The sequence below is a fragment of the Peromyscus leucopus genome, chromosome 3 (genome assembly GCF_004664715.2).
Source record: "Peromyscus leucopus breed LL Stock chromosome 3, UCI_PerLeu_2.1, whole genome shotgun sequence".
NCBI classification, from domain to species: domain Eukaryota; kingdom Metazoa; phylum Chordata; class Mammalia; order Rodentia; family Cricetidae; genus Peromyscus; species Peromyscus leucopus.
Window position 1 is genome coordinate 5,084,986 of NC_051065.1, and position 144,179 is coordinate 5,229,164.

The window sequence follows — 144,179 nt, forward strand, 5'->3', positions numbered from 1 at the left end:
ATCAGATTTGGAATATTTCCAGGCATAATTTCTTTTAAAAATTTTCAGTCCCTCCTAGACCCTCTGGATACGGAGGACGGTTGTTTGGCTCGAACTGTTTGGGGGGCGCCCAGGCAGGGGGATCGGGATCTATCCCTGGTCTATGGGCAGGCTTCTGGGAATCCGGTGCCTGTGGTGTGATGCCTTGCACAGCCTTGGTGAAGCGGGAAGAGGCTTGGACCTGCCTAGGCTCAGTGTGCTGGGCTCTGCTGACTCCACATGGGAGACCTTGATTTGGGGGATGTGGGGGTGCGGGGTGGCTTGGGAGAGAGGGCTGGGGGGTAGGAGGAGGGAGGAGGGAGGAGGGGGGATATGTGGATGGTATGTGGAGTGAGTAGAAAATTTCTTAATAAAGAAAAATAAAAAAAAACTCAGTCCCTTCTTTCCTTTCCCTGAGTACTCTTAATGGCATGTATATTTAGCTGTTATCGCCCTGCAGCTCTTTAAAGCTTTGTTTACTTTTTGATTGGTTCCGTTTTTTTCCTGTGTGTTTATTTTGAAGTTTCTGTTGCCAGGTCTCCAAATACTTATCATTCCCTTTGCTGTTTATTTCATCGTGTGTGTGTGTGTGTGTGTGTGTGTGTGTGTGTGTGTGTGTGTGTGTGTGTGTGTGTTTATTTTTCGAGACAGGGTTTCTCTGTGTAGCTTTGCGCCTTTCCTGGAACTCACTTGGTAGCCCAGGCTGGCCTCGAACTCACAAAGATCCACCTGCCTCTGCCTCCCAAGTGCTGGTATTAAAGGCGTGCGCCACTACCGCCCGGCCTCATCCTGTGTGTTTTTAACCTCTAGAAACATGATTGTGCTTTTCATTATTTTTCACACCTTTATATAACTTTTTAAACATATGGAATGTAATTATAGTTATTAAAAGTTCATATTTGATTGTTATAATATATGTAAAGTTCTGAGTTTTTTCCTTGACTAATTATTTTTGTAATATTTTTTCTTTTGAGATTATAATTACATCCTCTCCCCCTTCCCTTTCCTTTCTCCAAACTCTTTCATATACGCCTCCTTACTCCCTTTTCTAATTCATGGCCTCTTCTTTTATTAATTGTTATTGCATGGATGTATTTTTAAATATAGCCTGCTTAGTCTCTATAATGCTAACTTGTATGTATATTTGTCATTTGGTATTGGACAACCAATTGCTGTTTTCTTCCCTGGGGAAGACTATTTCAGCATTTCTGCTTTATAAGACATATTTTTCTCATTTTTAAGTGAAATAAATTTCTTATTAGATGTTAGGCATTGTCAGCTTCACTTTGTTGAATGCTATGAAATGTGCATTTTAATAAACTTCTTAGTTTTGTTCTAGGATGGAGTCATGTTTCTGAGAAGTTGTCTCATTCCTTGATGTCTTACTTTTGAGACTAAAATGATGTACATATTTAGGCTAATTGTTTCTCATTAGTGAGGTACCAAAGTTGGTAGATGCTCTACCAATCTTCCTTGATTCCTGAATCTTTTCAGTTTGGGTGATGGGAACTGGCATTATTCCTGGCTCATGTAAGTGTCAGACATTTATGCCTTTAATCATGGTGTAGTTCTTTTTCAAGAGTCATATAGCTTTTGTAGGTGGATATTTGAAGGGAAGTCTCTGTACTGCATAGGTGGATATTTAAAAGGAAGTCTCACAGATCTTCAAATTCTGAGACAACCTCCATGTTGAAAGCTCTCTCCTTTGTGGTCCATGGTCCTGAGATTTGTAGATGCCTTTGATTGTCCAGAATCTCAGCTCAATCATTTCAACTAAGCTGTCTGCCAATTTCCTCCTGGATTTCTCCCTCTATAGGACATTTTAGAATTCCTCTCAAGTCCCTCACAAAGCTTTCCCATCTCACAGGGATCACTGCTCTCATTGCCTGATACCATTGCTTACCAAACATTATTTCGTATATAGTCTTCATGTTGTTTCAGGTGAAAGAATAAACATATTTTTTTTTCCAAGACAGAAATTTTTAGGTTTTTGTAAAGGGCAAACATACTCCAAACACTTGACCCAGAAACAAATTTTGGAAAGCAATCTGGAAATCAAATATTTGCTGTACACATGAACTGTATTAATTTAGAATTTGGAAACAGGAAAAGTGAGATTAATGTAACCTTTGTTGTAGTGGGCCATGAGAGTTTCAAAATATTTACAGTAATCAGAAATAGCTCTTGAGAAATCAAAGATGTATCATCTTTAGCACTTTTGTGCGAGACACTATTTTTCCAAAGTGTTTTCATTTTGATGGGCAACACTTGCATGACATTTGGCATTTCTCTCACTGGAGGAGAACACTGACGTGTGTCTTTTTCCCACCTTTTGGTGTGAAAAATCCCAAACTTCCTGTCCTAAGCATCTTAGTCATGGTATCCTTTTTACTAACAAGTTTGCTTGCTTTCTGATTCTCCTGTGGGAGTTTATTGGTTTGAACTAGCAGTTAAAACAAAGATCATAGTATTTCATTTTTAGATTTCAAATTTCTTACCCTTTCTCTTTTTAAAGACCATCTTGGGACTGGGAGGTGGTTTAATGGCTAAGAGTGCTTATTCTGTAAGCATGGGGACCCGAGTTTTAATCCCCAGCACCCACATAAAAAGCCAGACATAGCTGTGTGTGCCTGTTATCAAAGTGTGGAGACAGGTGATCCTGACAGCTCCCTGGCCAGCCAGCCTATCCAAAACAGTGAGCTTGCGCCTCAGTCAGAGGCTCTGTCTTAGGTGGTAAGGCAGAAAGTGATAAAGGCAGACACCTGATGTCGGCTTTGTCTTCTGTATGCATGCTCATGGACACCCACATACTCAAGTGTATGCAACACACACACACACACACACACACACACGCACGCACGCACGCACAAACTGGGTCCTAGCATTTTTGACGTAGTATTTCTTTCTAAGTGTTTTTTATAAAAAGCCCAAGAAACCATATTTTATATAGCTAATGCAAAATGTTTTCTATGTGAATGTCTGTGTACATAGTTTTTTATCACTTTATGAGAAGGGTCACTGTGTTTCTAAGCAGCAATGATCATGTAGCAGTATCGATATAAAATCCTGGTGTGCTGTGGGGGCCCACAGAGTTTCCTAGTGAGATCTGAGCTTGCTTTACTCAGCAGGGGTACATTAGAGGATTGCTTGACCACATGTGTGGTTACCAGGTGTTTGAAAAAGGTCTGCACTTGGCTAAGCTAGGGGGAGGTCTTTTGCCCCGCCCCTTGGCATTCCTATAAAAAGCCCTTTAGAAGAGACAGAAGGGGTTGGTGGATATTGATCCAGGTCCTCCCAAAGCTATCCCATGTTTCAGTCTGTCTTCTCCCCACAATCTTTCTATCTAGATATTTCTTATCCCTCTCTCCTCAAGAGTACCCTGGGAAAAAGTGGAAGCCGGCCTCTCACAGTGTGTACTAGTTTTTGCTTGTGGTTTAGCTTTTGGGGGCCAAGTCATGTGTTTTTTCTTAAAAGACATTCTTTAAAACAATGTCAACACATCAAGAAAAAGTGTAGAGCAGATACAGTAGTTACCACACTTAAAGCAATCAAATTGAATGATCAAAATATCACACAAGCAGTTAGACTCCTTTAGGCAGGGGGGAGCTGAGCAATCCATAGCCATTTTGTGCAGAGACAGCCCTTGAATGGCCATCAAGGCAAGTTCTCCAGAGCTGTCTCGATGGTGATTCTTACACAGATGAGGCTGCAGACAGCTGCTTTTATACAGCATCACAGATGCCACCTAATGTGCCACAAAATTTAGTGCTACTATTAACGTTCATTTTGGGTTCACAGCTACTGCCCCTATAAAACACTAAGACCTGTGTGACTCATTCACTTATTTGGAGACTTGTGCAGTGTCTTAATATGAGGCTATAAATTAAGATGGTCAGGTAATATTGTTCACATTTTTCGGGTGATGAAATCAATGCTCAGAAATTCAAATAAGATAATCATATCAGCAAAATAAATAGAAGAACCTAGATATAAATGATCTAAATATTAACAAAAAGTTGAAGAATTCACTGACTAAAATTGTTAGTCTTTTATTAAACCTCACTATATTTATTTCAAGAAATGAAGTATTATCAAGTGTTTATGAAATTGCATATTTATACCCAGTCTTCAGAGGATTTAAGAAACATTTAAAAATTTTAAACTACTTCTTTTGAAAAGCAATCTCATCATGTAGCCCAGTTCAGACTCCTTCAAGCTTGCACATCGGCACTCTAGGGAAAAAGTGTCAAATAAAATAAGGTTTATCTTGTTTCTTCATCTTGATCACAACACACCACCACACACGACACATATACATAAAACACATACACATATGATATACAACACACACATGCTCACAGAACATAGATATACATACATACACAACACATACATATACACATATACTGACTGTAAATAAATGTTAAATACCTATACAAACATTTCCTTTTGACAGTAAGTTACATAACTAGCAGGAGAAGTCAAGGCTGAACATGTTTTGCTTATTGTGGGTGGAAATCAGGACTATCAGCAAAATTGTGATGGAGGATAGCAAATTCTGAAAGATTCCGGAGACTCACATCAAGGCTGTTTTATATTAGAAAGTACAATTATTAAAAGGACAGTTCAAATGATGACCCATGCCTCTTCCATGGCTTTTAAAACACTTGTGAGGAGTGCATAGAAAAATAGCACCTAACCCAACGTGATATTTTTTAATAATGTCTTCTTTATATCTACAGAAAGAATATAAATTGAATGCAAAATTGCTAAGGTAGGGTGCTCCAAGGGGGGCACATTGTTTGAACATCTTCCAGGCTGAGTGAATTTTCTGTTTTCCCAGGTTGCTTGTTTTGGATTGCATCATGAGAAGGAGCCCCTGAACCCTGTCAGGAGCTCACTGTAGAACTGAAGCATGGCAGTGTTCATTGCGAAGACCTGGGGAGCTTGTGCTATCCTGTTGCATGTTATAAATACTGATAACTACTTACTCCTATACTAGGTAATTTTGGGGAACTGAACTCTGCTGTCGGATACATGGGTGGGTGATTTTGTGACACAAGTCAACTTTATTAACATACAATCAAAATCACATTTCAGTACAATTAGATTACCACCACATTTCCCCTTTTCTATTTTAATAAAAAGAAAAAAAAGCAAAAGGTTATAACTAACAAAAGAAAAACTATATACAAAAGTACAATAACTATATACAATATATACAAGTAATAAATACCTAAATAATGTCTAGTCCATTTGTATTTGACAAATCAGAGAAAATAATCCCATTATCTTCCTATTTTGGTAAATCCAAAATGTATCTAATTCACTTTCTATCCTAATTAATTTTCAACTATAACTAACTAATCTTCAACTCTAACTAACTAATCTTCAACTCCCTCAGAGATCCAAGAAGGAAATAATATTAGCTAACAAAAATAAAAACAGGAAGTGCATGCAAGCAACTTCCAAAAAATTTGTGAGTTGACAGAAACAGCCAGCTGCCTGGGCAGTCACCTGAGGTTTCTCCACAGTGTTGGAGCATCATCTTCAGCCTATAGGCTTAGCATATCTGACAGACTCATTTGTGAAGTAGGATGTACACAAGGTCAACAGTTCAACCTCACATTGGGTGAGAGGATGAAAATGACCCAAGACAGCCACAAGTTATAACAACACTACAGAACTAGCAGTGAGTTCCTTTCTTTATTCTTTCTTGAAAATTGATTTTCTTTCATACAATACGATCTGATTATGGTGTCCCTTACCCCAACTCCTCCAGATCCTTCCCACTTCCCCACCCACCCAAATCCACACCCTTTATTTCTGGCTTTAATTAGAAAACAACAGGCATCTGAAATAATAATAGGAAGAAGAAGAAAGGAGGAGGAGGAGGGAGGAGAAGAAGAAGAAGAAGAAGAAGAAGAAGAAGAAGAAGAAGAAGAAGAGAGGAGGAGAGGAGGAGGAGGAGGAGGAGGAGGAGGAGGAGGAGGAGGAGAAGAAGAAGAAGAAGAAGAAGAAGAAGAAGAAGAAGAAGAAGAAGAAGAAGAAGAAGACGAAGAAGAAGAAGAAGAAGAAATAAAAACAAGCAAACCAAAACAGGACAAAACAAAAAGACCTGTAAGGCAAAAGTAAGTAAATAAATAAAAGCCCAGACAAAGTATTATGAAACAATAACACTCCAAAAATATCACTGAGTTCATTTTGTGTTGGCCATCTGCTACTGGCCACAGGGCCTACCCTAAAGTATGCTTTGTATACACAGTGAGATTCTGTTGGTGAAAATTAATTTTCCCTTTGGGAGTGGTTATCATTTGGACATAGCTTCTAGGTTAGGGATGGAGGCTTGTGTCCACTTTCCCTTTCAGCTCTGGGACCCCATCTGGCTGAAACCTGTGAAGGCCCAATGTATGCTGTCACAGTCTCTGAGTTCATATGTGTGTCAGTCCTCTTATGTCTAGAAGCCTTGATTCCTTGGTGTCCTCCATCCTTGGCTCTTTCTGCCTCCTATTCCACAGAGTTCCCACACCCCTGAGTAGAGGGATTTGATGGAGACACCCCATCTAGGACAGAGTGTTCTATGGTTTCTCACTGCCTGTACATGGTCCAACTGTGGGTCTCTGTATTTGTTCCCATCTATAGCTCAAGGAAGCTTCTCTGATGATGACTGAGCAAGACACTGATCTATGAGTATAGCAGAATGTTGAGGAATAATCTTTTTGTACACTGTCAAGATGCGTCTTTGCTAAGGCACTTTCTGATTGGTTTAATAAAGAGCTGAATAGCCAATAGCTAGGCAGGAAGAGGTTAGGTGGAACTTCCCGAAAGAGAGAGAAGAAGGGGAGATGAATCTAGGCATGGGGGAGACACCAGAGGACACAGAGAGAAAACAGGAGGTACACGATGGAAGAGAGGTAAAAAGCCACAAAACAAAACATAGATTAATAAAAATTGGTTAGTTTAAGCTATAAGAGTTAGTGGAACAAGCCTAAGCTATAGGCCGGCCAAGCTTTCATAATTAATAATAAGTCTCTGTGTCATAATTTGGGATATGGCAGTACAGAGAAAGACTTGCTACAACAGAATATTGTTAAGTGTCATTTTATTTCCATAATTAGTGGAACAGTAGTATTTGGTTCCCACCTAGACGCATGACGCAGATTATCTACCTGAGCAGTGCCAGAGTTCCATCTTACAAGCAGGCCTTATATCCAGTCAGATACTGGTTGGTGATTCCCACAAGCTTCGTGCCGCTATTGCACCAGTGTGTCTTGAGGCAAGTCACCATTGTAGACTGAAGTGTTTGTAGCTCAGTTGGTATTTAACTTTCTCCTCGGGTAGTGTGCAGAGTACCTTCCAATACCATAAACACTGGTCATTAGGGATGAAACCTCTAAGGAGGCACTGGCCCAACTTCTCCATGTTCAGTGAGTTCTGTAGGTGTTGTCTTCAGCAATAGGGCCTTACCATCAGTTTGTGAAGAGCAATCTATGGCCTTAGCAATAGCCTGAGTTGTTTGGGGGCTTCAATGAGGCATCTTTGGCCAATGACTCAGTATATGTAACCCATTCCCAGCACCGGAGGTTTCTTTTGGTGATAAATGTCCAGTGGGAACATTGTCTTTCCTGTTATTTAGTGATTCCACTTAAATTTCTTTCATTTATGCACATATTTCAAGAAGCTTCTACACTCTTAAGTTTTCATATAACCCCTCAGTGGTCCTTAGTGTTAGCTCTCCCTCCCTATACTCCCTCCCTTATTCTATCTTCCCTCCCACTCCCCATTTGATCCTCTCATCCAAGTTCCCCGCCCCAAACTTCCATCCATAATTTTCTGTTCTGCTTCCCATTCCCAGGAAGATTCTTCCCTGCCCTCTAGTCCTTACTCTGTACCTAACCTTTGTGGTTATATGAATTGTAGCCAGTATCAGTGATTTTCAAGCTATATTATAGAGAATCTTAGGAGTCTGAAAAGTGCTCTGGGAATGATGATGTGGTCCATTGTATACTGCCTTTGTGTTAAAGGCATAAAGTTTAGAATTTGATTTGGAGACTGTTTGACAGATAAAGATGACAACACAGATCATTGAAATGGATACCATATTGCTTAGGTTAAGAAACTAGTGACCCTACTTCATAGTTATGTAAATTTAGGTTATTAATAAACTTCACTAAGCCTCAGTATCTTCATGAGAGAAATTTTAATCATGCCTAACTAATGAGGGATTAAGAAAATTAAAGTAGTTCCTATAGAGCACTCAGCATATAACATGTTCAATTTGAATTGGGTATTATTATCTTTTTAAATCTATCTAAAGTACTATTTACAATATTTTTTGTCAAATACCAAAATGAAGGTATGGTAAAAAAAAAATTAGATGAACTTTGTAATATCCATCTCTTATAGAAACAGCTTGGACAACTTTCCATGTAGGAAAACATCTTTATACAAGCTAAAGAATACAAGTGAGAAATCACAGCATATGGTTATTGTACGTAAATGGGAAAAGATACATTGATGAGTGTATCAAGGACAGTTTTGTATTATCTTTATCATCCTTCCTCTAAGTCTGGCTAGCACAGTAGAGAGAAAGTTATCAACGCTCTCTGGGGTAGATAGACTGCCAGCACCTCGCTGGCCTCAGGATGATCTCCTTGGTCCATGCTAGGAGATCCTGACAGTGGATCAGTCCTCACAGATCTAAGTTGTAGAAATGCTTTTGAGAACTAATACCAAGACACTGCCCTGTAGACTATGATTCCATTTGCCTACTTTAAAAGGGGGAAAGGAATAAAGGAACAGGGGAAAATGATGCAATTATATTAAAATCTCAAAAATAAAAGGAACAATTTTTTTTTAAAGCCAAAGAAGTTCCGGTAGAACTGGGTGGATTGCTCAGTCAGTAAAATATCTGCCACATAGAAAGAGGACCTGAGTTTGGGTCACTACAATCACATAAAAAGCCAGGTGTTGGGTTTTACTCTTCATAACACTAGTGCTGCAGGTAGTAAAGATAGGCAGATGCTCAGAGCTCACTGGTTAGCAAGGCTAGCCAATTGGTGAGTGCTAGGTTCAGTAAGAGACTCTATTTAAAAAAAAAAATAGCTGTAGAGTGATAGAAGATGACATCTGGCCTCATCCTTTGGCCTCTGCACTTTCGTACACACACAAACACACAAGTGCACACATGTACTGCCATGTGCACATAGTTCTACAAACACAATCACATGAACCTATGCACTAAAAACACATACTCACTCAAAAACTCTGAGATATATTCAAAACTAATTTTAGCTGCTGTTATGTGATTTTTTTTTTCTTTGTAAGACATTACAAATATCTGCTCACATCAGATAGGGAACTAACAACAGACCAAAGAAATCATTCCAGCCAAGTCTAGCATAGCTCACAGGAGGGTGGAAGGTTAATTATGGTAGCATGACTGACTCAAAGGCAACTGTATCAAGGAAAAGTTAACCTCAGCATCAGTAGGTAACAATTCACAAAAGCTGCATCTTTGAGTCCCCTGCACAACTAGCGATTGCTTTCTGCCTTCTTAACCTTGGGAAGGACCTTATCATTCTTATTCTTTTTAGGAGGTCCCTGAGACTTGTAAATTTCCTTTACTTATTCAGGATTACGAGCCTCCCTCCTCCCTCTAGAAAGGAATGTTTCCATAAAGAGGAAACCATGACACAGCGTTCCACCCCCTTACCAGCTCTTACATTCTTCCCACCCTTTGATGATAATGTTCCCTGAGATTTGGAAGGGGGATTCTAAGTATTTACTTCTATCTGTGGGTTGGTAGTGGTCTATCACACTTGCTGCACTGGTGGAATCTATCAAATATTTAAATAATTCATGCGAGCCCTTCTTAAACTCTCCTGAACACGGGAGAGAAAGAAAATCTTCCAAATTTCATTTTATAGAGCCAGAATCATCCTGATACTAATGAGAGATAAGAATGCTACAAGAAAATGAACTGATATTTTAACACCCTTGATCAGCAGGCACAGGTTATGAGAGTGTGTAGTGGCACAGTAATGGAATGGAGAAAAACAGCAAATGATCATTTCAGCAGGTGAAGCAAAAATACATAAAAATTAACGTATTTGTTCATGACACAAAAACTCTCAGTACATTTCAGAGAGAAGGTGAATATCCCCACATAAAGAATATAAAATATGATAAGTTCACACTAATAACATCTCAACAGGAAAAGTTGAAAGATTTTTCCTCCTTGATCAGTTTCAAGAGAGAGATACCCGCTAAAGTCTGGAGATTTCCATTCAGTATAGTATCAAGTCCTAGCCAGAGAAAGCAGACAAAGAAAAGAAATGAAAGCCATTGAAGAAAATTTCAAAAACAAAACAAAAACAAGCAAACAAAACAACAAGGAAAAGCTCTTTACAGACGGCATGATTTTGTATATTAGAAGCCCTAAGACTTTTACAAAACTTGTTAGAAATAAGTTCTGTAAAGTGAAGAAATAGAGTCAATATTCAAAATTATCTTGCCTATTAGCATATCATCTAACATGAAATCAAGAAAATTCACCATGTGTAAAAAATTAAAACACTTAGGATAAATTTAAAAAATAGAATAAAATCAAATAGTTGAAACATTTCTACAAAGCAAACTATCAGATAGCCATGAAATAAGTTGAATAAAACACAAATAAAATATTTTGTCTTCATGGATTAAATTAGCATTATTAGAAGTTATATTCGGGGACTAAGTAAATGGAGCCCTTGAAAACTACTTGCTTATCTAAGCATGAGGACCTGAGTTCAGATCAGCAACATCTATGTGAAAAATAGATAAAAAATAAACTTGGGCATGGCAGTGTGTTCCTGTTCTAAGTGAGTGAACACAGGAGGACCTGGGAGGATCTAGTTTAGCCAACTGGTAAGTTTCGGGTTCAGTGAGAAATCTTGTCTCAAAAAATAATAATGATAATGAAAAGGTGGTAAGCAATAGAAGATGCCTGGTATTGGCCTCTGGCCTCTGCACAAGTGCACACAGAGTGTACACACATATAATCATGTACACATTCATACACCTCAAAAAAGTGAACTATAAATTCAGTGCCATTGTGTTAATAATTTCAATCTTAGTTTTCAATCAAAGTGAAAAAAAACCCTATAATTTGTATAAAAATACAAATATCCCGAATAGCTTCAGCAATGTTTAGCAAAAAACCACAAAACTGTATATTTTGTACTGCTTGATCAAAAAACAAAAAAAAACAAAAAAACAAAACAAAAAAACCCAAAATTCCTGGAAATCAAAACATTTCACTGACTTAAAAGCAGATATGGGGTGTGGGGGGTGGGATGGGGTGGAAAGAAGACTCAGCAATTAAGTGAACTTGTTCTTCCAGAGGACCAGAGTTGGGTTCCCAATACACACATCAGGCAGTTCACAGCCACTCATAACTCCAGTTCTATAGAATCTGGCATCTGCTTTTGGCCTCTTCAGGCACCTGTACATATGCGCGCGTGTGCGTGCGCGCACACACACACACACACACACACACACACACACACACACATAAAATAAAAAATAAGTATTAATAAAACATACAGACCAACACAAAAGAACAGAGAGTACAGAAATAACCTCATATGTATATGTAAAGCTGCTGAAAATACACAACGGATGGAAGATAATCTTGATTCTTGGTGTTTGAAGAACTAAATATCTATGTGAATAAGGGAAAGACTAGATATTCTCTTGTGTCATTTAAAAAAAATGAATTCTAAATGAATTGAAGATTGAAACCCGGGACCAAAACAGTTAATATACATGGGAACACCGTAACAAAGCAGTTTCTGGTATTTGTTTGAAAAGTGACTTTTTAAATGTGATTCCCTAAAGCACAAACAACACAAGGAAAAATAGACACAGGTGTTTATTTTCAGCTTAGCTTCTGCAGAGCAAAGGAAAATGTCATCATACCATATATTTCCTTTCTTCCCTTTTTATTGAAGATAGATTTTTTTCCTCCTCACATAATATATCCTGATTATGTTGCCCCTCTGTCTATGCCACAGTTTCCCATCCCTCTATTCCTTCTAGTTCCTTCCACTTCCCCTCCCATCTGGATTCACCTCTTTCTGTCTCTCATTAGAAAACTAACAGGTTTCCAAAAGATAATAATAACATAAGATAACCCCAAAACTAACACATCACAACATGTCAAAATTGACAAACAGAAGGAAAAGAGCCCAAGAGAAGGCACAAGAAACAGAGATCCACTCATTTGTACACTCAGAAATCCTACAAGAATACTAAATTGGAAGCCATAATATTTATGCAATGGACCTACAGGGTAAAAACAGAAGACAAAAAAGTAAAAATAAAATAAAAATGAAAAATAATATTTTTTTGAAAAAAGCCGTGACTTGAAATCATGAGACAAGAAACCTTCAAAGATGCTTTTGAGTTTGTTTTCTGTTGGCCATCTACTGATCTACTACGGGGCATGCAGACTACGTTAAGAGTAGTTGGTTCCTCAATACCAATTATTTTCAAATTACTCTCTCAATTGATTGATGGATGCATTAGTTGATGATTAACAGTTCTAGAGGCTGAATACAGGCACTCTACCACAGAAATATAATATATATATAGTTGTTACACAGCTCATAAGAGGATAATATCCAAAATAAATAAGTAACTCAACTTAATGCAAAAAGTAAATTATGTTAATTTTAAAAATCAGAGCATCTGAATAAGGATTTCTTTATAATAAAAAGCAAACAAATGGTCAATAGGTACAGTTCATTAAAAAAATAAGGGAAATGTAAAATAAATCCTTAGTGAGATATCATCTTGCCCCTGTTAGAATAGCAATTATTAAAATGTCAAAGGTAGCAGGTGTTGATGAGAATGTGGAAAGAAATAACCCTTGAATATTGTTGGAAGGGATGATAGGCATTATGGAAATGAATTTGAAAGCTTATTAAATGTTAAGAACTGTACTCTTCTTTGGGAAAACTCCAAATGGCAGATGATGACAGTTCCGGATGTCAGGTTCCTGAGGACCCTGGGGCCCAGGCTTGGGAGGTGCTGGTGGAGGCCTTGATGGAGGATTCAGTAGTGATTTGAACGGTCATGGGACTTGTTGAGGAAAAGCTGAAGACAAGGAGTGAACCTTGGCCAACAATCTGGGTCACCTGCTGAAGGACAAAAACATTAAGTCCCTGGAGGAGATCTACCTGTTCTCCCTTCCCATCAGGGATTCTGAGAATATCGACTTTTCCTGGGAGCACTCCTAAAAGGTGAAGTTCTAAGGACCATGCCAGTGCAGTATCAGACTTGGGATGGCAGTATTCAAGCTTCAAGATATTTGCCACTATCAGGCACTACAGTGGTGTTATCTCCAGCAGTCCTGTTAACTGCTCCAAGGAAGTAGCCACTGTGGTCCAAAGGCTATCACTTTGCCAGGCTTTCCATTGTCTCTAAGCAGAGAGGCTATGTGGGAAACAAGATTGGTAAGCCTCATACCATCCCATGCAATGTGACAGGCCACTGGAGCTCTGTGCTGATGTGCCTTATCCATGCCCTAAGAGGTACTGGCATTGTCTCTGTGCCTGTGTCCAAGAAGCTGTTACTGGTGGTTTGTTTGGATGCATCCTTGATGCCTTCTCCAAGACCTACAGCTAACTGACCCCCTGACCTCTGGAAAGAGACTGTGTTTACCAAGTCTCCTGATCAAGAGTTCATTGGGCATCTTCTGAAAATCTGAACCAGAGTCTGTTCAGGTAACCCAGGCTCCATCTGTGGTTACCACAGAGGGGTATTAGATCAGAAAAAATAAAGTGAATTAAGTCTGAAAAAAATTAAATATAGGACTTCCATATGATCTAAAACCCACATTATTCAGAATGTACATATACTAGTCTGTTTATGCTACTGTAAGAAAATGCTACAGCCGGAGTAGCTACTGGAAAACAATCTTTAACAATTGGCAAGTTGAAAACAGTTTTGAAGAACACATCCAGACCATAGCATATTGAAGGAATGCAATTAGTATGATAGTCTGAATTCCCATTTTCATTATATCATTACTCACAATGGGCAAGATAAGAAATAAATCAGTGTCTATCAACAAATAAATGAATATTTCAAATGTGGTATTCATATATGATGAAATCCTTTTCAGCCTTAAAGAAGTGGTTCTTATTCATAACCACATGGATAACCTGAAGGACATTATACTAAGTGAAGTAAGACACGGGCAGAAGGATAGATAGTAAATGATCTCACCAATGTACATAGTTAAAATGTTGAACTTAGAGAAGCAAAACAAACATCCAATGGTAGTTGTGGAGGAACTGAGGTCGAAGGAAGAGGGTATGATGTTGATAAAGGGTGTATTTATGTTTCAATTAGAATAGATAGGTCAGAGAAGTCTATTGTACTGTATGGTGACTGGGTTAATAACAATTGATTGATCGTATACTTAAAGATCTCAGGAAAGCAGGTCTTAAATATCATAATCTCAAAAAGAAATACAATAACTCTGTGACACGATGAGTATGTTCACTACCTTGACTAAAGTATTTCATAATATTGACACAGGTCAGAACCTCACGTTCCAGTGTGCATGCACACACACACACACACACACACACACACACACACACAAATTTCCGGCTATGCCTTGATAAAATGGGAGAAGAACTTATTCTATAATAATAAAGTAGACTGAAGGGGATTCCAGGTTTGCTAAGTATTGCTGGCTGAACAGTAGGAAGATGCATTTTGTCAAAGGAAAGGAACCCGCCCTTCTCCCAAGTTTGCACCTTGCAAGGACACACATTGATGAGACAGTGATAAAATTCTGCACCCTGCATTGGCAAACTAAACACTTCAGAGAAGCAAGGCCATGGAGCTGAGACTCAGTAAATTCTGTGTCTACAGAGACAAGCATAGGTCCCTCCATGGAGACTTCCCGCTAGACTGTCTGGAATATGATTACTAAAGTGATTCAGTGGTAGCTCCCCAAGATTCCCTGCTGGGTGATTTTCTAACTGTTGTAACTTCAGGAAAATCCTTTGTTTGTTCTTAGTAATCGCCTACAGATGAGAGGCAACTGTTGTCTTAGGTGATGAGAAAACAGTACTTCTGGACAAAAAGCACACGACAACTTTGAACTTAAGAGTTTACATCTCGGAACAAAACGTCTGTGGACATAAATCCCATGACATCAGAGCAGTGCTTGGTAACCCTGCCCGGGAGAAGACTCTTTCAAGGGCTCAGTGCTAAATGAATAATTGCTGAGCCACTGAAGAGGGAAACAGCAGCAACACTAACATACATTAGCACCCATAGGAAGAGTCTAATTGGAACTAGCCTTTGGCACATATAACAGGTGTGCAACGGTCATGGCTGCCTCACCTTTGCCCACCAAGAGAAAAAAAAAATGACGCCCTCTTTCCACTATTCAGGAGCTCCCAGGATGGGACCATGTTCACAGGAATCAGCTTGTGGGGAAAATGTTTTCATTGCAGGGTACCACAGATAGGAGCGCACAAAACGTTCTCCTGGATGAAAGTCCTCGCTATGCCCAAGTGCAGCTGAGGGAAGCGAGTTGAGGTGGCTTGGGAGGTGCTGCCACGCTGGCACACTTCCTACTGACTGTCTTCTTTACTGTGTCCGCCGCCCTTTGAGCTGTGCTTTTCTCTTGGCTCCTCTAACCGCTGTTGTAAGTGCTCTACGTCTCCAGCATCTCCCGAGGACTCCTGCTCCATACATTTTGCCACGGACATCACGTTTCCTTGAATGATTCTTTATTTCGTTTTGGGTGTTTTTTGTTTTTTTTGTTTTGTTTTGTTTTGCTGCAAATGGGGTCAGAGGAGGCGTGACAGGGAGCTTGCTCGAGTTTATGCGTCGCCATCCACAGTTGTTCCTAGCCACTGAATTTTATACCACCGCACATAAAGAACTGTTACCCCCAGTTATGTAAGAAATAGAGGCCAATGTTTTCTGAACCCGTTCTTACCTGTACTGACAGACAAAGGGTGTGCGGGAACTGGGCTGAGAACTGGCTGCTTTCCCAAACTGAAACTGTCCAAATGGTACTTCCTGATGAGTCATGGAGAGTGCATGGGCAGGGTACTCTTGTGTCATTACCAAGGTTACTGAAGCACTCTGCTGTTGCAACATAGTTTCAGTGGGATTTATTTGTTCTATACAGAGACAGATGTGTTAGCTGCAGCTTCAAACTGAAGGCCCTTAAAAGGCTAGTCTGCTTACAAATTTATATATATTCCCTTGATCTGAAATTCCTGTCACAAATACATTTGAGAGGTACACGTCTTCTAAATAAATGGTTTTTATTTCTCCAAGCAATAGGGTTACAGATTAGCTAACTGACTCATTAGCAGGGTTAGTCACCTGATCAATAATTAATCACATCCCTGTTCATCCAGGAGAGCACAAGCATCTGCCAGATGAATGAAAAGTGGCATTTATTATAAGAATTGAATAAGGCTTTGTGTATACAGCAATTGGAACTTAGAAGGTGCTAAACAATAGTCATCCTCATTATAATTAAAACTAGGAACATCTGGAATAGGTGAATATTCGATTTCTAAGGCATTCTAAAAGATATCTTTATGATCTTCTTCCTGAATCTATGTGTAATTGTGAAGAGCATGAGGCACATTACTGCCACATATACCCTTGTAGATCAAGCAGGTCTTTCAAAAATCCCGGGCATTTTTTATCCTATCATCTCTAGCCCACAAAACTACGCACTGTGAGATATACACAGTGATCAGTCTTGGAGAAGGAGAAGAAAGCAACAACAACAGCAAAAATAAAAACACGCACTGTGAGATACGCACAGTGACCTCAGATCAGTCTTGGGGAAGAAGAAAGCAAAACTAGCCAATAGCCTTTAAGAGGCAAGCATACTCTCTTTTCTAGTTTCTTCAGGTATTTAGAAATGTAAGAGTAATTCTATGTAGGCTACTAAATGGAATCTATTTCCTATGAGAGACACAATATAGATCCTTATGGAAAATGAGTGAACCCAAATCCTTCTCTGCACATTTGGTGCCAGATACCCTGTAAAGGAGTTGGCAGAAGGATAGGTTATCTTGACCCAGGGATCTTGCTTTGGCCGATGACTCAACAGTGAGTCTAAGTTCCCCCACTGTGAAGTGTGAATGGTGGTCACCTTATCCCCTTCACCAACTGCTGTGAAAATCAATTGAGAAAACACAGGAACTTATTCAAACATATTTACAAAACAAGCTCTTTCAGGGACTCTATCAGACACAGGGGACAAAAACTTAGGAGGTGCAGTCCCATCTGCCTCAGGTAGGGTAGGTTTACTTATAATATGTACACTGTGATGAAAATGTACCAGAAACCCACTTAGGCATTCGATTAGGGCTGATAGAAGACAGGTCACCCAAGATTTTAATTTTAAGTAGAGTGTCATATGAGTTTGCATATATAATTATACCTTAACTCATGTAAGAATATTTTAACATTTCTTTTTTCCTTCACTGTGGAGCGACTGATTGGAGGTCTGAGCTCTATTTTTTCATCAACTCTACCTAGAACACACCATATATACTTCCCAGTAATTACAGTTTTCTTAAAGTAGAATGGTTTAGAAAGCAGTTAAACTTGTGAAGACACGCAGAGAATCCTGTGGTTTAGGGAGGACACCCAGAAACTGTATCATTTAAGCTGGACCATGGGCAGTTCAACAGGTCAAAGAGGAAGGTATGTACCCAGGGTTGGTAGAGTGGAGGCTTCCAAGGCACAGGAACCTGTATGTGAAAACCAGAGAAGGGGCTGGAGAGATGCCTCAGCAGTTTAGGGACATGTACTCCTGTGCAGAGGACCTGAGTTAGATCCCAGCACCCATACTGGGTGGCTCACTTCCAGTGACTCCAGATCCAGGGTCATTTGGGTCTTCTGTCTTCCTTGACATATACACATGTGCACACAACCACACACAATCAGACATGCATTGTGTGTGTGTGTGTGTGTGTGTGTGTGTGTGTGTGTGCGCACATGTGTAACTTTTAAAACATAAATCTTGTCTTAAAAATCAGAGAAGGGCAAATTGTAAAAAATAAACTTTAGCCTTACTTTCCTAATGCCTGCTGAAAAAGAGGATTTCAAAAGCAAGTTTCTTGAGACCTGGACAGATACCATTCTGCCCACTGTGTCCAGCCTTTGGCTGTATCACAACCTTTCCTAAGCTCCCTAGATACTCAGCTCATCTTTATGCTACCTGTTTAACAGTTCTCAGCAGGCTTCACCTACTGAACCTCTACTCTCTTACTGACCAGGGTGGGGACATCCAAGAATGCCAGCATGACCACGCTTCTATAACAGGACTGAGACTGACTCCAGTGATGCCTGGCTGTGAATGTGGAAGGCTCATTTGCCCACAGCAAAGCAAAGTGCAGGTGGAAATAAACTTCTGCTACTCACCCTGCTGAAAGCTGAGATTGCAAAAGGGGTGTCTCCTGGTCCTGGTAAATGAGGCTGGCTTTGGCCGGCACACCTTTCGGGTACCATTCCTTACCTTATGTCTTACTTCTTGGACATTCTCAGATGCTACCTGTCCACCTACAGTGTCTGTGCCTTGATTCTACCATCCCTCAGTCTGATAATTACATGCTTGCTTTTCACTCTCACAGCATATTTCTGGAGCCTCTGATAGAATGGATCTTTCATTTTGCCTGGAGCATCTATTTGCACATGCAAGAAAATTCATTTCATGTTTTATGTTCAGTATTCCTACCTGCTCCAAACAGCACCTTCCATAATACAGTTGGCAGTTTCACATTCACCGAAGAAAGGACAGTTTGGAGGTGAAGAAAAATATGGCTACAGTCTTGAAACATGCTTCCAGAAACAACGGAAAGCTTTGGGAAAATAATTTGAAGAGGGAAAGGGCTAGGCGGATAGCTCGGGCAAGCACAGAGAACTTCAGTTTGGTACACACCCAACTCAGAACCCATGTTTTTTTTTTTTTTTTTTTTTTTTTTTTTTTTTTTTTTTTTTTTTTTTTTTTTAAAAAAAAGCCTGGCATGGCAGTGCATGCTTATAATCCTCCTGCTTGGAAGGCAGAGACATGCAGATCCCCAGGGCTTGCTAACCAGTCAGCCTCTCCAACTAGCAAGTTTCCAGGCAATGAGAGACTTGGTCTCAAATGAAAAGATGGATAATGCCCAAGCAATGACATCTCAGGTTCTCTTCTGGCACATGAACACGTGTGCAAATGCACACACCTGAACATGTACATACATGAACACACACATACACACACACACACACACACACGAATTTAGAGGTGTTTTTGCACAGATATTAGAGGGGCTAAAACAGAAACTTCGAGGAATGGTTGGAAGAACTGAGATATTTATCACGTAGAGAGGACTTAGGGTGGTCAACCCCTGCATCACACACTGTAGGAAGAGTCACAGCAGCTTTGTGACTCTGCTGGGGCTGAAACTACGGGGAGCTGCAATACTTTGTCTAATTTATGTTCACAGATTGCCCAATATAAGAGTCTTTTCTTCATCTGCAGCAGTTTTACCACAGTAAAGACAGTGTGATCAACAATATGCTATAGATCATTGGAATTTCATTTTGCAACTATATTAAAATAAAAGTTGGCTAATGTCTGGTCCATCGCTATGTGACTGAATTTCATATAAACATTAGCTGGTATGACACTGTCTTTCAAAGATCTTCTGGAGTGTCATTCCTGCTCTGCTGTGAATACCTCTGCTTGCTCTTCATGGATGTGTGTGCTCCATATACACACTTGTGTTTAAGGGTTATAAGTTTAAGGGTTATGATGAGGCTTTCTCCACAGGTTTGGTGGTCCATCCTGAGAGTGTCATTGGCCTAAGGCAGTAATTTTCAACCTTCCTAATTCTGTGACCCTTCAATACAGTTCCTCATGTTATGGTGACCCCCAACAATGAAATTGTGTTTTTTTTAATTTATAATTTAATTTAATTTTACATATCAGCCACAGATTCAGCCCCCTCCCCCGCCTTCCCCTCAGCCCACCCCTTATTCCCATCTCCTCCAGGGCAAAGACTCCCTTGAGGATTCAGTTCAACCTGGTAGATTCAGTCCAGGCAGGTCCAGTCCCCTCCTCCCAGCCTGAGCCAAGTGTCCCTGTATAAGCCCCAGGTTTCAAACAGCCAACTCATGCACTGAGTACAGGACCCGATCTTACTGCCTGGATGCCTCCCAAACAGATCAAGCTAATTAACTGTCTCACTTATCCAGAGGGCCTGATCCTGTTGGGGGCTCCTCAGCTATTGGTTTATAGTTCATGTGTTTCCATTCATTTGGCTATTTGTCCCGGTGCTTTTTCCAACCTTAGTCTCAACAATTCTCTCTCATACAAACCCTCCTCTTTCTCACCAACTGGACTCCCGGAGCCCCACCTGGGGCCTGGCCGTGGATCTCTGCATCCAGATCCCTCAGTTGTTGGATGGGGTTTCTAGCACAACAATTAGGGTGTTTGGCCATCCTATCATCAGAGTAAGTCAGTTTGGGCTGTCTCTTGACCATTGCCAGTAGTCTATTGTGGGGGTATCTTTGTGGATTTCTGTGGGCCTCTCTAGCACTTTGGTTTTTCCTATTCTCATGTGGTCTTCTTTTACCATGGTCTTTTATTCCTTGTTCTCCCTCTCTGTTCTTGATCCAGCTGGGATCTCCCGCTCCCCTAAGCTCTCTTTCCCTCGACCCTTGCCCTTCATTACTCCCACTCATGTCCATGTTGTTCATGCAGATCTCATCCATTTCTCTGTCATGTTGCTACTTCATAACTGTAATTTTGTTATTGTTATGAATGATAATGTAACTATCTGACAAACAAGACATCTTGTATGCAACCCCAAAGGGGTCATGATCCACAGGTTGAGAACCATCCATCTTAAGGCAAAGGAAAGACAATAAATATTGCATACATACCCAGGACAACAACAATGGCCCCCAAGAACCTGTCTATCCATTTGAAAGAGAAGGATGCTTAATCTTTTAGGAAAATAGAGAAATAGGTAACATCATTAGTTTACTAGTTGGGTATTAGCAGTCTTGGAGAACATTAGAGATGGACTTTTCCTCTTAATTAACAGCTTATAAAACCAAACATTGATCTGGACTTGGTGACATATACCTTTAATCCTAGTACTCTGAAGGCAGAGGCAGGAAAATCTCTGTGGTTTAAGACTAGCCTGATCTACATAAAGAGTCCTAGGCTAACCACGGCTATATAGTAAGACCCTACATGAAATTAATAAATAAACAAATCCAAAGACTGGGACTGTGGGACTCTACATAATTGCTGGTTGAGTCATATCTGTATCTGTGATTCTGAAAAGGGACCCAGCATCCTGAACTTCTCCAAAGGTCATTGGTTGACAACTATCTAAATCTAGTTCCAGGAGCTCTACATTTCAAACATCAATCTAGTAGGAGGCTTTCTGATTTAAAAAAAAAATGCACTCCACTTCCTCATTTTGTAAGACAGTCTAACTGGGTTTGTCAGTCACCTGGACAGGACAAAATACTGCCCCTTGGGATATCTGCCTGTTCCAGAGACTTTAGAAATGGTACAGAAGATACCTAAAATACCAGTTGATACACAGTTTCTTAGGCCACTGCCCACTGTCACTTCTTGAGCATGACCCACTTTGCTCTCTAGTGAGCTCTGTTTGTCTTCTATACTGTGTATCTCCTCTGAATTCTGTTCATGGAGATCATAAGGAGTGCAAGCTCCGGGGAGCTCAGAGTAAAAGCCTGGTGACAAGGTCGCCTTTAGTTGAAAATTCAAATAGCCCACGTTGCACCTACCAAATATGCATTACAAAAAAATCAAACACAATACAAAACAAAATGCATTAAGAACATCATCAGTGTGAAGACACTTTTCACATAGTGATCCGTTCCTCTTAAAGAGTCATAGCTTGTGGAAAATGCAATTTTGCTATTACAACAAGAGGGTGAAACCTAGGCTCATGTGTGTGTGTGTGTGTGTGTGTGTGTGTGTGTGTGTGTGTGTGTGCACAGTGCCGGTGTGCATGCTGCAGAGTGTCTGTTTGTGGACTGTATCTTATCAAAAGACAAAACCACATAGCAGCAAATAGAATGGATTGATTCTCTGGTTAGACAAGCACAGAGGAAAATCATTTGTGTGAACATTTGTCCCTGGCCTCAGGCAGATCTACAGCTTGTCTGTAAGAAATAGAAGTGGGAAGGATGAGAAGCAGGAGGGGGGATTATTTTCCCCACTTCCGTAGGGTGTTGACCTCACCCTTCCCTTGAATGGGTGAGTCTGTAGTTGTGCCAGCATTCATGATTCCCTTCAATCTGGGTTATACAGAGAACCACAGCTATTTTCCATAGACTGAGACCCTAGCTGAGGAGTATTCCACCATAACAACTTTTCCCTGTAGCTCCTTTCATAAAAACAGGACCTGGAACTAGATGTAAGAACAAACACTTTTTTGGTCTTCCTTATCCTTCATGGTCACACCAAGGACAGGAAAAGTATGTGTTATTCCCTCTGACACACACACACTTTAAAGGACTGTACTTGCTCTCTGTGTGATTTGCTGAATGGCTTGGGCTCTGATAGCAATGAAATTTGACATTTTGGAATTATTCATTTGATTGCAAGTAGGTCTATATTATTAGATGAAGATCTGAACAATGGTCATGGAAACAAAACAAACGCCCTTCTGAAACCCAAAGCACCCTGGAGTGATTAAATTAAAACAAAGGACAATTAGTTGAGATTCCTTCTTGATTCAATTTGAATTTTCCTAGTGTGGAATGTTGTTCATAAATGTTTTAAGACACACTTTAATGCACATTTTTACCAATTTGAGTGCATGACTAATTTTTTTCTTTGAATTTCACTTTTTAAAGATAGTAAAATTGAACCTGTTCTGCTCAGATTTCAAGGGGTATTAGCTCTCTGCTCACATCTTCTGTCTGGTCTTGTGAGAGTGGTCCATTGTGCCTCAGCACAGCGGTTTCTTTGCCACACTGAATCTTAGACACTAAAGACAGCCTCTCTTCAATGGGGTTACTACAGAGGGGAAAAAGAGATTTCAGTGCCTCATAGAAGGGACGATCTAATCCTCTTTGCTGGTACATCTGCTGTGGCGGTTCTGCTCTGCGAATCAAAAGGCATCCCATTAATTAAAGTTCCCTTTCCTTTCATTTTTATTCAGTTTGTGAAATGTGACCAGTATTCAGCAAAAAAGAAAAAAAAAGTTTCAGGCCACTTTATTCACAAATTCCCCCTGAAGGGTGTGCACTGGGATTTGTTGCCTGATTTCCGCTTACTGTCCCCCCCCCCTCCCCTGCCATTTGATGGAAGGAGCCCTTCTCCTCTGGCAGAGTGCAATACATTCAGAGGGCTTTACAAAACAAAGCTTTGAGCTCTGAGTCAGCAACAAACTCATCTTTGTTCGTGTGGTTCTGCTCAGGAAAGAAGGCCAATTTTATGCAGGTTTCTATGGCTAGCCTCACAAAGGCATCTCTCTGTGTGCGAGCTCTCTGGCAGGGACAGCGGACTCTGAGATCATCGCTTTCAGTAGCCGGCAGCTGCGATGAGGATGAGAGAAAGACAATCATAAACTGGTTTATAGAGTGATTTTCCTGGGGAGACTGAAATATAAATTCATTCGCAGGTTAGCAGTTCAGTAAAGGCAGCCTCTGGCCTGCACGCATGTGCACAGCTCAAGGCCTCCTCTACGGTTTCCTGTAGCCTTAGCCCCAAACACCCTTTGATTGGATATTCACATCATTTGTCTTGAAGAGGAAGTGAAACTCATTTGCATTTTCCCTGGTTTCCCTGGAAATTCGCAGGAATTCCTCTCCTTCATTTAATGGCATTTGGCTTGTTTGGGATTGCATTAAATTATAATATCACAGTGTGTCTCCGGGCCATGAACATTTGTTGAACAATATAGTGCAGGTGCCATAAGATTCCAAAGTGGACCACCTGGAGGTGGTTTAAGACTTCTGAGATGCACAATAAACTTTTAGAAGGAACAAAATAGTTCCTGAGGCAAACATTTAAAAACCTACAACATGAAAACATGACCATTTGTCATGAGGCTTTAGGAGATGGAGGACTGTATAGACTCTATAAAGCAATCTGTGCTCAAATTTATTCAAGAATGCTTCAAAAGGTTCATGCATGTTCTGAAATTAAAATTCTCAGATTATTAAAATCTCGATAGGAACTGCTGGACTTAAGCTTCTTATCATTGCAGAACATCACCAAATCTGAAACACGCTAAGAAGGTACACTCTTTCACTCTCTCCACTTTCAATAGAGTAACTCTGGGCTTTTCCTCCACAGCTCCTACTTGGAGGAAATTCTGAACATGGCTGAGAGTCAGTACAGAATACGCATCGAAGGCACCAAAAACTCAGGCTATCCTGGATGTCAATGTACTCTGGAGAGAAAAAAAGAAACATATTTGGTTTGGGGTGAGTGTATAAAATATTTATGATCAGAAGCTATCTGGAAAGCATCTACTCATAAATCAATTACAATGTCAAAGAAGAAGAATATCCATTACTGTTTTGTAGCTAGGAAACCTTTGGAGCCTCCAGGTATAGACACATAGTTTATGATTCTCCTTTCAGAATCCTATTGCTGTGGATATCACTCTATATAAATAAAACACTGATGGCCAGTGACCAGGCAGGAAGTATAGGCGGGACAAGGAGAGAGGAGAATTGGGGAAATAGGAAGAAGGGAGAGACACTGTAGCCACCACCAGGACAAGCAGCATGTAAAGACGCCAGTAAGCCACCAGCTACGTGACAAGGTATAGATTTATAAAACTGGGTTAATTTAAGATATAAGAACAGTTAGCAAGAACCCTGCCATCGCCATACAGTTTATAAGTAATATAAGTGTCTGAGTGATTATTTTATACATGGATTGTGGGACTGCGGGGCTTGGGGAACCTGGAGAGAAGCCCTCCAGCAACAAATGGCACCCAATGGCTCGAGTTTCCACCTTAAACCTGAGAATATTTAATAACCAATTCTAAACAGAGCCAAAACCAGGTTCCTGCTTCTTGTCTCATACGGGCAGCTAGACGCCACAAAATGTGGGTTTGAACACTGGCGGGTTCCTGGCGTGTGCGTTTGACCAACAGTATGGCGGTAATGAGGTGTCTGCCAGCGGCACATTACGCTGTGTGGTAGATTTAGTCTTTACTAGTATTAAAAAAAAAAAAAAAAGAGGTTTCTGGGCTACATGCTGCTTTGATAAAAGCATAGACCTACTATTTCTGAGACTTGTTGACTCCCAGAGCTAAAAAAACATGTTGAAAAGCTGAAGGGGGCGGAGCCATCAGCCACAGCGCCGTTTCAGGCTTAGAAGGCTACAGTCAATAAGACTGATTCAGATGAAATAGTTTATAATACATGTAAAAATGTACGTAGGCTTAAAAGACAAAAAAATACCATTATATGAACAAATACTATCTAAAAATAAATTGTTTTAAAAAAAACACTAAAGGTAATAAGCCACGTAAAAATGGCTATCACATAGAAAATCTAGATTATGTTGTCTTTGATATTTTTAACTAAACAAAAACATTTGATTGTAAAAGCTGTTCAGTTATGCCAAAACGTAAATTTTAAAGGTACCTTGACTTCAAAATTTGGATATAAGGATATGTTACTTCGAAAAAGAGGTTCTGCTTTTGTTTCCACATAAAGCCAGAGGCTATGGATTTGTTCCAGATTAAGATAAATCAGGTTTGACCAGCCAAGACCCCCTGAAAGATCTCCGATGACACCATAGCCCAGATGATCCAACATCCAGAATGGTTTCAAGTCAACTGGTTCACACAATACAGCCTCAAGGACTACCCCATAGGCCTAAAATTTTCTTTGCGTCCCCATAAGATACAGCGCCCCCCTCCAGCAGGAAGTAGTAAGAGATGCTACGCCCAAATTCCCAAATATACCAAGCTGGCTTTAGAGGTGGAATTGGCTCACTCCCCATCTAAACCCAGACATATTGCTTTAAAAAAAAAATGGTTAAGAGATTCTTCTGTCCCAAATCAGAAGAGCCCTCTGGTGTGGGACAGAGAAAAACCAATATTTTTATTTAAAACAGGTTGATTATAAATGTGATCTCTTTCTAAAAAAGAAAAGGGGATATGATATAGATATATAGGAGGATATAGAGATGATAAGATAAAAGGGTAGATTAATAAACCTACTTTTGAAGAACAACTTGTTTAAAAGGTTTTACATTGGTATAGATTTTAGTTTATGTTTAAAATGTTTTACATTGGTATAAATTTTAGTTTATTGATACAAACTTGAAGCTAATTTTGTTATACTGTATATATACATATATATTTCTATTCTTGTTTGAGGTATTATGTTTATGTAACTCGTTTAAATTTGTAATGGATAATTAAAAATAGATTAATAATTAGTCATCTATGATAATCTTATTTGTAGCCATGTTAGTTAAGTCTTTTACGTATACATAGATATATTTCAGAGAGATAGGTAATCTTCAAACACTTCATAGACCTAGATAATATGACATTTAAATAACTTAGAATTCTGTTGACGTGAGACACAATTGCTCCTGGCTGCACCAATTTGTTCCCGAGAGAATGTTGGGCTTCTAAGACATTTCCATTTGGAAGTTTGTCTTCTTGGCACAAAATGGCCTATTGGGCAAAGAACTGCCCTTGCCTTGATGGCTGACAGTACAAATGCAATGCTGTCCTTTCTGGACAAGCGGGACACAAGGAAAGCGATCACTGTACTCTGCCAAGACAGGGTAAGATGGTCTTTCAGAATTCCTGCTTCTGAAAATGGTCTGTCAGATATTCTAGGTCTGTAGCCAATTTGAATGCACCAACAATGCTGAGAAACATTAGGTGACTGTCCAGGCTGCCAACTGTCTTGGTCTACTCTTGCAAGATTCCCAAAAGTTGCTTGCATCCATCTATCATTTCTCAGGTACCATTATAGCCTTCTGAGGTCTTTGATGTGGTTGAATACTAGATAGTTGTAATTTCTTCAGTTATGATAAAAGATAAGTTAGATATAAAACCTTAAACTCACAAATATAAGATAGATAGGACATCTTTAATATTATAACTATAATTCTTGCTCGATAATTGTTTTGTTATATGTAATTTTACCATGTTAAAGTTAAAACCTTCCTTTTTAAAAAAAGAAGAAAAGGGGAAGTGCTGTGGATATCACTCTATATAAATAAAACACTGATGGCCAGTGACCAGACAGGAAGTATAGGTGGGACAAGGAGAGAGAAGAATTGGGGAAACAGGAAGAAGGAGGAGAGACACTGCAGCCACCACCAGGACAAGCAGCATGTAAAGATGCCAGTAAGCCAGCAGCCTTGTGGCAAGGTATAGATTTATAAAAATGGGTTAATTTAAAATATAAGAACAGTTAGCAAGAAGCCTGCCACAGCCATACAGTTTATAAGTAATATAAGCGTCTGAGTGGTTATTTTATACGTGGATTGTGGGACTGCGGGGTTTGGTGGAAGCTGGAGAGAAGCTCTCCAGCAACATCCTTTAGAGCTGAAAGGGGCAGCTAGAAGTTATTTTTTTCTAGAAAGCATTAACTCCTCCTTTGGGTAAACAAAGGAATCAAAAGCAGCATGAAGTTAGGAATCTCTGTCTTAATTTTCTTTTTGTCTGTCTCCTTTGCTTTGGCTGAAAGCACAGCTATAAGTCATTGTCCTTACCCTTTCCTCTCAAGCCATCTTGGGTTCCTAAAAGAACAAAACTTGGCATATCAGACCACCCTCAAACAAGGATACCCAGGAACGTAAATGCTTAAGGATGAGATTGAATTCAAGTGACGACCATGATACAAACTTTTTCAATTCACATTGCAGACTCAGAATGGAAACACTGATTGAGCACCACACACCAGTATGACAGCCTATGTGTATCTCTTGGCCCAGTTTTTCCTCCACTTAAGCCTAAAACCTCATGTCAGTAACCTGAAAATGGATTTGTGGTTCCTAGAGCCAACTAGATCGGTGGTTCTCAACCTGTGGGTCACGACCCTTTTGGGAAACCATATCAGATGTCCTACATATCAGATATTTACATTACGATTCATAACAGTAGGGAAATTACAGTTATGAAGTAGCAATGCAATAATCTTATGGTTGAGGGTCACCACAACATGAGGAATGGTATTAAAGGGTCACAGCATTAGGAAGGTTGAGAACCCCTGCTCTGGATAAACCACTGCCAGACTGAATAAACTCCTTGTCTGCTTTACATCATTATTTGTCTCTTTCTCACCATGCTAAGGAGAGGTGACTAAGGTTAGCCTTCTGGGACTGCTGGACCTTTGGCTTTTGCCTTCCATGAGCAGATAGGAGATGAGAAGCCTGTGCTGCTCAGTTACCTAGCCTAAGTTACCACACTACTCTTTCTCAATTCATGGCTACCAAACTGCAGATTCCAGAAAACAAAATGCCATATTTTCATTTTGTTGTACTTTCTATTGCAGACTGAGATCTGATAGCATTCTTGGTTTTTGTTGCTTCAGGCAAACAAACAAACAAACAAACAAAAACAAAAACAAAAAACCAAACAACCACAACAGCAAAACAAAAACAACTTACAAGTGCCAGGCACAGAGTAAAGTTAAATGTGCGTACCTGCTTTTCTGGAATGCAGAGCTGGAAGGGAGAAAGGAAAACATTGTGTTGTGTGGTTTCCAGTCACTTCCTTCTTTAAAAAAGGGGAAATGTACATTCAGAACTGAGTGCATGTAGGAGAAATTACTGATATCCTGAAAGATGCCTGAGATCAGTCTATTCTGAAACTTGCCTGGCTCAGGGGAGTTATCTTCACAGGCAATTAGCCTGATACTTTGTTGTAAATGTCTTGCATTTATGCCAACTGCACTTTAGGATAATAATTCACAATGGGTAAGGATGAGCCTTTGCGTTATTTGCCCAGGATTTCTGAGCAACTGTTTCTGTTTGTCAGTGACTGATGAGTCACAGTTCAGTTGAGATCTGGTCAATGTGCCAATTGTTTCGAGAAAACAAGAACGATTTCTACTTTGGAATCCTTGTCACAAGTCTAAACTTCTCTGAGGTTGGAAAATAACCCTGAAGACACACCTCAGAACTTGATATACTATGGCATATAAAGCATCTCTCTGCCTCTTCCACACAAGCTAGGGCTTGATTAAAGGGTGCTTTTGTTATGAAAAAAGGAAAGATAATGGTTGAACTAAACAAAAAGACAGTAACAGAGAATTAATAAAAGTAAGTACATGCCAGAATGCTTGAAAAATCTATAGGAGAATTTAGAAACAAAAAGTCTAGGTTTGTAGTTCTACCATTGGCTGTTGGCCTTTGGTCTGGCTCATTCTCTTTCCATTTCTAGCTCTAAGCTCTTATTCAAGAGATGGTATATATATATATATATATATATATATATATATATATATATATATATCCAGCCATCTTAGATAACTATAGCCATGTCAGCAAACAGCTGTCCCTGGACCACTTCTTAGTTCTAGAGTGTGCATGTCTGCCGTCAGTTGTACCTCTATAGGTATGAATCAAATGGCAGAGGGGAAGACAATCCTATCAGCAGGTTTTCAGACAGTGAACAGTAGACTCTAGGCCTCTTGACCACATAATCCACAGAAAGGTAAATCCTCCCTTTCACATAGTCTTTTCACATAGACTTCTAGTTTAGTGCTTATCATGTTGGGGGGCAGGAGAATGGCAGTGGAGGCGGGGGAGGTCAACACAGGGCCCCCTACAGCACACCCTTCCAAGCTCAGCCCCAGAGTCGGCTTACTTTACAGGCTTCAGCAAGGATTTGGCTTTGAATGTAACATAAAAAGATACTGAAATGTAGTTTTCACTTAAGATCTTACTATGGCTACAATGGGATGGAGTCACCTGGAAGAGAACAGGATTTGAGGGAGGATACCTGGAAAACAGCTGCAGAGTTGTAGACAAGAGATCATTATCCCTGTGGGCTCCTGTGAACATCATCAGTTAACAATGAACACAATGCCCTCACATTCTTCAAAGCCCTTTGAGACACTAAGAAACAGATTCGTCTGTGGGAGGAAGACAAAGTGAGAAATAAAGCTTTCATTCCCACACTTCTTACGTAACCTACGTCAATGTGGCTTTATTATTCATCTCTCTTTGCTAATAGAATTTTAATATTCCATTTTTTATCAATATAGCTTTCAGAAAATGTTTCCCCAGAAAGACTAAAATTATAAATAACTTCATTGTTTTTTGCAGGAACATTCTGAAAAAAGATCAATGTTAGATTGCATAACATAATCTAGATTACTTTTCCTTGCTATGTCCAGTAGCCCATTATATTACAGTTTTTATACAATCTCAAATGGTCCCTTAAATCTCACAATTCTGCCCTCTTTTCCCTCATACTGAGAAGTTACTAAAAACTGCCCACGTACTATTCTCTCTTTTCTCATGCTATAGTTTATGGATGATTTCAGGCTGAGCTCTTTAATTGTCCATGTGTCAGAGACTTGGTCTATTGTGTGGTGGTATTGATGTAGCAGTGATGGGACCTTTAAGAGTTGGATTCTAGAAGGAGTACTTTGAGACTATGCATTTGGGAGTCTATTGATCACTGTGTCTCACGCTTCCTGTTGGTAATATGATCACTTCCTCACAGTCAAGAAGGTCCTCACCAAGCTGAGTCAATGTCAACTCAATGCATGGACTCTCTTAAAACTTGAGCTAATAAACATCTTTTACTTATAGGGTTAGACTGACTATGGAAATTTATTATAGCAATAATAACAGTAAAACCCCATTAAGGAAAAACACCCTCAGCTTGGTCATATCCATGCTATTTTGGTGATGTTTATGAAGAACTGGCCTTTGACCATCCCGGAAATTCAATGAAGTCCAGTCAAGGCCACCTGCTATTGCAATCTAAGACTTTCAGTCTAAAAGTAATATAAGATACCTATAAGCCCCTTGAAACTTTAAAGTCATGGGTCTCACATAAGGATCTTCTATTTCTTAGTTTTTATTTTCCTTTGGTATCCATATTTTTACTTTATTTTGTCTTATGAAAACAACAAGACCATTTATGGAACCACTTGCTTGCCTAATTATGTTTGAAAACTTGGTATTCTTGCTGGAAGTCCACCTTATGTTGTAACACTGATTTTGTCTCTTTTATTTTAGTGCTGTATGCCTACAAGTGATGTCATAGGGAAAGGATCTCCTTAGTCTTCTCCTGAGTTAACCCTGTAAACAGATAAATTCAAAACCTTTGTATACTGACTTATCTCCTTTGGATAAAATTTACTCCTAGTAAAAGATTTTAAACAGTCTTCTAGTAAAAACCTGCAGAAAATGCCATCAAGTGTTGTCCACCCCTCATCACTCTATTCAGGATAGTGTTTGAAATCATAGCCATAGTTACAAGATAAGAAAAAAATTCATTCAAATGGAAAGAAAGAGATTATCCCTGTTTGAAGATGTTAAGAATATATACTTAAATTGTCTAACAGGGTAATTTTGATTTATGATTAATAACAAGTATAAATAAGACATAACAACTCATCTTTCATAATAATAAAGATTCCCTTAACATCAGCTCTTGGAAGATCTAATGTCTCCAAAGGGAAAACCACTGAAGTACTTTGTGCAGTAGTAGATCTATTAGCATGCTTCAATTTTTGTTCACCAAAAGCTGAGTCTTGAAATTCTCACTTTGAAACAGTCTTGTTAGTCAATGGCAGCAAGTGCTTAGGAGTATTATGTATTTGCTTCCTATATACAACAAAGAATGGCAATTTTACCTTCCGAGGGTTTATTCACATAAAGCGGCCCCAGATCTCCATCAATTAATGAGAATGCTGAACGCAAAACATTGGATGTGGAGGGCAAATAGGAATATCCTGAGGATGGCTCAAAACCCCAAAGTTTCATAGAAAGCCGGAGCCATTTAGAGGAATAGAGTGTTGAATAAAGTGTTTAAAAACTAAGAAGATCTTTTGGAGACTATTCCAAAGTCTTGTTAGTGAAAAATAAAGGGACTCTGAACTAGTCCTGTTGGCCAAGTAAGGATACTTCAAACAGATTCTTAAAATCCCAGACAACTCTTCTGAATCCAAGAGTAAGTTTTGTTTACCCCTGCTGACTAGTGTTTAGGGTACTGTGGTGGTATTGTGTTCCCCAAAATATTGTGCACCCTAATAAACTTATCTGGGGTCAGAGAACAGAACAGCCGCTAGATACAGAGGCTAGAATATGGTGGCACTCACACCTTTAATCCTAGCATTCCAGAGGCAGAAATCCCTCTGGATCTCTGTGAGTTCAAGGCCACACTGGAAACAGCCAGGCATGGTGACTCATGCTTTTAATTCCAGGAAGTGAGCCTTTAATCCCAGCGAGTGATGGCAGAAAGCAGAAAGGTATATAAGGCGTGAAGACCAGAAACTAGAAGCTTTTAGCTGGTTAAGCATTCAGGCTTTAGAGAAGCAGTTCAGCTGAGATGCATTTGGATAAGGACTCAGAGGCTTCCAGTCTGAGGAAACAGGATCAGCTGGGGGAACTGGCGAGGTGAGGTAGCTGTGGCTTGTTCTGGTTCTCTGATCTTCCAGTTCACCCCAATACCTGGCTCCAGGTTTGTTTTTATTAATAAGAACTTTTAAGATTCCTGCTACATGGTACTGGAAGATACTTTCCTATGATACCATGTTATCACTCAACTGCAAACCCTAAGACCAAAATTAATGACCTGCCTGAAAGATAGACCAGCATAACAGTGGCACAAATGTTATGGAACTAACTAACCACTTTCTTTTTTAAGTCACTCCATTAGCTATAACCCACACCGAACCCTGCTAAGGTGACCAAGAATTAGGGACTACATAAGTCATGGGCCCTGAAGAAAACCTACTACTATTATTCTGCTAAAGAAACAGTATGTTGGGCTTGGTGGCCTGTATCTTTAATCCCAGCACTCTGGAGGCAAAGGCAGGTAGATCACTATGAGTTCAGGGCCAGCCTGGTCTATATAGTGAGATCCAGGAGAGGCAGGACTTTGTAGAGACACCCTGTCAAAAAAAAGGGGGGGGGGAGTCCTTGTCCTGGAGGAGATGTGAATGGGGGGTGAGCTGGGGAGAGGGGGCGCGGGAGGAAGGAGGACAGGGGAATCTGTGGCTGATATGTAAAATTAAATTAAATTATAAAGTTAAAAAAAACAAAGAAAGAAAAGAAAAAAAAGAAATAGGGCAATAAAGTGACTTCTAAAGACATGGCTATAGTCATATAGAAGAGCACCATTCAGCTGTCTTCAGAGAAGGTTCTTCTTGCAATAAATAGTAATTGACACAGAGAGGCACAACCAAACTAGGTGCAGAGTTAGAGACTTTGGGGGACTTAGCCATAAGTGAGATGTCTTTATCAAACTCATTCCCTCAAGGCTCAGGGAATCGATGTAAAAGAAGAGGCAGAAATATTATAATGGGCAGAGGTGGTGGACCACTCCAAGGAAACAGTGTTTTCCAGACAGAACAGGGCTAATGCACATATGAACTTACAGAGCCTTTGACAGATACACAAGACCTGCACAGGTTCACACCAGAAAAAAAAAAAATCCAGTCCTGAGAAGTGGACACAAAGTCCCACCCGCAACCACAAAGCTATTTGCAAATGATATCTCCTGGGCAAGGGAAAGTTAGTTTTCCCCAGTGGAATGATATTGGGTGTATCAACCACATTCTCACAAGCCTAGGGGTGCTGGCCAACACACAAAGAAATTTTGTTTGCTTTGTGCTTTGTTTTGGCATTTTGAGTTTTATTTGTTGTGGTTTTGGGGGAAGTTTGTTTTGTTTTGTAATTCTTGTTTCTTTTTGTGTTTTGCTGAAAGAGAAGAAGAACATGAAGTTGTGTGGGTAGAGAGGTGGGGAAGATCTGGGAGGAGCTGGGGAAGGGGAAAGAATAGGCTCAAAATGTATCGTATTAAAAATTTAAATAAAAAATAAACAAGAGTAGCTTCTGGAAGAGTTAAATTTAATTTTCTCCCTATAATATGCTCACTGGTTTTCTAGATAACAGTATTTAACTGTTACCTCATGTTGTAGAGTGTTGTCCTCTAGGCAGAGTAACCACTGTCTTCGTTAGGTTGGTTAGGCCGGCTTGCACAAGTCAGTTACCATCGGCGCTGTGGGCTATTGACATTCCCGTGTAGAATGAGAGAGTGTGTTGATCATGGATCCTCACCTGAATGTCCAGTCACTTTCCCCAGACATTTGTGTTCAATTCTTCCCTAATTGTACATCGGATCTCAGGGAGGGGCTAGAGGATATAAGGTGAGAAAGTTGGGAGAAGGGGACTTTATCTACGTGACTACGAAGGAACCATCATTCCTAATGGGTTACAGATCTGCCAATACAGCTGTTTTAGAGGCACCCACGTCCCTTCTGGTAACCATTTCAGCCATGCTTCTTAAGTAAGCCTAGTTAACTTTAGGAGAATCATATTATATTAGTTACAATTTCTATTGTGATAAAACAATGGCCAAAAGCAACTTGGAGAAGAGGAAGGGGTTTAGTGCAGCATACATCTCAGGCTCACTCCATCACTGAGGGAAGTCAGGACAGGAACTCAAGACAAGAACTTGAAGGCAGGAACTGAAGCAGAAGTCACAGAAGAATCCTGTTTACTGGCTCATTTTTATGGCTTATTCAGTCTTCTTTCTTACACAACCCAAGACCACCTTCCTAGGGTTATCACCATCCATACTGGTATAGGGTCCTCCCACACCAATCATTAATCAAGAAAATGTTCCAGGGACTTGACTTAGGCCAATCTTATGGAAGCATTTTCTCAATTGAGATTCCCTTTTCCCAAATGACTCTAGTTTTTGTCAAGTTGACAAAACTAACCAACACACACACACACACACACACACACACACTTTGTTTTTGGGACCTTATGAAGAGGGTTTGAACACTGTTTACATCTCCCCAGGGAAGGGATTCTTACAACATCTTATTTCCTAGACTATAAAAGAAGCAAGCAAGCAAACAAACAAACAAACAAAACAAAACAAAACAAAAAAACAGAAAAAGAACACCTGTAACAGTCTGGACATCAATGAGCCTGAAATTCCCTATCACCTTGTCCTTAGAAAAAAAGAATTCCTGTCTTGACTGAAATAACAGGTGAGGCTCTTTTGTTAAACGTGGCTTTTGGAACAGTTTTTACAAAATAAGAAGTTAGAAGCAGACTAGAGTTCAGAAGGTATGCATTTAGACTGTAACTTCACAGATCTTCTAAATAAACACATTACTTTTTTGGTCTTAGTTTTATTTTAAGACATTTCATGTAATAACCTTGTTGCCTGGTATCAGACAGTTTTAAAAAATGATACCAAAACATTATGATAGGATGTGACAACCACTTATGGCTAGATTAATTTTAAAAAAATGCACCATTGACTGAATCCCAGTGATTGACAATGAATTGGTGGCAAAATCTTATTGGTCAGATTATGCTCTGGCACTGAGGGCTGCTTTGGCCCACTTCTTTCTTTCAGAAGTTCCCTATGTGTTTGAAGAAGCATTGGAAACAGGAATCTTCCTGCATGTTGTGTACAGTACTTAAATTCATGAAATTACTAGAAAGTGTCACAAAGACATTCACAAGATTGGTCAGGTGCACTCACGACAGGGCTCCTTTAGCTATGATATTGCCTGCTGGAGGGTGCCTATGCTTCTCTCTGGGAGGAGCTGCTAGACATATATTCCTGTAGTATTCTTTGGATCATTTGTTTGACTAAACACTTTGAAGAAGAGTAAAAAGCATAACATTGCCAATTTAACTAACAAACTTCTATATGGTGCTGTGAGGTGTTTGGCTTGGAGAGAAGCATCTGTTATCTCAATCTGCTTTGAATTCCCTTGGCTGAAAAGTAGAGTAAAGTTCTAATCATAATTCTTCCCTTGCACTTGTCTGAGTAATAGTAGTAAGACATATGAAGTTTCTTTTAAGCATTATTTATTTTTATTTTTGACAGTTTTATTCACACACACACACACACACACACACACACACACACACACACACTGTGATTATATTCTACCCCCATTACTCTTCTCTTCCTTTTTCTCTAAACTCCTTTTTCTTCTCAATATGTCCTCTAATTGCTACATAATTGGCAGAAATGATGTCCTTTTCTGTTGGAGAATATTATATTAAGGTTACATGTGTTTATGCTGTGAAATATTTGTTTTAATGATGCACAGATGTGTTGCACTTGTTTATGTTGCATTGTTTAACTCTGTGAAGCTGTGTTACTATGCCTGTGTGAAACACCTGATTGGTCTAATAAAGAGCTGAATGGCCAATAGGGAGGCAGGAGAAAGGATCGGTGGGGCTGGCATGCAGAGAGAATAAATAGAAGGAGAAATTTGGGAGGAGAAAAGAAGAAAGCAAGAGAACAAGGAGAGGAGGATGCTAGAGGCCAGCCACCCAGCCACCCAGCCAGCCATCGAGTAACAGTAAAAGTAAAATATACAGAAGTAAGAGAAATTTAAAAGTCCAGAGGCAAAAGGTAGATGGGATGATGTAAAGTTATGAAAAACTGGCTAGAAACATGCCAAGCTAAGACTGGGCATTTATAATTAAGAATAAATCTCTGTGCATGATTTATTTGGGAGCTGGGTAGCAGGCCCCTCAAGGAGTCAGAAAGCTAAAGAGCCAGAGTAAGAACCAACCAAAAACAGTTTTCTGCAGTAGTCATTAGTTGTCAAGGAAGGGATGGAATCTCATGGGTACTTTTTAAAATCTGTGATGGGAGGTTGAAGCTCCCAATCTTATGCAGGTATCTATTGCTACAATGTGTTCTTGGTTGCAAAAGCTCTCACATAAGAAAGGCACTATTTCATGGCATTTCTCACTATCGCCTATTCTTCCTTGGATTCTTCACCATGATATTCCTTGGGTCTTGCAGATAGGCAGGGAAAATGAGATACAGATGTCCCAGTTTAGAGTTAAGTATTCAGCAGTCACTTATTTTTAGCATTTTGACCAGATAGGGGTCTCTGCATTGATCATAGCTTTGACATAAAGGAGCTTCTCTGACCTGGGATGAAAGCCACACTAGTCTAAGGTTATAAACATAAATATTTAGAAGGAAGTCCAACAATATATCAATTTAGGGGAACAATGATGGTATGTTTCCCCTGGCATCCATGTCCTCTACAACCATGAACTTTTGAACAGGTTTATAATACAAGATGTGTACTTCCTGTCATGAAGCAGGCCTCCATTTCAATCACAAAGTTATTGGCTGTGCCCTACATAGCTGTGTGACTATTGCAGCAGTAGACATCTTGCCTAGTAGGTCAGCATTTCAGTAAGCATGGTCTATAACTAGATAAAATCATTAGCAACTTTCTCCTTCAGCAGCCTACATAAAACTCAGAGTGTCCACAAAGAGGGGGTTTCCAGCCTAACTACAATGGGATTTCTCTGAGTCGTATGTGGTACCTTCAGAAATAGCATCTTACTCTCTTACTCTGGTAGGCAACTAAGAGTCATGACACTAGTCAATATTCTTTTGGGAGACCTCTTTGATCACTAATTCATAGGGAGGCATCCTGAACCTGGGTCCTGGGGTTTTTGTAAACAAAAATCACATGACTTCTGGGAACAGAATTATTCACTCCTGAAGTACACCTCCAGTCCAAACTCATGACGATTATTATTATCATTATGCCAATTAAAAACTCAGATAACTCTCATGAATTCAAGAGTAGCTTCTGGAAAAGGTATAGGTTTCTCTCTATGTATCATCTCCTAGATGATAGCATTAACTGTCACCTCATGTAGAGTACAGCAGAGAAACTGCTATGATGCTGAATGGTTCAACAAAAAGAATAGGAAAATCTAACACTGTGGAGACTGAAGCTGTCATAGTTGGAAACCTGATATAGTCTTATGACAATTCAAATAGTGATGAGAATTTGGAATGATCGCATCCCCAGGTGTTAATGGACCTCTTGGCAGCTTACCCTAAAGAATAACCACATGAAGAACAGTTACAGTAGGAAATGACAGGATCTGCACTCACACTAGGCTACATAAATGGAACTTTATGACTTGACTGTTTTCATTGACACATCTTTACTATTTTTTGTGATGTAGATTTTTTGTTCTGGGACTTTCTCATTAGAAAGAGGAATGATGTCATTAACTTTGATTCTAGGAGCTTCTTGAAAACTCCTTTTAAATAAACATTGAAGTATTTGGTTATTTACTAAATATCATTAAAATGTTAGCATCCCATACTCTCTGCAATCTATGCTTCAGTATCTTTACCTTGTTGCATCTACCAGGACTAATTTAAATAGACCTGTAATAATTCATTAAACTGTTTAATTGATAGCCATGTTAAAGGTCTATCAATACTTTTTATCACTAGTCTTTGTGTAGTAAAAGGTTCCTAATGATCATTTAGTCTAAACACTAATTCTTCATATTTAACAACATCCAGTATTCTTTTATATCCCCCCCTTTGAAGCTGAACTATAACACATACAACAAAGTGCACAATTTTTTAGTATAGTCAATAAATTTATATACACCTACACACCACCCCAGAGTGTCCACTGTACAAATAAAGGTAGTATTTTAAGCACACTGTTTCAGTTCCCCATGCTCCCAAAAAGTAACTACACAAAAGCAACAACTTTCTGTCATCTCTCAAAATAGGTCAGTGTGTGTATGTGTGTGTGTGTGTGTGTGTGTACGTACGTACGTACGTGCGTGTGTCTGTATCAATGTCATCTATTGTAAATGAAATCACACATATATTAATGTTTGACTTTTCAACCTCAGAGCTCTAGGAGATTGACTCACACTGTTGTGTTGTAATTTATCCCTTTGTACTGCAACATCTTATATAGTATCTACTAATGTACATTCCAATATATTTATAGTAGTTTGTTTATGGAGTCTCCAGGCAACAGACATTTGAAGTGAAAGTTGACAACATGTTTGTATCATTTTATACTATCACCAGCAATGGCCAAATTTTCTATTATTCCACATCCAAGAGCATTCTTATTCCCTTCTTATTTCTGTGCATATTGGTGTGGCAAGCATTGTATTAGTTTGGCTTTCATTTGAACTTACAAAATGATTATTGATATCAACGCCCTTTAGTGTACTTATGGAAACCTGTATCGATACAAAGTATAGGGAAGAAAATAAATAGTATATAAAAGAAGTCAATAATGATAGAGTAAGATAAACAATAATAGAGAATCAGGGACAAAGAGTAGAAGCACCAAGTGAATGCTGTGATTCTTTAAGAACCCAAAGGTAACGCAATTTGAGCAGCCAAACTTCCTAATGAAGTGCTCCACTAAGCCTACAGATCAATGTTTCTCACAAGGTGATTTTGGTTTGAGATAAATAGCAAGTATTAATAAGCCCTAGTGACTCATTTGTTTCAAAATAATATGGAGTCCTTTTGTGTCAGCCCTTGAGAGGGTTGTCTAACAGCTGGATTCCCCAAAAGAAAACTATTGGAATATTTTATTAAAGAGTAGATTTATTAATACTCTTTCAAACTCCATGTCTCAATAAAGCAGAATCTCAAGTTTCTCACCTTTAAATGATTCTGTTATCCTGGTAAATACATTTAGAAGTCGTTAGCTATGCATTTCCTATACATCTTACCAACAATGACAGTTTTATCTTTAGAAGGTTTGTTCAGTAAGTGGTACAAAGATAATAATCCCCACAACCGTACCATCAGCTACTATGTATCTATTAATAATGTGTGCTACAAGCTACTACATATCTATTAATAATTAATATGTGGCAACAACTACTATGTATCTATAAATAATGAACACCAGGAAGGGATGAGCCTTTGGAAAACTTCCAAGAAATCATCTACCAGTATGGTCTTTATTTTTCTTGGGGATATTTTTCCGTAACATTTGGCTGCCAAATAGCAGTATTTTTACATAAGAGACTTTACAACTTAAAAAAAAGGTTTCCTTATAGTACTCACAACTCAGCATCTAATAATGATAGCTGGAATTAATTTTTTTTTTTTTTGCTTTAAACTGGTAAAAAAAAAATGGCTGCAAATTAACATTTTATTTAGACGAGAAACAGCTCAACTATCTCTTCAGTAAATCATACCCAAAGTATCCAAAAGTTTTGGAATGAGCTTCAATAAGTCTGTTTAAAGTTATTCAATAAGGCTGTCTAAAGTTACATATGTATTTGCAAGAGCTACAAATAGTTGGCCAGGAGCCAGCCTCTCCATGGGTTTTTCCCTGAGTATAATTCCAAAAACTTGATACGACACACTGAGAAGTAATTCACTTTCATTATTCACTAGAGATCTTCCTCGGCAGTAGCCTAGATTAGTATTTGTAGCACCCCAAGGATTCAAGCTTTCCTGAAGAATAACGTAAGTTATTTATGATCATAACACAGGCTTTAGGTAAAAACTGTAAAATGGCTGATATTAAAAAAAAAATGGCAATGTAGCTAGTTTGTTGTTGTTGTTGTTGTTGTTTTCTGAGACAGGGTTTCACCTTGTAGTCCTGGCTGACCTGGAAATCGTTTTGTAGACCAGGCTGGCCTCTAACTCACAGAGATCTGCTTGCCTCTGCCTCCTGAGTGCTGGGATTAAAGGCGTGTGCCACCACCACCTGGGTAATGTAGTTTTATGTGAATCTGGCTTATTTGGCAGGATGCCTGCCCTGTGTTCTATGGATAAAAGAGGAAAGGTCATTTTGTTTTGTTTTATTTGTGTGTGTGTGCGCGTGTGTGTATGCACCTTTGGGTACTTGTGGCCAGAAGACAACCTCAGGTGTTGAGGTGACTTCCACCGTGCTTTTCCCTTGGTCTGTCTTTCTTCTTTCTTTCCTTTTGTATTGGGTCTCTCATTGGCCTGGGACTTACTTCATGATGGCTAGGTTAGCCTGCCAATGAGCTCCAGGGATCCATATGCAGATGGAATCTGGTGAATCACGGATGTGGGCTGTAGAGCTTATGCTAACTGCCTCTGTCTAATGGCTCAGAAGAGGAACAGGGATAGCTTAGGAGAGACATTTCTCCAATAGTTCAGGGACGTCATGTGCTGCCTCCCAAACATGGGCGTGCTCAATAAAGAGGATGATGATGGCATGGGAGCCCAGGAGAGCCTGAAGCTTAACAGAAGGAAAGGATAGGGAAGAAGGAACTGCCTGAAGGATATTAGGGGTTTCTTATTTGTTTCTCAGTGTTGGCAGTAGAAAGGCAACTTTACCTTTATGAATGGAAGATTCAAAGTGCTTTAGCTGATTGGTGAGCACCTGGAATTCCCAGGGGTCATTGTGAGCTGTGGGTGAGGGAGAAAAAGCTAGGCTGCCACAAGGAAGCATTATTCCTTCAGTAGTTCTTAAGTAACTCAAGAGTTCTGTAAAAATTATAAGTCATATGTGGTGATTTGCTCTCATTCTATACAACTATCTACTGTAGTACATAATTTTATCATTGCATTTCATTTGAAAAGGTTTCTTAATATTATGTAAGGTTCAGCCTTAACAATATTCAGGCCAACCATTTATTCAGTAGCTTGTTCACAATTTCCACACAATATGTAGACTCTTATTTGAACACTTCATAAATCCATTTCCTGTGAGTAAATATTTTATGACACATTCTTAATGATTGTTTGTATTCTAGTTTGATGTTGAAAGATCCATTTCAGAGACAAGGTTGTTAATGGAAAGAGATTCTCCAACACAGGATCTTCTAACAGTTCTTGTTGCAATAGGTCCTTTTGCTTCTAAAAATTTATCTTTCCATGCATATGATATATGTATACATGTGTGTATATGACGTACATGTATGTTTGTGTGTGTGTGTGAATGTGAGTTTGTGCTTGCCATGGCATACATGCATACCATGGCATGCGTGTGGAGCACAGAGGACCAGCTTAGTTGTCAGTACTCACCTTCTACCTTGTTTGCAGACAGTGTTTTATTTTTGTTGTTCATTCCCTACAGCATACTTCACATTTGTTGCCCTATGAGCTTTCAGGGATTGTTCTATCTCTGCTTCCCATCTGAATGTAATAGAACGGGGATTACAGATGTGGACTGCCAATATTGGGGATTTGGGTACTGGAGATTCAAATTCAGGTCCTCATCCTTACAAAGCAAGGACTTCACCCACATATGCCAATCTTTTACGTATGTTCTTATTCAGTCTTTGTCCAACATGTATTTTATCTCTACTGAGAGCTGGAAAAGAACTTGCAACACTGCATATATTGTAAACAAACAAACAAAAACAAACAAACAAACAAAAATGAGACTTCACGCAGACTGCAGCAGTTGCGCTCACTCCATTACAAACACTTGAGCGTATGTCTGCAGCCTTGGGATGGATGCTGCATTCATAGATCCCTGGGTGTCTACACTGACTGCTGCTGAGAGAGCATGTGGCCGTGGATGAAGGGGACAGTGTATGAGAACCAGCAGGCGTCTACCAAGATACCAGAAAGATACACGTTCAGGAGCTTACCAAGACAGTTAATTTTCATAAGATACAGCAAGGAATTTTATGACATTTTCATTTTTAAGAAGACCTTTGTATCAGTGGGTTAGCTGAACTGATAAAGGGCCTCACTGCCAAGTCTAACAATACCAGTTCTCTCCCTGGAGCCCATGTGGTAGGAGAGAATCAACTCCCCACAAATTGTTCTCTGTCTTCCATGTATATGCCATAGCATGTGAGTACACACACACACACACACACACACACACACACACACACACACCAATATAAAGTAATAAAAAATGTAAAAGACAGGTAACAGAGAATTTCTCTTTGTGATAATTGACTGGAATTACTATTATGTAAATAGCTCAATGTATAAAAGAAATCATGTATTCTTGCTTTCTGTTATTTTCTTTTTCTTTTGGAAGAAAATTGTACTTCAGCATTGTTTCCAGCAATACATGTGTGGAGAACAGATAAAGTTTTAAAAACGTATTTTAATTGAAATAGAATTACATCACTTCCCCCCTCCATTTCCTCCTTCCAACCACTTCCATTTCTCTCTCAAATTAATGCCCATTTTTCTTGATTATTATTGCTACATATGCACACATGTGTATGTGTGTGTACACAAATATATAAATAGTACCAGCTGAATCTATTTTCAGTTTTTTTGTGTGTATATGGCTTCATGCTAAACAAAGAGTGAGTAAAGTTTTAGTCTGCCTTTGGGGACAATATGCATGATATTTAGGTCCTCAATATCACTATAAGCATAATAGTTTGAATTTGACAGACAGCATTAGTAAATATGCAGAATGGTTTTTAATGCTTCCTATGCTTTATCAACACTTTATAAAGAAAATGTATGTATTCCCATTAAGAGGATACAGTAACACTTTAAAGTTCCCTTTATTTGGAGCTTACCTGGAAGCTCTCCCATAAGTATTTGTTAAATCAGTAAATTCTAGTAGTAATACTTGACGTTTTCTAGATAAAAGCATCAATATTTAAGTGACCTAAAGATAATCAAACTCTAAACATTACAGTGTCAGCCTAGGGATGAGAAAATAAATTTGATAGAAAGTAATTTTAACTGATAATATTTTGACTTGAGGGAAAAAATGAAAGACTTCTTTTTATTCCTATCGGCTGTCGTAGACCATGGCATGCGGCAAGTACTAAAAACTATTTTTGGCCTGCATGGGTTCATCCATTCATTTGCACTTACCCTCACTTGTTTACATTTCTGTTCACTGATCGCTTGGTTAGTGATACAATGTTGCAAGCAATATAGAGCAGTTAACTTTGAATACTTGTGAGCCTCCATCCTCAAGGGTCCACAAATAGGGTACTTGAGAAGTAGGGGAAACTTTCTCATTTCAGAACAGATACCCTTGCTACAGTCATTATATGGCCAAAGATAGAAATAATAAGCATGACCAGTAATAAGCATGGGTGAGAGAAAAGAACAATGAGACTATGAGGTTATGGCAAAACAACACATAAAGAGGGTGATTGAGAGGTATGTGGGAGGGGATGGCTTATTTGAGTTAGAGAAAGCAGAGGTATGCTGGAGAGTAATGAGATATTTGGTTAGAAAATTTAGGGAGTCAGGACCCTGGTGATGAAGGGCTTGGCTACCAGACTCTAGAATTTAAGTGAGATGACATGGGAAGGAGAAAGTGATTCTAGGAGATGGCTCAGTGAACGAGGCGCTTGGGAAAGACAGGCTTGGCAAATAGGCCTCATAAAACAGCTGGCTCAGCAGCTGGATGTGTAGCTAATAGCTGAAGGGCCAACACACTTGGGAGGTTGCTGGGAGCTGAAAGAAATACAAATGTTAAAAGTGTCCCAATAGCATATGGGGATGGGTGAAGTGTGAGTGAGTTGAGGAGTGTGAATGAGAGACTAAGGGACATTTGGCTCTTTTGTTGTTGTTGGGTATTTTGGAGGGGACATGATATATATATATATATATATATATATATATATATATATATATATATATCCAGACAAGTAGATTTCTTTACAACCACACTCATAAAACACTTAAAAATATGGCCAACTTCTTTGTAAATTACAAATATATACCTCGACTATGATGGCCTAATTTTTTGGTGGATAATATACATGATTAGGCAAAAATAGGTAAGCCCACACTAGCAGATCAACTATCAAATGATCAGTCAAAATCTGTTTATGGCTCCCACATCTTGGTCAATTTCTGTTCCCTCTTAGTGTTCTACCATCTTGCCAAATTCCTGACCGACATCTTTGTTGACTCTGTCTACCTGATCAGCCACCAGAACGACCACCAGACTGTCCTAAATGGTTCAACCTGACTTCCTGTTGGAACAACAACAAAGATGACTGACATCTTTGTTGACTCCGTCTTCCTCACCAGCCACTCCTCTGTCCGGGATTAAAAGACGAGTTTCCATCATAGTATCTTTCAATTTCAGGTAATATGTCTGACATGAAGAGCATCTGGTCTGAATCATTCCACTTGGCCTGTAATACTTCTGACCCAGTTATAGGAACATCAAAACAAATACCCATATTTCCTTTCAGGAGTCACCTCCTGGTTATTTGAAATGCAGCATTAATCCTCAGGTTTCCGGTAAATTCTCTCCAAGCACAGCTGATATCCTATCTTTCTTCTCTGCCTTCCAGAGTCATGGTCACAAATTCCTTATCAAAGATGATCAACTCCCCTGGTTCAAAGCTTGATGCACCAGATATGTGAGCTAATGCTGTGGTCAAAGTATCCATTGACTCTTTCTATTCTGTCAATAAAGACTCCATCGAAGGAGTTGATGGTCAGGAAAAAGCTAACAGTAGCATAAGAAACAGAAAGCTAGAAACCTGATGGCAACCATGCTTTCAGATTTACCTAAATCCGTTGTACAAGGAACTCCTACATGTTTAACAGTAATTTATACTTTCTGTTCCACATATCAGTTTACCTCTTTCTTTTGGTTGATAAAAACATATAAAAACTCCTGTCCAGCTCTCCCTGTGCATCCAGAGTGGTGGATATAGTTTTTGGAGCCTTTAAGGCAATTGTGTGTGTGTGTGTGTGTGTGTGTGTGTGTGAGAGAGAGAGAGAGAGAGAGAGAGAGAGAGAGAGAGAGAGAGAGAGAGAGAGAGGAGACCGTGCAATGTCCCCATGCAAACACTGAGCATTCTGCTTTATGTGTGGAATCATGGCTATTTCAGTAGCATTTTTTTCTTTGTCTCACAGAAGACAGTAGCCCTCCCTTCATATCCACTGTAGACTTGAATGACATCTCCAATAACGGTGGTCTCTGAAACCAATAACACTGAATAGCCAATGTTTCATAGGTGACTGCAGCTTTTTGACTCACTTTTCCAACAAAGTCAACTTGTTAATATTTGGATTTCATGTATTTTTTTCTGCAGTTTTGTGTATCTATTATGAGCAAGATCCAGAAAAAGGTAAGGTCTGAGGATGGTTGTCTGAATTAGTTTTGTAGGATTCATGAATAATATCTTCAACTTGTTCTGCAAACCCTAAATCTAACATCTGATCCACCTCATCAAGCCTAACATGGCACAGCTTTGAAAGACCGAAAGAGCTGCTTTGAAGATGGTCCCAATATCATTCCAAATGCAATTAATTTGGCTTTGATATGATGTTCCACCATAAAACCACACCACACTGAGTTTTCTAGTTATATCTTTGAAATCTTTGGCTACTTGGTTTGCCAGTTAACTTGTTGGAGCCAAAACAAGTACCTTTGGTGAGTGGATTTTTAAATTGCTTCTTGAATTCTTTGGAGCCTTTTCATTCAAGGGAATGGTAAAAGACAATGCCTTTCCTGTTCCTGTCTGGACTTGAGCAATTAAATCTTTTCCTTCATATACAGAACCAAAGGTTTTAACTTGAATAGGAAAGAAACATATTAGCCCTCCGCTTTTCAGAAGCTGTATAGTCTCCCCAGAAATAGAGAAACTGAAGAAGGCACCTTCTTTTTGCTCACGTGTTAGAGTCTCCTCCACTTTATCACTTGATTTATGAGTAGAATTTTAACTATTTTTCATACTCATAAACGTCTCCGTTTTGTAGGTGTTTTCTTCTTGACGTGTGAGATGAGAAATAGTCATCTGAAAGCATACTAAGTCCTTCTTTGGTGTCTCCATTTAGCTTCTCTTTTGTTTTAGCTTTAGCTGGGCTTGGGAACATCCAGGTCATCTGTGACGCCATTTTCTCTTGTTAAGTGTTTCCTCATCAGGGTCATAATGGTGCCTGATTTCTACCACTCTGGGAGTTTTCTTAGCCCCTTAACATCCTCTATTGTTTCAGGGTTTGTTTTTGTTTGTTTGTTTGTTTTGTTTGTGATGTTAGTTTTTTGTTTTGTTTTGTTTTGTTTTTCACACTGGGGTTGGAGTAGAGCCTTTAAAAATTCCTCAACAGGCTCCTGGTGGACAGGGACTATTTTGCATACTTAATTAGTTTTAGCTACTTGGTACTCAAACAAAGCACAATTAGGTTCAATTAATACAATTAGTCTATTATTATCATGGCAGGAAGCATGGCAGCATGCAGGCAGATATGGTGCTGGAGAAGTACCTGAGGGCTCTACATGCTGGTTTTCAGGCAGGAAAAAGAGAGGAGAGAGAGAGAGAGAGAGAGAGAGAGAGAGAGAGAGAGAGAGAGAGAGAGAGAGAGCGCATTTGGCTAGTTTTAAGTTTTGTGCTGAGTAGGAAGACCTCAAGGGAACATGCCAACCAGCTTATTCTTTTAAATTTTTCTCAATGACTTGTTAGAATATGCTGTGTGTTTCTTATAATAACTGACAAAAATGAACAAGAAATATAATATCTATAACTCCATTATTATAAATATTTCAAGGTGAAAGTATGATCTAAATTTAGGCTTTTAAAGTATTCATACCCAAGTTCTATGAATGAAGGAAGAGAAAACTTTGAAATAAGATTAACATCTCAAGCTGTGAAATACATAAACTTGTATGTAACGTGTATGTTTGCATGTGTGGTGCATGGAATTGGAATAGTATCCAAGGAGATAAAGGGCTGGAAAGATCAGCTCATATACAACCCTGATTTATTCAACCCTCTATTTTACTTCAGGCAATATATATGCATATGTGTGTGTATGTGTGTGTGTGTGTGTGTGTGTGTGTGTGTGTGTGTGTATGTGTGTGTGTGTATAAATACAATTTAACTATTAATCTTGGGGCTGGAGTGATGGCTCAGTGGTTAAGTGCCTTTTCAGCTCTTCTAGAGGACAGAAGCTCGGTTCTCAGCACCCACATTAGGCATCTCACAACCCCTAGTAACTCCATTATCAGGGGATCTGATTCCCTCTTCTGACATTTGGGCACCTGCATACATATGCACATACATACAAATACATACACATGGATAAATTTTTTTAAAAAAAACTTTAAAACACTCTTAATCTGATATATTGGGAATATCTTGTAGCCAAGAAACGTTCTTCATGTGGAACCAAGAAGATGAAATAGGAACAGATGCCGCCTCTTTCTATGCTCCTCTATTTGATTCTGCTGCTGTAATATTGACATCACCATAGATATCCAGGCCTTTGCTTCCAGGAATCAGATTTATTGACATTATATTGCTTAAAACACTTAAACTTCCAGGAGCTGATTTTTGTGTGAAAGAACAACCAGATCAAAAGCAAAAGAAAAAAATCAAAGCAATTGAGTACAATGTATTCCAAAAAATGCCACAGTCAATAAGAAAACACAGCAATTATTTTGAGACTCCCCAACTCAAGATATTTAGAAGTCAAATTCAAAAAATAAATCTCAAATTTATAATTGAAGAAAGCTTTTTTCCCCAAAAAAAACATTGATTAAAGTGTTGGGGGCACAGCTCAGTGGTCAAGTTTAATACTTGTCTAACACGGTCAGGCTTGAGTTCCAGTCTCTGTATCATAAAAACAAAGAAGCCCACATAAGCTTTACTCAAGGAAAAGAATAAAGTATTAGAGAGCTTGAGTTTGAGATCTCCTTCTGCCATTAAAGGGGTGTTAACCCCAGGCAATACTTAACTCCTTGGAGTCTTGTTTCTAATGTTTCAATTGTAATATTTTCTGACACATTAATATACAGACAATATTATTCCAGTTCCCAAATTAATAATTTCTATGTAACTAACAAAAAGGTATTAAGTAACCAGAATGTGGAAAGCTGCTGATGGGAGCTCGTAAAATGAAAAGACATAGTCCTGACTAGTGACTTAGAGAAAGTAAAATGCCAATGCCAATTGGAACTAAGTAAATTATGTAACTAAATAGTAATAAACTACTTAATAAAGTGCCAGAAGGTTCTTTTTCTCCTTCTTGAGAAGAAGCTGATGATATTGCCAACTAGATAGCTTTTATGAATTAGTAATTCAAGTTAAGAATTTGTGTTAATGAGAAGCCTTGCACTTTTAAAATATTTTCCAAAATTATTTACAGCTCTTTTTGAGGAGATGAAAAGAAAATATTAACTTTAATAGTACCTAAAATTTTAATATTGGATATAAATGAATATTCATTTCTTTGAAAAGATATTGACCTAATAACTGGCATAGCATTAGCACATGAAAGTAATGTTTAGCACCAATATCAAAGCTGAGTCTTCTTTTTATTCAAAATTGCATCAAGGATCCCAGCTCTGCATCACAGACTTGTAGGGAAAAGTGAGGTCTCCACATTGCTCTAAGTGCTCTGCTAGATGAGCTTGTAGTATACCTATGTCTGTAATAAGATAGTAGCTACCCTCAAATATGACTGTAACTACTGACATTTTTGTCTCTGAATCATAATATCTGCTCCATATACACCTATAGTCAATCTATATTCATCTATATTTAAGAATGTGATGAAAGCTATGTTTTTGGAAATGCATAAAATTCAGGAGAATTAAATCTTTTCACTACCAAAACTCTTTGCATACAGTAGATAATAACTCTTTAACATAATTTTGTTTTTTGTTTAAAACTAGGCCACTTTCATGTTCACTTTCAGCATCTTGAAAAAACTTACTAGGAATATATTTCTTTTCTAAGTGCTATCATCAAACACTTGTTGAGAAGTAACAATATATTTTTAAAAGTCTTATTTTAGTTTAATTTGACTGTAACAGTCCTTTATGGCGGTGAACGCTTGATGGCAGAAGCATGAGGTGCCGGTTACCTTGTGTCTGTCGTCAGAAAGTAGAAAGAGAAGAATGCTGGTACTAATGTGTATCTCTCTGTCTCTGTCTCTGTCTCTCTTGCGAGCTCTCTCATATTTATTCCATGATCCTGAGAATGGTACCAGTTACATCCAGGTTAGTTAAACCTCTCTGGAAATATACTTGCAGATATACTCAGAGGCATGTCTCCTAGGTAGCTCTAAGTCCAGTCTAGTTATAATGAATAATAACCATCACAAAGAGTGAGCACTTTCTCCTTTGATACACATGAGCATGCAACATCAGTGTGTGCGCACACATTTTTCTTTTAAAGGGGCTCACAGCCTTGTTTTCTTTAACATATGGATATGGTTTGTAAATCTTCTCTCTCATCCTTCACATCTAAAAAGAAAGAAAAGTTACAGGAGCAATCCTCTCTGTAGTTGTCATAGAGATAGACAGACTGCTTTCCTTAGAAGGGTGTGGAGGTAGAGGAAAGGTGACACACCAGAAGCAGAGCTCGTGTGGTGCTCTGGTGGGGAGGAGAAAATGATACATGAAACTAGAAAGAAGGAAAGAGAGAGTCCTTTGTACTAAGATGTTAGGAAAATCTAAGCATTTCAAGGTGTTAAAGACAAGAGAATTCTAAACAGTCTCACCATGAACTTTATGACTGATTATCTTTCCAAAATGCCCAGCAATGACTGCTCTCTCTCTCTCTCTCTCTCTCTCTGTGTGTGTGTGTGTGTGTGTGTGTGTGTGTGTACTCAATGACAGCAGTTCCACACATATTCTCTGAGAATAAAGAAAAGAATCTTTCAAAGAGCTGGCAAAAACATAGGCACTCTATTAACAATAGCAATTATTATTAAATTTTTCTTAGTTATCTGTATGGCAAAGGATACCATCATTCAGATAAATTGTCAGGCTGTATAATATGAAAATATCTTTACCAATTATACATCAGATAGAGGACTAATATATAAAATACATAAAGAACTAAAAAAAACTGGACATTAAGAAACCAAATAATCCTTTTAAAAATGGGGTACAGAACTAAATAGAGTTCTTAAAAGATGAAACACAAATGGCTAAGAAACATTTAAATAATATTTGACATAACTAAGTCACCAGGGAAATACAAATCAAAACTACTTTGAAATTCCATCTTATACCTGTCAGAATGTCTAAGATCAATAAAACAAGTGACAGCTGATGTTGGCAAGGATGTGTGATAAGGAAAACACTCATCTATCACTGGTAGGAATGCAAACTTGTACAGTCAATATGGAAATTAGTGTGGTAGTTCCTCAGGAAGATGGGAATCGATCTACCTCAAGATCCAGCTGCTGTGGATGGTTGATTGATAAATAAAACACTGATTGGCCAGTAGCTAGGCAGGAAGGATAGTGTAGGTGGGACAAGGAGAGAGGAGAATGCTGGGTGGAAGACGACTGAGTCAGGAGATGCTGCCAGCTGCTGTGATGTAAGTTACTGGTAAGCCACAAGCTACATGGCAAGGTATAGATTAATAGAAATGGACTGAGTTTAAGTGTAAGAGCTAGACAGTGTAGGCCTGAGCTAATGGCCGAGCAATTTTATTAATATGAGCTTCTGAGTGATTATTTTATAAGCAGTTGTGGGGTCCATGGGGCTGGGCAGGACTGGAGAAAACTCCAACTACATCCAGCTATACCACTCTTGAGCATATAACCAAATGACTATACATCCTACCACAGAGACACTTGCTCAAATATGTACATTATCGCTCTATTCATTATAACTAGAAGCAGCCTAGATGTTCATTAGTAGATAAATAGATAATGAAAATGTGGTGTATTAGCACAATAAAATATACTCTGATGTTAAAAAATGAAATCATGAAATTTACAAGTAAATGGATTGAACTAGAAAAAAATTTATCTTGAGTGAGATAGCCCAGATCCAGAAAGACAAATATGGTACATATTTGCTTACGTGTGGAGCCTGTCAAGTCTTCAGTAGGCATGCAAAAAATCCATATAACCATAGAAGTTAGGGATAGAGTAAGGGACTAGGCAGAAGAAAGAAACTCCTAAGTACGGGAAATAGAATATATAGTTATGAAGAAGTGGAGGAGAAACTTGCACTAGGATTATTGAACAGAGAAGGGGAAGAAAAAAAGGAAGCAAGAAAGAGAATACAGGGATGAACACTAAGGGCCATTTGAGAAGTCATATGGAAACCTACTACAGTAGAAGCTTCTTAAAATATAAACATACATGAAAAAAATATAAATGGAATCAAAATGTAATGGGAGAGACAAAGCCCCAACTAGACTGTCTCACTACCAAGTTACTGGCCTCCATGAAAATACACAAACAACCAAAGCCATTATCAAATCAATATTGGCTGCTCTCACAAACTGATGGTAAGGCCCTAATGCTGAAGACAACACCTACATATCTCATAGAACATGGAGAAATTGAGCTGGTACCTAACTAGAGCTTTTGCCCTTACTAGCTAGTGTTCATGGTACTCTACATGCTACCAGAGGAGAAATCTAAGTACCAACACAGCTACAAACCCTTTGATCTATAATGGTGACCTGTCTACCTGATACACCAATACAGTAATGACACAAAAATTGTTGAAGTAACCAATCACTGTCTAACTGAATTTAAGGCCCACTTCATGAGATGGAACCCATGTCTGACACTGTTCAAGTGGCCAAAACACTGAAATAAGGTGGGTCATGGACCTAGGAGAAAACCAAACACTATTGCTCTGCTGAAGGAACATGACAATAAAATGACTGAACAACATTCTGCTATACTCAGAGTGTCTGGCTCAGTCATCATCATAGATACTTCCTCCTGCAGTAGATGGTAACAAAGACAGAGACCCACAACTGGACAACGTGCAGAGAGTGAAAAACCATAGAACACTAAGTCCTAAAGCCAATATCTCCATCAAGTCCCTCCACTTAGGCTCAGGGAACTTTGTGGAAGAAGAGCCTGAAAGATTGTAAGAACTAGTGAGGATGGAGAACAGGGTCTTCTAGCCACAACAAGATCAACCCACATAGGAACTAACAGAGACTATAGCAGCATGCACATGGCCTGCATAGGTCTAAGCCAGGTGAAGTCCTAGCTCTGGGAAGAGAAGTGGACTAGAGCCCCAACCCCTGACCCAGAATCTATTTCTAATTGACAACCACTTGCAAAAGAAAATTTAATTTTCTTCAAGAGAATCTTGTAGGGTATGCAAACCACACTTAAGGAAAGCCACATGTCTAGCAGGAGATGATCAATGGTATTTTAAGAGGTATTCTGTCTCATATTTCTTTGTTTGATAATTTTTTTATGTCACTTGTCCTTTGCTCATCCATTCTGGCCCCCGGTTTTATGTTTTTATGGTGTGTGTGTGTGTGTGTGTGTGTGTGTGTGTGTGTGTGTGTGTGTGTGTCCTATTTGATTTGGAAAGAAAATGAGAAAGAAGGCATGAAGTTGGCAAGTTGGGAGAATATAGGAGATGAGGGAGTGCTGTGAAACAATGTTCTTGTATACTGTAAAGATTTGTTCCTCAAATTGGTTTAATAAAATGCTGATTGTCCAGGAGCCAGGCAGGAAGTATAAGTGGAGTGACCAGACTAGGAGAATTCTGGGAAAAGGAAGGGCTGAGTAAGGAGTCACCAGCCAGAGGCAGAGGAAGCAGGATGAGAATGCCTCACTGAGGAAAGGTACCAAGCCACATATGGCTAGACCTAGGTAAGAATTATGGGTTAATTTAAGTGTTACTATTACTTTTTACTAACTAGCTGAGCATTTATAAGTAATATTAGGCCTCCAAGTCAATTATTTGGGAAGCAGCTGCTGGGTATTTGGGAACAAGCAAGCAGGAGAGAAACTTCTGCCTACAAGGGAGTGAAAAAAGTGATCAGAATGTACTGTGTGAAAAATAATATTTTCAATAAAAATTCTTATCTGAATAACTCCTAACTGCATTAAATATTTGTCTGCATGCCCACAGTTAAGTGTAACTCTCACCCTCATCAAAGAAGCTCCTCTTTGCAGCACCTGCAGATCATCACTGAAACCACAACTGGTCAAAACACAAAGAACAACTAACTGTAGGGTGCCAAGCTCCCATAGATGCATCTACATGATGACTCTTGTGCCTACGGATGAGAGAACATGGAAAAATATGAGGCAGAAAAATTGGAAGACCCATAGGAACAGGAAGTCTACTGTGAGATTATAGCTTCTAAAAATGACAGGGGAACTACATCCATGATACCCCAAAATATGGCTACCTAAAAAAGACTCAAATAATGACTATACCAATAGATAGGCTTATGTGAAAGAAGGAAGCTTCATGGGACTCCACCTCTAGACAAAGAACTATAGGCAACTAAGAACTGTGAAGAGAAGGAGAATTAGTCTTCCTCGGGATGAGCCCTTAATTGGATATCCCATACCTACTGGTCAGCCCTGAAATCATATACATACAATGGATGCATTGGGGCTGGACACCCCACAATCAGCTGTCTCTGTATTTTGACCAGTTTTGGTTTTCTATAATGGTCTTCATCTCTCACCAAGAGAAGTATCTTTGATGAGGGATTAGAGCTACATTTATCAGGTAAAGTGGGCTCATAGTTGAAAGAAAAAAATTAAACACTGAAAACATGAACATGATGGTAAAGAACTGAGGAAAATTCCCAGTGTAATTCCTGTGGGAGTTAATATTGATTGTCAACAAACAAGATCTAGAATCATCTGGGACAGAAATATCTAAGGATATCTGTCAGGAATTGTTTGACAGACTAGGTTTGCCTCTTACATGTCTGTGAGGATTTTCTTGATTAGATTAATAGAAATGACCCATCTGAAGTGTGAAAAGCACTTCCCACCTCCCAGCAGTCTTGGCAGCCTAGGTATGAGGAAGGCTGGCTGGAAAGCTTCTGCTTTTGCCTATTTGTCATTGTCTCTGCTGATAACATCCACACTGCTGCTGCTGTCCTCTGCTGATGTGCCAAGCAGACTCTCATGGGCACATCTCTGAGTGCATTTTGAGGAAGGAGTTCTTTCATTTACTGTATTGTTGTTTTCCTATAATTTGAGCAGGTGCTCACAACATAATTGTTGATTAATTTTTGTAATTGAAAAATAAGGGGAAAATGCATGGATTACATGAGGCATTCCTCTAAATACTAGGAGGAAATGTATGAAAGTCATCTCAGGTTTCCAGATCAAACACAGCTTTGGAACCCCATGTCAGACCTTTGTTTGGTACCAAAATATTGTTAGATTGTTTCTGTGATTATTATTCTGTCATTCAGGTTTGAGGACCAGAGAACTAGGAAGACCATTAAGATGGTTTAAGTACAGAAAAGCTAGAATGATCTCAATGATTGATAGTTACAATAAAAGCCGATGAATTTCTTTCACACTAATCCACTGACACTGCATGGTAAGTCAACTTTGGATATAGAATCTATTATTTTTCTGTCAAGTTACAGAGCATTAGATCTTTATTTTAAGATTCTGCAACTAAAACTCCTTAATGGAGTTAACATTCAATCCTGTCATTCACAAAAAAAAAATGTGGATATATTTACCTTTACCTAAGCACTTTGGAAACCTACATGCCAAGGGATAGTTTTTTTTGCTATTGCTAGCTTGTGGGACTACACATTGAGTGGTAAAATTCTTAACTGCACTCACCATATTCAGGCTTGTGTGTGTGTGTGTGTGTGTAGGTAGGTAGGTAGGTAGGTAGGTAGGTAGGTAGGTAGATACATAGATAGATAGACAGATAGATAAATGTATATGGTTTTGAATATTCCTGAATTACATATCAGAAGGCTAAATATAATGACTTCAATGTATTTTTTAGTGTGTTGGGGGAGGTGGCAGTTTGAGCAGGTCTGCTGAAATGTAAAATGTACTAAAGAAATCATCAGTTCTCATTTTATGATAGAATACTAGAAACTTGATAGATGTCTATGAAACTAAGGAAATTTGGCCAAAGTGTGAATGAGTAAGAGTTATTACTGGACCTGAGATTTATATAATTAACATAAATAGACTCAGAGACTCAAGGCCTAGTGTGTATATCACACACAATGCAGTGTTGCAGAAATGGTGTGGCATCAGGTAAACCTTTGCTTTTGCACTCAGCTGTGAACTACTGGGCACATGAGCTAGTTAACATTTCTTGAATTCAGTTCCTCTTTGTAAAAATAGGGCTTGCGTTGCTGAGCTGACAGTGGTGCATACTATCTAGCAGAATGGCTGCTATAACAGTAAGCCTATAACTGTTCTTCATAATCTCATTCTCTTTTTAAAGAAAGATAAATATTCATTTCCATGTTGGTTTCTCTTAAATATTTGTTTTGAAAGCTCATTTGCTAGAACTCTGCTCTCAGTGAGGGTGACGTGAGATAGCATCATCACATGGAACCCTGTAAAGGTCCATATGCTTGATGATTGATGGAGCAACATTTACCCCACGACCATCAACATGTGGCTGTGGTCTAGTCCACAGACATACACTATGATGCTTATGAGCACCAATTACTCCCAAGTGCAAAAGAATAACAAGGTTTTAATTAATGTTACATCTGGTGACTAGCAAGACTATAAATAATAGCATTCCCCCGGGATTTGAAATGTCCCTATTCTCTGGTCCATTTGTCGGTTCTAGAGGGCCATTCTGGAGAGCATTTGAGATTACAAAAAGAGGGAGACAGGAATCTTGATGTTCAGGTACAACTCAAAACTATCAAAGCAAATGCCACTTCATTTTTTCCTGGGGAGGAATTAAGTCTTCTCAAGGTCTCTTCTAAGAAAACCTTTTCCCAGATTAGTTCCTCAGGCTGCACATGTCACAGTAGCACTGTAGAGAGATGTGGGACTTTTCTCTGTGGGGACTGCATTATTGACACCCAGGTCATTTTCATTGGTGCCCCTTTGATGATGCATCTTCTCTTAACACATTGCCTACTGAACACTATGCCTAGTCTCTTCAAATGTCTGAATAATCTTTACTAAAATTTAAAGGACATTAGGGTTGTTAAGCAGACTTCGTCTACATCATTAATTGCTGTTGATTATGTAACCCTGTGTGTGTCTAGGTCTGCCACCATTGCGCATCTGATGGCCACTGGGAACATGGCACATCTTTGGGCTCCTGCTCCTTCTCTTTTCCTACCTCCTGTCTCTTTAAGCTGCCTCAAAAATCTAACATTCAACATTTTGTGATGTCCTGCAATAAGGATATGAATGTATTGTACTCTGACCCTAAGCTAACAGAACCTTTTTTTATACTGAGCCCTAATTTGAACACTAATATCTGGGAAAAATACTGTGTTTCATCCATACTTCTTGGCCCAATTTACATATTTTCTCAATTTGGCCCAAATTTATTACCATGGTTGGGTGAGGGAACTTGGAGGTGAAGCTTGCTTCCATCATAGGCTTAAAAGATAAACTAGGCTTAGTCCTGTTTATGATTAAACCTCTGTTTCTCAAAGATTGGGCTATGCCTCAACTGTAATCCTTACCACAAATGGTTCTGTACTGCCTGTTCCAGGAAATGGCAACCATGTCTTTGTTTTAAAAAAGTTTTTATAACCATCTTGCAACCTTACCTTTGTTTCAAAAGACTGATGTGACTACCTTGTTATGACTCCCTTGTAGTCATGTCTTTGGTTCAGGAGGTTGTTATAACTAACTTGTTATGCTTATGTTCTGATCTGGAAGCCCCACCAATTTTTCCCTCATTTGGAAACTCCCTATCCCTGAGCTATAAAAACCTTGTCTTATCCCAGCCACCACACCTCTGGCAGAAGCCTCCTATGCCATCAGAAGCCAGTCCAGCATCCCAAACCCCAGAAACCACCCCCAGCCAGATCAAAGACCAGAACTCCAGGCCCCAACTTGGGCAGCAACCTTCTGCTGGACCAGAGGCCATCCAGGCCATCAGAAGTCCATCCCTCAACTCAGGCACAGACCCTCTACCCAACTACAGACCACTCCAACCAGAAGACCACAGAGGAAACAGAAACCAAGGAAGAAAACACCCATCCTACAGAGACAAACCCAGAAATCAGCACTAAAACTATAATCACTCCACATCCACATGCCTAAATGTCAGTGAAAGAATACAATCAACAACAGCCAGGGCAATATGTTACCACCAGAGGCTGGTATCTCACTACAGGAAGCATTAAATATCCCAACACCCCTGAAGCACAAGAAAACAACCTTAAACCCAGCTTTATGATGTTGATAGAGATCTTTAAAGAGGAAATGAATTAAAAAAAAATCCCTTAAAGAAGCTGAGTAAAAGACAATCAAAAAGGAGGAAATCAATACATTTCTTAAAGAATGTCAAGAAAGCCAGGATGGGGTGGCAGGGGGCAGACACCTGAAGGAAATGAATAAAACTGTTCAAGACCTGAATGCTGTGGAATCGTCTGTTATGTCAAATTACTCTGATTGGTCAATAAATAAAACACTGATTGGCCAGTGGCCAGGCAGGAAGTATAGGTGGGACTAACAGGAGAATTGAGAGAACAGGAAGGCGGAAGGAGTCACTGCCAGCTGCTGCCATGACAAGCAGCATGTGAAGATGCCAGTAAGCCACGAGCCATATGGCAAGGTATAGATTTATGGAAATGGATTAATTTGAGCTATAAGAGCAGTTAGCAAGAAGCCTGCCACTGCCATACAGTTTGTAAGCAATATATGTCTCTGTGTTTACTTGGTTGGGTCTGAGCGGCTGTGGGACTGATGGGTGACAGAGATTTGTCCTGACTGTGGGCAAGGCAGGAAAACTGAAGCTACACCTGAAAATGGGAATAGAAGCAATAAAGAAACACAAGCAGAGGGCTTTCTGTAAATGGAAAAATCTGGGTACGTTAACAGGACCTGCAGACACAAGCATCATCAACAGAATACAAGAGAGAATCTCAGGCAAAGCAAGGTCCTGCTCAGCGCCATCAGAGACTGAACAGGATGAGGAAACTCACACTCGTGCCCACCCCCAGGAGGAGAAAACACGGGCCTGCCTGCCCAGCACCTCGCAGCACGGGGGTGGGGGGGGGGAGAGATGGGGAGTGGGGGAGGGGAATGGTTCATGTCCTGTGGACAGAGGTGTACCTGAAGAGGTAAAACTGGTTATGAATGGGCATAGGTTGGTGGCTTGACTGCCACCCAGGACCATGGTGATGTCTGGGCCTGGGCTGCTCCTAGGGCCTATGTCTGGGTTCATGGCCCTATTGCAGCCAGGGTCTGTGTTAATATCTGTGGCTCCTGATTCCATCAAAGGAAACATGTGGGAGGGAAAGGGCTGTACAGAGTTTGGTCCTTCTCACCGGGTCCTGTGCCTCACCTGGAAAGCACGGTACAGCTGACCCTGTAAACACGGGCACAGGTGAGCTGGCCCTGAGATGTGAGCGTGGGATACCTGGTACCCCCACACCACTCTCGTCTGTGGTGTGGTGATGAAGGTGAGGGAAAGATACCCTCCTCCCTCCCCTCTGCCACCTGCGGCAGGTGAGGAGCAGATCCTCCCCTTTACCAGCTGCAGCACTCAGGAGTGGGCCCTGCACCTTATCAGGGCAGCACAGAAGAGTTGACCCTATTGGTGGGGGCGCAGGTGAGCCAGCCTCCAAGAATGTGAGTGGGGTGGATCTGGCCCTGCCCCTCATCGGCCATGTGGTGGCAGGGGCAAGGAAGAGACTCTCTCCTCCCACCCCTCACGGCCTGTGGCGGGTGAGAGAGCTGACCCTGACGTCATAAGAGTTGGAGAGCTGTTCCTGCCCCTCACCAGCTCCAGCACTCAGGAGATCAGGCCCTGTACCTCACCTAGGCACTACAATGGAGATGGCCCTGATCATGTAGGTGTATAAGAGCCGATCCTGAGGACATGAAAGCAGGAGAACCAGTCCCCCCAACCCCTCGCTCATCGCTACATAGGGTTAACTAGTCAGGGCAATGCAGGAGAGCTCACGCTGATGGTGAGGTTGGGGAAGAGCTGGCAGGCTGACTAACCCTGCAAGCACCCAGGCCCAGAACCAGGGTTATGAGTTGACCCAACCCCAACATCCACCCCATGTATGATCTGGTGGAGCACATGAAGGTGAAGGGACATGTTCTGCTGATCCAAAGCTTGCTTTAAGTAATTGCTTGTTTTAACTAATTTGGCCATGATGATTTGGGTCAGTGGTCTTTTTGATTGATTTATCCAGTGGCACTCCATTGGAGAAAATGGATTTTCCCTTTCCCAGTGGGTATCAGTTGTGTACCCTCCCTCTTCTTCTTCCTGTATTTGAACTAAATTTCTTAGCACTTTCTGGAGCTTTGATCTTTCATATTATATAAGAAGAAACAAATTTCTAGTTTTTAAAATGCTAGCTCATAATATCCTCTATAATTCACTAAAATTTTTTGAATAACTATTATGAAAATACAGAAATTCCTCATTTCTGAAAGATGCTTCCAAAATCCTGCAATCTATAACTCCAGTCAAATTTGAGAATGTATTGCTGTTTATAGATAGACAACATTTAGCTTTTCTCCTTTGGTATACTGGATGTCAACAAACTTTGAATACTGACTGTGTTCTAGGTACTAAGGATTCATTGATCCATCTTAAACAGCCCACAAAAGCATGGATTTTTGCAACAGTGTTGTTTTAAAACATGCTGCTCCTCCAGAGCTTTCATTTAGGGTATTGGAATTTGACAATTTACTGTATACAAATGCCTTTGTCCCACAGTCAAAATTGTTTTCAATTAATCACTGTAGTTTTTTTGATGATTAGAATGTGAACAATATACTCTGTAGTTTAAGTGGCGTATACACATAACTTCATTCTGTTCGAACTCTCATGAACATGACCAATACACAGATGTCTAAAATAATGGTACAATATCATGTCTTATCTGTTTCTCTTACACACTGGGCTTCTCTGAGCCTGCTGTGAACTATGAAGTGAGCAGGTAGAGCACAATCTAAACTTTTTAAAATGATTGAGCATGAATTTGAGAGAGAAGGAAAAAATTTGACTTTTCTGTGCTTTTGAAACTTTACTAAGAATCAGTTCCTTGCAGAAGAACAGGATCAATGTGAAATGTAAAGTGGAGAGATTTGCCTTGTCTACAGCTTTTGTGGGTTCAGAACACAGTACCACAGTGGGGTTGATGGTGGAAGAATGGAGGATGCTTCCACAAAGAGCTTCTCCATGAGGTGGAGTGCTGGAGGCCTCACTCTTCACCCTGGCCTTGTGCACATTAGGGTTCCTTTCTGTCCTCCTTCCTGGCCCCTGAAGATCCCAGTGGTACTGTTTGCTATTGCCCCTCCTGTGACTCAAAGGGTTATGGTTTTACAATTGTTTTATTAAAATTCTTGGTTTGTTTTTTCTATTATTTCTTCTTTATATCCTTTCATTAGGGGACATGATGATCACTGCATTATGGAAACCAAGCCCTCTTTGACTTGAGCATAGCTGTAGAGAAAATGAGGCAAATGAAAAGTTATTCAGAACTAAAGTAGTTTGTAGCCTTCGTTAAAAATATCTCAAACTCCATGACTGTGCCGTGAAAGGGTATTTGAGAAGAATATGACTTTTCCAGCACGGTGCTAACCTCTGTCACTAAAAGACCTTGTTAGTGGTCTCAGTAAAGATGCTTCATCATAAAAACAAGAAATCCACCTCTCTCAGCTTCTCCAACAGCCCATTATTTCTTGGCTACAAAGTTCTAGAATGGACCTTGTCTTGTTACATGCTGATAGGTGAAATGTTATAGGACAGCTGTTTTGAACTTGAATTTTTACTTTGATGAGAACTACACTAAGAGATAATTTTAGTAGAACACAGAAGTGATAGATTTGAGAAAGAATAAGGTTTAAATCCAGGAAACTTTGTTTTCAGTTTCACCAATCCATTTGCTGTGTGTGTGACCAAGAATGCATGCTGCAAAATTGACTTACATTTTTTAAAAAAAGTCTTAAAACAATTATGATAGTTAGTCTTCTACTTCCATACAGGATTATTGGGTGGATCAAAAGCTAATGCATGTGAATACTTTTAGAAACCACACAGATGTTTTCGTTAACAACTAGTTGAAAAGAATTCCTTAGATTACATTTGTTCAGAATTGAAATTTGGATTGAGGCATATATTTAGCAATACATTATCTATAGAGACATTGTCAGTTATAAGGAAGTAAATGACAAACTATCAGAGGAGAGGTTTGATTAGAAAAAGAGCATCCACTAGATTCCTCATTCCATGTAATACCACTGACTCAAACTCGGTCTCTGTTTTAAGTGAGACTATTGGACGCATTCTCTTTCATCAGTTTTTGGCACAAGGAAGATAAACAAGGATGGAAAAAAACTTGATTGCAACACTAAAAACATATTCATTGTCTTGTGTTTGTTAATTTAGTGGGTTGGCTATTTGGCTCACTATTTTGTGATATTGCTGGAAGTATTCAAGTAAAAATAAAGCTAATTTCTGAAGTGTTTACATTTGAGCCGAAATTAACAGTGAGTTACAAGGAAATAATTGATGTAGAACAGTCTCTCTCTGTTTCATTCTCTATAAAATTCCATCTCTTTTAAACATCCCATTATCTCTGAGTTTCATGACTACAGTGCTGAAATACTGAATGGAATTGTTTCCAGTAGGGACTTAGAATGATTCTGCCCTGACTTACTGACTCTTTGGAGTTGGCAGGAGGGATACCAGTATTTGAACTAGAAAGAAGCATGACTGAGTCCTGGACATATTTTCATATCAAGCCCCAAGTCTATAACTACATGAGTGTGTGTGTGTGTGTGTGTGTGTGTGTGTGTGTGTGTGTGTGTGCATCCTACCTATGTTTCTGTGCTCCAGGAAAGTGCTTGGAGGGGGTATTGGGGACTTGTGTTGTTTAATGTTTTTAAAACATAGGTTACATTTCATTATTTTCACTTAAGTCTTCTCATTGGTAATTGCAAAAGTGTTAAAATTATTTTTTGTCTGCTTTGGCATGTTAAGTTCTTGTACTTCAGCATGTGTGGTAAGGAGGGAATATGCACACAGATTATTGTGAATAGAAGGATAGAAAATCTTCCATTTGGTCAAATTTGTGAGGATGTTCCATGATATAGGTGTTTCACTTTCCTGAGAGGACATCACTCTGTGCCTTGATGGAGTACTACTGTGTCCTGGAAGCTTGACTTTACCTTCTGCTCAGGGCCTCTTCCTCCATCCACAGCATAGCCCCCAGGGTGCTCACTGGTGGCACTCTCACATCAAATAGTTAGGGAGCACTCTCACATCAAATAGTTAGGGAGCACTCTCACACCAAATAGTTAGGGAGCACTCTCACATCAAATAGTTAGGGAGCACTCTCATCAAATAGTTAGGGAGCACTCTCACATCAAATAGTTAGGGAGCACTCTCATCAAATAGTTAGTTAGGGAGCACTCTCATCAAATAGTTAGTTAGGGAGCACTCTCATCAAATAGTTAGTTAGGGAGCACTCTCACATCAAATAGTTAGGAAGCACTCTCATATCAAATAGTTAGGGAGCACTCTCATCAAATAGTTAGGGAGAACTCTCATCAAATAGTTAGGGAGCACTCTCATATCTGTGGTGGTATTCTAATTGTACTGAAATGTGATTTTGATTGTATGTTAATAAATAAAGTTGCCCGGGGGTCAGAGCTATTAGAGCCATAGACAGAGTGTGGCGGTGGTGGCACACACCTTTAATCCCATAGATCTCTGTGTGTTCAGGGATACAGCCAGCATTGGAGGCATATGCGTTTAAGACCTGGGGGGCTGTATATTCAGACGGTGACGAGTCAGTCACATGTTTGGATTTACAACCAATGAGAAGGCAGAACAATAATACTATAAAAAAGACGTACAGACAGGATATAGCTCTCTTTCGGGAAGCTGGGACACGGCAGGCAGAAGGGTGAGATTTTAGCTCTGAGCTCTGATCTCTCGGCTTTCTCTTTTACATTGTTTCTGTATTTCTTATTTAATAAGACTGTTGGTTACATCTACATCTGGCGCCCAACGTGACAAGAATCCATTAGGAACAATGGCAACAGAATGCCCCTTCCTTCTGGAGTATGCAGAAGGTGTGGTAAGGGAAAACACTGGACCAACGAATGTAGATCAACAAAGGACAGACAGGGTAATCCTTTGCCTCAGTCTTCAGGAAACTCCCAGAGGGGCCTCGTGCAGGCCCCCATTGCAAATCCAGTTCAAAACTTTTCTGTAGCCATAGAGGAAATCCCTGCTCTGAGCGATTAAATAACCAAATGCCTATTGGAATAAATCATGCTGGTCAGGATGATGAAACAGAGAGAATAGAAAATTCAGTAGAAAAACATAATAAAAATTTTTTGGCAAACTTCTATTAATGAACAAAGACCAAAATTAACGATAAAAATAAATGGTGTTTTGTTGTCTGGTCTGGTAGACACAGGTGCGGACGTTACCATAATCGCAACAGAATTTTGGCATCCAACTTGGCCTCTTCAGGAGGTAAACGTTCAACTGTTAGGAATTGGGACATTATCTCAGGTGAAACAGAGTGCAAGATGGCTCAAATGTATAGGTCCAGAAGGACAGAGAGGAAAATTAAAACCATATGTGGCTAACATAACTATGAACCTGTGGGGTCGAGACTTGTTGCAACAATGGAATACTCAGATTAACATCCCTCCAATCTCAGAAACAAATCATAAACTAGCACATGTTACTGAGAGAAATATTAGAAGATATTGTTCTAATGAGTGGTCACCAGCCATCCATATTATACAAGAACAGGGCATAATAACTGATGATCTTCCAAAGACACCAACAGCTCTACCTTTAAAATGGTTAACAGACAAGCCTGTATGGGTCCAACAATAGCCTTTAACAACAGAGAAACTCCAGGCTTTAGAAGAGCTGGTAGAAGAACAGTTAAATGCTCAGCATATTGAAGAATCAACCAGCCCTTGGAATTCTCCTGTATTTGTTATTAAAAAGAAATCTGGTAAATGGAGAATGGTAACAGACCTTAGAGCAATTAACAAAGCAATTCAGCCAATGGGCTCTCTACAATCTGGGATGCCTTTGCCTACTCTGTTACCAAAAGGATGGCCTCTCATAGTTATTGATTTAAAAGACTGTTTCTTTTCAATACCCTTACAAGAAAAAGACAAAGAAAGATTTGCTTTTACAGTGCCTACTTATAATAATTCTCAACCGGTTAAAAGATTTCAATGGAGGGTCCTCCCACAGGGAATGTTGAATAGCCCAACTCTGTGCCAATACTTTGTACAACAGCCATTGGAAGTGATATGTAAAAAATTTCCTAAATCTATAATTTATCATTATATGGATGATATTTTACTAGCTGACTCAAATGCAGATACTTTAGAAATAATGTTTGAAGAAGTAAAGAAAATTTTGCCTTGCTGGGGATTACAAATTGCTCCTGAAAAGATACAAAGAGGAGATTCTATTAATTATTTAGGATATAAAATAGAGCTACAAAAAATTAGACCCCAAAAGGTGCAAATTAGGAGAGATAGACTACAGACTCTTAATGACGTTCAAAGATTATTTGGAGATATTTCTCATCTACGAACTATTGTTGGGGTAAAAAATGATGAACTGAATAATTTGTTCAAAACCTTAGAAGGTGACAAGGACTTAAATAGTCCAAGAGAATTATGACCTGAAGCTGAGAAAGAATTAGCCTTGGTAGAAAAGAAAGTGCATGAAGGACACGTGGATTGTATTGATCCAAAGTTGGATTGCATTTTGGTTATTTTACCTTCTAGGCGTTCTCCTACTGGAATATTAATGCAGAGGGAAGATATTATATTGGAATGGATATTTTTACCAAATAAACCAATAAAAAATTAAAAACTTATGTGGAAAAAAATCTCTGACTTGATTTACAAAGGGAAATTGAGACTTCGTCAATTAGCAGGCATAGACCCAGCAGAAATTGTCGTACCATTAACTAAGGAAGACATTGAAAAATTATGGACAGAAAGTGAACCTTGGCAAAGAGCTTGCAGTAATTTTTTTGGGAGAAATTAACAGCAAATATCCCAAAAGCAATAGAATTATCTTATAAAGAGAGCTGATTGGATCTTGCCTCGAATTGTACGGCAAAAACCCATATCTGGAGTTCGTACATTTTATACAGATGCTAACAAAGAAGGAAAGGCAGGTTACAAATCAGAAAGTTTAAGTAAAGTGGTTCAAAGTCCGTATAATTCAGTTCAAAAATCAGAATTGTATGCTATTCTGTTGGTATTAATGGATTTTTCAGAACCTCTCAACATAGTAACTGACTCTCAGTATGCTGAAAGAGTGGTGTTACATATTGAGACTGCAGAATTTATCCCTGATGCTTCAGAATTAACTTCACTATTTATTCAATTACAAGATACAATCAGGAAAAGGAATCATCCTTTATATATAACTCACATTCGATCCCATACTGGTCTGCCAGGCCCTCTAGCACAAGGCAATGATGAGATTGATAAATTATTGATAGGAAATGTGCTGGAGGCCTCAGAATTTCATAAAAAACATCACGTCAATAGTAAAGGTTTAAAAAAGGATTTTTCCATAACCTGGCAACAAGCCAAAGAAATAGTAAAGAAATGTCCTACTTGTTCCTTCTACAATCAAACGCCATTACCAGCAGGATGTAACCCAAAGGGTACTCAGAGAAATGAAATCTGGCAGATGGACGTGTTTCACTTTGCAGAATTTGGAAAACTGAAATATGTACACCACACCATCAATACTTATTCAGGATTTCAATGGGCAACTGCTTTGAGTTCTGAAAAAGCTGATTCTGTAATCACTCATTTGCTAGAAGTTATGGCCATCATGGGTATACCTGCACAAATCAAAACTGACAATGCTCCATCATATGTCTCTGTTAAAATGAAACAGTTTTTTGCTTATTACAATATAAAGCATATTACAGGCATACAACATAATCCTACAGGTCAAGCAGTTATAGAAAGATCAAACAGAACTCTAAAGGATATGCTAAATAAACAGAAATGGGTAACAAAAACTCCCAGAAATAGACTGCATAATGCTCTTCTAACTTTGAATTTTCTGAATGCCAATGAGAAAGGAACAACAGCTGCAGAGAGACATTGGATAATAGAAAAAACTACAGAATTAAATCAGCCTATATACTTTAAGGATGTGCTGACCTCAGAATGGAAACCAGGGTATGTATTACATTGGGGACGAGGTTTTGCTTTTGTTTCTACAGGAGAAGATAAGCTGTGGGTACCATCAAAATTGATAAAGGTTCGATTTGAACAAGAGAGACCTCTTAATTAGAGGAGGTGATAGTTCATCAACCAGCATGAACATCCAATTTAAACTAACTTGTATCAATAACACATGCCTTTTCATTTAATCAGATAATAACTTGCCAAAAGGAAACATCCCCAAAATTAGTCTTGGGGAAAGGTTTTTGTTTTTGTCTTTTAGGAGAATGAAGGTTAAGGAATCTGAAGAACACTGGACAAATAAGACAACTGAAGAAAAGGGACAAATCATCTATCCCAAGAAACAGAATAAAACGGTGTATGGGTATATATTATCTAAAAAATTTTATGTCTTCCTAAATGTTTGTTTCTGCTTTTCTCTAAAGATTTCACACTATTGGTCTTCTAATAGTCCCAGTTCAATTAAAATTTAAAGCTGACTTTGGAGTTGGAGAATGGCTCTCTCCTTCTTTAAACTCAAGCATGTTGTTAAAAGGAAAATGCAAACTCCCTGTATCATGCCAGAATAAAAGAGCCATCTTCTGCTGTGGTACAGGACAAAAGCAAAATTAATTAAGGGCTATTCTATTACTAATCTCAACTCTTTTGATTCTATTCTGATTCTTTAAACTTTTCTTAAAGTATAAATTTTATATCAAAATTTACAAGATTAATATATATATACATTTTAAACTTTGTTAAGATATGAATGGTAATATAGAGTACTAACTAATTCTAGAAAAAAGGCTAGCTGCATATATATGTTTTTGTGTTTGAGTCTCTTATCAGTTTTCTGCAGGAAATCACGGCCAGGCCTAACATCAACTGAAGTCTCCAGAAAGAAGATGGGGCCCCACAACAACAACAATTCTACGTGGACAATAATAATATCATTAAGCTGACAAACATCCACAGATCAGCTTTGAACTACAAGGTGCTCAGAGCAATTTTGAGATGACTAGCTGAGATGATCCAGTCTCAAAGACTACTTGAATAAGGACTTGAGATAAACTCTGAACTTTGGCATTATACACAGACTGAATAATGAAGGATATAGTTACCTTTCCTAGAATTTGACAATTAACCTAAAATTTTTCTTTCAGGATAAAGAAAACTTCACCCATACCCAGCAGGAAGCAATTTTAAGAATACGATGCCCACATTCCCAAAGAGGTGGTGTGGGGCGGGTGGTTTTTTTGGTCTTTTTAATGGGTTTTGGGTCTGGGATAATTTTCAGTGTTTAGGGGGGTTGGTTACAAGTTATTGTCAAGGGTTAGGAAAAAGGCTAAGCAAAGGGATTAGATTTAAGGTTCTTGTTTAAAAAAAAAGAAAGAAAAGAAAAAGACAATTACTAGTTTTAAATACTTTACATTGGATTGGATTGTTTTATATTGTATACAAATTTGAAACTGATATTGTTAGAAAATGCTATATGTATATTTCTAATTGTATTTATACCATTCATTTAACAATGTAATGCAAATTTCTGATCCTTGAATGTTATTATTACCAACTATTAGGATATAACAAAATGAAAGTTAGTAGTTAGACATTACAATAGAACTTGTAGTCATATTAGATATATTTTAAAAATTGAGCAGAGATGTTTTAGACAGGTCATCTTCAAACCCTTCAGAGATCTACAGAATATGGCATTTAAAATGTTTTAATAACTTAGAAAATATTTCTTTTTTGAGACATGTCAGCTCCTGGCAGTACCAATCTACTTCAGAGAAAATATGGGCATTGAAGAAACTGTATATGGAGTCAACTTTCATTGTGGCAAAAGTTAGCCACTGGACAACAAAGTATCCTCGAATCAACAGGACAAAATGGACAGACAGGACACGAAACAAAGGACTACTGATTCTTGCCAAAACAAGTGTGGTTATGGCTTTATCAAAAGGCATCTTCTGAGGCCAGGACAATATGGCCCCATCCCTGAAGTGGCTTTCGCAATCCGGAAAAGGTACAGTGCCCTTTTCTTCGAAGGCAGCTTAACAGGCAGAGGGCCGATGGCTTCTGTTGTGCAATGGAACAGCAGCTGAAAGCTCACACCTCTCGATAGTAGACTGGCATTTAATAGAGGGATGTGGAGAAGAAGGGGATGCTGAGATGAAGCCATATATACACAGCCAAGAAGAATGGACAGCTGAATTCAAAAACTGTCAACAATTTCCAGAATTTAAAATCCTGAATCATGACAGGACACTAGTGGAATTCAGGTGTTTCTGGTACGTGGACTGCTCTCACCCAATGTGAGGTTGAACTGTTGACCTTGTGTACATCCTACATCACAAATGAGTCTGTCAGATACACTAAGCCTATAGGCTGAAGACGATGCCCCAACACTGCGGAGAAACCTCAGGTGACTGCCCAGGCAGCTGGCTGTTTCTGTCAACTCACAAATTTTTTGGAAGTTGCTTGCATGCACTTCCTGTTTTTATTTTTGTTAGCTAATATTATTCCCTTCTTGGGTCTCTGAGGGAGTTGAAGATTAGTTAGTTATGGTTGAAGATTAGTTAGTTATAGTTGAAAATTAATTAGGATAGAAAGTGCATTAGATACATTTTGGATTTACCAAAATAGGATAGATAATGGAATTATTTTCTCTGATTTGTCAAATACCTGTTTAGGTATTTATTACTTGTATATATTGTATATAGTTATTGTACTTTTGTATATAGTTTTTCTTTTGTTAGTTATAACCTTTTGCTTTCTTTTTCTTTTTATTAAAATAGAAAAGGGGAAATGTGGTGGTATTCTAATTGTACTGAAATGTGATTTTGATTGTATGTTAATAAATAAAGTTGCCCGGGGGTCAGAGCTATTAGAGCCATAGACAGAGTGTGGTGGTGGTGGCACATGCCTTTAATCCCATAGATCTCTGTGTGTTCAGGGATACAGCCAGCATTGGAGACATATGCCTTTAAGACCTAGGGGGCTGTACATTTAGACAGTGACGAGGTAGTCACGTGTTTGGGTTTACAACCAATGAGAAGGCAGAACAACATACTATAAAAAAGACGTACAGACAGGATATAGCTCTCTTTTGGGAAGCTGGGACACGGCAGGCAGAAGGGTGAGATTTTAGCTCTGAGCTCTGATCTCTCGGCTTTCTCTTTTACATTGTTTCTGTGTTTCTTATTTAATAAGACTGTTGGTTACATCTACACATATCAAATGCCATCACAGAGTCTGCATCTGGAACTCAGCCTGCAATAGTGTCCTGTTGACCTACACTGAGGTCCCCCTCAGGAAACTCTGCCCTTCCCTGTGGCTTCTTGCCACCTCTAAGCTGCTCTCTAGCTTTTGAGGTATACTCAGCCACCATATACTAGGAGAGAAATGTTGGGAATCAGTGCTCAACCATGAAGATAGGGATAGGAAAGGAACTGGCAACCAAGTATCCCTGCTCCCTCATGCCTCCTCCACGTGAAAACTGCGAGATGCTTAGCTTAGCTTCTAAGTGTAGAACCAGGGTAAAAACTGTTCATTCATGGGCCCTGTGGTGGACATGCACCTTTTCCTGTATTGCTTCTCCCACCTGCTCACTGCCTTCCATAACTCACTCACAGATGAATTAACCCAAAATGGCCTGAGGAGTCCAAACTAAACCAAGAAATTAAAATTCATTTCTTTCTGATTTGCACACATTGTTTCTGTCTACCTCACTAACTTTTGTTGTTGGAAGCTTAAATAAATTAAACTATAAATAGTATCTTGCACTGAAAACAGAACAGCACAGGTATGGGTATAGATGATGAGGATGATGGGAGAGTTCTAGAGGGCTGTTCTGTGGTTTCTATGCATCTTGCCTTGACCGTCCATACAGACATATTGATAGAAGTAACATTTAAAGAGAACTTGTTATACAAATTTCCACCTAAACTGTCCAAACAAGATACTAGACACCAAACCCACACTTATTTTATTTGCCATGAAATGTGTTCTTGTTGCAAATCATTTCATAACTTCTGTTAGGAAAGGAAAAATACACAACTGTATTGTGATTTCAATGTTTATTGGCTAGAGCATTTTTCCTTTGAATTGTTTTACCTTTCCTTTTATTCTAAGGAATAAAAGAAGCCAGGCCTTAATTGCTGATCTATTGCTGTTAAGAGACACCATAAACAAGGTAATTCTTAAAAAAGAAAGCTTGTAAATGGGGCCTAGCTTACAGTTACAGAGAGTGAGTGTATCATCACGGTGGAAAGCAGACAGGCCTGTCCCTGGAGCAATAGCTGAGAGCTTTACACTTTGATCTATAGGCAGCAGGCAGAGAGAGGAACATGGGGTCTAGTATGGGTTTTTGAAACCTTGAAGTTCACTCCTCATGACACACTTCCTCCAACAAGCCCACATGTGTGGCTGAAGCTATCTCCAGTCCCGCCCGGTCCGGCAGCCACTCAGACTCAAATAAACACACAGATGCTTATATTATTTCTAAACTGTATGGCCATGGCAGGCTGCTTGTTATTGGTTCTTATATCTTAAATTAATCCATTTCTATAAATCTATACCTTGCCATGTGGCTCATGGCTTACTGTTATCTTACATCATGCTTCTCCTCATGGCGGCTCCAGCATTTCTCTGCCTCAGCCTTCCACCTCCCAGAATTCTTCTCTCTCCTTGCCTTGCCTACAGTATCCTTCCTGCCTGGCTACTGGCCAATCAGCATTTTATTTATCCATCAACCATAGCAACATATATTCACAGCATACTGACATCCCACAGCACACATGGCTTCATTCTTTCCAAACAACCCATCAACTGGGTCGAAGCATGCAAACAGATGAAGCTGTAGGATATCGCTCTGTATAAATAAACACTGATTGGCCAATAGTCAGACAGGAAGTATAGGTGGGACTAACAGAGAGGAGAATTGAGGAAACACGAAGGGAAGGGAGAGATTGCCTGGAGCCGCTGCCAGGACAAGGAAGATGTAAGACACCGATAAGCCACAAGCCATGTGGCAAAGTGTAGATTAATAGAAATGGGCTAAATATAAGAGTAAGAGCTAGACAATGATAGGCCTGAGCTAATGGCCAAGCAGTTTAAATAATGTAAGAGTCTGTGTGTTTATTTTATAAGTGGGCTCCGGGACTGGTGGGACTTGGCGGGAGCTGGAGAGAAATTCTCCAGCTACAAATGGTACCCCATATTGGGCGCCAGATATTGGTGAAATTATTAAGGCCACTCCATGTAGTTAAAAGGGAGATTTATTTAGTGGTGTAACTTACAAATGAAGGGATAGGTAACAGGGTCTGGGAAAGATGCAGCGCACTCTGGTGGTGTTCTCCGGCGAACTCTGCTCAGTCTACCTCTAGCGTCCAGGGTCCAGGAAACAAGAGAGGGCGGTGCATCCAGATCTCGGGTCTTCAGGGCCCTCCCTTGGCCCTGCCTTGTAGATGTGACAGTTACTGAAGCCTCAATGGGGGTTGGAACTTCCAGATCAAACCTGGAATGGCTACCCACTACACACTCTCCTTCAAACCACCACAGGGGCTCATCCATCTAGTTTTGGCAGTTAGCGCTTGGTATGCTGAGGCAGGAGGATTGATATGAGTTTGAGGCCAGACTGGGCTCTATAGTGAGTTTCAGACAACTTAGACTATAGTAAGAGATTCTGTCTTTAAAAAATTACTTTTTTTTTTTTTTTAGCATGCTAAGAAATACAAACTTAAATGGAAAATAATACTACATGTAAAGTAACATAAATACTAGGCTCTGGGCTTTGTATAGCTTTAGTTTAATGTATCTAAAAAGGCATGGTTTAGTTTATTGCAAAAATTATCATTTCATTTAAAAAGTACTCAGTAAGAAAAGAATATATTAAATTAAAATATTTAAAGTTTTACTAATCATGCACTTTTTTCAAGATTATAATTACAAGTGCTGTCACCATATCTGAGTTTCTAACTTTAAAATGAGTTTGGTGAAGAATGGTGAAATGATTGATCATCTTCCTGGTTCCATAGACCAAGATTTTGTAATTGGGCTTGAAGTCCACATAATAAATTAATCACATTAAATGCACATCCAGTGATACTTAATGCAATTACAATGATCTACAACCACCACTATATCTGGTTCCAACATATCTATCTTCATTACTCCAATTGAAGACCCATACCCTCTACACAGTCCTCCCTCCCAGCCCTCATAATTACCAACATGCTTTCTCTAAGGATTTATCTGTTCAGGAGATTTCATGTGGAGTCATGTGTGTGATCTTTCAGGCTTAATGCACATAGGATACTGTTTTTGTGGTTTCTTCGTGTTGTAGCATGTCAAAATTTCATTCCTTTTGATGACTGAATAACCTTGTACTACATATATTATGTGAGGAGAGTTTCTATGAACATGTGTGGATAAGCATCTGTTTGGATCCCTGTTTTTAATTCTGGAGGGCATTTAACTAAAAGTGGAATGCTGAGTTAAAGCAATTTTATCTTTAACACCCTGAGCAACTGCCAACCCTCCACAGCTGCTGTATCATTCTGCATCCTCACCAGTGAAACACCAGGGTTACCATTTCCTGTGTCCTTCCCAACACTTCTTTCCCTTCTTGTTTTCTGTTGCAGTCATTCTACTGGGTGTGGAACGCTGTCTCATTGTGACTTTGTGTTGTGTTTTTATTTTTGTTTTTGAGATAGGGGCTGGCTGTGTAATCATAGGTGTCCTGGACCGTACTATATGGCCATTTTGGCTGACCTGGAGATCCTTAATGACCTATGATAAGCATCTTTGTATATTCTTTTCAGTCATTTTGTGTCTTTGGAGAACTTTCTCAAGTCCTTTCTCCAGGGTTCAGTTGATCTGTCCCACAGTCATTTGTTAAATTGTGAGACTTGTCACTATATCCTAGAAACTAGACCCTTATTAGATATGACTTAAAAAAAATGTTCTTGTAGTTTGTCCTTTCAGTTTCTTGATAATGCCATTTAATGCACAAAAGCTTTTAATTTAGACAACACCCAACAATGTACTGCTTTTTTTTTTTTTATTGCTTATGCTTTTTGTGTCCCACCTAAGAATCCATTATCAAATCTAAGGTCACAAAGATTTAGACACATTTGCTTCTGTGTGTCTTAGGTTTGAGTTCTTATATTTAGATTGATGATGCATTTTTAGTTAAATTTTATAAATGGTAGGAGATGGGGCTCTAACTTCAATCTTTTGCACATGAGTTTATGATTGTTATTTGATTTTATGTATCTGCTCTAATTTATATATTCATTCACCTTCAATGTTTCCTTCCTTCTGCTAGAGTTGGGCTTGCTTTACACTCTTTCCAGTCCCTTATAGAATAAGAATGTTAATTCGAGATCTTGCTCCCTTTGAAACTTATAGCTGTCAACCTCTTCCTGAGCACTGACTTAGGTACTTTGGAATATCTTGCTTCTTATTTTAATTTGTGGGCGAAGACAGCAAGAGAAGAGGGTGTGAGTTCTGCTTTTGATATACTGGATTGGGCTCCTGTGAAACACTGAGGTAGAAACAGTAGTTAGGAAAAATGTATCTGTGCCTAGAATTCAGGAGAAGGGTATAGATCAAAAGGACAGACTTATGAACAAGAAGCATGAGGAGAAGTCATAGTGAAGGCTAGCAATTAAAACCATGAATGGAAGAAATTATACCCCAAAAGGGATGGGTCCTTCACAAATGTTAGCATCTGAAGCTAACAATGAAGGAACAAGCAGTCAGTACAAAAATGGCAGGAACATGAACATGTGAAAGGTTTATAAGGATGGATGGGAAACAGAAAAAGTGTTTGAAGTTACAAGTGGGACATTGTAACAAAGTAGGCAAAGCTGTTGAGATGATGAGACAAAAAAGGAATGAATAGTGTCCTTTGGGTTCTGTGACAGGGTATGGGACAACAATAGAGGATCGATGAGGGAGGAGACTGGGGTAGGTACCATGGAGTTTTGGAGGTAAACATCATGAAAGGCAGGAGAGATATTAGCTAAGGGCTAACATGGAGTTGAAGGAACGTTCTATTTGCTGCAGTGACTTCAGGAAAACATACCCAAATATACATCAATATAATGAGTGAGGTGAGATTCCAAAGATCACAAATACCAATATTATGCCATTCCTGAGAAGCAATTAGCTTGTTATTGCTTTATTGGATTGCTTAATTTTCTGTGACTTTCTTCACCTAAATGTAAATTCTTCATTGATAGGTTACTTTACTGTTTGGTTCTGAGTGATCTTGCCTCCCAAACTCAGCCCACCATCCACACAATCACCATGTGTAGTACACTGAGGTCACACACTCACACCATCATGGAGTAGCCATTACTATGCATGGCAGGATCATTTGCCTCTCACTTGATGAAGTAAACTATAGATTATTAACTTTTAGAAGACTTTTCTCAGTGACTCTGTCCCTGGCTTTCTCTTCTCTTCTAATAGAAAACAGCACAACAGGTTAGCATTTTCTCATTAGTATTCTACAGCAACAGATGAATGCAAAATATTCACTGAATAATTTAGTTAGAAATATCTAGATTCTCTGGGAACACACTAGCCAAGCACAGGCCTGGAGAACAGGTAGGCTAAGGGCAGATCTCCACCTCCTCCTCTCCTCAAAATCAAATCACCAGTCTCTTCTCCAGCTCTGTAGCAGAACACCTGCTTCAGCCTCTTCCTCCTCTCTGCCCCAGTCTTCAGCTATTCTCATAGGTCTTCTCCTCCAAATTGCCTTCCCATTCATGCTGTTTTCCCAGGCTCAATGGAGATTTTCTCTGGGAAGCCACAGGAAGAGCCTGCAAGAGAGGCAACAAAGCAGGTGGGGGAGCTTCAGATCTTCACTCCCTGCCCTCGCTCCTCTATAACCAGTCCCCAGCCCCATCCCTGGGTCCTTAGCAGACTTCTTACTGTGGATTCTTCTTACGCTCGGCCCCATTCCCAGGGTACTAGGAAGATCCTGTTTTCCTCTCTCTTGGGACTCCTTTAGTCCCCTCCACCTTCTAGCCCAGCTACATTCCTAAGTGCTAACCTCCAATACCTAGAAATACATATTACTCAGAGCTCAGGATCCCAGAAGAATTTTCTGCAGGGCAACATACAGCCACCACACTCTCCTAATAGCAGGAAAGGGTAACAGAAACCAAGGAACAAAACACCCACCCAACAAAGACAGATATCAGCACCTAGAATTACAATCTTCCAAAACCCAGACGGTCAGATGCCAGCATAAAAACACAATCAATAGCAGCCAGGACAACATGTCTCCACTAGAGCCCAGCCCCACTTCCACAGTCAGCTCCGAGTATTCCCACATGAAAGAAAAAAGAGACAAAGACTTTAAATAGCCTTTATGCATATGGTAGAGGTCCTTAAAGAGGAAATAAATGAATCCCTTAAAGAAATCTAAGCAAACACAAACAGAAAGAAATGAATAAAACAGTTCAAGACCTGAAAGTGTTAGGGATACATGTTAAATGACATGAATATATTATATGCAAATTACATCTTAATATTAAAATTAAATAAAACATGTTATTTGGGGAAAAACTGGGTCATTATATATGAAGGTCTTTCATTTGAAATAAACAAGAAAGTCCATTAAAATAGAAAAACAAAAAAACAAACAAAAAGACCTGAAAGTTGAAATAGAATCTATAAAGAAAATCCAAACTGAGGGAAATCGGGAAATTAAAAATTTAGAAACTGGAACAGGAAACTCAGAAGCAAGCTTCACCTAAAAAATACAAGAGATGAAAGAGTAAAATCTCAGGAATTGAAGACACAATAATATTTTCAACAAAATCAGAAAATTTCCCTAGTTGAAAGGAGATACCTATCAAGGTATAAGAAGCATACAAGACACCAAATAGACTGGATCAGAAAAGAAAGTATTCTTGACACATAATAATCAAAACTGTAAAAGTACAGAAGAAAGAAAGACTATTAAAAGTTACAGAGGTACAAGACCAAGTAACATAGAAAGGCAGACCTATTAGAATACTACCTGACTTCTCAACGTAGACATTAAAAGCTAGAAAGGCCTGAACAGATGTTCTGCAGACTCTAAGAGACCACAGATGCTAGCCTAGACTACTATACCCAGCAAAACTTGCAAGTGAAATAATGGAGAGAAAAGACATGATAACAACAAAATTTAATCAATATTTATCTACAATGCAGCCCTACAGAAGGTGCTACAAGGAAAACTCCAACCTGAAAAGGTGAGTACACCCAAAAAAACACAAGGAATAAAGAAATTCCAGAATACACCCAAAAAACACAAGGAATAAAGAAATTCAAGGAATACTAGAAAATTAAAAGAAGTGAAACACACACATGCACACAGACATACAAACACTACAACAAAATAACAGAAATCAACAATCACTGCTGCATTGATATCTCTCAACATCAATGGTCTCAATACCCCAATAACAAGACACAGACTAACAGAATGGATGAGAAAACAGGATCCATCCTTCTGCTGCATTCAACAAACATGCCTTAATATCAAAGAAGGACATCATCTCAGGGTAAAGGGATGGGAAGAGATATTACAACCAAATGGACCTAAGAAGCAAGATGGTGAAACCATTTTAATATAAGACAAACTAGTCTTCAAACTAAAGTTAATCAGAAGTGATAGGAAAGGACAATATATACTCATCAAAAGAAAAATCCACCAAGATAATATTTCAATTCTTAATATCTATGTCCCAAACACAAAGGACGCCCAAGTTTGTAAAAGAAACACTACTACAGCTTAAATCACATATTGGCCCTCACACACTGATAAGAAGAGACTTTCATACTCCTACTGTCACCAATAAATAAGTCATCCACACAAAATCTAAACAGAGAAATGCTGGAGCTAACTGATGTTATAAACGAAATCAACCTAAGAGACATTTATAGAATATTTTACCAAAACACAAAAGAATATGACTTCTCAGCACCTCGTGGAACTTTATGTAAAATTGAGCATATATTCAGACACAAAGAAAGTCTCAACAGATACAAGAGAACTGAAATAATTCCCTGCATCCTATTTAACCACCACAGATTAAAGCTGGATATCAACAATAGTAACAAAGAAAGCTAACAAACTCATGGAAGCTGAACAACTCACTACTGAATGAAAAACGGGTCAAGACAGAAATTAAGAAAGAAATTAAAGACTTTCTAGAACTGAATGAAAATGAATACACAACATATCCAAACATACGAGACACAATGAAATTGGTACTGAGGAAACTTCATAGCACTAAGTGCTTGCATGCGCGCGCGCACACACACACGCACACGCACACGCACATATAGATTAGAGAGATCTCAGGCTAGTAACTTAACAGCACACTGAGTGCTCAAGAACAAAAAAGAAGAAATCACACCAAAATGAGTATACATCAAGAAACAATCAAATTCAAGGCTGAAATCAATAAAATAGAAAAAAGAGAGAACAATACAAAGAATCAATGAAACAAAGAGTTGATTCTTTGATAAAATTAATAAAACTGACAAATCATTATCCAAATTAACTAAAAGGTAGTGAGAGAATATCCAAATTAACAAAATTAGGAATGAAAAGGGGAACATAACAATGGACACCAATGAAATCCAGAGAATCATAAGGATATACTTTAAAAACCTAAATTGAAACATCTAAAAGAAATGGGTAGTTTTCTCAATAGGTACCACTAGCTAAAGTTATATTAAGATCAGATAAACATTTTTAACAGAACTCCAAATGAAAAGTCTCCCCAGTGCTAAGGCTGTTGCTGACGGCCATGTCTGGGTTCATTGCCCTACTGTAGCCAGGGTCTGTGTTGATGTCTGTAGTTCCTGATATCATCAAAGGCCACAACAATGCCAGATGTCTGGGCTCCCGCATGGGGTCATACTGATGTTCAAGTGCCACTCTGCCATGGGGGAGGGGGCATGCTGATATGTGTGGCCTGCACTGCCACCTGGGACCATAGCGACATCTGAGTTCATGCTGCTACTGAGGACCATGTCTGGGTCAATGGTCCTACCACAACTGAGTTCTGTATTGATGTCCATGGCCCATGGTACCATCAAAGGCCACACTGATGCTTGTAGTATGGGCCTCAACCTGTGGCCATGCTGGCATCTGAGGGCCATGTCACCATTTAGGCCATGCAGATCTGGGTGACCTGCACTGCCAAATGGAGGCATGGTGTCGTCTTGGCCCAGGCTCCTGCCATAGACCATGTCTGGGTCTATGGCCCAGCAGCAGCCATGGTCTGGGTTCATGTCTATGTCTTCCGATGCCACCAGGGGCTGTGCAGATGCCTTAAGAAAGATACCTGAGACCATGTTGGTGCCTGAGAGTCTTGCTGTCAGGACCATATTGATCTGGAAGGTCTGTACTGCTACCAGGGCCATGGTAACTTCCTGGCTCAAGCTGCTGCTGAAGGCCATGTCTGGGTCCATGTTCCTTCTGCAGCTGGGATCTGTGATGATGTTCATGGTCTATGGGTCATAGGAACCATGCTGAGCCTGAGACAGTCCCACTCTTCACTGACCCTGGGACAGCAGGCTCTGCCCCTCTCTGGACATTGCAGCAGCAGAGCTGGCCCCACCCACCATTGAGAGCTGGCCCCTGTACTTAGGAAAAATCGTCCCACCCCTCACCATGGGTATGGGCCTAGGAGAGCTACTCTGTCCCTTGCCTGAGGGAGGTTAAGACCAGTGACCCAGATCAGTCAACTCAGCTACCACCCAGATCCACATCCTGGGCCTTGGGTTGACCCAGCCTACCATCCACACCATCTATGACCTGCTGGAGTGAGGAATGATAACTACAGGATCTCCATGACTCAGGGTAGTAGCAGGATATCCCCTTTTGTTTAGAAAGAAAAGAAGTGATGGAGGAATGTCTTTCTGTATGCTGTGAAAATAGGTTGCTTTGACTGGCTGATAAATAAAGCCATTCGGCCTATGGCAAGGCAGCTTAGAAGCAGGTGAAAAATCCAACCAGATGTAAAGGGAGGAGAAAGACAGAGCAGAGGAGATGCTGCCATGAGAAGCAAGATGTAAAAGTACCAGTAAACTACAAGCCACGAGGCAAAGTATAGATTTATAGAAATGGGTTAATTTAAGATGTAAGAACCAGATAACAAGAAGCCTGCCATGGCCATAGTTTAAAAATATTAACCTATGTATGTTTATTTGGGTCCGAGTGGTTGCTGGACTGGTGGGTGAGAGAGATTTGTCCTGACTGTGGGCCAGTTGGGACACAGGAAAACTTTCAGTTACAGAGATAGATTAAAATTAAGGGTCATTTGAGGGTTAGTATGGAATCCTAATACAGTAGAAACTTCCTAAATACATGTATGAAGGCAATCTCCGTGAAATCTCCTAATTTTGGGGGAGACACTGCCCCAACACTCCTTCTCTTGTAACCAGATGAAGCTTCCAGTACTGCAATTAGCTTCACCTAATTAATTTTTTGGCCAAAGGGGTCCCATTGGAACTTAAACAACCCAGGCTGTTGCTAAGACAATTGATGGCTCTCCACAAACTGACAGTAATGCCCTATTGCTAAAGTCCACACCTACATAACTCATTGAACACAGAGGAGTAAGCTGCTACCTACACAGAGCCTCCACTGCTACATACTAGCATCTTTGGTACAGGAAGTATTTTGCAAGTTATCAAAGGAGAAATGTAAGCATCAACCCAGCCACAAAACCTTTGATCTGCAATGATGTCCTGCATGCAAGATACGCCAGGTCAGTGGTGCCACAAAGCTTGTGGGAATAACCAACCCATATCTGATTTGAATGAAGACCCACTCTACAAGATGGAACCCATACCTGACACTGCTTGGATGACCAAGAACCAGAGACTGGATTGTAGCAGGAATCTTAGACAGTCTTATTAATAAAAACAAACCCAGGACCTGGTATTGGAGTGAATGCTAGAAGATCAGAGAAGCAGAACAGGCCACAGCTTCCTCACCTTGCCAGTTCCTCAGCTGATCCTGTTTCCTTACACTGGAAACCTCTGAGTCCTTATCTGAATGGATCTCAGCTGAATTGCTGCTAAAAACCTAAAAGCTTAACCAGGCTTAGTTCCTGGTCCTCATGCCTTATATAACTTTCTGCTTCCTGCCATCACTTCCTGGGATTAAAGGCATGTGTCATCATGCCAGGCTGTTTCCAGTGTGGCCTTGAACTCACAAAGATCCAGACGGATCTCTGCCTTTGGAATGCTAAGATTAAAGGTGTGTGTGCCACAATTTTCTGGCCTCTATATCTAGTGGCTGTTCTGGTCTCTTACCCCAAATAAGTTTATTAGGATGCACAATATATTGGGGAACACAATATCACCACACTGGATAGCCCAGAGACCAAGGGTAAAATCAAATACTATTGTTCTAAAATAAATAAATAAATAAATAAATAAATAAATAAATAAATAAATAAATAAATAAATAAAATGGCTCCTAATGACACTCTTCTATACTCATAAATCAGTGCCTTGCTCAGCCATCATCTGAGAAGTTTCCTTCTGCAGCAGATGGGAAGAAATACAGAGACCCACAGCCAGACATTGTGTAGAAAGTGAGAGACTATGAAACACTCAGCTTTAAATGGGACATCTTCATCAAATCCTCCCCCTCAGGGCTCAGAAAGGCCTGTGGAAGAGGAAGCAGAAATATTATAAGAGCCAGAGAGGATGGAGGAAAACAAGAGCCACTAAATCAACAGGACCAAAGCTCATATGAATTCACAAAGACTGTGGCAGCATGCACAGGGTCTTCACACATCTGCACCAGATAGGGTCCTGGAGCTGGAAGGAGAAACAGACACATGCCCCATCACTAACCCAGAAAAGTCTTCAACTGATAACCACTTGCAAATAAAAATTTAGTTTCCACCAAGGGAGTCTCACTGGGGAAACAAACTACTCTATGCCCAGGAATAGACAGACAACAGAAAATAAACTCAGCAACATCTTTGGAGATTCCTTGTCTCATAATATCATCAAGGCCTTTCCTTTTTTAAATGTTATTTTATTTATATATACACACATATTTATATACATACATAGGTATGTATATATACACATATATACATATGCATACACATAGACACATACACACACACACACACATTATATGTGCTCTCCTTTTACCCTACAGATCCTTTCCGTATTCTTTAAGGCTTCCTGTTCTGTTTCTTGGGGATTCCTGAGTGTGGGAATGAGTGGGTCTCTTTCTTGGTCCTTCTCTTGTGCTCTTTCCCGTCTGTTCCTTTGTTTTGTCCCATTCCAATGAGTTGGTTTATATTTTATCTTGTTATATTTTGTTTTATTATTTAAAAAAGGGGGAAAGAATAATAAACCTCTAGTTCATGTGCTGAAAAAAAAAGTTACCCTTTGGTATACAGACTTAGAAATACTGGAAAACTCCATGGATTGAATCTATTCTCAGAAGTTGATTTCCAGCACATTCAGCACTTTAAATGTCAGGGGAAACCTCGAGAAGCTCTGCGTGGAAAGATTCAAGGAAGTTTCTAGCACCAACTGACCATTCATTCCCCTTCTGCCTATTTCCTCCTTCCATACACATTCCCATTTCCATCTTTGCACTTGCTCCTGGAAACCTGAAGGAAGATTATTGGATCACTATTTTGGCTTTTTGTCCTGCTCCCAAAGTCATTTTAGAAGGACTTACTATTTTTTATTTCATTTATTAGTATCATGGATGTATATGTGTGTGATGTAACATGTGTGCGGGTAGGGGTATGGTGGCTTGAAAGAAAATGGCCCTCAAAGGGAGTGGCACTATTAGGAGGTGTGGCCTTGTTGGAGTAGGTATAATCTTATTGAAGGAAGTATGTCACTGTGGAGGTGGGCTTTGAGGTCTCATATATGCTCAGGCCACGCCTGGTGAGTCAGTTCATTTCCTGTTGCCCACAAGTCAAGATGTACGACACTTGGCTACTTCTCCAGAACCATGTCTACCTGCATAACATCATATCACACCATGATGATAGTGGACTGAACCTCTGAAACTATAAGCCACCACCTCAATTAAATGTTTTCCTTATAAGAGTTGCCATGGTCATGGTAAGGGCACTAAGATAAGGGGTCATGTGTCTATCACAATGCATGTGTGTATGCCAGAGGATACTTTCAGGAATGGGTTCCCTCCTTCCACTTCTTTGAGGCAGGGTCTTTCTTATTATTTCTGCCAGGCTGTATATTAAAGGTAGTTGGCTTGTAAACTTCCAGGCCATTCTCTTCTCTCTGCCTCCCATGTCACTGGAGGAGTGCTGGAATTACAGATTCAAGCTACTAATTCCAGCTTTTTTATGTAGGTTCTCGATGCAGAATTCAGGTTGTAAGGCTTGAGCTGTAAACACTTACTCATCGATCCATCTGCTAGCTCCTGCTTTTTTTTTTTTTTTTTTTTTTCCGAGACAGGGTTTCTCTGTGTAGCTTTGCGCCTTTACTGGAACTCACTTGGTAGCCCAGGCTGGCCTCGAACTCACAAAGATCCGCCTGCCTCTGCCTCCTGAGTGCTGGGATTAAAGGCGTGCACCATTACCGCCGGGCTCCTGTTTGTTTTTTAAGATGCTGCAGTCACCAGAACACTTAGATATACCACTGAGAAGACACTGACAGAGGAACCATGTTATGGATTAGATATGAAATTTGCCTCTCAAGCTCACAGGCTGAAGGCTTGAGCCACAGAGCAACAGTATACAGGACTGGGGACTCTGGAATGTGACTATTGTGTGAGATCTGGTCATCATGGATGGATCTAGTTATGGGTTTATAGGCTATCAGGAGGTGGCAGAAACTGTAGAAGGAAGTACACCTTAGTGGGGGGAAGTAGGTTATTGAGGCTCATATTCTTGAAGGGTAGTTTTTTTCCTGGCTTCTTTTTGTCTCTCTTTCCTGGGGTGAGTGACATCCCACCACCACACACTTCTCCCATGATGCACTACCTCATTACAGCCTAAACGGGAATCAAACCAAGTGTCCGCAGAGGGAAACTTGTAGGACACAAAGCCTAAATAAGTTGTTTCTTTTTAAGCTAATGAATTCTGCACCGTGGAAGAAAAGCCTGGACCTAAACACACTGAAGTTTAAAGGCTGTTCCTGCCTCCTAAAAATCCTGTGCTGAGCTCGGGGTGCAGCTCAGTGGTGGGATGCCTGCCGAACATATGCAAAGCCCTGAGTTCCATCCCAGCACTGCCAAAACTTAAAAATAAACACTCCCAGGCTTGGACAAGATGCTCAGACTGATTTCCTTACTTTAAAGCAATAGTGCCTTTACTTAACTAGGTACTCAATCACCACAGAACTAAAATTTAGAAGCTGTCAGGCACTGACGTTGAATATGGGGCTACAGTGTACTGGAATCAGGAGGGTTTCTCCATTGTGTTCCCGCCTTCACCTTCATCAGGAGAATTGTATGATTTCTGTTCACTCTGTCTCCTGGATTCCTCACGCACACCAGTTTATGCTGAAATCTGTGATGTGCTGGAGGAAGGCCCTAGACCATTTGTATTCCTACATATGGTGATGAATGGAACGTGTCATTGAGACTTACTGACTATAATTATAACCATTTTACTTGGCAGCCGATCTTGTTTTGCTCTTTTATCTTGTAGCGATGTTTATTAATATTTAACTTTTATTTAGTTGCCTACTTGGTAGTGCATTCTGCACAGATAATGCAAACATGCCCACTTTCTGGTCTTCGGGGGGCCTAATTGCTAAAATGATGGTTCTATTCATTCCCTGGATGGGGTAAAAGGTGGACAGTAGCTGAGCTCTGGCAGAGGTGGCTGGCTGATCCACTGTGTTTTCTCTCCCGGGCCTATATGCACTTGCAGTCTGTTTCATGTGCACACTTCAGGTTCCAGCAGCTCCATGCAAAAGCATTTCTTCAGCCCACAGTGCAGCCCGAGAGCCTGCTGTGTATCTTTCAGCCTGCAAACACTGGGATGCTGTCAGGCCAGGCCTCCCCGACCCGCAACCTTTGATTCCGGAAGGACATATCTCTATTGGGTTGGAGGGTAGAGATCTCATCAGAGCCCCCAGGAACAGGCACACATAAACTGAACAGAAGGCTGAGAAGCCAGAAGGAGTCAGAGTTGAGGACTCTCGGGGACTTATGAAACAAACCTGACTCCTCAAAACCTGGCTGTGGATACAGGCTAAAAGCTATTGAGAACATGTTGCCTAGCAACGTGAGACCAGTTAATAAAGGAGTTGGAGGCTTTTCATTTCCCAGACTGCAGGTAATTTTTCTAGGGGAGCTTGGAAAGTGTGTTCTTCTATCTTTTGCTTTTCTAGAGTCTAATATTTGTTCTGCATGTCAATTAGATAACAGAATTTAGTGAATTCTCCCTGGATGCAATGTGATACTTGGGGTGTGGGGAGTGTCTGTCTCTTTAGTAACATGAATTTAGATGCTATATTTAAAACCCAGAGTTCAAGAGTGAGTTGCATTAAGCACCACTTAATGCAAAGGAGTTGTGGTGTCTGCATAGATTTCTGAAATAACAAGGCAGATAGGGGAGAAAGTGGTAAATAAAACATCAGCTGAACTCCTTAAAGGAAACGCTTCTCCAAAGAGTGATGGAAACATTTGATTCCTAAATTTCACTGTCCTATCACCACACAAGCCGCTGAAAACTGGTACAACTGTGGAAAAGGCAGGAGGCCAGCGTTGCATCCTGAGCCTGGCTCCTCAGATATACCCACAAGTCAGCGCTGCTCTGCGCTTGGTCCTCAAACACTTCAACTATTTGATAGAAGAATTTAGTATTTTGAACATGGCATTTTCAACTCAGGCCTTATACTTCAATATCTTTTATTTTATAATAATTCATTTTTATTGTGTATAAATAGAAACACTAAGTCTACAATGGATTAGAAGGTATAAACAAAAAGGTATATTTAAAAAAACACAACTGTTCCTTGCATGCTGAGCAGCACCATCCTGGAGCACATCCACAAATCTTTTGTAACTGTCGAAATATTAAATACGTTTTAATTTGTGGGTCCTTCGATCTCACCTGATGCTGATAACTCAGCTGTAGAAACACAGACAATACAGGACATGGTTGTGTCTCAGAAAAAAACTTCATTTACAAAAACAACCAGCAACCTTTGCTCTAGTCCAGTGCCTCTTAAATCTACTGTGCATCAACCTGCGGAAGTTTAAATTTAGCATTTGTGGGCCTCCCCTACAGTCTGGTTCTGACAACCTCCTGAGGCTGTTGCTGGTTCATAGAGTCGCCCTGTGCCAAATCTTGATGAAGATCTCTGAAGTGGAAATTCTGACAGGGTTAGAGTCCACATGTCATTCATGAGGAGAGAACCTGTGGCAGAAATCATAGAACCTTCAAATTCAGTTTTCTTGTCTGAAAAATGGAAATGACTTCTGCCTTATTTAATTTCTTGAAAATTGCAATAAAATTATACATTTCATAAAGTTTTATGAAAGTGCTGAGAGGTGATATAAAGGTATACAGATGTATACTTTTCACTGATCTTAATTTTCGCTCAACTCCTTTCGTTTAAACAGTGAGAACACACATGGGTCGGTTACTTTCCCCCGGGGCATGATAGAGGAAGCTTCATTGGAGGCATCCTAAGTCACAAGGCCACACTTGGTCTGTAGCTAGTTAGATCTAAAGGATGTTTATTATCAGTCCACGCCTCAGAAGTGGCACAGGGAAACAAGAGAAGTGAGTTACATAAATAAGCCTGGGAGGACTTGTGTACCGTGGTGTCAGAAACAGTATTTACTGTGAAATGAGGAAAGTCTGATAAATAGATTTAAGATCACGCACATTAAAAATGTGCAGGTAACGACTCCGACGACACAGCTTCCTCGGAATGATCCCCGCGTTCACAACACACAGTCTTGCCATCATAAAAGAAGTCAGTTGTGTTCAACAGGGCTTTCACCCGACCGGGGCTCGGGACAGTGGTTTTTCACTGAGGGGACTCTTGCCCTCTGTCAGCGGCCTGAGACAGCAAGGAGCCGGAGTTCCCAAATTCCAGGATGGGCAATATGACTGGTCCTGTTTGTTTGCTTTCGTGCACACAAATATTGTGTGAAGGGCAAGATGCGGAAGGAGACTTGCTATGTGTTCTTGGGTAGTGAGGCTGAGAGAAGAGATGAATGAACAGCTTACCCCTGACTTCCCAGTCATAACAGCTATAAATGACCTGATTGTTTTAGACTATCTGATAAGAAGACTTCGTTTTCTATGTATTGGTGGTGGTTTGCCTGCACCGGTCTGTATGAGTTACAGACAGTTGTGAGCCTCATGTGGGTATTGGGAATTGAACCTGAGTCCTTTGGAAGAGCACTCAGTGCTCTCAACCCCTGAGCCAACTCTCCAGCCCACATGCCAGAGAACAGCTCCACATTATGCCTTGTAGCTTGGATGGGCAGGACTCAACCAGGAGCCTCTGATGCCGGGTAGTCAGGCACCATTATGGTGAGTGAATACAGGATGGGGAAAGGGAAGAGAGAGAGGTAGACGGATTCCTGGACTGGAGAGAAAGGCAGATCAGAACAGGTGAAGGTAGTGAGGAACAGGCTGACATGAATGGCCTGCTTGCCACTCAAATCCAAGGTGATGCCCAGGCCTGGGCTATTGCTAAGGACCAAATCTTGGTCCAAGGTTCCAAAGCTACCGAGGGGCCCTGTGTTAATGTCTGTGTCTCCTGTGCCACTGAGGGCTGTGCAGAGGCCTGGAGTCTGGGCTGCCCTGGGGTCATGTAAGTGTCCAAGGGCTATGCTACCACAGGGGCCATGCCGATCTGAGTGGCCTGCACTGCCACCTGGGGCCATGGTGACATCCAGGTTTGGGCTGCTGCTGAGAGCCATGTCCGGGTCTGTGGTCCTATCACAGCCAGGATATCTGATAATGTCTGGTGGCCCATGTTGTCACCAAAGGCCACATGGATGCCCAGGGTCTAGGTTGCAACCGGAGACCATGTTGGTGTCTGAGGGCCGTGCCGACGGCGGGGCCATGCCAACTTAAGTAGCCAGCATCGTCTCCATGGGTCATGATGTCATCTGGCCAGGGCTGCTGCCAAGGGCCATGTCTGGGTTGGTGGCCCTACAGCAGCCAGGGTCTGATTTCATGTCCATGGCCCTTAACTCCGTATTACAGACAAAAGAGTCATTTGCTCTGCCCTGCCCCTCCTAGTAAAACTATCTTCCATAATACAAAACTATCTTGTCCAACAGAGCTGGGTACAGCTTCTCTCTGTAAACTAGATGGTTTCCTCATACCTTCTTTTAGAAAAGGAGTAAAAAGTAAAATGTTAGTGCTTAGCATAATCCTGTGATAAAGATAACAACAAAATCTTCTTTAAAAATGTTTTTTAGCTTTCATCGATTGTTTGTGGATTTCATATCATACATCCTGATCCCACTCATCTCCCTGTCCTGTTTCTACCCTCTGCCCTTGCAACATCCCCCCCTAAACAAAACAAAATTTAAAAGTGAAACCCCAAACCAAACCAACTAAAGAAACAAAATAAACAAAACAAACAAACAAAAAATGTAGAAGAATCTTACCGTGGAAGCTGTGGTGTGGCCCTGTTGGTCACACAGTTTACCCTTTAGTCCATTTATCTTTACTTGTAAGTGTTCATTGCCATGAGTCATTGGTCTGGCTCAAGGCCGCTGGCTTCTGCTACACAATCGATAATGGGCCCTCACTGGGACTCCTCTTGGCTATTCTGCTGTTGTCCTGTGTCATGAAGATCCTGCAGTCTGGGATCTGTACATTTGTCCCCTTGCCATGCTCCAACAGTTCATAGATCAGGTGGATACTGGGGTGGGCCTGGGTGGTAGCTGGGTTGGTTAGCCTGCCAGCTTTCCCTCGTTGTCACTTCTGGGGCAAGCTCTCTAGGAGTCTTTGGGAGATAGAAATGGGTCCTAGGGTCCTGTAAGTGAAAGTTACTGAACCAATTCTGACAGTGTTCTCAAGACCAGTGGCCTCATCAGGAGGCAGTGCTGGGTGAAACAAGGAAAGTCTGCTTCCCTGTGAGCAGAGAGGACTCGGCCTCCAGCTGGACACACTAAGCTTGATTTCCAGGTCTCCTGATGAGAGAAACTCAAAGTCCTCTTGTATATGAATATGTATATGTATCTGATGCATACCATGTAGATTGTGTGTGTGTGTGTGTGTGTGTGTGTGTGTGTGTACATAAGCATGTGTGTGCATGTATGCGGAAGCAGAAGACAAACTCAGGTTACTGTATACCTTTTCTTTTAAATAAGGTCTCTCACTAGCCTGGAACTTTATAGGGAGGCTAGGTTTGCTGTCCAGCACGCTCTGAAGCATCTGACTGTCTCCCCCTCCGCAATGCTGGGATTATAAATGCACATCACCAGGTCTAGCATTTTTTTTTTAATATGGGGTTCTTGTAGTTGAACTCTGGTCCTTCTGCTTGTGAGGCAAGAACTTTACCAACTGAGCCGTCTCCCCAGCCCTTCCCACCCCAAATCCTTCTTTGTATCTGTATCAGCAGACAAATCTAAACAACCTTGGTCTTGGAGACAGAGAAGCTTGTTAAGACTGAGTAAAGTATATGCTGTGTTTTAAAACACCTATGGGCACTTGCATGCCTCAGTATGAATCCACATGGAGGAAGAGGAGGGAGAGGATCTGGGTGGATGCGCTGCTGAGCTCAGTGGCTTTCCTGTTTCAGATGGTAACCCAAGGACTATGATGTCAGGCCTGAAAATAAGAGCTAAGAAGTGCCAACTTGATAACTCAGTTAAAAAGACATCTAGGTGAACTGAGTCTAAGAGAGTGAGATTTTCTCCCTACAAAGGCAGTGTCCTAGGATGGGTCAGCATGGCCAGAGGAGGACAAATTCTCAAAAGTGACATATGGCCATGGAAAAATAAAACAGCTGTGACCAGTATCCAGTAGCCTCCTAGGTGGTGTAAATATAGACTAACCCTTTCTTTTAAACACATCAACTGCATGTCAGTTGATGATTTATGAGTACCACACAATCCTAACAAAATAAATGTCTGATAAGAAGTGGATGGAACTTGGCATCATTAACTAGAAAATAAGAGAGATTTGGGGGCTGGAGATATGTCTCATTTGGTAGAGTTCTTGCCTGGTATGCATGTAGCCCTGTGTCCAATCCCCAGTACCAAATAAGTGAACCAGGCATGATGGAACACGCCCGTAATCTCAGCACTTGGAAAGAGAGGGTAGGATGATCCAAGTTCAAGGTTGTCCTCTCCTACATTGCTATTTGTAGGCCAACCTGGACTACTTGAGACCTTGTCTCAAATAAATAAATTGATAGAATAAAGGCCTGGGAGAAATGGCTCAATGGTTAAAGGCTTATTCTGCTCCTCCAGAGGACTGGAGCTTGATTCCTAGGACTCACATCAGTCAGCTCACAACTGCCTGTAATTCCACTCCTAGGGAATCCCACACAGTCTCCTGGCCTCTGCAGATACCCACATATATGTAGCACACATGTGTGACCCCCCCCCCCCCGCAAATATCATTTTTGATCTTCAGCTAATTAATGAAGTAAATCAAGGTGTGATATGACTAACATCATTTATGAAGGACTTTGTACATTTGTAGTAATCAAACAAAATAGCAAATGCATAGTTCCTTAAAAAAAATTGGCATAGCCGCAGAAATAGTCATCATAAGTAGTAGACATCACAGTAGGTATCATAGGTTGGTGAAGGGCTCTTGACATGATTACAGCCATATTGAATTACAATTGTCATGACTGTCTCTGAGGAACATTACGGGATTTCTCAACATACTATGGATCAACCAAGTATCTTCCAACTTGCCCAAGATCACTTTTATTTCCAGGCATTTTGTAAAGTCCCTGCATCTGACCCAAACTACAAGTCCACTGGTCTTCCTACCACCTGGGCTCATGCTTCAGCCAGAAGGCCCTCAATAAATCACACTCTCTGCGATTCCAGATCTGCCTTGCTGTCCCCTCCGACTTGCCTGCACCTTGTAGCTGTCTCTTGTACATCCATACCAGTTTGCTTTGTAATGATGGGCAGTTTTGATTTCAGAAAAATTAAGAACCTGAGGAAGCAACTGTACTCCTTACTTTGTGCTTTTAAAATTTCTATACCCCAAGGACTGTCATGAATGGAACTATGTGTGGGTACTCATGCCATGGCATGTATGTGGAGGTCAGAGGACAATTCTATGGAGCTGGTTTTGCTCCCTGACCTTTACATGTGCTCTTGGGATCCAATTTGGGCATCAGGCTTGCCCAGCAAGTGTTCTACTGATGAGCCATCTCACCAGACCAAGATGGGTTCAACTTGAACACGGCATAATTATTTTAAGTATCTTTACCTGGAGATAGGGCATTGACAAATAAAATTAAGATGAGGTCATTGGGGTGCACTCTAGCCCAATATTTTTATGAGAAAGGACAGAAACTTTTGTCTGTAGAGAGAGTATAATATGATTGAAAGGGAAAACTGGAATGAAGCAATGAAACATCTGGAGCTGTGAGAGGATGAGGTACACAAGGGAAGATTCTCATAGCATGATCCCAACAGTGTGGTTGCAGGCTTGCAGCCTCTGAAGGTTTTGAGAATTACATTTTGGTTGTTTGTTTCTAGCAACAGAGTTTGTAGTACTCAGTTATGACAGGCCTGGAACACTAACAATCAATTACAAGGACTAATTCATTTTTCTATAATCCAGAGGATTGTATGTCAGAGCTACAGACAAGTTACAGAAGAAAGGAAATAGTTTCCAAACAGCATGAGATGGAGCCCAAGAGTTCAAATACATAAACCTATGAAAGACATTTCACATCCTTATCTCAACAGTGGGTATACTAGACAATTAATGTCTTTTCCTGATGAAACAGCCAGCCCTTGGGTAGAGTTAAAGGAGCTGAAATGAGTCACCATTGACTCTGCCCTGAGCTTGTGCTTCACAAAGACAGGATTTGAAATCTGTGGGTGAGAGGAATGCACAGCCTCCTAGAGAGAAAATAGTCCTCACCTCCCTTAACCCTGCCACAGACAATATTCACTAACTGTTACCTGGAGTGAGATGGAAATCTCTGAGGGAAATGAAAATAGGGAAATAAGTTCTTAGGACCTTTATGGAAATACCAGCAAGAGAAATTTTCAGACTTAGTTTCCTAGCACCAAAGTCAATGTACTTAGGCATTGTGTTGTCATTCCTTGAAAACATTGGCTCCTGAAGAGTCTAAATGATAAAGAAAGAAAAGCAAGAATGAATTTACTGGTGACTAACATCATATTCAACTCTGTACTTTAGCAAAAGTAAATTAAATTACAAAGCACCTACAAGTTTAGTCATCCATGTATTTTCAATGGCTAGCAGCAAAATGTGGTCCTGAAATTAAATTTTAAAAGGGAATACTGTTATTTGTGGCCTTATGGTTATTAACTGACCTCAGCCATTTTGTCCACTCACAATTCTGAGATATTGGAAGCAAACTAAGCCTAGGAGAGAGGATCACTTAAGACCTTACCCTGCATGTTATCACAGCCAAGAGGAATGTGGCATCCAAGAAATTTCAGAATGAATCTGCCATAGTGAAAACAAATATGAGCATGCAGACCCTAAAACATGCACTCATGAGATGCTTCACACACTCTGGTGCATTGTATGTGTAATGTTCTTTAACACATATGTGTGGTGATATATTGTGTGCCCTAATAAAGCTTGCCTGAGGATCAGAGGACAGAGCCATCCACTAGATTAGACATAGAGGTCAGGAAGTGGTGGCACACACCCTTAATCCTATCCCATCACTCGGGAGACAGAGATCTGTCTGGATCTCTGTGAATTCAAGGCCACACTGGAAACAGAGCCAGGCAGTAGTGGCACATACCTATAATCCCAGTACTGGGAAACACACATGCCTTTAATCCCAGGACGTGACAGCAGGGCAGAGAAAGATATATAAGGTATATAAGGAAACAGGAACTAAAGCAGTTCAGCTGAGACCCTATCAGGTGAGGACTCAGAGGCTTTTAGTCTGCGGATTCGTGGAAACAGGATCGGCTGAGAAGTTGGCGAGGTGAGGTTGGATGTGGCTTATTCTGCTTCTCTGATCTTTCAGCTTTCATCCCAATATCTGGGTTTTTTAAATTATAAGACCATTTAAGATTCAAACAACATAGATGCAGTGCTTATTCCTGTAGCCTTTGGTTAGTTTTTCATGACAACTCAAGTCCGGGATTGTGTGTATATGTGTGTGTCTGTGTGTTTGCCTGTGCATGTGTGTACATGTTCATGTACATATAGGTGAATGCATGTGCACTTGGGAGGGCATGTGTGTAGAGAGCAGAGGTTGACACTGGGTGTCTTCCTCAACCATTCTTTATCTTTGTAGACATAAAAATGTATACATGCCATATACATACATGTATGCATGTGTACACACAGGCATACACCATAGAGATACAATAACAATAATAGTAACAGAAGAAGGAGAAGGAAGAGGAGGAGGAGGAAGGGGAAGGGGTGAAAGGAGGAGGAAGGGGAAGAGGAAGAGGAGAAGGAGGAGGAGGAGGAGGAGGAGGAGGAGGAGGAGGAGGAGGAAGAAGAAGAAGAAGAAGAAGAAGAAGAAGAAGAAGAAGAAGAAGAAGAAGAAGAAGACATTAAACGTGTACCTGATTAGAATACATAGTTGAAACCACAGGCTCACTCACTATTCATTCTCAGAAGGCATGTAAAGCAAACTAATCTACATGTATATCAAATTGTCTAACTTTTTAAAATTTGGATTCTTATCATTTAATTTCTTCCCCCTTTGCTCCATGAAGATGGCCCCTTTTACTTATTAAACTTTTTTGATTATTCACACAAAAGGATAAATAACAATAGCTCTTAGATTGTACACAGGGGAGGGATAAACATAGAAATCATCTTTATTTTAAGACTATTTTAAATATAGAACTTATATTTGGAAGTCAACTCATTTGTTATTTAGCATGTGCCTCCCCCACCATACCTAGAAAATACACCTAGTACCCTGATAGTCAAATGGGAAAAAGAAATACCCTTATACACTTGTGTTGCCTTTCTTTCTGAAGTTAGGTTTAACACACACAATTTTACAGTTGAATGGAATTCACCATGATGACTCCATGCGCACCTACATCATATGTTGATCATGTCTATGTCTCCTCTGTGCTTCCTTTAAGCAAACCCTTCCCAACCTTGGCCATTCCGTGTAACACACACAGGATGACCTTTTTGTTCATTTGTTTCTGCATACAAAAGAGGACACTCATTTTTCTGGGTCTAGCTTATTTTGCTTATCACACTGTCCTGCAGTCCCACTCATTTTACTTCAAAGGGCAGAATGTCATTATTCCTTTATGTCTCCATTGCCTATCTATCACATTTCCTCCAGCCATTTGCCTGTTGAAGGCACATAGGCTGACTCCATCTTACCTGTTGATTAAGGTGGAATGCACTGCTCTTTGAGGTTAGTGTGGATGTCTCAGGGGTAAAACAAGAGATGAGGCTGCAGTGCTATAAGAAATGGCTGCTGCTGTATCTCTCCAAGTAAGTGTGATTTATTTTGTCAAATTCATTGATCCTCTGGATAGTTTCCTAACCTAAAAGACTCATTGTTTAAATTGCCAGTGTTTTCAAATTGGTTATGTTTAGGGACATCTATTAGGGTTCATTAAACAACTTGGTAACTGACAGAAAAGTACCTCACAATTAAAAGAATAAATATTAACTGAGCATATCAGCACTAATTTGACTGATGCATTTTCTCTTAATGAGCAAAATTTTGAGAAAATAAAAAATAAAATTGTAGTTTAACAAGTAACTAAAAATGAGGGGCTTGGTTTGGTGACATAAGTGCTTTTTGCCATGAGGCTTTGCCAGGGTGATAGTTTTCCATTGTAGGTGAGTATCTGCCGAAGGCGACTATTTTCTCCTCTTCTTGACCTGACAGGTAACCTCATACCCTGCTCCCATAGAGCTAGTATGGACAATGACAACTGCTATCTTTGGAAATCTGCCTTTTCTATTTTTATATCTAAAAATGTCTGTTGTAAGAAATAGTCCCTTTAGATCTAAAAGTTGATATGAATTATGATGATGCTTGGGAACTAACGACACGGTACATTCATGTTGTGTTGACTTTAAATTTTAATTTACATGAACAATTTCTACCGGACAGAATGAGGTAGTAGGCACCTCTTGTGGTGCCATGTAGCCTTGGCAGACATCACAGACAATGATGACAGTTCTAATCAATACAAATACAAACGTGATTTTAGGACCGAAACAGGATAGCCATGTGTCTAGGAATCAAAACATGTGAGCACAATTAATAAGTTAGTGATAGCTGCTCCAATCATTTCCACAAACAGTGCTGTAAGAAAGAGGAGACTTCAGCTAAACCAGGTGGCTGGCATTGCCACCCTTGGCTCTGAGTCCCTTCACTCACTCCACACAAGCCACTTGCCATTCTGACTGTTTTCTTGCTGTCAGAGGAGAGAGATCACACCCAGCAACTTGCTATGAGTCAATCAGTTAATCATAGGGAAGGATCCAGGGAATCCATGACAGCTTGAACTGATGCCCATGGCCTCATCCCTGGCCTGCAGGAAGGCACACTTGCCCTGTCCCTCTCCCCCAGTGTTGGCACTGAGCTCCCCATGTTCTTTCTCAACAGAAGTAGCCAAAACACAGCACCGTAATAGATGAGTGAGTGACATCATGACGGGAGATAAAAGTAAAAAAAAAAGGGGGGGGGTGAGGAGCTTCAGAACTAATTAGAAAAGGCAGGTAAACAGTTTTGCTAGCTCCCAGAGCTTTAAGTAACCTACTTTTAATGACTATGCATGCATTTAAAATCTTCTTCTAAATCGGGTTTGTTCCATCGTGCTCTGATTATTTGCTTAGTGTTGGAAATACAATATTCTCTTTAAAGGCTTTAGCCTCTTTAAAATCTTTTCAAAACGCATTATAATCTTGGGGTCCTCTTTGCTTTGGCTCTAGAGTGAAGTATAGTAAAAGTACAGCACGTTTCTTTATTTTTTGCTGTTTTCCTTTTGTATCCTAGTTTGTTTTAATATGCCTTTTCATTTTCATCACCATTATTCTTGCCCAAGATGTGGGTGTTTTTTTTGTTATAATTAAGTCAATTATTCTCATACTAACTAGAATCACATATTAACATCATAAAAACATTAATAAAAGTTTGCAATTGTCTAGAGAAAGTAAAAGCGATGCCTTCTCTATAATTCAAATCAAGGCAGAAGGATGTATTAAAATATATGTGTTATCACTGCCTTGTCCTGTTCTCAGCTCTTTCAAGGCGACCCAACTGGCCCAGTATCGGGCTCACCATCCATTTACCTTCCCAACCTCTCCTATCTGCTCCCTTTCTGTGCTTGAACTACTTTGTAGTGGGTAGAACTGAAAGTCTCGGCAAGCCCATTTAAAGTCACGGATTTCATTCTTGTGTGCCAAAACTTGGGTGCCAGTAGTTTCTTTATAGAGCTTTAGAATGTGGTGCTCTGCAAATACCATTCAACTAGAAATCACAAGCTTAAATTCAGATTCTTTAACCATGAGCTAAGTATATGCTCTTAAGCGTTCACTCACCAACTGTTTAATAACCTTTAGAGAGGTGGATGATCCAGTGGTGTTTTGGATCTGTTTCATGAGCAGCCTACCCTCATAAAGCCTTTCTTTTCTTTTCTGTTTTTCTTCAAATTGTTCTACACTGAGAATGTTATCTAATACATAAAAAGGTGCAAGAAAGCACAAATAAAAGTGTGCCTATGAACTTGTATTATTTTCTCTAGTAAAATACATTCCAAAGATAATTGACTCTATTGCCTTTGGGAGAGGGGTGGGATGTCAGAGAGAGAGTATCTGACATGGGAACTATTATTATTAAATCTCTACAACTAGAAAGAGTCAGATTGTAATGAATGGATTCATTTTTAGCCAGCTACTCTGTGTTTTGAAATGTGAATCTTGATTTATATGCTAAAAAGCCTTATCATATCTTCTTGACTCTTTTAAAGAGTGACTAGTAGTTGCAAGCCATTTTCTTTTGATTATGACCTAAATTTATGCTTTATGCTTTCTTATCATCTGTGCCATCTGAAAACTGATTTGAACATAAATTACTATATTTCCTGATTCTAAGATACCATCTTGAACGGAGAGCAAAAAATACGATCCTACTGAATGAATCCACTGATTGTAAGACACACTGCAGTTTTAGAACTTTAAAAGTAGAAAACCATGCATTTTGAAGTCAAAGCTATAACAAGTTTTTTTTTTCTTGCAAGAAATCAAGCTTCATTCTGTGATCCTTGGTATACAAGTAAATTCTGGTGGGTTTTTTTTTTTTTTTTTTCATGTGTGAAACAGACATAGGCAATTTCAGCTGGTTCCTAAATGAAGGGATTGATCTCTCCACAGTGAAGAAATGCCAGCTCTTCTAATGGTATCCTCCTAATCTCTTGGTCTTCTGTCTGCCCAAGTACAGGTCATGCTGCCTCCAGGGCAATCTTTCAGGGTGGGTGTTTAGTTGTCTATACTTGACTCTGGTGTATTTTTGCTGTTTCTCATTTCATCCAAAGGCGTGTCAAAACCCGGGCAGAATTTCAAAATGGAGCAAAAATATTGTTTAAGTATCACACTGACTTAAAGTTTGGCTGATCGTCATTCCCATCCTTCAATTCACGAAGTTGAGTGGCTAATTAGATTAGTGCTTTGTCATGACTTTATTGTTTTCCAGAGTGTCAGTTAAATGGCCGATCACACCAGAACTTCCTGGTCCTGACAGAAATGATGATTTCCCTGGCTGGAAAAAATGGTTTAGCATTTAAGAACACTTACTGTTCTTCCAAAAGACCCAAGTTTGGCTCACAGCCACCTGTAACCCCAGCTCTAAGAGATCTTACAGCCTCTTCTGGCTTCTTTGGGGATCTACACACACATACACACACACACACACACACACACACACACACACACACACACACACAAATTTGGAACAAATATAATAAATGATGATTCCTTGGCTCAAAAGCCACTGTTTATCTTTAAGTATCAAAGGCTAGGCCCTGGAATAGGTGTTTCTAGCAAGTTCTCCAGGAGACTCTTTTATCCACTGATGTTTGATGAATTCTTTCTCTATAATAAAGCATGAACTCCAAGAGATAGAAACTGTCCTAGCTTGAATTTCCTCTAAGAGCAGGGTGATCTTAAGCAAATTGGCTTAACTATTTGTGCTCTAGTTTCCTTTCCTGAAAAGAGAATGTTAGTGCTTCCCGTACAGGAATGCTTCAAGATGGAATAAGTGAGTCTGTAAATAGCACTTAAAGCAGTGTTCGCTATGTTGTAGAACTAATGAACATGATTTTTGTTAATATTCAGAACAGAAAAAACAGGTATGCATTTAACAGATATTCAATGAGTACTCACTACATTCTAGGCATGTGTCCTAATCCAAAACTTGTTGCATTCTATCCGAGAGTAAAATGCCAGTGCTCACACTTAGGATAGACATGTGTTTGACTTTCTTCTCACTACTAGTAGAGATGAACACCCTCTACCTTTTGCCCAAAGGAAACGAAGGCACAAAGTGGTTAAGAAACTAGCCAAGTCCAGGCAGCCTGTAGGTGATGGAGCTATTAGTAAACCAAGTAGCTACCACCACAAAATCATTTCACTGCCCTATCCTGCCAGGGATATTCCAACAGAAAGAACATGCCACTGACCAATGCCAGGTGGACTCTTGGCTAAATGAGGATCTACCTGGAGTAAAAACCATTCAGATTTTTAGCTATGCTCTACAGATGGGCTTCTTATAAATGTGAGAGTTGGGGGAACACTATTCTTCCCCTAAGAGCTTAGTATAGATGTTATATTCACATTGAGTAGAAGCTCAAAAAATATATCTTAAATAGATGCAAGTTAGATCCACATTAAATGCTGATTAAATTCTAGTGACTGAAAAATAAGGCAACATGCTGGTACAAATAGCCAGCTGAAGCCCTTTTGAGTCTATAGTCAGTATCACCTGGTAGACAACCTGATGGGCAGGCTTTTTGGGTTGGGCTGTTTTTCATATTTTTTTCCTCTTGAAAGTAGAAAGTTATTTAAGGTGTGGTACCATGAATAGCACCTTGTATTTACAAGAAACCTCTCCCTAAGGTGTTGACAGATTTTATCTACACTGGCTCCTTCTCAATTTGGGATTCATGGATAGAGATGATGACTAAGAATCAAGATAACAAAAGAATCAAATCTAAGTTCCATGATGCCATTCATTCACAAACAGAACAGATTTTGAAATTACAGTAAGAAGAGATCACATCAGGGAATTTATCACTTTGCTTCCAAAGAGAAGTATCTTTTTCATGTCTACATTTAAAATACTTTGGAAGGATTGTGAGGCAGGATATCTTCAGTAAAACTTTTGGAGTTTAGTGCTTGAATAGGGATGTGTCTATAATAAAAACTAAACTGTAAGGAGGAGATGAGACTATTAGAATTTCCCTTTGCTATAGGAATTTAAGTATGCAGTTTGACATTATTTCAGTATGAATTGCATTAAAAATTTATAAAATAGACAAGCTAATTTTTTAAAAATTATTAGGACTTCTAGATAGCTAGAAAACATTTACACATAGAACACATTTTTAAAATTTAAATTCAGTGTAAGTGAAATGTGTATACTTTTTAAAAATATTTTTATTTATTCTTTGAGAATTTCACAGATGCATACTATGCATTTTGTCCATACCCACGCCCATTCCTCACTTCAACTCTGCCAAGACCTCCTCAACACATCCCCCTCCTAACTTCTCATCTTTAAAAAACAAAAACAAAAACCTACTGCGCCTAATTAGTGCTGCCCAAATGTGCATAAATATAGGACCCTCCACCTGAACATGGTCAACCTACCAAGGACCACACCCCTGAAGAACATTGACTCTCCTCCTGCAGCCAGCAGCTGCCTGTAGCTCCTCGTCTACAGGTGGGGATTGGAGATCTTCCTCCATCTGTGCTAGAGTGCTGACTAGCTTGATGCGGTGCAGATGTTGTGCAGGCAACCACAGCTGCCATGAGTTCCTGTGTGCTGTGGCCCAGTCGTGTCCAGAAGACACCATCTCGTAGCAGTCTAACTGCTGTCTCTTGCAGTCTTTCCACCCCACTTTCCATGATGTTCCTTGAGCCTTGGGGAAGGAGGTAATACAAACACTCCATTTAGGAACGGGCTCCCCACAGTCACTCATTCTCTACACTTTGACCAGCTGTGAGTCTCTGAATTAACTGCTGTTCACTGCAAAATGAATAAATAAATAAATTTCTCTGATGAGGATTAAGAGATGTACTAATCTTGGGCATAAAGATCAGTGTTTAGAAGTGTGATAGTTTGAATGAAAATGGGCCCATGTGTTCATATGTTTTAATGCTTAAGTCCCCACTGATAAACAGTTCCAGAAGGATTGGCAGGTATGTCCTTGTTGGAAGAGGTTTGTCATAGGGGGTGGACTCTCTCTCTCTCTCTCTCTCTCTCTCTCTCTCTCTCTCTCTCTCTCTCTCTCTCTCTCCTGCCTGTAGATCATAATGTAAAGTTCTCTCCTACATTTCTAGCACCATGCCTGCCTTCATGCCACCATGCTCCCTGTCATGATGATACTGAACTAACCCTCTGAAAGCCCCTAATTAAATGTTTTTGTTTATAAGAGTTGCTTTGGCCATGGTTGAAGGGTTAAGTAGATTTTAATTTATTTGAAAATGAACAATGGGGATTAAAGAGGGCAAAAGAGCATGTTTAGGAGCAAAGGCAATGTTTACTTTTTAATTTTTTCTTGAATATATTATAGGAACCAAAGGTCATGGTTTCTCTTCATAGCAATAGAATGGTAACTAAGACAAGAAGGCAGTTTGATACTCTGTCCATTTCATAAATTATTAATAGAAGTGTCTCCTTTGGAGTTTGTTACTTTCCCAGCTGCAGGTTTTTTGCCCAATTTTACAATACTAGACCTGAGTTCTATCCTCTGGGAGTGGATTTTAAATCTAATCAGAAGGTGATTGGTTCTCCCCATAACATCCATGCCACTATTGTACCAGTGTGCCTATCTAGCCCTGTGTCCCTGCTATAGTTCAGAGGGTGCAGAGACAAGCCACATGGAAAGCTACTGTTTTAGACGCTTTGTATGGAGATATTCTAGAGGGAGTCACCATGTATTGGAGGATAACACTTCTCCCAGACACCCTAAGCTTCACACACACACACACACACACACACACACACACACACACGCACGCACGCACGCACGCGCACACACACACACACACACACACACACACACACACTGCTGGAGAGATGGCTCAGTGATTAAGAGCACTTGTTCTGTCAGGGACTGAGGTTCAATTTCCCAAGCCTATGTTGTGGCTCACAACCATCTACTCCAATTCAAGGGGAACTGACATTCTCTTCTGACCTCCCCAGACATCAGGCACACATGCAATATACATGCATATGTGCAGGCCAAAACATTCATACACATAAAATAAAATATAAGTCTAATATAAATAGCCCAGGTATGGGATTCTTCTTTTTAAATTGTTGGTCAGGACAGTCCCATAGGCTTCCCTAAAAAATAGAAGGCTTACTGTTGCTTCTCACCAGAACTTGATGTTAAGATCCTATTGCTGGCTGAATGTGGTGGCACACACCTTTAATCCCAGCACTTGGGAGGCAGAGGCAGGCAGATCTCTGTGATCTAGATCATCCAGATCTACATAGTAAGCTCCACATCAGTCAAAACTATACATAGTGAGACCCTGTGTCCCAAGATTTTAGGAAGTGATTTTTGTATAGAGACACAGCTGAGTCTAGGTAGGGCCAGTTCTACCCCAGGTCCCACAGTCTTTACTGCTTCAAATCTCCAAAAATTTGAAGAGATTTTAGAGATCTACATCTTACATGAGCTCCTCTGTGTTTTAAACATGTCTATTTTAAACATTGAATGAGTGACACAGAATACACTTGCATAGTTGGCGTAGTTCACTGACCACGTGCTCCCCTTGGCTTAGCTTGGTTTAGTTCCCTTTGGTTCCTATTAATATACTCCAGAAAAAAATAAAAAGGAAACATTGCCATTGCTCTGAAACATGCTCTCTTGCCCTCTTTAATTCCTACTGTTCATTTTCAAATACATTAAAAGCACTTAACTCTTCAAGGATCTTCAGTGCAGTGCCCATAATCAAGTGAAAATTCTCCCATAAAATTTTAGGATCTCTCTCATCCTTCATGCCTCTTTCTACTTTGGCATATGGCAGTCTTTGACAAGATGCTCTTTTTGCTTCTGCCCTCTGTTGATCTTGCGCTCCAGCTGGAATATTGTGTGCTGTCTGGAGCCCTTTAAGTGATGTTTACTCAGCTTACCCGAACACAGAGCACAGGAAGAACTTAATCATAAAACTATTGTTATAATTGATGCAGAATGACCTGCTTTGACCCACTAGATATATTAAAAGTACATTCAATAAGTATTATTGAGGCCTCCCTGTGTGGCACTCAGCTAGGAATTAGAGTTATGAAAATTTAAAGCCTCTTTCTCTTCAAATTGTTTCGGCCTCAGTTAGACATGCCATCCACAGGTGGAATAGAAAAGTTTTGATGGTGTTTGGTGGAAGCTGCTGATGGAGACTTGAATAAGAAAAGAAGGGGAAAGTAATTTGGATAGGAAATACATGTAGGGGTGGTTGTCTGTGCTTTACTCCCAAAGCACCGCCCCTCATAGGCAACAGGTAACTGCTAGGTACCTGCACCACCCTCCGGGGTGTGGCTGAGGGGAGACCCCTTAAGACCTGGGATGCATGTGTGCTCACTCTCTTGGCTACCTCATGGCCTTGGATGCTGGATGCTGGTGCTGCAGATCAAGGCAGAGTTTACCAGAGAACCATGTTAGACCGTGCCCAATCCCTTCTAGGTCCCGCGATCAACTCCCTTATGCTTATTGTGAGTTAACCCAGAATAAATCCCTTAATTATCAGACAGACTCTGTGGAATTGCCTCATTAAGTATATGAGATGAATGCAAGAAGTAGACACTTTTCACATGAGGCATGAGAAGTAGAAGCATTTTAGGCTGAAGAAAGGAATTTCAAACAGAGGATTAATGTGTTTATGTAAGGAAGACTAGCATGAGAGTGGCGCATTGTTTCTTAGGATTGAAAGTTCATAGCAGTGTAGACTCAGGCTTAAATTATCGCTGTCACCCTGGCTTATAACTTTTATGGGATGTGGTCATGGAAATCATTTTCCTGAGGCTTCCTGTCATGAGATAGGAGCCTCTCAGCTAAACCATTAATGACTCAACTGATACCTAGTTCTCTTCACGTCCCTGAATTACAGCCAATTTAAAGGTCTGTTGGCACCCACTGAGATCTTGTATCAGAAAAGGAATATATCATTGAGAGTCGTTTGACAAGTTCCTTCGCTCAAGTTAAGCACTTGACCACACCCCTCTACCTGCACTCTGTCCTGTAAGCCCTAACATGTACTTCACAGTTTTAAATAAATGAATGAAATTTTGTTAGAGATCATTGGTGGAACTGGGATACCTATTTTATGCTTTGTTTTTACAATATGTAAACTTAAAATATATATTAATCATGATTCCTGGTCATTTTATCTCTTGGTGATATTGTAACATTATATGGCTTTTAATAGGTCTGTAAGGGTCTCCACGGCTGTACTAACACCCACAGAAAGGAATTGTGTTGTCATTTAGAAAAATAATATCCTGTCTGTTGTTACAATCACATAAATAAACACATGCAGATAATGCTATAAAGTATAAAACCTTTGAAATACGAAAGTATAGAATTATATGTAACTAAGAAGATGGAAACTGGTAATAGATTTTAGTATTTACCAGGATCAAAACAGCATTAAAATCCTTTGTTTGTTTAGTTCTCACAATATGTGGTTTCACCAGCAAAGCAAACCTCCTTGGGGCTGATTGAGTCAGCTCTTGAAAAGGCGGTGAGCCATGCTGGTGCCATTCATAGGTGTCCCCATTAAACTCCTTCTTGGAATTAGGTCATCCATGGGCACTGGCTGAGCGAGGCACCAAGTGTCTCTCATAATGGTTGGGATAATTGTTGGTGCTGACCGCCCTTGCTTCTCTCCTCTTTCCATCTCTTCATATGGTATTTTTCTTCACTGGTATATTTATCAATGCAACAACAGGCATTGATTTGCTCTGTTAGTCACTTGGGCTAAGGGCTGCAACATTACAAACCAATTGAAGGCCAGAATATACTGCTGTGTCTTGACCACCCATGTGTCTATACCCTTTGCAGAAGGCCTGCCATGCTAATATTCAGTAACTCAATAACTATTTCTTAATTAAAGGTGAATGACAATGTTTTCACTGGGCATTTAATAGATTTGAAATAATGGCTGAGCTCTGAATATGCTACTTTACATGGTTAATATTGTTATAATTATAGTTTGGAATGTTAAACTTTAACTCATTATGTAATTATATATAATATGTATAGTATACATAGTGTATTTTATAAATATATACCCATAGATTATTTCACATTGGTCTCAGTCTGCAGTAGTGGTGGAATGAGGGAATAGAAGCAATTTTCTAAATAAAAGAAATATATTACCTGACATAGTTATGATTTTGTGTTAAGATACAATATCCACTCTTGGCATTTTTCAACAATACAACATTTTAACTATAATCACCATGTTGTATAAAAGATCTCTTAGCTTATTTTTCCCAACTAACTAAAGTTTTGCATACTTGGACATCTCTTCAATTCTCCATTCTAAACATTCTATCCCACAGAAGCCACCATACTTGAGTCTGTCCATCAACTGTTGGAGATTCCACTCTGAATGGAATTATTTAGTATGACCACCTATCTTCCTGGAAGATAAAGCCTCTTACATATTTTCTGATAGTTCTTCCCTTTCTAGATGTTCTCTGGATTTACAAAAGGACTAATAGCTATGCCTCCTGGCACTGATGGTGGAACACATCTTTTGAGAAGGAGCTGGTATGCTTTAAGGTACCTGGCATTGAAGTCCATGGCTGGGAAAATAATAAACAAAGTGTTGTTAGATTACCTCTACTGCCTCAATAGCAGCTCTGACTCTATGTTATGGATCTGTGTGGCTTGGCTGAAACTCTGGTCACTGTGTTCACTTCTGACACTTCATCCTTGACACCATTTTACTTCTAGTGTGACTGACCCTGTCGGGTTCCTCAGAAGGTAGTTTCTTTCCAGAGTCTAACAAAGAAATGGGGTTGAAGTCCTTCCCTACACCCTCCTCAACCCTCCTTAAAGAATAGGTGCCATTCTTCAATATAGCCTTCGTAACTGAATCTTGTGAGTGACAGAGGGGAGGAAGGGAGTCCTGATTGCTGCTCTCATTCACTGGGTCCTTTTGCTTTCTCCTGCTTCTAGTCCAAGAAACCTTCGCCATTATTATATATCAGACAACACTGTGTAGCCCCAGGATCATCGTCTCTTCTTTCCAGAGTTGACATTCAAGGAATATGATTAGTAGAGAGGAAATAGAACCACATTGATTTTAATATTTTCCAAGTATTATATACGTAAGATTCATTTTACCCTAGAGAATGCTAAAACTCAAAGTGGTTAAAGTAACTTGCAAAATAGCAGAGCCCTGATTCAAAAACTGGCTACAAAACATAGTGATAGCACCAGATGGCTTGGAGTGTCTGGGCGTTTTAAGCTTCTCATATCTCCTCACAAGCTTTAAACACCAAATATTGCTTATCAAATTTAAAACGTAATTTGGTAGTACTTCTCCAACCTCCTTTCATGTTCAGCACATGAGACCGGAAGCAATTGCCCTAATTAATTAGTTTTACAAAACACACTGTAAAAGTGAATTAATGATTAGATGAAATTAAAATCTAACCAAGACAAGCAATTCTGTCACTTTTCACTCATGGCAGGGAGACCTTTGTTTCAGTTAAGTATTATCTGTGATATCAAAAATGCATAATTACCATTTTAAAATATGTTTGACTTAATTTTGAAAAAGAGCCGAGAAGGCTTTGACATTTAAAACTACTGGTTGAGGCCTAATGAACTGGAATCTATATTATTTAAAACATAATTGAGTTTGAGTTTTTAAAATAAGATTAAAAAAAATTCTAAAAAGAAATGATTTTTTAATGTGCATAACAAGTATTTAAAACAGAGATTTTTTTTTTTTTACCACCAGGTTGTTCCAGACTAGTGCTAGAAATAATGTCACAAAAATAGTCATGAAATGGACTATGTCTGGCTCTTTGATCACCATGTTCGATGCATGCTGACTGTCTCTTCAAATTAGTTGCACATGTCCTAGTTGCATGTGCCCTCCTCCAGCCAGTTATCTTAGCAACCCCAGAGCTCCCACTGTTCTCCTGGTGCTGCTTCCAGTCAAGGCTGTGTCTAGCAAAGCTCCCCTGCCTCTGATGCTCACTTTGGAACCACTCTGCTTATTGATGGCCAAGACCCACAAATGCCTGCTGCTTCTGTCTCATAATGTCTGCCATTTCTCAAGGAGCCTGATATTTTTTGGCCCAGGTGATTGAACAGCACCAGTACTGTTCATGGTCTGATTTGGGGGTGCTATGGAGATTTTATTGAAGTCACTCTTTCATATACATCATGCTTTTTATGTTGTCTTTTTAATGTAAAAGGCTGTGAGAGTGTAGCAGAGGGATGGGCTAAAAATAGATAGCACACTATAAGCAAAATTTTCCCTGTGATACTGAATTCATTACCCATCATGCAAACCTGCCTCAACTCTTTCCTGCTGCAAGTACTTTTCCAGGGAGTTTTTCTTTCCTTATGCAACACAGCCTCTGTGAGCTTATCTTAGGTTTCAAGTGAAGACATCTGCTGTCTTTTTTCCTGACCTTCTACTCATGTTTACCACTGCCTGGTTGAAATCTTTTTTATATCCCACGTCTACCTTGAATTCAAAGGTCTGAATTAAATGCAACATTTCCCTTCATCTTCCATCTTTTCAATAAAAAGAACCACATTTACCCAGTTACCCATTTAGAAACGAAGCATTTCCCACATCATCTTTCTCAAACTCACCAATACTCATTTCAATCTTCTCATAAATCCTGATCTTCTGCTTCCTGTGCTTATCGTAAGTCTATTTGTACCTCATTGTTCCTTCTCTTACCTCAGGGCATCGCCTTTTGCCAAGATTTCTGAAATACAGGTCTTGGGAGATGGCTCAATAAGGAAGTACTTGCCATATTAGCTTGAGGACCTGAATTCGGATCCCTAGCATCCACATGCATAGTGAGTACAGTTGTGTGTCTGTAATCCTAGTACTGAGGAGGCAGAGGCACCAGAGTCCATGGGGCTCAATAGTCAACCAGTTTAGAAGAATCACCAAACCCCAGGTTCAGTGAAAGCCCTTGTCTAAAGAAATTAGATGGACGGTGACTACAGCAGACACTTGATGTCATGGTTGGGTCTCCATGTGCATGCCCACTTCCCACATACACAAGCACAGGAACACACACAGTAAACAAACATAAGCTGTCTACAACAACCTCGATCATTCTCCCTGTCTTCTTCCCGCTCTACCTTCATATAAACTCTTTGCTTAGAACTTCTACATTTTTCTTTGTCTCAACCTAGCCTGGCCACAAAGATGTCTTTTCCACTTTTGATACTGGTACTATCTCTCTCATCTTTAGAATTTTCCAAATGGATTGCTATATTTTTATCTAATGGGTGACCAAATTATGTTTGGTCCAGAGCAGAGGACCTTAAAGATCTCACGACAAGTAGATTCTCTGAATATATTTATCTTTTACTGAACAAGTTCACCTCATTCAACATTTAGTTGATGTTTTGTAAACAAAAAAACTGACCTGAAATTGACATCTGCATATGAACCTACAAGATTTGTTTTTAGGTCCTGGCAGGAGCGTTCAGTTCTTGTCTGTCACTGGCATCACAGGACGGCGCTCCCTGGCTGGCTGGAGAGTGTCACCCCCTTTGACTTGCATGGCACCCTGAAGATGCAGCCAACGCCGCCGAGGGCAAGATAGCAAATGCATTACAGGGAAAGAAGCACTGTATAGCTTTCAGCCAGCCAAGTCCCTCGAATCAAACCTGGCAGGAGTAGAGAGACAGATGTCACTGTCAGATTGCTCCATCATCCTTGATGTGACCTACCGCGAGGTGTTCTGATTTCATTTCTAAAAGCCTGAGTAATCTTTACAAGTTGGGACAGTGAAAAGGAGAAAATAATTTTATGGCTTGGCAAGGCCGGTGATGTATACTCCACCTAGCAACAGACCTGGGATCTCCAGGGTTGACGAGAGCATCTGGCTGCCATCTACAGGAAGCTGGGAGCACGCCAGCTTTAATAATTACAGTCAGCTTGCCCACCTTCCCGCATCACTTCCATCAGATGACACACTTTCACTGCTGTTCAAAAGCATACCATGCATGATTGCTGGGAAATTCTGTGAGGCAACTGTCTCAGCCCAGAAATGCTAACAGTTTATGGGTATGTGGAAGAAAATAATAGCACAGTGAATTTTGAACAGTGTCTTCAAAATGACAAGTTAGGAGATGTTAAAATTGCCAATTTCTACTCAAGCAAATTTAATTATTTTAATTCATATAACTCACATTGTCTTTCAAGTTTTTTTTTTTTGTTTTTTGTTTTTTTTTTTGGTTTTCCGAGACAGGGTTTCTCTGTGTAGCTTTGCGCCTTTCCTGGAGCTCACTTGGTAGCCCAGGCTGGCCTCGAACTCACAGAGATCCACCTGCCTCTGCCTCCCGAGTGCTGGGATTAAAGGCGTGAGCCACCAACGCCCAGCCCTGTCTTTCAAGTTTATAAAATGAGAAAATGCTTATTTTAATTTTATCTAATATTTTGACTTTGTGTTACTATAACTAGATATTCTAAGACAAATATGATCTGAGACATATCAACCCCACACAAAAAAGAGACTTTTGTCTGGTGCATGTTGGATATTACAAAGGCTAAAATATAATTAAAATATCAGATAAGCACCAATTGTATATGTATTTCACAATATTACATTATTTCATAATATACACATTATTTCACAATAATATTTTATATACATTAATTGTGTATATATTGCACAATAGTATATTCTTTCATAACATACACATTATTTCACAATAATATCCATATGTAATATTGTGAAAAAATTATGGAACAGAAGATTCTCCTTTTATTTAAACTTCTTTTGGTTTCTTATGTTCACAGGATTCCACATAATTTTATTAAGAAATTTGATAGTTTCAGCCATTTTTTTAAGTAGTTTTACTCTTCCATGCTATTTGTAGAGTTTGTGGAGGAAATGTCCTAAGGTTGATTGCTCTTTCAAAAGAAACCAACACTCCAGAGAGGGTAAATTTAGGAAAGTATGGTGAACAGTGGTCACCAGCACCTGTATGCACTCTGTCACATTCATGGGGAAGTTCCATGTAGTTTGCCCATGTTGACACTTAATCCTTGTAAACACTCACTGAGATGGGTGCTCTTAAAATTCCTGCTTCCATGAACAAAAAAAACTGATGTCTGCTGCAGTTGAAGTAGACGTTTCCCAAGGTCACAGCTAGCATATGAGGGAGACAGAATTCAAACAACCCAGACATCCACTGCTGGCCTTCTACAACACCGTGAGAAGAAATTATCCCTTTTAAAAAGAGTTAAATATCCCCCAATAAGTTCAATGCCTAATCATAATGATGACAATTCTGTGAACTGTCTAGTACCCTTACAACAAACTCCTGTGTGACCAGCAGAAATTAACCTCTGTTGTTTATAGCATACTGATGACACAGCAAACCATGAATAGTTTACTGATTCATTTCCCAGATCGAATAACCATAGAAGCACTACTGGTGTGAATAAAACAATACTCCTATGAAGAAGGAGTAAGAAACAGAGGATAAAATGAGAAAGTAAGGAATGATAAAATTAAGCAAAATATTGAAGAAGTAGGCCAGCTATGGTGGTACACAACGGTAATGCCAACACACAATGGTAATGCTGGACCTGGGAAGTAGAGGCAGGAAGATCAGGAGTTCAAGATCATCATCAGCTACATGGAAAGTTTGAGTTTAGCGTGAGCTACGTAAGACCTCGTCTCAAAGACAAAAAGCCAAGCATGCAGTAAGCACATGGTTGGAGTTCTTAATTAAGAGATAAACAAAGATTGGCTCACAGATTCATTATCTAGGCTATCATTCAAGAAAGCATTCCTGAAATTAAAAACATGAAAAATGTTATGGCCACTCAGACTACACAAGGATCAATGAGAAATAAGAACCTAACAGAAGCTGGAGATAGGTTTACTACTACCAGCCAGTTGTCTGTGGCAGATTAACTGAACAAACATACAGTAGCATGTCTGTATGTACATAACAAATTAATAAATATCAAATGCTATATTTTGAAAAGAGATCTCACCTCAAATGCCCAAATGATATTCACTATCAATGAGCCAGCAAATGAGCTCCCCAAACTAAAAATTACACACTCAGAGTAAAAAGCTGCATCTTAAAAATAAAACCACCCTGGCCATTTAAACATACCCTGAAGAAGACAGACAAAAATAGGCATGCTACCATGGAAAGGGGACCACTCCCACGGTCTCAACTCTTGACAAAGAACTACAGGCAACTAAGGAATGCTGAAAGTGTGAGAGCTAGTTTTCCCAGGGAAGAGCACACCAATGGTCATGCCTGACAAATAACTCTATAAAGACCAAGCAGGTTGTATTTAGGTGTGTGCATGTGTGTATCCATATATGCAACATTAATTGAAGAAAAAGGGGCCATGAATTTGAAAGAGAGCAGGGAGGAGAGGTATAGGCAAATTTGGAGGGAGGAAAGAGAAGGGGAAAATATTGTTGTATTATGATCTCAAAAAAGAACAATAAAAATAAATAACATCATTTCCAACTTAATGAAAGTTAAAAATAAAAATAAAAAACAAAAAAACAAGCAAACCAAACTAGCCATGTCTTCAAAGCTGTCATCACTAGCATCAAATTGGTTCTCACCTTACAGGTGACTGGAACACACATGTCTCAGTCACAAGTGATACAATTCTGTTTCACTGAGATGTCAGTTGTGACGCTGAAGGCACTGGTGCTCACTGTTGAGCTTGAAAGGCTTTGAGAGGAAAATGGTGGGAACAAAGAATCACCATTAATCACATATTAACCTAGGTGTAAAATTTCATGAATCAGCATGACATTAGCATGGGGATGATGATGAAGTACATAGACAGAAATGCATGAAAATTAGGGAAATTGAAGAACCACAGGCCATCCCCTGAACAGAAACATTATGGTCCTCCCTCACCAAATCTCTCTAGTTCTAAGTTTGGAAAGTGGTTACCAGGCATTTTTATGGTTTCAATTTCATAACTCATGCTGATTAAATTTATTTACGAAAATTAAAATGCCTAAGAAGAAATGCATATGGAAAGACATTTGTACACTTCATTCAAATTTGTTAAAGTTGCTTCAAACTTTTGTAGCCTTAGATGAATCCATTTGCAACAGTGTAATGGAGAGTGTGTTTAACCTTAGCTAATCATTCATTTAAGAGATTCCTTTGTAAAAACACTTCTTACTTGAAATAAGAGAGATAAATTTGGAGGTAGAGAAATGGCTCAGAGGTTAAGAATACATACAGTCCTCACAAAGGACTGGAGTTTGGTTCAGGCAGCTCACAGCCACCTGGAACTCCAGATTCAGGAGCTCTGACACACTCTGCTGGCCTTCTTGGGCTCCTTACACACACACACACACACACACACACACACACACACACACACACGCACACGCACACGCACACGCACACGCACACGCGCGCGCACACACACACAAACACACTCAAACGCACATAATTTTTGAAACAGAGACAAGTTTAAAATTGGTTGTTTGTTTTCTATGTTTCAGGTTTAAAATATCATAAATAGTTTTTTAAAAAATATAACACAAAATAAACCACAAGCTGAAATTTAAGAGTATCTTAAAATAACAATACATAAATCTTATAGTAAGACAATAAAAAAACAGATAAAAAAACTTCAAAAAAGAGTAAAAATGGAGCAAAAAATTTATAGTCAGAAAATTTTGAGTAGAAAACAGAGAAACAATAGAATTAATGCATTCAAAGCATATTGATAGAACCATAAAACAACAGGCCACTAAGTACAGCCTGTGAAAAAGAGAATATAGTTACTGTGTGAAATATAGAACAGTGATCAGAAAGTATCTGTCGGAGAGAAAACTTGGAATACTGACTGTGAAAGGAGTTTTTCTCATCACTTACAGAATGAGTCTGCAGGTAAAGCTGATAATTATCCAGAAAAACAGACCATCCCAAAACGACACTAAAAGAGATAAAAAATGGAAAAGGTTGTCCCAAGGCTGAACAAGTATAGTTCTCCAAAAGAGCCTCCTCTGTTTGAGAATATGAGCCATAAAAACTCAAGAGGGAAAGCCTATCAAGTCCTTAATGCAACATATTTTCTTTCAGTAGTTTTCTAAACTTTTTCAATTCAGAAAAAAACAAACACAAACAACAACAACCAAAAAACAGCATCCACTTCTCTGCGAACAAATATAATGTGAAACACCAACCAATATTTAAAAGAAAATCTGTAGACTAATAGAAAAAAGTCAAGATATATTATTGACAAAGGAATTCATCCTATTTCAAAATATCCTTCTGAGCCAGGCAGTGGTGGCGCACGCCTTTAATCGCAGCACTCGGGAGGCAGAGGCAGGCAGATCTCTGTGAGTTTGAGGCCAGCCTGGGCTACAGAGTGAGTTCCAGGAAAGGCGCAAAGCTACACAGAGAAACCCTGTCTCAAAAAAACCAAAAAACAAAACAAAACAAAAATCCTTCTGAAATGGAGTGAAATAATGGAGTGTTTTGAAAACTAGATATGGATTAATATATTTACCATATTAGTAAGAATATGTTCACTTCTACTGATTATAAAAAACAAAAATTCTATTCATGATTTTTTTAGTTCAATATAATAGCAACTTTTCTAATATTATAAGTTTTAACTGACATTTCAGCTCGAAAGTAAACATAGTATTTAACAGAAACTTTTCCATTAAAAGAAATAAACATAGACACCAGGATTTCAGGTATCAGCATATCGCCTTCAGCTCCCTACCACCCTTCAGCATTTGCTTTGGAGAAGCTGGACTGGATCCTTCAAACATTTCTTTTCTGCAGCTACAAGAAGCTAAGCATTTTCAGTGGACGGCACTAGAGAAACCCTGCAGGTGGAAAAGAAATTTCTTGCTGTTTTCTAAAAAGAAAACTGTTGTTGATCCAATAGTCAGCAGTGGAGGTGGGGGAGCTAGGTGGTACTTTTCTGGGCCCACAGTGGAAGACATTCAGCTGGAGGTAGAGCTGGATTAGCTCCCTCCCCAATTTCTTGATGTAGAACACAATGTCCTTGAATTGTACTCCTTGGGTCCAGTTACCTGACCGCCTCAGTGAACATGACCTTTGAAGGGTGTTTCTTGAGTACAATGGAGAACATAGGTCCTTGCCCGGAAGTCTCATGTCACCTGTACCCTGTAAATATGGTTTCTGCCTTTCTGGGGACTGTGAATTTCTCCATTCGGTGGACTCCAGCTCCACAGTCTTCAGTGAGGTCTCATCTTCAGCAGTGGAGACAAACTGCCATTTCTTCAACACCCACCCTCAACCCAGCGTTACCTTACAGAGTTTTCTGACTTTACTGTTATTTCTTGTAAAGTTTATATGACTCAATATTAAAATGGTTTAATTTCTGTGTGATTTCTTTCACCTATTTTGATCACCATACATTTAAATATAGCAGATATACTTGTCACTGCAATTATAGAAGAAAAGTAATACTAGGGCTAAATAAAATGTCATTGTATGCTCTTAGAGAAATGAATGTTGTCAGCCAAAAATACTACTAAGACTAAATAATTCACTAAATAATAGTATATAAAATTATTATGAATCTATCATTAGTTTTCATATAGAAAACCCTATGAGGATATCTTTAATAAAAAAAAGCACATTAAATAAACAGGAAAATTCTTGGAACAAACCTTAATAGGAACACATAAAAATTGCATAAGGAAACATACAAGACACACTTGTGTTGTACAGGAAGCCTTAGCCACTCTAAAGTGAATGCATATTTTTGAGTAGGAACCTCAGCCTCTAGAAAATTTAATTAGGTTAATTATTTTTATTTAATTATTTTATTGATAAAATGATTTGTAAATGATTATTTTCCATAATTAAGAGGTATTAAAGTTTCTATAACTAGGTGAAGCAATATTAAACTTTACATGAAAATCAAGGAATTAGAGCCAATAAATTTCTTCACTAGAGAAGACCGATAATGAGCTAAAGTGCTGGGTGATATCAGAGCACAATATTGAGGCTATAATTAAAACAGCTTTGCATCAAACACAGTTGTAGATGTAACCAACCGTCTTATTAAATAAGAAACACAGAACCAATGTAAAAGAGAAAGCCGAGAGGTCAGAGCTCAGAGCTAAAATCTCACCCTTCCTCCTGCGTGCTCCTAGCTCTCTGAAAGAGAGCTATTTTCCTGTGTGTATGTCTTTTCATAGTCTTTTTGTTCTGCCTTCTCATTGGTTGTAAACCCAAACACGTGACTGCCTTGTCACTGTCTGTATGTACCGCTCCCCAGGTCTTAAAGGCATATGTCTCCAATGCTGGCTGTATCCCTGAACACACAGAGATCTACCTAGCTCTTCTACCAAGTGCTGGGATTAAAGGCGTGTGCCACCACTGCCACACTCTTGCTATGGCTCTAATAGCTCTGACCCCCAGGCAACTTTATTTATTAACATACAATCAAAATCACATTTCAGTACAATTAAAATACCACCACACACAGTCATGCAGAAAGACCAAAGGACAGATCAGAAATGACACTAAGAGACAGTGGATATGCCTTTAATGTAAAATAAATAGGCAACTCAAGTGGGAAAACTATCAACTGCTGAATGAGTACATCTGGCAAAAAGTCGGACTATATCTGACATAGCACACCAAGACTGTTCCCAACAGAGAAAATATTTTAATATGAACGTCCAAAACATTAAAAAGTAATAACTGCTTTGTAACCTCGCTGTGAAAAATAACCTTTGAAACTACAGCATGAATTCTAGATGTTAGAGGAGCTAGCTAACTAACAAATTTATCTCTGTAAAACTCATAGCAGCGCAACAAACCTTCGACACCAGGAAAACATCAGATGCAAAGTCAAAAGGCATGACACCCTGGGAAAAAGTCCCCTTAACTTCATTGGCATCTGTGCATGTGAAGAGGGCACATCAATTAGTAAGAAAACTAATAATAATCTAGAATAAAACAGATCGTACGGACAGATGTCTTAGAATAAATGAGTCATTAATGGCTCATGAACACATGAAAAGCTCTTCTTCATGCTTAATAAGGGAATCCTAACTGAAAATTATGGTAAACTATGAGCTGGGGAAGAGAAATTTCAAACTTTGCTAACACAGCCTTGGCAAGGATGTAGACACAAGTCCTTGCCTCCATTCGTGATGAGATGATGAATTGGTACAAAGTCCAAGTGTAGCATATTGGCATATACTTAACAGCCTGGCACCAGTTTATGGCTGTCCTTCCAGCAATTCTACTTCTAGGAGTTCATGGGGGGGGCAGTTTACTTGTGGTTAAACATAGAATTATTGTTCATTATGGCAAATATTTGCAACTGACCTAGTTTCATATATGCAGAATTATTCAAATAGATTATATCACTAATGAAATACAAGTTTGTCTTTTAAAAAGGAAACTCTCATTGTTAATAAAGATCTTCAAATGCCTTTATTGGGGGAGAAAGGGTCAGTATGATAGACTAGCACTGTGGTGATGTATGCATTTACTTTATTTACTAGAAAAATAATCTTTGCAAAGATGAAAAACATCTGAGTGATTAACAAGGAAGATATGAAAAGAGAGCAGGCCATGGGCAGGGACGGAGAGAAAACTTTTACTTTTAAAATTTCTGATATTTTTCTGTACTTATTAAATTAAAAATAAATATTTTAAAACTATAATAAATATTTCAGGCTGTCCAAAATACTGCAAAGCTCAATTTTAGCTTTAACCTACTCTTGTTATACATTTGTCAACCTGGAGTGATGCATCACACAATTACATTTTGATGTTTATTTCTTTGGCTTTCCACACGGTAGGTTTCACAGAAAATTCTGTCTCAGAACTCATGCACAGCCTACTAATTCCCATATGCAATAATATAAAGCCTTCACTACCGACACATGGCCTCTTCGTCAACAACACTTCACCTTCTCTGAAGCTCTCACATGCTTAGGATCTCCACCTGACCACCAACTGCCTCATGAGTTGTGGGCTTCAGGGGTGAAAGGAAAAGATGACATTTTTGTGTTTCAGTTGCCCTGGTCAAATGCTGTGCACCTGTGACACTGGCTGGACCTTGGGAATACTTACCATCTCCTCCTTTTAACCGGCCAGAGACTTCTTGCCCAAATCTGAAGATCTTTGGTATAAGAAACAGAAAATAATTAGGACTTTGAATATTTAATTTTCCTAAAGTTACTATTTTGTATGTAGAAGATGATACAAAGAATATCTAGAAATGGGGTAAAGAATTGGCACATAGCTGTGGCAACTGTACCTCGTAGGCTCAAACTCCAGCTTCTTTCCTAGCTGGTTCTTTCCAGACACACATTTACTTAAGCTTTATTTGTACATGTCACTACAACTGTACATACTTTGCTTGATTCTCATTAAAATGTAGGTGTTGTGAAAATAGTGTCTAATTCACTGTGCTTGTGATATAAGAAATGTAAAGTCACTTTGAACCACTCCTGGCATCCGTGTTCTTGAATTTCCTACTAATATTCCATATACAAAGTTCGTCAACACTGAATCCAGACTAAAAAATTTGACCTCAAGTTCTGCTTTTACCATTAATTTGATTTATATTTTAGATACATGTTATGAGTTAGGTCTTGTAACTATAAATTGGAAATCTGAAATATAATCTCTTGTATACTGTTAAATGCTGAGTCATATCTCTAGCCATTTGGTTTTCAAATACAGATGCTATTTATGTTATAACAGATAAATAATCTTATTATCAGGAGATAAACTATCTCTGCTGTTGAAGTTTTAAAAACATGAGGTTTTAGCAGTTTCTTGTATTGGGGAATAAACCCAAAAATTGACAATTAGAAATACCCCCCAAAAGAAATGTACTTACAATAAGCACAAAGCATTTAACTGAACCCCATAAACACAAATAATTATTAGATATCAATGTGAAAAATGTAAAGGACCCTAAATCTGGGAATGATGATGCATGCCTATAATCACAGCTCTTGGAAAGTAGAAGCAGTAGAATCAGAAGTCAGATCATTTTCAGCTACATAGTGAATTTGAGGCAAACCTAGGCTAAATGACACCCTATCTCCAAGAAAACCAAACAAACAAAATTTAATTAGTTAAGAGACAAACATGTTGGCACAATCTATAATTCTAGTACATGGGAGGCAGATGTGGAAGGATCAACATTTGAGGCCAGTCTGAGATACACAGTGATATCCTTTCTCAATGAATTCAAAAAGGAAGTATTAATTTTACTCTGCCAAGTTGGAATCTGACAGTTAGTTACACAAATATTTAGTTTTGAAAAGTTAAACACCATATTCCTTATTCTTTTTGGCTAAAGCCTAGGGGGCTGCGTGTGAACACGTTGTTCTCCCCCACTACAGCGTCCAGGACAAGTTTGCATCCCTGGCTCACTTTCTCTTCACCCTTTTGCTACACCATCTAAACCTTCTCATCTTGACTTGGCAGCAACAGAATGGCCGACTGTGACTTTTTACTTGAGACAATTACAACGTCCCCTGCAAAGTGCCTCCTGCCTGTAAGCGCCCTCCTCGAGCAATGACACCTCAGAGTTCATCTTGGATTGCTCTCACCTTGTTACTAAGTCTACATTCTCTACTAGACTTGTGAATTTCTCAAGACTTGGGCTTTCTCTTTAGTGAAATCAGCCTCTTCTCTTACTGTTGCCTTCCACTTTACTCTGTGTCACAGGAATTTGTTTCCCCTAGGTCCACGATCTGTTCTTTCCTGATGTTGTTCCTCTTTATGAAAAGCTGTGTGTTTTATCTTCTGCATCCATTGTGCCAGGCAGCATCCTCCACACTCCATCCTCCTTTGTAAAATGGTCTCATTATTTTAAGTAAACTGTACATTGTCACTGGAATCCTTTTCATGACTGAAATTATTTTGGGTTCATACATCAGAAAAAACTCAAATGGGCATCATAGCGTAACCAAAAATCTATTTATTTGGGGGAATAAGTGACCTGAATGTAAAATCAGTTCTATTGACCAGCTGTGTTTCTGTTGACAAGTCATTTTCTGAGCTTCACCAAATTGTTATAAATATTAAATGGAAGAGATGAAAAGCTATTATGTTGGCTCCAAAAGCAATGGCAGTGCTGTTCTCACTACGATTATTTCTATGTGGAACAGCACTTCCTTTACTGTGTTAGATAAATGGAATGCTTGTCATGAGGTGTTTAATAAGTATATAGGCCATATTTTCAGAAGCTAGGAAACTGGGATTTTAATATAAAAATGAAAGAAAAATTAGAATTGAAAGTAAAACCATGGAGACTAACATAGTTCACCATAAAACGTTGAATTGGATGGCAGTTCTCATGAAGAGAAATTCTCACATAAAAATAATGGCTCACTGTTTATTCAAGTGTTTCTCAAAGGAACGTTAGCATCAGTTGATTGCACCCGTGGCAAGTTACAAGGACCCTGCTCCAATCTCATTGTGTTACCACTGATGAAAGATTTGGTTTTGTGAATAGGGAGAACTTAATTAGGGTCTTCTCAGAAGTACTCAGATTCCATATATTTTCCCTGTGACCATTGTGTGTGGTATCCACAGGCAACTACACAGAAAGCATTGGAGACTTTACACATTAGGGAAGTTTAATGGGAAAGGCTAATGACCAGAAAGTGTTAATGAGTTAGAAACAGATCTCCTAGCTATAATAAAGAAGGTATTAAGGGAACACATTCACATTAGAACTCAATTTGTAGCTGGGCATAGTGGTGCACACCTTTAATCCCAGCACTAGGGAGGCAGAGGCAGGTGGATCTCTGTGAGTTTGAGGCCAATCTAGTCTACATAGTGAGTTCCAAGACAGCCAGAGCTATATAGTGAGATGCTATCTCAAAAACAAAACAAGAAACAAAAACCCTCCATTTGTTTGTTAAACCATTGTGCAATAGTTTAAGAATGTAAGACCAAAGAATAGAGATCTAAATTCCTTGTGAAGATTATACAGTTTCCAGAATGTCTTTTGTAAAAAGATGAATAAACGTGAAGGATTCTTTAATATGTTCTTTCTAAATTTTCTACATTTACTTAGCTTATATTGTGTTCAGCCCAAACTCAAGAGTTTGGATTGAAGTAGCAACCAAAGTAGAGCTTAGCCATAGTCATGAAAAGCTAGGACTTGGTGAGTCTGACAAGGGCAGCTAACTGCATATAGTCCAGTGCTGTGGGATGTTCTGTATGGCAAATGTGTTGCTCTGATTGGTCAATAAATAAAACACTGATTGGCCCATGGCTAGGCAGGAAGTGTAGGTGAGACTAATAGAGAGGAAAAAGAAAGAACAGGAAGACAGAAGGAGACACCGCCAGCCACCGCCAGGACAAGCAGCACGTAAAGATGCTGGTAAGCCACGAGCCACGTGGCAAGGTATAGATTTATGGAAATGGATTAATTTAAGCTATAAGAACAGTTAGCAAGAAGCCTGCCATGGCTATACAGTTTGTAAGCAATATAAGTCTCTGTATTTATTTGGTTGGGTCTGAGCGGCTGTGGGACTGGCAGGTGACAAAGATTTGTCCTGACTGTGGGCAAGGCAGGAAAACTCTAGCTACAGTCTAGGCTTTTGGTGGTCATGCTGCTGCTCACATAAAGACAGCATTTCTAAGATTCCTTACTTTTGGGTATAGACAAGAGACCATTTATCTTTAGTCAAATTATTACATTTCAAAACTGTTAAAAATCCTATCTCTTTTGAGACACAAGGGAGTCTCTTAACTGTGATCTCCCTGTAAAATCAAAACAAATCAAGTACTGCCAACTACAACCTATTTTCCAGCACACACTTTGGAGCCAGATTAAGCTTCCTGGTGCCATTTTCCTCTCCAAACTGTACATTTTAAATATCTTTCTGCCCCACTTGTTCTTTTTCACTGTAGCCCCACCTAAGAATTATCAGTGACAACCATTCCATAACAGACTCAAAGTTATACTATCATGGAATTTCTCCCACTAGGGAAGTTAGTCCATTACTGTTTAATTTAGTTTCAAGTAAATTCTCAGGACATGGACAGAAAACAGCCAGATTCCTTGACAAAATTACAGAAATGGCTTCTAGCCTAGTTGTGCATACAGTCTATGCTTCCTTCTGAAACTCAATGATTCAGACCTTCACTGTATACATTACTTTTATCAGTACTCTCCTTGGAGTCTCTACCACAATGGCCTATTAAGCTCTGCAATCAACTTTTTTTTTCTAGTGCAAATTCACCCATGCTCCTCCAAAACACAACATGGTTAAATTTTTCTGAGCAACAAACCCACTCTATGGTACTACTTCTATATTAGTTACTTTTTTATTAAAATACCAGGATGGAAAACAACTTGTAGAAGGAAGAATTTGACTCATGGTTCCAATGGTAAAATCCATAATAGAAGGAGAGGCATGGCAATTAGTGGCCAAAGAAAGAGGCTAGCTGATCACGTTTCCATCCATATGTAGGAATCAGAGAGAAAGTAACCTGTATGTAGGGCAAAGTCTTAAATGTCAACCCCTAGTGACATACTCCTCCAGCAAGACTTTATATCCTAACAGTTTAATAACATCCAAAGAGTACCACCAATTAGACACCAAAAATCAAATACATGAGTCTGTCAGGATCATTTCTCACTCAGATTACCACATATATTTGCACAAATCATGCACATAGAGAAAAGAGTATGATGACTTTCATTTTTATGAAATCTTATTATCAAATATAAGCCTTTAACTAAAGTGAAGGACGTAGTGGTATTTGCTCCACTCATGACCTTGGGCTATAGGGCCCAAAGGAGGCGGTGATTCCTGCCAATATATGTGACCTCTTATAAGGGAGCAGGGAAAAGGGGCATGTAGGTTATTTTGAAAGAGAAACCTCTTCAATAAAAGAGAACCTCTGTAAAAAAAAACTATGTCTGAATTACATCTTCATAAATCTGAGATCATAAGAAGGCAGGTGGTTGAACCTTATAGTAGATTCTGAAGAACAGACTAAAATTTCCAAAGAAATTGTGTTGTTTTTTTTTAACTCCTTTAGAGGAATAACATAATGATAAAGTTACAAAATTGTACATCAAAACTAAAATATTTACTTGAATTGGAGAAATCACTTACATATTGAAATATAAATCTAGCACAAGCATGTATTTAACCATGCATTCTTTTAATGTGTAATAATAATCATAGGTCAGACATGATGTCACAAACCTTTAATCCTAGCACTCATGAGGGAAAAACAGGTAGATCTCTGTCGCTCCAGGCCAGCCTGGTCTACATGTATAGCCAGTTTCACTGCAGCTATGGCTACATAGTGGAGCTTTGTCTCAAAAAGTTAAATAATCAACATAATCCTAAAGACTTAACAGGTTTTGTGATTTGTAAAATATATTCTTATATTGCATTCTTTTCTGAGTGTTAGTGAGAATTATGGTCCGTACCTTGTAATGTGGTTTAAACTAGATGTGTCTCAGATTTTGATCTGTTGTTCTTCATGAAGTTAATTGGGTTAATTCTGAATACTAGGAGTAGTTGTTCCTATCACTTTTTTGGACAGCTCACAAATAATATAATAGTATATATCACTTACAGCTGTCTCCCAGTTACATGTCTTTGCACAGCCACATTTTAAATTTGTAATTTGTGTGTGTACTTGTGGGTATGCTTGTGTGTGTGTGTGTGTGTGTGTGTGTGTGTGTGTGTGTGTGTGTGTAAACATGATGTGTGTGTGATGGGCTTGCATGCCACAGCATATATGTGGAGGTCAGAGGACAACTTTGTGGGGCTGATTTTTCTCTTTTTTCCTTTATATGGCTTCTATGGGTCAAATGTGGCCACCAAGCTTACATGGAAAGTGCCTTTACCCATTCCCCATCCCACTCGCCCCAGATTTCTAGTTTTAACACCTGCTTTAGTGGACTCCACATTAGTTGTTGGGGATCACACCATTCATCATTTCATGGATATACCAAATGAACCTTGTACTGGAAGCCATGGTTTGAGGGATTTAAGTTGTCACTAGTCCAACTTTAGAGTTAACTTTTAGCTCTTGCTGAATGAGAATGACTTGATGTTGGTAGTATAACAAACAACGAGAGGAAATAAATTTCACAATAAAGTATTCTGCTTAGCACTGTTTTAAATATTTGAATTTTTAGTTTTGCTTTAAAAAATCACTACAGAAAATGTAGATTTATGACAAAAGTGAAAATGCAAATAAAATATTTAGAGTCAATACTTAACAAAGATTTGACTCAAGGTAAATGAAACATTTTAGAAGGCACTTAAAGGAGGGAATTAATAATGTGTGTGCTGAAGCAATAAGAGAAGCGTTTTCACTCATTAGGAATTGAATAATCTTAGGTTGTACCCAAGCAAGTTTTCCTTTTTTTGTGTATGACCTGGATAGGAAGGGCAAAAACATGAGAAATGTTTGGAAGCCACTTAAAGGAGGTTATGTTTTTTACACAGATAACTGGGACTAGAGGATGGAAGGCAAACATATCCTATTTGTGCTTAATTGGTACAAGCAAAAAACAATAAGTTGATACATGGTGAAGAAGTTCTGCCACATTCGAGTCAAACTCTAGAACCACCGGATGCACCATGCATATGCAGGAAATGCAGGATTCTTGACTCCAGAGATTTGGTGGCCAAAGGCTTAGGGTGGGGCAGAATCTGTTATTTTGCTTAGAGACAGATGTTCTGTGGAACATCCTTTGAAAAACAGTGCTAAGTAGTATGGCAGATTTATCATTTCCTGCTAAACAAGAAAGGGAGCTGGTTTGAAGAGTAAAATGAGTGAAAATAACCCTGAAATGTGAAATGTAAATTTGCTCCATTTGCAGAAATTGCCAAAGTTGTGCAGACAAAGCAGCTGTGCTTTGCATATTTATAAGCAGACATTTACATTTGCGTCTAGGGCCAATACTCAGTCTTTTTACTCACCGAGTTTGATGTTCTAACTGCTGAGACCTTCTCTTATAGGTTCACATATGGTGTGAACATAGCTAAAATGGTGGGTATAGACTTTAACACCAGATTGCCTTCATTCAAACGCTGGGATGCAGCAAGAAAAGCGTGAAGCCAGGCAAATTCTTTAACCCCATTGTATGTTGAATGTGTCATTTGTAAAACAGAAACAGTGAGAATATGTAGATGGTGCAGATGATTCAGACAGCTGATTATTTCACATGATAAATGTTTCTAAAAATCTCCTGGATTATCATAAGTCTTCAAACACTTACTCATAGTTGTCACCCAGTAGATATCTTTTTAAATTTATATTAGGTTGAATGGACTGTGACAACACATTTTAGGATGAGCTGAATGCATTATTGTATAATCTAAAATATGAATTGCTAAGAAGAGTGAAGAAAGAGAATAAAGCTAACTTCAGGATACCCAGCCCCCTAAATTGCTTATTCCAGTATTTTCTTTTACTCTTGATATTTTAAATTTTTCTAATTATGTGTCCTTATTTTGGGAGAAAAAAGAATTAACTAAAAAATAACTAGGGAAATAAAAAACTTCCAGCTTGTCTTCTCTTTTCCTTGAATCCATGCTTTTCATTTTTTCTATTCCTTCCTTATTCATAATTTTTCTTGAAACCATTGTGGAATCAATCATTCTGTCCTAGCTTCATCATGTTCCACCATGTATCCAACCATATCCCCTTCATTTTTGTGACTGAATGTTCAGGATACTGGTATTGTAAGACAGATATTTATTGGTCAGCAGAAAAACTTAAGTTTTTGAACCAGGATTGAATACTAAGTGTCATGTCATGCAAAAAATCTGGGGAGAAGAGCCTTCAGATTTGAGGCCAACTTTTGGAGAAAAGTGATCAATTAACAATAATAACAATCAGGTTTTCTGTTAAATAAAAGGCAATGGTAAGGCCATATGTAAAGCTCTTCTGTCATTAAATGACAGGATTTGACTGGCAGAAGAGTCTACTGTCCAGCACTGTTTTGCGAGATATCTACAGCTACTGTTAACTTCCCTCCTTACATCTAAATTGTCTCAGAAATTCTAACAAGATAGAGCATTTGATGGGTCTTTCAAACAGTAGGAGGGTCCCATGGATTTTGCTGAATGGAATAGAAGCACAATCATTACTGCAGAGTATCATTCTTAGGTCATAATGTGAGTGAGAAAAAATAAATAATCATTCTTCCTTTGTATAACAGCAAATAGACTTTGTAATGAATATTGCTACTAAAGACAGCAGCCATGGAGACAAGGCATCATGAATGAAAGAATACCCATACCTTGACAACACATCATGTGCTACATAACGTTAGATGCTTTTAAGAACTACTTTAATTGTTTTGTTTAACAAAATAATGTTTAATAGCTTAACCTTTTAGTTGACTACAAAAGTGAATTGCTGGGAAGAGGTTTATAAGAGGGAAATGCATTGGAAACATTATTATTTATTAAGACAGAGATAAAACATAAGAATAAAAGTGATGGCCAAAGGACTTCTTATTCTAAGGTTTGTTGTTTAGATGATCAATGCTGGGGATGTCTTTCTGTATGCTGTGAATGTGTTGCTCTGATTGACTGATTAGTAAAACGCTGACTGGCCAGTAGCCAGGCAGGAAGTATAGTATAGGCAGGATAAGAAAGAGGAGAATTCTGGGATGTGGAAGGCTGAGTCAGAAGATGCTGCCAGCTGCCGTCATGAGAAGTAAGATGTAAAGATACTGATAAGCCATGAGCCACGTGGCAAGGTATAGATTTATAGAAATGGGTTAATTTAAGATATAAGAACTAGATAGCAAGAAGCCTGCCACGGCCATACAGTTTATAAGTAATATAAGTCTCTGTGTGTTTACTTGGATCTGAGTGGCTGCAAGAGCCAGATGGACACAGGAAAACTCCAGCTACAGGTCAATTTTATCTTAATCTTGTGTCAAATATTAAACCTAGGTCTGGAGAGATAGTTCAGAAGTTAAGAGCAATTACTGGCCTTCCAGAGGACATAGGTTTGGTTCCCAGCACCCATATCAGACAGCTCGCAACTGCCTATACCTCCAGCTTTGGGGTACCTGATGCTCTCTTCTGGCTTCCATGGGTACCCACATACATGTGGCATACATACACACATACATATTTCCAAAAATATTTTAAAGAAATCATTAAAACTGATCTACTTTCTAGACTACAACAGTTCTCAAATATAAATAAAATATGCTATATTAATAATTGATAGAGTCTAAGGTGACATCTTTGTATAGAGGTTTTTCTTTTTTTTTTATCTTTTTCAGCATTCAATATTTTTTCTTTAGAAAAGCCTATTCTTTTGTATTCACACAGTACTTATAAAAAATTTGACTATAGCAACTCCAGGGGAGCACTAACCTTTATAATTTATTACTGCAGGGTTTGTCTCTTGGCAAGGTGCAGGAATGGTTGATATTAATGGGAGCATGATAGCTCTGAAAGAAAACCAGCTCAAGGCATTATAAATCATGGGGTTCTAAAACATTTATAAATGAATGAAAAGGCTCAGGGCTGACATGAATTATGAGGCTCATTATGGCTCTGTAATTTCTCCAGTAATGTCTCAGAATGGCATGACACTTCCTAAGAAAAGTGGTTAAGACTTCCATTACATTATTTTCCTACTGGTAATTGGCTATGGTCAAGGGGGAATGTGGCATATACCCCCAGGGTACACGTGGCAACATATCCTTTGCACGTAAACATTTCCATCACCAACCATCCTGCAAGACTGCTTTCTTTCATGGGCCACACATTCCTATTGACCTTCAAGAAATAACAGGCTCTAAGATAATGACACTATTTCTAATCTTTCCATTTCTTAAGGCAGGATTCAGATACTGCTCCTGTTATCTTGCCACCAACTCAGGCTGACACCAACTCGGTGACATTCATAAAGCTATTTCCCAAATTAAAAGAGCACAGATTGTTTAGTTAATTATAAGAAGCATTAGAAGGAAAAAATAGTATGAATTACTTATTAGTGCAAATAGATGTGTTCTTTAACATTAGCACATCTTAGATATTCACTCCTCAATAAATGTCAGGATAACAACTTCATTAATTGGATGACTTGAGGGAGAAGACCTTGAAATAACTAGAAGCCTGCATTATCACTCCAGGAATATTTTGTATTAATGTCTAATTAAAAAACTTATCAAAGCATGTATTTAAACAATGGTAAATGCATTCATTTTCAGCTTTTCCATTACATTCGGGTTGTGGGTTTATTTTACTTTTAATCTTGCATGTGCATCTGTGCAAGTGCGCACGAATGCATGTGGGAATGTACATGTGAGTGCAGGTGCCTGTGGAAGCCAGCAGAGGGTGTGGGTCCCCCAGAGCTGGAGTCAGAGATGGTTGTGAACCACCTGATATGGACTGCACTGGAATCCTCCAGAAGAGCAGTATACATCCCAACCACTGACTCATCTTCTTTCCTTGTGAGTTGGACAGGAGGGAGAAGAAGACTCAGAGAGGAAGATACTAGAAGGCCAGAGAACTGAGATCCCTGAATAACTGCCCAGTTCTTTCCTCTCTCACTTTTGATAAGAGGTGTGGTAACAGACAGAAATTTCTCATTTGAAATCACTGAGAGCTTAGGAATTGTTAAACTGAGAATTGTTAGCCTGTTCTGTAAAATTAATATTAAATAGAGTATCCCCATTTTAAAATACATGAAATCAAATATTACTATTTTAATCACATACCAAAAGGAAGATGTGTTTTCCTTTCTTCCTTAGCTATGTGTTTTAGGAAAGCCTTCACAAAGATCCATGGATTCAATTTTGTAAAAAACTGTTACTTTATAGTATTGGACTAAATCAAGATATTCTTAGAAACAAATATATTCAGGAAAGTGATCTTAGCAGGCAAAAGTCCAACCATTTTTTTGGTTCTGTCACCTCACACTATTTTCTTCCTGACTTGACTTTCTGCTCCCATCTCAGCCTCTTTGCTTCTAACCCCATTGCTTTTCCTGTAGCTAGAGTTTTCCTGGCCCACGGACAGGATAAATTTCTCTCACCCGCCAGTCCCGCAGCTGCTCAGACCCAACCAAGTAAACACACAGAGACTTATATTACTTATAAACCGTATGGCCTTGCAAAGCTTCTAGCTAGCTGTTCTTATATCTTAAATTAACCCATTTCTATTAATCTATAAGTTGCCACATGGCTTGTGGCTTACCAGTATCTTAACATCTTCTCATGGTGGCGGCTGGCAGCATCTCTCTGCCACCGCCTTTCACTTCCCAGATTTCTCTTCTCTGCTTGTCCCCCCTATACTTCCTGCCTGGCTACTGGCCAATCATTGTTTTATTTATTAACCAATCAGAGGAACACATTTAATATGCAGGACATCCCACAGTACATCCCCTTTTCTTTTTTTTCAAAAAGCAAGGTTTTAACTTTCACATAGTAAAATCACAGATAACAAAACAATCATCAAGCAAGAATTACAGTTACACTATCTAGTCTATTTATAATATCTAGTCTATTTGTATTTGGCAAAATTAAAGAAGATATCCTATCTATCCTGTATTTGTGAGTCTAAGGTTTCATATCTAACTTATCTCTTATCATAACTAAGGAAAATTACAACTCTAATCTTCAACTACATCAAAGACCCCAGAAGGATATAATATTACCTGAGAAATGGGAGAAGGATACAAGCAACTATCTGGAGTCTTGCAGGGTAGACAGAGACAGCTGGCAGCCTGGACAGTCATCTAATGTTCCTGTGTACAGTTGGGGCATCGGTCTTCAGCCCATAGGCTTAGAGTCTCAGTCACTTTTCCCTGTGTCCTGTAGAATGTCTGGCAGTTTCCTCTGCAAAGCAGGAAACTAAAGGACCATTTTGCCAAGCAAAGGTCAGTGATCACCTTCCTATGGGTTCTGCATATCCAGTCAATCAAGCAGTCCAGGCAAGAACAGTTTCTTGCCCAAATGGCTATTTTTGCCAAGGTGAAGATAAATTCCATATGAAATGTCTTCGACGCCCATCCTCCTTTCTGAAGTAAATCAATGCTGCCAGGAGCAGACATGTCTCATTGTTCAGAAAGTCTAAATTTTTAAAACATTTTAAATGCCATATTCTGTAGGTCTTTGAAGAGTTTGAAGATTACCTACCTAATTGAATTATATCTATGTATACCTAGAAAACAACATGACTATAAGTTTGACTATCATAGAAGACTAATTATTAATCTGTATTTCTTAATTATCCATTACAATTTAAATGAGTTACATAAACATAATACCTCAAACAAGAATAGAAATATAGATACAGTGTAACAAAATTAAGCTTAAACTTGTATCAATAAACTAAAATCCATAGCAACATAAAACATTTCTAAACAAGTTGTTACTCCTTAAAAGTAGGTTCATTAATCTATGCTTTCATCCTATCTATATCATTTTCCTGAATATTAGTGTTCAGTATCTGCCTACACACCATCAGAACAGCCCTGCCATCCATTTTTATTACTTTTTCTATTGTAATCAGAAAGGCATTTTGTCTGTTGTTGTTGTTTTTTTCCCAAGTAACAGTTCATTGTGGATTTACATCAACAATTAGAACTATAGTCTACAAATATGAAAGACTATTTTTTATGGTCATTAATTCTTTAGTTGTTTTCTGGATGACTTATCAGTAGATTAGACCTGACTTCATTATGGGATCCAGTAAAAAGTTTAAAGAGAAGAGTAGAAATTAAGTTTCTTTACCCTTAAGATTGCCATGGAATACAAAGCTCCTTTTGGAATATTTAAAACTATGGGATAAATTTATAAAGCTTATTCATATCTTAATAAATATACCAATAGTATGTATAGTGACTTCATAAAACTAAACTCAATTTCTTGAAGCATGGGCCTCACACTTTTCTTCAAGAATAACTCTAATCTTTTCTAAATACCTACATCTCCCTAATATTCATATGTTGAATTCTTAATTCTTAGCCCCTGAGAATGTAATTTTATTTGTAAATAGCTATTTTGGTAATAAGTAAACATTAACACTAGAGTACTATGGGCACCAAATCCAATGATTAGTATCTTTCTGAAAAAAGAAAAACATGGAGAAAGCCATGTATGCATGCACACAGAGAGAATGACCAAGTGACCATGAAGGCAGAGATCAGCTAAGAGATACCAATGTGCTAAGAAACTGAAGCTGCTGAAGTCTGAATGATGGCATAGAGTTACTGTGGAAAGCCAGAGCAAGAACTTTCTAGGCAGAGGATGCAGAAAGGGCCAAGGATGTAAGGAAGGAATGTACTAGGTACTTCAGGAACAAAAAGACTCCATGACCAGATAATAAGTTAGGATGTATCATGATTAGTTAGTTAGTTAGTTAGTTACTTAGTTAGTTAGTTTTTTTGTTTATTTATTTAATGCCGAATGCAGTTTATTGAAGGAGGGAGGAGGTCTTAAATACAGGCTTACAGCACAATGGGAGAATCCTGGAGGGCAAAAGTTCGCTACCGATGTTTTACAATCTTGCATCTAAGCTGTTAACGCCCATTATGCAGGATACACAGACAAGGAATTTTCTTTAAACATTCAGGAGCACGGAACATGGCAGGGAATTAGCATAGGGAGGATATCAAGGTCAAGGTCAGCAAGCAAGGCAACAGTTACCCAAAACGGGGGCGTGATTAGTTTTTATGTTGACTTGACACAAGCTAGCATCGTCTGAAATGAGGGAACCTCAACTGAGAAACTGCCTTCAAAAGACTGAGCTGTAGGCAAGCCTTTAGGGCATTCTCCTAATTGTTGATGGATGTGGGAGGGCCCAGTCTATTGCGGATGGGATCATCACTGGATTGACAGTCCTGGGATCTGTACGAAAGCAGACTGAGCAAGTGCAAGATATGAGGAGCAAGCCAATAAGAACACTCCTCCATGGCCTCTGCATCAGTTCCTGTCTCCAAGTTCCTGCCCTGACTTTCTTTGATTACGAACTTTTATGTGGAAGTGTTAGCAAAATAAACGGTTTGCTCCCTGGGTTGTTTTTAGTCATGGTGTTTTATCACAGCAATAGTAACCCTAAGACAGGAGGAGACTTCTATACAAGCTGAAGTTTGTGAGGCGGGTGTCCTGCTGGGGGGTGTCAAGGTCTATAGCCTGTATTTTATTCACAGTATAATGTAAATATATCATGCAAAATATTCAGAAGTTTGAAGTAAACAAGTATTGATACAATTGACTTTAAGTTTTCAAAGCTTGTGGCTAAGGAGTTAAGGAAAAATGCTTTCGCAAGAGGGAAGGTGAAGAGTAATGATGACTCAGACCAGGATGGCCTCAGTGAATATGGCATAGCCAATAAGATCTGTAGTGAGAGATGAGAGAGTAAAAAGAATGAAGAATGAGAGAGCAAAAAAAAGTACAGGATGATCTGTTCTGTGGGGCTGGAGGTACTAAAAGTAAAGAAGGAAAGATTCCAAGTGAATGAAAAGAAAAGTCATTAGGTATGGACGTTCTGCATTTTGATTTATATATAATTGCCATAAAAAGAAAAGCATTTTCATTAGACTTTTCAGAAGCTTTATGTACTCGGTGTAATAAGCCGAACTCACTGCGGTTAACCTAACTTTGTCGGATTGCCACCTAACTTGACAGACAACCTAAATGCTCTATTTGGTATACTTTAGAGAATGGTTATCATAGAAGATAAATGATGATGAAGTTTTCTTCATTCCTAGATGTCATAAAATTTCAATAAAAGCAACGAAAAAGAGAGTGTTCCAAGATAGCCCCTTGATGCTTTTTTGGGGGCTTTCTTCTTGTTGCTTATATGGTTTAAAAAATTTTAAACTCTGATCTCTAAATATTAGCTCTCTCAAAGCTTTAGTGAAATTTCCACAGTGACTTCAGCTTGTTTATGAAAACAGATGAGTGGCTTTGCACGGGTTATTAGAAAGGCACAGTCTGATTAATTGGTACACAAAGCCACGGACCTAGAAATACAGTGTTAATTTACTCCATGGAGTTAAATGCCATGTAATTGACATTGATGCTGAGCCCCTGCAATCTTCTTCAGTCTCCTGCTTTTCACTCTGCTCTGATGACCTTCAGAGGAGAATCAAAAGCTAAATTTTAGATTAGTTTTATAATCATTTTTAAAGGATATAGTGAATAATTGCTTCCTGTGCTTGGACTCCTGCAGGTATCCAACTACTGAATGTATACCATTCCAATTTCCTTTGCACAATGACTTCTGCTTTCTAATAATGAGTTACTGCCAAAGATTAGAAAAAAGCTAATCTAATATAATGTATTTTAAAATAGCTTTTCATGTAAAACTGGCCATAAAATTGAATTTTTCCATAGGTGATACTTCCAAATTAGAGGCAATTATACTTGGAATATGAGTGTACTCAGGCTATCTTAATTCAAATTCAGTATCTTTTCCCTATATATGTGAATATGAGAAATTTTCCTAGTCTTTCTGTGTTTTAATTTATAACCTACATAAGTACATAGACTGTTTATCTCATAAGATTTTTGAAATGATTAATATATTACCATGGTCTCTCAGATTCTTGTTTCTGATGTGCCATATTTTGTGTAACATGAAGAACTCATTGAGGTTAACCTTAACTGGTGAGTCCCAAGACAGACTTTTGCATATAATTCATAAGAAGCAAGGATCTAAAAGACTATGATAATTTTAAGTTTTCTGACAAATTAACAAGTATAGTGAGATTCTGAGATGAACTAGTTGGTTCTATTGTTAATAGACAAAATGAACAAAGGAAAGGATGAACTATGGAATTCTGACGCCCAATTCAAAAGCTGTGAGAGGCCTGAAAGCATCTATATGTGCCTTGAAATAAAAATTTATCTCCTGTCACTCCAAGACAGAAATTGCTGAAAATCAAATACAGAATTTCACTGTGAATTGGCTGAATTACAAGTTAAACTCCTAGCCTCTCTGTCTGCTTTAATGTGAGAGTATTGATTGAGAAATAGCAGAATCCTACAAATTTGAATGGATTTATTTGGAAAGATCCTGATGAAACAGAGGACACCAAGCTTCTAAATCCTGATAAATTGATTTGACTTTCAGAGAACTTACTCTATAGCAGTATCCTTTCTTTCCTGTCTTACGGATTAACCTCCATTGACCAAGAAATCTATACTATCTACTCTACTCTTTTGAGACAGTAACCATATAAAATAATACTGATTATTGGGATTAATTCATCACTTCTCTTTACTTCAAGACTTAAAATTATACACAACTTGGCAGGTCACTGAAAATTAGGTACAATATGTGACCCATGAATAATTATACAAAGTTGTAAAATAACTCTTTGCATTTAAAATATATGTAGAGATAAGCCTGAGAAACATGTATAGATATGGATACTAAATATGTGTAGAATAAATGGTGGAAAAGATGTAAAGCTAGGTCAGTCCAACTTCACTATTACAAAGTTGCGCTCACTAAGAAGAGATGCTACATTTAATGTTGTTATGGTGTAAAAGGGCTCCAACACTTTGAGTGGATTCTTTGCTGAAACATAGACCAAAGGTGGCCCCCAGTGAACTGGAAATACCTTGGTTCAGTTTAGAGGAAGACTTAGAGGTTGCGAGAGATAAAAATTGTTGAGTGGATTTGTCATTGGGCATTTTCACTTACACTTGTGAGTCCAGAGACATCATCACACGAGTAATAACTTTGTGAGAGGAGCCATTGCTTCTTCAAAAAGCAGATCCTCAGACATGAAGGGCAAACTGGTTGTACTCAATCTTCAAAGCTTAGTTGCTATAATGAAGAAAAGAGTCAAGGCTGCAACCAAACACCCTGACTCCAGCAGATGGTCTCCATCAGCTACCAGTTGTTCCTGGTGATTCTAACAGTGAAACAGACAAGAAGCCTACTAAATTCTCAGCTGATCTGTATATACAGAAAATCTTTAAGTCGAATAAACAAAAGTCTAACCTGAATCATTAAAGCAGAAAGTCAGGGCCCCTCAGTCAGTTTTCAAACTCTTGCTAATTTATAGACCTATCACACTCTCAATGAAAGAAAGAATGAGATCCCTTTAAAATGGATCTTTGCATACTGTCAAAAGAATTATACTGTTAATCTCTCCCTCAAATTTCCCCCAAAGGGATCTATGACTTTTTTACCAGAGCAATTTTATTAGCAAATGGGAACAGTGAGACCTTCTAAAGTCTAGCTCTAAATTCTTACTCACTTGAACAGATCCAAAATAAGGCTGTGGGGCTACAGTCAGTCCACTACTCCTAGCAGCAGCTTATGAAGTTCAGGTAATCAATGGAATTGTAGTTTAAGTCCATTTATAATGGATTCAGTGGGTTTCCAAACATATTCTGTGGTATTTCCCCAGTTTAGGAAGACAGAGTTAAAATCAACTATTCAGAAACTGGAGGAACACCCACATTCATTCCATAACTTGTAGAATAAGGGCTAGTATTGTAGGAAAGGCTAAGCAGAAGTTTTACTTAGGATATTAGTAAACCCAAATCAAGACTGCTTTCATGGAGTGATAGCAGTGACTAACGTTACCATCAAGGTCACAAAGATGCAAAGTGATGATTCTCATTGTATCCACATTCAAATTGTCTAATTGACCTGTTCAGAAGATAGACGCATTTTAGAGAATATAGCTGTAAGCTTAACCAAGTGTCAACTTCGATTAAAAGCAACCAGGCATGCTTTTATTTCTTGACCTAATTAAATTATCTTTTGATACTCATAATCTGTCAAATTGTTTTTACAAGATAACTTTGAAAAAGAATCCCATATGAAGACTTGTTGCAGCTATGAAATCCATCTATCCACCTGCCCATTGATACCTCAAGTGTATCAACACTGTAGTCCATGGTTAGTTCACAAGGACTTGATCATCTTTTCCTTCTGTAGGATACCATATCACTATTAGAATGATTAGACCTATGGAGTGATAAAAAACCAACTACCCTAGACTTAGTACTCTTACATGCAAATGGTGGGATATTTGCATGTAAGAGGGTGGGAAGTTTCTAGGGACTTGTCAAGATATACCTTCTGTAGTGAAGTATATATTTGTTTTATGTGGTCCCTCCTACAACCGTAAGACTAACAATGAACAGTGGGTTTCTTTGGGTTTTAGACAAAATGTAGTCCTTACTTGATATTACTTAAGGCCATTACCAAGTGACCTAAAGAAGATGCCATTATAGAGTGGGATGAAAGTCAGAATAAGGCTCTACAGCATGTTAGAAAATGGCTTACCACTTTGATCAGATGGTCTGGCAGATTCAATGGTGTCCGAAGTGATGATAGCATATAGAGATGCTCTTCAGACCTTTTGCCAAGTGCCTATCACTGAATAACCTTGCGGGTCCTTAAGATTTTGCTTAAAACCCTGACACCCTCTGAAGATTACTGCTATCCTTTTGTGAAGCATATATTGGCTTGACACCGTGCTTTAGTGGAGTCTAAATTCTTAATGATGGGCCAAGTTACCATGAGACCTGAGCTACTTCTTGTGGCCATGGATATTCTATCCCCATACAATACATTTAAACATATGCAGCAGCATTCTGTCATTGAAGAAGTGCTATGTTAATGGGTTTAACTAAGCTCTGAAGGCGTAGGTACATGAATAAATGGCTCTACTATGCATGATTTCATTCCTGCTACAATATCCTCTTCTTCCTACCTTATATCAGTAGCTTCTTGGCAAATTCCCTTTGATCAGCTGACAGAGGAGGGAAAGATGAGCCTCACTTATACCTACACACACTGGTGTTGCAATACCTCATACAGTGATGAAGAATGTAGCTCCCCCCAATGAACAGAACACTGAGTAGTGCACTTAGTTGTTCATTTGGCTTTAAAATAGAAATAGCTAACAATATGATCATATACAAATTACTTATGGACTGTGATCAATGATTTGGCTGATGTTTAGTGATATGGAAGTAACATGATTGAAAAATTGATGACAAGAAAATTTGGGGAAGATGGGTATGTGTAGACCTCTTTGAATGGTGAAAAGCCCACAACTACATTCATTTTCCCATGTGAATATTCACCAATGAATGATTGGTCAGATGACAATTTTAATATGAAGTAGCTGGATGACATATTCTGTGAATAGCAGCCAGATTCTTTCCATATTCATTGCTGTCACTGTATAAGGGACTCATCAGCAAAGTGACTGTGAAAGTAAGGATAAAGTTGATGAATAGACACAGCAACATGGACTTCTACTCACCACAGTTGTCCTAGCTCCAGTCACTGCTGAGTGACAAATATCTCAGCCACTGAAAAAAAAAAAATGATCCCAGTATAGTACCACTCTTCAACCTGATTGGTCAGTGCTTGGTAGCAGTTTGATTACACAGAACACTTCTATCTTGGAAAAAATAGTATTCTTATGGATGCTCTTATGGAAATACACTTAATACATATATGCCATCTGCATGGAATGCCTCTGCTAGAACTTCCCTCCACAGTCTTTAGGTGACTTACCTACTGGCATGTATTCCATACAGCACAAACTACTATCAAAGCACTCACTTTGTAAGAAATGCCTTCAAATTCAGATGCAGACTGGAACTTACCCATTGATTTCCCTGCTTCTCTCAATGGGAACACTCTCGTTCTCCTGGGTGTTTACTTAGTCAACTGTGGGTCTTGGGGCTTTTCAGCTTCCATAATCACAAACTCCTTATAATAAACAATGCTGCTAGGACTGGGGATATAGCTCAATGATACAGTTTCCATCTGTGTAGGGCCCTGTATTCAATCCCCAGGACTGTAAAATAAATAAATAATGACCACAATTGTGTGTGTGTGTGTGTGTGTGTTAGGGTGTGTATCCTAATGTTTGTCTGGAGAACTGTAACTAGTAAAATAAGATATGTATTACAAATAGAGAACATAAATGAAATACTTCAATAATTAAAAATTGCACTTTAGTAAAAATCAATTTGAAATATCCTTTCTAAAGTCTAGGGGTCATTAGAATTAATGGAATAATTTTCAAGGAAGTAACTCATGGCTAAAATGGAACTCTTCTGTGAGTGAGTATTATAATTGAAAAGGGCAAAGCCCTCAAGAAGCAAACCTAAAAGAGTGTGTGCAATCGTGAGTTTGTAACTTGAAGCATAATGCATGAAGAAGCTTTGCATGCACTACTTTATGTTAAACATCATCATTACTGTTTGTCTGGACTAAGAAGAAGAATACTGTGGATTTTATTTAGTAGAGCAAATGTTCTTTAGAAGAAAATTTAAAGTTTGTTATGAAACAATAAACTGAAATAAAGACTTTAGTGCCTTTGCAATCAATAATTAGAATCCTAAAAGCATAGATGATAATCAGCAGGCTGGACCTGATCAACGGGATGCCTTCTGTGAGATGAAAGATTACATATGCAACATTGGCAACATTGCCTTCTAGTTTTCAGTTAAAGATGTAGCAAACAAAACAAAACAAACAAGAAGCCATGCTGATTCCCAGTGTGTTAAGTGGGCTTTGGTTCTACCTGATGTGAGCCTTGTTTCTAATGGGGCAAAACTCCACAAGGCTGTGGGTGGTGGTATTGTGTTCCCCAAAATATTGTGTACCCTAATAAACTTATCTGGGGTCAGAGAACAGACAGCCACTAGATACAGAGGCTAGAAAATGGTGGCACTCACGCCTTTACTCCTAGTATTCCAGAGACAGAAATCCCTCTGGATCTCTGTGAGTTCAAGGCTACATTGGAAATGGCCAGGCATTGTGACACACTCCTTTAATCCCAGAAAGCGAGCCTTTAATCCCAGGGAGTGATGGCAAAAACAGAAAGATATATAAGGCGTGGAAACCAGAAACTAGAAGCATTTGGCCTGGTTAAGCATGTGGCTGGTTAAGCATTTGACTGGTGGAGCTTTCAGGCTTTTGAGCAGCACAGTTCAGCTGAGACCCATTCTGGATGAGGACTCAGAGGCCTCCAGTCTGAGGAAATAAGACCATCTGAGATGTTGGCCAGGTGAGGTTAGCTGTGGCTCATTCTGTCTCTCTGATCTTCCAGTTCACCCCAATACCTGGCTCAGGTTTGATTTTATTAATAAGAACTTTTAAGATTCATGCTATAGCTGTGGGTGGGTGTGGATGCTGATGGGAGTCTGAATGTGCAGCCCCATTTCCTTAGCTGTTTTCAGCCGTGGGACTATGATGTGATACGCAGGAGTTCTCCCAGTTGCCTTTCTGTATAGTCTTAGGTGTGTTGTTCTTTTTTGTTGTTTTTGTTTTCTTTGGTGTGTTTAGAGCATTCATGAGAGTGTGAGAGTGTGCTGGCCAGTGAGCCCAAGTGTAGGTCATAGGAGGCTTTCAGAAAGAACCCTTCCCCCTTCGTTTTTTGCCGTATTAACTTGAAACAGGGTCCATCACTGAACTAGAAGCTCACTGAGCCAGGCTGTGGCCAGCGGGCTCTCAGGATCTGCCTCTATGCTGGGGTTGCAAGCGTGTTCAGCCATGTTGACTTTTAACGTGGACGCTGGAGATTCAAACTCGATTCTTCCTGCTATTACAGACCAAACGCCTTCTCACCAAGCCCTCTTCCCAGTCCCTGCACTGCCTAATATTAACTGAGGAGGTTGTTTACTAAATGAATATTTCTTTATTGTTAGAAACATATCATTTTCTCAAAAGCAGATAATTAAGGCTTGGTTTCCTTTTTGTTCACTTATATGTTCATTTTAATGATACCACTGTAATGCAAGGCCAAATAAGGGAACTCCAGCTAAACTGAAATAGTCCACACATTTAACAGAAAAGAGGGAGGGATCTGTGTAGGAATTTTCTTTTTATTAAATGATATTTTGTTTTTTGAGATTAGAATATAATTACATTACTTGTCACTTCCTTTTCCTCTCTCCAGATACTCCTATGTACCTCCCTCCCTTGCTCGCTGTCTTTCAAATTCATTGCCTCCTTTGCTTTAATTGTTGCTACACACACACACACACACACACACACACACACACACTCCTAAGGGTACAAGTACAACCTGCTCAGTCTGTATAATGTCACTTTCATGTGTATGTTCAGGGCTGACCATTTGGTATAATAGAACCAATTGCTGGGGGAAACACTATTTCCCCCAGTCTCAGTGTTCTCAACACTGTGCTCCACAACACTACATTTTGATTGGTTGTGGTTTTCTGTAGTGGTCTCTGTCCGTTGCAGAGAAATTTCTTTGATGAGATACTAAGTTTCCACTTTCTGTAGGTGTAAGGACAAATACTTAGAGTGCAGCTAGAGATTAGGCCGGCTTAGTAAATTGGCAGTTGCGGGTTTTCCTCCAAGACACACGACTTTCCTAGCCCTCAGTAGTTGCTAGGTTTCCGGTACCAGGTGAGATTTCCCTCTTGTTGAGTAAGTTCCGTTAAAGAGCTGTTGGTTGCCACTTGGGTATGTGTGCCACGACTGCGCTCGTAGGGTTATCATGCCATGCTGGTTGTTGTGGTCCGTGTCTGGGTAGGACTGCTGATTGCTTCCCTCCTTTAGAAGCTTGCATGTTGCTTTCTGGTACCATAAAAGCTAGCTCCTGGGGAAGAGGTTTTCAGGTTGGAACCACTTAAGAGTCCTGTGTCTGAAGTGCGTGGTATTTTCAGGAACAGGCACTTACCATCCACCCCTAGGAGGCAATTAAAAACAATAGTGTAGCCTATAATGTTTTGGTAGTCTCTTAAAAATTCTTGTCCAACAACGCAGAAGAGGGCTTCTTATGCCTTGGTGCTGGTGTTGGCTTTTGAGTTCAGAGAAATGAAATTCTTCCCACTTGAGTTTCTTTAAAGGTCTTACCTGTTGATGTTTGCAAAGAAATTAGGTAGACAGCCATATGTGATACAAAACAAGGGATGTTTTACTGGAAATGTTTAGAAATGTTTATTTATTACAAAAATTTCCTATTAGTCCTTTTGGTTTTTTTTTTTTCATGACATGGTCTCACTATGTAGCTCTGGCTGTTCTGGAACTCAATATATAGACCAGACCAGCCTCAGACAAATAGAGATCTGCATGCCTCTGCCTCCCAAGTGTTGGGATTAAAGGCATGTGCTGCTATACCTGGCTCTTATTCCTATCAGTCTGTTAAAAAGCATTGAGACAATCTTGATATTAGTATCAAAATCATTTTAAAACTTAAACATAACAGATTACTAAAAACAATATAGCACACTGTCTTAAACAGTGTTAATTTTCAATTGCTGAGACAAAATAACATGACCAATAAAACTTATAAACAAAATCATTTCATTTTGGGCTTACTTACAGTTTCAGAGGGTGAGTGAAGTATGACCATCATTGCAGGTTCATGGCAGCAGGCAGGCAGGCAGGCATGGTGCTGGAACAGTAGCTGAAAGAGTATGCCTTGATCCACAAACATGATACAAAGAGAACTAACTGGGAATGGCATGGGCTTTTGAAACCTCAGTCCACTCCCCTCCATATATACCCACACACCCAGCAACATACCTCCTCTGACAAACCACAGCTCCTAATCCTCCCAGAAACAGTTCCGCCAACTGGGAACCAAGTATTCAAATATGAGCCTATGGGGGCCATTATAAATCAAATCACCACACCCACCAAAATAGATTAAAAGAAACAAATACAAAACCTATAACCACCAAAGATAATGAACCAGTGCTTGAAAATAAATCTGGTTAAAATGACCTCCCATGAAAGAGTCACTTACATGGACACTTCATGATGTATCAGCTACTTTTGTCAGCATAAATGCTGATGATGAGTTCATTTTAGCTCACTGAGGGGATAGGCTCCCCATAGGCTCATGTATTTGAATACTTTTTGTCTTTTTGTTCAGTGCAGGACTCTAGCCCCTGGTACGGTGACTTCCTCCTTAGTTAAACTGTTCTAGAAACACTGCCCCAGGGGCACCCACCAGTGTGTTCCCAGTCAAGCTGACAATGACGATGAGTCATCACTCATGGTCTACTTTCTACTCACATAATAAGGAAATATACAAAACCTCAAAGATTTAGGAACAGAATAAATATGTCTTCTGTACCTCAGTTCATCAGACTGTGTAGCTTTTATACCAGTACAGGCATCACGAGGCATCATATTTTTCAAAGTAATACAAAAAATCTGAAGCAAAACATGCAATCTGAATTCAGCCACTTACAGAAAGGACCATCTTGACCAAAGTGACTTTATTCAAGATAAGCAAGGTTGATTTAATATGTTGTTTATTTTTTCAACAGACTGAGGGAGTATCCTATGAAAACTTAAGTACAGAAGTAACATTTAATAAAAAATCAATATTCATTTTTAAACTCTTAACCCAAGATGGAAAGAACTTTATTTTGTAAATGATAGATTGTCTTCAACTTTTTAGTTTCTAGTTGACATAATAGTTGGAAACATCTATAGGATACAGTACGACATTTCAAGATATCCGTGTATATAACATGTAATTACTAGGTCATAGCAAATAACATGTGTATATATATATATATATATATATATATATATATATATATATATCCTCACACATTTATCTTTTTTTGTTCTGGGAGCATCCAATGTTCTCTCTAATAACTATACAATTAACTAGGCCACCATAGTCTTACTGTGCATAGAAACTTTAGAAGTTACTCCTACTCACTAACTGTATCCCTATACCTGTTAAACACCTGCTCACTCACATCTGGAAAGTATTATTCTTTTCTCTGCTTGCAAGAGAACATAGGACATTACATTTGTCTTTCTGTTCCTGGCTTATTTCGCTTAATATCTTTTAATCCACTCATGCTTAGGCAATGAAAAATTTCATTCCCTTTGATAGCTTAATAATATTCTACTGCACATATATCTGTTTATACATTTTCTTTATCCTGAATAATATGCCATTGTCTACATGTGCTGCTTTCTTTATCCATTCATGTATTGATAGATACCTAGGCCAATTCCACGTCTTGACTATATAACCAGTTCTGCAGTACATACAAGGATACAGACATCACTTTGATATTCCAGTTTGATTTTCTTTATATTTAAACCCCAAAGTAATATTGCAGAGCCACATGGGAATTCTGTTTCTAGGTTTTTTGTTTGTTTGTTTTTTTGGCTGATTGATTTTTTTTAAACTTTTTGTAACTTCTTTACTAGTCTCTACAATGACTGCAACTAATTTGTATTTCTATTAATAATGTATTTTTGTATCCTTACCAGCAATTGCTATTTTTGCCTGTTTGATAATAATTATTATAAGCAGGGTAGGCTTATACCTCTCTGTGGTTTTGATTTTGATTTCCTGATGGTTAATGAAGTTGAATGTTTTTTCATACTTGTTCCCCACTTGTACATTTGCTTTTGAGATAACACTTTTTAGATAGTCTGTCCACTTGAAAGTCAGATGATTGGGACACAAGTAGGCAAAGCACATAATACATTATATATATTATACACACATATATATATAACTGCAGGTTGTGACTGGCTCTCTTTTTTGTGTTTTTGTTTGTTTTTATTTAAGGAATTTTTTATTCATTTTACACACCAACCACAGATCCCTCTCTCATCCCTCCTCCAGCTCCCCCCCAGCCCCCCTATCCCCTCCTCCAAAAGGGTAAATCCTCCCATGGGGAGTCAGCAAAGCCTGGTACATTCAAATGAGGCAGGACCAAGCCCCTCCCTGTTGCTGAGCAAGGCATCCCACCATAGGTAATGGGCTCCAAAGCTGACTCTGTTTTAACACAAATTCCATGCAAAATATAACCATTTAGTGATTAAAGAGGAACATATTTTCACAGCATGTAGTAGAAACTGATTTTTAAGCATCACATAGAAAGCATTGTGAAAACAGAAAAGATTAGTAAATTAATGCTACTCAAGTTATTTTTTTGTTCCCTAGAAGATACCATTAAAGGGTAAAAATTTAAGTATCAAAAATGGAGAAATTGCTTCACACATAACCAGTAAGGATGGGACAACAGCTATACATTAAGGAGACTCACACATACAATGATGAGCAAACCTTATCACATAATTACATAGAGATTTTCCCTTTTCACTATGCTGGATCATTTTAAGAAAAAGAGAATGAAATGGTCCAGCTGGGACAGGGATGGAGTGGGAGAACAATGAAGGAGATACCATGATAGAGGGAGACATCATGGGGATAGAGAGAAACCTGGTGCTGGGGAAGTTCCCAAGAATCCACAAAGATGACCCCAGCTTAGACTACTAGCAGTAGTGGAAAGAGTACCTGAACTGGCTTACCCCAGTAATCACATCGGTGAATACCCTAACTGTCATCACAGAGCCTTTCAGTAACTGATGGAAACAGATGCAGAGATCCACAGCCAAATACTAGGTCTAGCTCCAGGAGAAGAGAGGGAAGAGGGATTCTGTGAGCACGGGGCATCAAGATCATGATGGGGAAACCTACAGAGACATGATGGGGAAGACCAACAGCTGTGGTCTTCCACTGGACTGGACTAGACCCTCTGCATAGTGAGACAATTGTGTAGCTTGATCTGCTTAAGGGCCCCCCTGGCTAGAATCAGGATCCAACCCTGGTGTATGAGCAGGCTTTTTGGAGCCCATTCCCTATGGTGGGACACTTTGTACAGCCTTGATGCAGGGGGAGGGGCTTGGACCTGCCTCTACTGAATGTACCAGGCTCTGCTGACTCCCCATGGGAAGCCTTATCTTCTTGTAGGAGGGAATGGAGGGTGGGTTGAGGGGGAAGTCTGGAGGAGTGGGAGAAGGGAAGGGGGTACCTGTGATTGGTATGTAAAAATGAATAAAAAAATTCTTAATTAAAAAAACAAATCTAAAATATTTCTTCACTTGGGAACTTTCTTTGTTCTTAAAATATACATATGCTTTATATATTCATCTGAATATTGATATCACTAACAAAGACAGTCATAAACACAGTAAATGAGTTTGATAGTCACTTTTGCCACCTTGACACAATCTAGAGTCCCTTGAGAAGGAAGTCTCAAGGAGGGATTGTGTAGATTAGGTTTGTTTGTGAGCATGCCCATGGGAGGGTTATCTTAAGTACTTTAACTGAGAGGGAAATATACCCACTGGAATGGCACCATTCCCTTGGTGTAAAGTGGAGTAAGCAAACTGATTTGCTGGTGTACATGCATTAATTACTCTCTGTTCCTTATATGATCAACTCCCTCTCTCTCTTGCCATTATGACTTCCCTACGTTGTAACCTAGAACTACAGGATAAAATAAACCCTTTATCCTTTAAGTTGATTTTGTCAAAGTATTATATCCCGGCAACAGGGAAAGAAAGACAGTGATTATATGACCCCCACTATTGGAGAAATTATTTTGGCCACTCCATGTAGTTAAAAGGATATTTATTTAATGGCGTAACTCACAAATTAAGTAATGGGTAGGTCGCAGGGTCTGGGGAAGGTGTAACGCAGTCCAGCAGTGTTCTCCGGAGCTCTGCACAGTCAATCTGCACCGGTCAGCGTCCTGGCACCGAGAGAGC

General features: G+C 39.2%; 1 pseudogene; it reads right to left on the reverse strand.

The window, feature by feature from the left end:
- Positions 1-16,026: 16,026 nt before the first annotated feature.
- On the reverse strand, positions 16,027-59,515 carry LOC114695585 (annotated as a pseudogene).
- Positions 59,516-144,179: the final 84,664 nt, after the last annotated feature.